We start from the raw sequence: 144179 nt of genomic DNA on the forward strand, positions 1-144179 counted from the left end.
CGACAGGTGGGTAGCTGCCTTTCAGCACTGCGGTGATGCAGAGATGAATCTTACATGTTTTAGATGACCTAAGCGACTTAAGACATGGCGGGCATGGAACGGGTGCCTTTCTCTGTGGACAGGGCTACTGGCACACTGCGTCACACCTCTTGATTTCCTTTCTCTGCACCCTCACGAACCAATGTCTCTACTCAGGTGGGAACCGGCCATGTGCCTCTATGGTTGGAAAACCTCCCAGATGGCGATCCTGCTTTCCCCTTTTTCAAGAATCAGAAATGTTTTCTTTCACAGGCAGAGTTAGACTGAGAGAAAGAGAGAATGCGTCCTTCTATCTGCTGGGTCACTCCCCAAATGGCTGCAAAAAGCAGGGCTCTGGGAAGCCGGGCTGAGGAGCCTGAAGCTCTATCTGGCCCCCTCAGGGGTGCCAGGGGTCCAACTACTTAGGCCATCATCCGGCACTTCCCCAGGCTCATTAGCAGGGAGCTGGACACCAAGGACAACAGCCAAGACTTGAACTGGCCAACCCTGATATGGCTTGCCTGCATCACATGTGGGCAGGGGCATTGGAAGCTGCTATGCCTTCATACCGGCCACATTTCCTACTTGTTCCAGCTGCTCCTGTCCTCGATATATGCACAGAACAGCTGCCCTCAGGGTTGGTAGCAGTTGCCCAGACCCCTCATCGACCTGGCAGGTCTGCAAGGAATCATTCACTCTACACATATATGGGAAGCCCTTCCCTTGTGCACTTTTCCAGACACTTGCCACAAATCCAGTGAACAAAGCATTCAAGGGCCTCACAGTTGTGGGGAATCAGACCCTCACAGCCAAGATCCTATACAAGTCCTGTCCTGCAGCGGCAGAGCTGAGGCTTGCTGACCTCCTCTGGGAGTAGCTGCAACGTCCCCTACTCTGATCACAAGGAGAACCCCATGTCACACTAAGATGCAGGGAGATTGGGGTGCAGATGCGGCCTTCTGTCACTCGAAAGAGTGGCAGGAAAATGAGGGCTGAGGCAAGGCAGAGGCAGACAGTAGGTGCAACTCCAACTTCTGGCCCCACCACATGCAAAGGAAGTGCTGAAGAGCAGTGCTATGGATAGGAGCAGACACGTTCTGCAGAGGAGCGGGCATGTTGGGGCTCACAGACAACACCCACATAGCCATGCCCAGGGCAGTTGCTTCCAGCTTTGCCTACCCTCCCTGACCACCCAACCCAACCCACCATCCCAGGAGCAACCTACTCCCAAGTCTGCTCAGAGCCAGAGCCTAGGGGCCTCCACCTGAGAAAACCATGGGAATGAATGGGAAGGCACTGAAAGGAACATGAGAAGGAAGCCATCCAAAGGAAAGCTACTGCCGGCAATGCCAGAATCCCTTGTGGGTGTTGGTTGGTGTCCCTGTTGTTGCAGTCCAGATTCAGCACCCTGCTCGGGGTCTGGGAAAACCAGGGGAACATGGTCCAAGCATTTGGACCTCTGCCACCCATGTGGGAGACCTGGATGGAGCTCCTCACTCCCTGCATGAGCCTGGCCCAGTGCTGTCCACTGCCCATCCGGGGAGTCAAGCAGTGGATGCAAGACCTCTGCCCCGGTGTGTGTCTCTCCCTCTCTCTCTGTAACTCTTGGGATTCACAGTCAAGAAATCGCCTTGGAAAACAGCAAAGCATGGCATTGTCTTTAAGAAGCTAGAGTTCACCGGCAGGCTCCGTGCCCCACCCCACACAGGGAGTCCTGGAAGGGCAGCAAGCAGGGTAAGGTCAAGTCTGACTCTGCTGCCCACTCTCCTTCCCCAGGAACATGGCTTCCTGTTTGCAAAGCTGCAAAGCCAAGTACAAGGCCGAATTCTGCGATCGCACGGATCTCCCGCTTCTAAAGATGAAGGTCGGATCCAAGCAGGTCCGCTTGCCCAGAGGAGACCTGCAGACCCATGCGTGCTTTCTGCGTGTCAGGATGGCCTACCCAAGTCCCACACAGGCAGAAGCAGTCGGTAAGATGCACTGCACTCCGCGAGATTCTCTCGGTGGGCTTTGGGGCTGGAGCCCCTTTAGAGGCAATGGGATCGCGCCTGGCTTTGGAGAGGCCATTGGAAAGTGCTTGATGTTGCTGACCCTTTCTCTTCTCCCAGCTCCTGCTCTATTTGCCAGGCTGCAGTCATGCCAAACACTGGCTTTAGAGCCAGATCCCCCACTGCTCACAGAGCTAGAACCTCTTCTGGAGACAGGATCCATTTCAAAACTGAGGCTGCCACCATGCACAGAATCAGCACCAAAGACAACTACCAAAGTCTCCTGCACATGTCCGGGACCTGCAAACAACCAGCCTCGCAAGATGGCTAGCATCACCACATTCCCCGCCAAGCTGCTGGCGGAACAGTTCACACTGATGGACGCGGTGAGCAGCGGGCTTGTCTCGGCAGGGCCAGGCCCGAACACCCCTTTGGCACCAGCCTCCCCACAGCTGCCCCGACCAGAATCCAGTGGCCTGGCTGCAGTTCAGGCTTCAGGTCCCACCACCTATGTGACTGGACCAATGTCTTCACTCCCAAGGCTGCCTTTCTCCCATGGCTGGCAGAGAGGGCACCCAAACCACACCAGCTGCACAGTGACTCTGCAGATCAACTGACATGGGCCTGGCAGAAAGTAGGGCTGGATCTGACCCACAGGGTACTGGACGGGCCTAGGTGGAGGGCATCCAGGTCCACCCACTGCCTTCCCATCTGCCTGCGATGCCACAGCTGTCCTGGGTCCTAGCACACATATCCCAAACAGCAAGCACCTTGTTGGAGTTGCCACAGGGAGCAGCACTGGCACAGGGACAAGGACTCCAGGGCAGATGCTGTGAGAGCAGAAGGATGAGATACTGGGCGGGATGCCTGGGAGCACACACCTCTGTCTCTTTCCTCAAGGCTTGGGAGGGTTGGGATCTGGGCTGGCAGGAGCGAGGCGACCTCAGTGGCAGAACACATAGCCCAGCTGCTCCCATGTTGGGGAGCTGCATGCCAAACTACCTGAGCTGCAGCTTCGAGCACTGTCACTTGCCGGGGTGGCTGGGCTTCACTGCATTCGAGCTAGGCTGGCTGTGCCCATGGGATACCCTCTTGCCCCCAGGAGCTCTTCCAGAATGTGGTCCCCTATCAGTGCCACAGCTCCATCCGGATCCAGCAGAACAAGGAGGTCAATGCGCAGCTGCCCCCTACTGTTCTCGCTGTCATCATCCACTACCACCACGTGGCCCATTGTGTTACTACCACGTGCTTGGGGGACCCCAGCATGAAGGCAGAGGACAGGGCCCGCGTGGTGGAACACTGGATCAAGGTGGCCAAGGTAAGCTGAGGCTGTCCCAGGGGCTCCCTCTCTGCACGGCAGGGACGTGCCACTTTGCTTCCTCAGCTCTCAGGTGTACAGTCTGTGGTCACAGATCCTGCCCAATCCCTGGGCTCTTGGGATCCACGAGGTGGCCTGATCTCACTCACTTGTCCCAGAACTACATGCTCACTTCCCGCCTAGGCCCCTGACATGGGTTGAAACCAATCTAGCCCATGTGAGCGTGGCTCAAGGGGGTCCCATCACTGACCTGCTCTGGCTCCCTGGCCAACTCTCTGATGCATGAGGGGGATGTCAGCACAGCTGGCTGAGCCTGGCTCAGGTGGGGCTCCAAGCCACCTACCTGCCATTCATCCGCTCCCTGCCCTAGGAGTGCCTGGCTCTCCGGAACTACTGCTCGGTCCACACCATCCTCTGCGCTCTGCACAGCCACCCGGTACGCCAGCTGAAAACAACGTGGGGAGAAGTCTCCAGGTGGGTGTGCATCCCTCAAAGCACCTGGTGGACCCGGGACTACCCTCGGGCCTAAGCACTAATCCTCCAAGACTCACAGAGGCTGGTATCCTGGGACACAGGGAGAGGCGTGGACTGCCGGGGGCAGGGGTGGGGAGCACCATCTTTCAGCGGCCCTGGGACATGAGGACTGGGTTTCTGCCTCAGGATGACATTTCCATTAGTCAGGCACATGTGGCTTCCAAACTACATACTTGTGCCTGTGCACCACGCAGCACTGGACCTGCCTGGGCACTCCAACTCTGTAAACACTCACACACACACACACACACACACACAATCAAAACAGAAGATACTACCAGGCAGGGTGGATCCTCTGATCTTTGTTCTTAAACCAAAGGGGTTTGATCCACCACCTCACCATTCCATCCAAATATCTCCTGGTTTTCCCCTCACAACAGAAAAAGTGCCAGGAAATTTCAGCGTCTTTGCACACAGGACAAAAAAGTCAACAGAGATGTGCCCATGAAGGTAAAGTGGGGGCTCAGGGACAGGGGTGAGGGCTTGGCAGGAGGGGAAGGGGTGTGGCTGTAAGGGCATCAGGGCAGAGGGGAGTTTTTGGTGTCACTGAAAGTGTGCTTGAAAAGAAAACCTGGGGTGTGCCTGCTAGGACAACAGGCCAAGAGAGGGCTGTCTTCACAGGTCGTGGGATGCAGTCGGGCTCAGAGGGCAATGGGAATGGGCTGCAGCAAGAGCAGCTTGGCTCTCAGAGGGGGCTGTGAGCACCCACAGGTCTCTGGCTCCCATGCTGTTCCTGCTTCCCCCAGGCTGTGAGGTGGATGCGGCAGCAAGGGCTTCCTTCCATCTGTGCTGGGGCCCTAGAGGTCCTTTGGAAACCAGGCCTGCTACAGGGTTCTCTGTTGCAGCCTTCCATGGGGAGGGCTGCCAAGCCTGCCCCACACATTGCACAGCTTGGGAATGCCAGGGGCTGAGCAGTCGAGTGGGATGCCAAGCATTGGGTCTTACTGGCTGCCCTGGGAGCAGAACTTCTGTCTTCTCGAGGAGAGAAGCAAGCAGCATGAGCCTGTCTCTCAGTCTGCACAGGGAGCCTCATGTGCATCCAGGGAGGCAGGGTATGGGGTGCTGGGCCTGGCTTCCTCTCAGGGACACGCTGAGGCACAGGTCAGTCAAAGGATCCTTAGCGCAAGGGGGACCTGAGGTGGGAGGGGAGGCCAGCACCCTCTCCAGCTGAGGAGCAGGCACAGGGAGGCGTGGTCAATCCCCCAAAGCCACCTTCCCAGTGGGAGCTGCATGAATCCATACAGAGCACGTTGTGGGAGGAGGGGAGTGCAGGGTGGGCATTATACCAATGGAAGTGAGCCAGACATGCAGGGCTCAAGGTGGTTTGCACAAATGTGGGCCGGTCAGGAAAGGACTATCTCCCTGAACGTGACCCTGACCCTGGCAGATGGCGATCTGCAGGTTGCCCGCCCTGGAGCAGAACCCCCAGAGAACACAGATGCGGCAGCGGCTGCAGAAGAAGGCAAGTGTGCCTGCGGAGGGGGGGGCAGGGGCTCCTGTCTCCCACTGGGGGCCCATGTCAAGGGAGCAGGGCCTTCTGCCTCCCTTGTTTGCCCACGCCCATCACCACAGTAGCTGAGAGACCCCAGTTGAGAGACCAGAGCTGAGGGCCTGAGCTGAAGGGCTCCCAGCAGACTTGGGCCTGAGCTGGGGCTGGCACCCCACAAGCTGACTTGTTATCATGCCATCAGGGCTCCCAGGGTTGTCCGATTCTAGAGGCAGTTGGCTGGATGCAGGGAGAATTGGGAAAGGCACTTTAGGGGCGGGGAGCTTCCCAATGGGGAATGTGGCCAGGGCTCCAGCAGCTGGGGTGGAGTGCATCTCAGGGGCCAGGCCTTGGTGGCACCTGAGAACAGCTGCTCACCACCACCACCACCTCATGGCACAGGGAGCCGTCCCCTTCCTTGGCACTTTCATCATGTATCTGGATAGGCTGGACATCGCCATGAAGGACTTCGTAGATGTGAGTGAACTTGCCATGGGTGGGGCAGGCTCCAGGACCCTGAGGCTTGGGGGGAGGGTCCTGGGCTGAGCTCTCAGCCCCCAGCTCCTTGCTGCCCATGTCTCCGGAGGCCTCACAAGCTGTCCCAGGGAGGAGGGCTCACCTGCATATCCCCTCTGAGTGCGGGAGCCTGCAACCAGGTGCCCATCCCTGTCCCCCAACGGTTGAAGCTGCATAGCCAGAGTCCCTGACTGCAAAGCTGCACAAGGTCTTGGCTGAGCCTGCTCAGCCTCTGAGTTGGGTGGCACCCAAGGGAAGGAGAGAAATTGGGCCCCTGTGAGGTCAGGCAGCACCCACATGCCTCAGTGCACCCATCCATTCCCAGGCCTCACTTTCCCTGCCTGCCATCAGACATGGTGGGGACAGCAGTTCCCTGAGCCTCAGCCACCATGTCCCCTTCTGCAGAGCTAACAGCCTGTCCCAGGGACACCTTCTTTTCCTTCCTCTTACCCAGAGGGGAGGGCCAGGGGCTAGTCACAGGCCAGGGGCTGTTCTGATGGACTCTGCCTTCCAGGGAAAAAACAACATGCTGAAAATGACAAAGGTGAGCAGCTCTGCCCTATCTTCCAGGCACAGAGGGGATGGAGGGGTCAGAGATGCCCTGGGCAGAAAGCCCAGGCTCCAGCCCATGCGTGTCTGTCTGCTCTCTCCACTGGGATGGATACACACAGAAGGAGGAGAGCATCCCTAGGGAGGCTGTGGCTAAGGGACTGGAATCCAGGAGAACTTCCTTCCTGGGCGAGGGGCTGTGTGTATGCTACTCAGAAGACAGCTTGGAGCCTGGAAGGGATGGCCAGGGAAGGCTTCTCTAGCTAAAAGACCCAGAGGCCAGCCCCCTGCCCCTGCCACAGTCTGCCCCTCCAGCAGTCCCAGTGCAGGCCTGTCAGCATCCTCTCTGCCCCTCTTGCCCCAGGAGATAAAAGTTCTCCAAGAAATGCAGCGGCTCCAGGTGGCAGCCGGTCAATATACTTTGCTGCGCGACGCAGAGTTTGCACTGTGGTTCCAATCCATGGAGAGGCTCAGTGACACTAAGAGGTGAGTGCTGGGCAGGGATTGCGGGATGTCCAGGGTGGCAGATGGGGAAGGTTCTCCTGTTGTGCACTGAGGAGAGGGCTACCCATGGCTCCTTGGTCAGCAGAGGGCCTTACCCATGGGCAGTGCGGGGCTCCAGGACTGCGGCTGCAGGGCGGGCCCTGGAGGGAGCCTGAGATGAGCAAGAGTGCACTCATGGCTGCTTCTGTGTCCTGCAGCTACAACCTGTCCTGCCTACTCCAGCCCCTCTGCTAGAATGTCCACCTCATCCTCAAGGCCAAGAACATCAGGCCTTGGAGAACATCAGCATGACTGAGTCCCCCATGCAGGCAGAGAGTGGGGGCTGCAGAGTTCATCTGTGGGCTCGGGGACTGCACCGTGACACTCGCTCCGTTCCCCGCCGACCAAGCAACAACCCAGTGCCTGGGAGACTGGCCTCCCTCTCTCAGATGGGTGGTCACATCATCACCAATTTCACGGATTCCTCCTAGATTTTCCTATGTATATAGTTCACCATGATTAGTACCAGTTGGTTAGGCCTTTCATTAAAGTAGTATACATGGTAGACCATGAGTGTCCTTCTTCCTCTTTATCCCTTCCCTGCCCTGCTAATTAGAGACCATTCTCTAGATCCACAGACAAAGACATTCATGCAGATTCGAGAGGGGTGTGTCTCCCCATGCAAGGATGCCACACCATGAGTGCTCTTTCAGTTCTGAGGCTCCTACATGGAGCCCCATGCTGTCTCGTGGAGAGAGTCCCTCAGGGTCTTTTCTGAAGCGCAATTCATACATCCATCGGTATCTGGCGAGAACAACGCTCTCACTGCTTCTACACTTGCTCCCACGAGCTTTGGGAGTTTGCTGCTTAGGGCCCTTTAGGCTCAGATGGTGGTCCCCTCTATACAGTGTTTTCCAAATGATGTGTGTCACCAGTGACCAGCAAAATGTCCCAAGAACACAACTCAGCCCTAGTCACTAGAGAGAATTCCCTGTGAGATTCAGTGGGAAATGCACATAATAAAAGTGCACAATCTTTGGAAGCCAACACTGACAAAAATTTCATCGATGTATACATATATATACACAGAGATTTGTATGTATTCAGGTGAAGTATCCACCTGCAGCAAAGGCATCCCACATGGGTGCCCGTTTGAGTCCCAGCTGCTCTGCTTCCTACCCAGCTCCCTGCTAATGGCCAGGGAGAGACATGCAGCCTGGGAGACAGGAAGTGATATTTCAAACACCTGGGTCCCTGCCCCGCAGGTTGGAGACACATGCTGCGTTGGAGACACTGTACTTGACTCAAGTATTTGGGGACCGAACCAGCAGCTGGAACATCTCTGTGTCTCTGCCTTCCAACCAATGAGTCAGAATTCTTTCAAACATGAAAGCACAGGGGCTGCCACTGTGGCATAGCAGGGAAAGGTGATGCCTACAGTGCCGACATCCCATGGGGCCGCCTGTTCGAGGCCCGGCTGCTCCTCTTCTGATCCAGTACTCTGCTATGGCCTGGGAAAGCAGTAGGGTTTGGCACAAATGGTTTGGCCCCTGCACACTTGTAAGAGACAAGGCATAATCAACTGGCTCCTGGCTTTTGATCGGCTCACTCCCAGCCATTGCAGCCATTTGCAGAGGGAACCTGCAGATTGGAGGTCGCTCTCTCACTCTCCCAGCCTCCCTGTCACTCTGCCTTTAATAAATATATCTTGAAAATAATTGAAACACAAATAATGTACTAAAGGAGTAACTTGAGCCAAGAAAACCAAAGATCGGTCTAGTGGTCATGGTAAAACACTACCACAGAAACCACAGGTGCTCTAAATATATGCCATGATCATGGGAAAGATATCTCATGTTCCTATTTAGACAAATGAACAGACATTGGACAATGTATGCCGAAACTGCGAAAATGTACAGTTTATACTGATATGGATTTGCCTTCTGGAAGCCTGGGATTCTAGGACAGGGTAGGAAGAGAGAACACCGAGTAGGAGCCCCAGTCAAAACCTGCCCATTGAATAGCTAGAGCTCTCCAAGAAGAGCACAACTTCCATAGCTTGTCCATGTTAGGTGAATCTACTGGGAGACGAGCATGGGGAATTGATGACACAGCTTCCTCTCCTTTCCCTATAGCCCTGAGATGCCTCTACACCACATCTCCAGTGTCCTACAGATGAGCAAACCTGGGGGTGGTCCTGGCGACACCTAGAACCCCACAGATCCAAAACACTTGACAAACGCTAAGCAGAAAAACATACCAAAGCACGTCCCAATTAACTGCTGAAAACCACTAGCAACACCAAAACCTTCAAAGATCAAAAATGAGAAGCTTCAGCCTGACTCACAAAATCCTTGAGCTGAAAGACAATGCATCAGTGCCTTCAGAACTTGGGAAAAACCATTTCCAACCTAAAAGTACATACATGTTTTCAATCCTACATTACAGGACAGTAAGATCAAAGCATAGTTAGAGATGCCAAGCATCAAAAACGCTTCTGTATGCCATTGCTCAGAACCTGCCAGAAGATGTGCTCCAGAAAATCAAGGGTGGAGGGGCCTGCACCCTAGCTCACTTGGTTATTCCTCTGCCTGCGGTGCCGGCTTCCCATATGTATGCTGGGTTCTAGTCCCGGTTGCCCTCTTCCAGTCCAGCTCTCTGCTGTGGCCCGGGAGGGCAGTGAAGAATGGCCCAAGTGCTTGGGCCCTGCACCCGCATGGGAGACCTGGAAGAAGCACCTGGCTCCTGGCTTCAGATCAGCACAGCGCAGGCCATGGGGGCCATTTGGGGAGTGAACCAACAGAAGGAAGACCTTTCTCTCTGTCTCTGTCTCTCTCACTGTCGATAACTCTACCTGTCAACTAAATAAATATAAATAAATACATAAAACTTTTTACAAAATCAAGCGTGGAAAAAAAAAACTCTGAGGAAAACATGAAATGCAAGATCAAGGAGCACCATCAGCAAAGAAGTGAACACATTCCTAGAATGATGGGGAACAGAAACCCCAGGGTGACAACATCCACAAAGAGAAAAGCATCTTGAATCCACATTGGAGCAACTAGGAGGTGGTAGGGAAACATTCACCAAGAAAATGAAACTGAGAGAAAGTCTGTTAAGTATAGAAATGTTTATGAGACTGTAAGACAATGAAGAAATATGAGGATTCTATGAATGTTCAGCAAAATGACCTAAGAAAGGGTCAATATGGGGAGCAGGTGTTTCACGCATTGGTCAAGATGCCACTTGGGGATGCATACACCCCAGGGCAGAGGGCATGGGTTTGAGTCCTGGCTCCAATTCAGATTCCACCTTCTTGCTCATGTGCACCCAGAGAGGTGGTCAGAGAAGCCTCAAGTACCTGGAGCCCTGGCACACGAGTGCTAGACCCAAATGCAGTTTCAGGCTCCTGGATTCAGCCTGACCCAGCCCTTGGCTGCTGCGAGCATTCAGGGAATGAACCCAGCAGATGGACAATCTCTGGGCCCCACTGCCTTTCACACCAATACGTTTTTTTAAAAAATCCAAGTAACACAACTCATTGTTCAAGAGCATCATGATAATTAGCACTGGTCTTGATGATCAAGAGTCCTTATGGAATTACAATGATGTAAATGCTGCATTCTCAACTAAGCAAACCCTGACATATCTGTACTAGGGCCCTGGAGGGACAACCAAAGTTCATTGCCTAGTTGGCAGTGGAGAGTCAGGGGGGAGAGAGCTCCATATTTCCCCATGTTGAGAAGCACAGCACCAGCATGTGAGTTAAGGACCAAGGTGTGGAGCTCAAAAGAAAGCTCTGAGAGTGAAAAGGATGATCCCTGAGAAGGAACGGTGGGAGAAACACCAAAAGGCCTTGATGAACATATGTTATAAAAGAATAGGAGTTTCTGAAACGATCCATTCTTACCTTGGCAAACTCAGAGAGCCTGTCATCACTCGTCAAAGACTGCCGACTTGCACAAGAAGCACAGTCTGAGGGACCCACGGCACCCTTGCCATCTTCAAGCTCGTTACATTCACCAGCACCTTCCTTGTCCCTGTCGAGCTCCCAGTCAGGGAAATGCAATTCACCTAAAAAGGCACAAGTTGCAACTTACTTCATTTCAAATCATTAAATGGTTTACAACTATTTGTATTCTCAGTAGTTAGTATAGCCCTGTTCCTGAATAAAGGTTAAAACTACATTCAGACAGTGAAAAAGTTATCCCTGGCCTCTTTTCTAGTCACTTGGTTTCTCGCATCTCTTAACCACACCCAATCAAAGTTAACCACATTTGTTAGCTCTTGGATACCCTTGCCGAGTCTCCATTGCCTGTGCAAGTAACTAGCTTACTGTGCATGTTGTATTTACCTCCTTTCGTACAAACCATGATCTTTTTCACTTCACATCATTAAGGTGATTGTCCTTACCACTAAACAGGGAATGCCCTCAGTCCCAAATGTCCTTGTAAAAGGAGGATATTTTCAGCTCAGAAGACCCAGCAGATATCAAAGGAAATAACTCAGCCAAGTGCAAAAGCAAAAAGAATATTGGCCATCTTCTAGAGAGGCTGTCTGTACAAACCTAACTTGTTCATATTAAGCGTAAGTCGCTAATAGGAACGGTGAGGATGAAAAGTTACCAGCTTACTTTGAGTGCATTAAGATGTCTAAATAGTCTAGTTAAGCTATCTCTTTTAAGATTTGGAAAAGTACATGATTTCTACAATTCTTGTCTGTGTCTATCAACTGGGGTGTGTCCTTCAGGGGATGCCTCACCTCAGAAGACCTCTTTGGGAGTGTCCATGGGGACTGATGCTGTCACTGTAATGTACTGGGGAGACGTTGGAGAAACTCTAAAACTTTCTGCAACACACAGGAACGTCCACCTCCTCACGACAGAGGTATCTGGACCCAAGCGATAACAGTGCCAAGACTGAGAAACCCTATTTTCAACTGTCTAAACCATGAGGCAACACAAACTACTCACAGCAAACAAAACTGGTGAAAGTTACACTCCCATCACACATGCACTGTTCTAGTCTTGCCCAATAACCACAAGTTAGCCAGGCAGTAGTGTGGGTGTAGCATTCGGTAGGAGTTCAGAGAACTGGCTTTGAACTCAAGGGGATCTAACAATGAACCCCAACAGAGTTTACACATCCAAACTCAAGTTGTTACCAATAATACCAGTCCTAGCTCTTAGTCGTTACTGTAAGAAACATTACATCAGAAAGCATTTCGAAAGGCTTGGCACAGAGGCTAAGCCTCACAAAAACATCAAAACCTATAATAACTTTGAGAATGAATTCTTTGCCCAATAATGAATCCAATATGGAACAAAACCTGACTTTCTGACAACATTAGAAACTTACCATCACTGGCCCCATCTTCTGGACCCAAAATATCCCCGTTCCAAAGCCTCTACATTCTAGAACCGTGTCCATTATCCCTATGTGATTCAGAGTGTGTCTTCACTTCATTTGACACATCGCTTCCATTGGAACTCCAAGTTACGTCAGTCAACACACTGTTACTCTTCGAAGTGAGAGTTTCTGACAATGAAAAAAGAAAACACATCAGTATGTCAGCCACTGTGGTCATTTATCTAAAGGAAATTGTAAGCATGCTACTTGCCACAATCACAAAGATACAAAACTCTGACAATACTGAAAGCAATGTCTTATGTCCAATCCTCTTGCCTCAAGTTTGAAGAACAACCTAAGATTCTTTGAGTTAAGGCCAAGTTACAACAAGAAAAAAAAGGAGAACTGGCTGAGATAGATTATCAATTGATAGTAGAAATGAAAGATCTCCGTGAGTGAGATCCCAGGGGAAAGAAGGAGCCATCCAAGAAGGAGGTACCTTCTTTCTCTGAATGCTGGAGAGAAATTCCGCTTGAAGGATGGCCTTATCTAAACAAGGGCAGAGTTTGTGAACTCAAGAGGCATCCATACCCTTAGCAGCTCGTCACAAGAGCCTCGGCTGATCACTGACATCATAAATAAGAGTGTCAATTGTTAAATCAACAACAGAAGTCACTGTGCACTTGCTCCTCCTGTAGGACCTCTGTCCTTAACGTGGTGTACTATGAGAATTCACGGTAACACTAGCCTTCAAACATTACTTTCCACTTTGCATGTCAGTGTGGGTGCAAGCTGTGAAAATCTTTACTGAGTATAGAGTTGGTCTCTATATAAAGATAATTAAAAATGAATCTTCATGAAGAATGGGATGCGAGAGGGAGTAGGGGGTGGGGTGGTTTGGGGGTGGGAGGGCAGGTAGGTGGGAAGAACAGCTACAATCTGAAAGCTGTACTTATGTAATTTATCTAGTAAATAAAAGCTTTCTATAAAAATAGATACTAGATATTAATAAATAGAGCACAGATATAATAACAATAATAATAACAATAATAATAATAGACAGAATCAAAACAGACTGAATGCTCCAACATGGGAAGTATTGCATATAGCAGCCTCCCAGAATGACAATGACCTCAAATAACACCCTGGCTCAGAATCAACCCTGAAGACATTCTGATGTGGCTAAAACACCTATGAGAGCATGTCAGGCATGGGAAGACAAAACACTGTGGCACACAGGGTTCCCCATGAAGCACTTCTGTGGGTAGACCCCAAGAGAAAGAAGTGGTCATCCACAAAGGATACACTTTATTCAGAAGGCACAAAAGAACTTCCTCTTCCCCGTGGCCCTGTCTAAATATGGAAGGAGTCAGTGGATTCCACAGGCTTCCACAGCTGAGGCAGCTCAGGTCAAGATCCTCAGGTGTTCGCTGATGTGCTAATTCTGAAATTCTCAGCAGGGGTCACTGTGCACTGACTTCCCATGCAGGACCTCTCTGCTCAAAGAGTTGAGGTATGTGAGTTAACAGTACCACTTGGTCACAAAGATCTACCACACTTTCACGTGAATGACACCATCTATGGATTATAAGCTAGAAGAATGTCTCATGCTCGCAAAAGTCACACCGCCCTTGGGTTCTTCTCCAAAGTTAACTCACTCCACCGCAACAGATACTATAGACATACGTAAGTCAAATCTCAGAAAGCCTTACTTTCATTGAATTCAAAAGCACTTTCATCTCTTGTTTGTTGTAAAAACAAGCCTGCCGGTGTTCTAGTGCATAGTAGGGTAATAATACTTCACCAAACATACAGTCTTTTCTCAAAAGCTAGAAGAAAGACTTCTGAATGTACATACTACAAAGAAACCTTGAATAGGGAAGCGGTGGATGCGGATGACCTAATATGATCATTTAAATGTATGCATGTAGGGCAATATTACATTATACCACATCAATATGTACAGCTACTCTTTGTCAACAAATAGAGAAACACATCAAAAAGGAAATACATCATTGTTCAGTGAAATGCATCTCCAAATGCTCACTCTTTTTCATAGAAGTATATGCCATTCCAAAGTTTCCAAATACGTATAGTATTCAGCCCGTCATGTTTTGTTAATAAGTTCTAGGTAAATTCTACTCCTGTCAGAGAAGATGCCCCTAAAGGAGACAGAGGAGGAAGAGAGGTGGGAGGGCTGCTGTGAAGTTAGGTATGGTGGGAGAATCACTATGTTCCGAAAGCCGTGTTTAGGAAATGCATCAAGTTGGTATAGCTTCCATAAAAGGTGTCTGGGAAAAACTGGAAATAAAATAATCCAGGATTCCATGGCTGGCTGTGCACTGTGTAGAGAAAATCAGTGTCTACAGGGGCTCTTTGCTGTACACCCAGGGCAACGCTCTTTCCGTCTTTTCTCTAGAAGATCCCACTTGGGAAGAAATTATGGACATCTAGTAGTCTATTTTCCTGTCTCGTCTAGTAGTAGAGGGTGCACTGCGCTTCCAACAAATCCAAGGCTGATGCTTGCTTTTGTGGAGTGGGAAGTAAGGGTGTGACAGTCAAGGGATACTCTTAACAAAAGAAACATGGGTTGAGAAGGAATTTAGCCTAATGGCTTAGATGCTTTGATGGTGAGTTCCGATGCCCATTTCTCATATCAGAGTACCTGGTTTTGATACTCATCTCTGGAGCCTAACTCCAGTTTCTTACTAAAATACCTCTGGGGAAACAATGGTTCCTATAACAAGTTCCACGCTATTCACATGGGCGACCTGGGTGGAATTGCCAGTTCCCAGTTGCAGTCTGGCACATCTCAAGGCACTTGCAGGACTGGGAAGTGAATTAGCAGTTGGGAGCTCCTCTCCTCTCTCTCTGTCTCTGTTCCTTTATAATGTTAAGTTGGGAAGAGTGGCAAAGGCCCTGCCAACTCGGAAACAAAATGCGTTAGTTATAAATGAAAAGGCTGTTATATTCAGCCACACACAAACCTTAATTCATGCATGGCAAACCAAGATAAAGGAAAAACAAATACCAACTAGGAAAGTGTAGTTGGTCTGCCTAGTATATCAAAACGAAAGAAACCTAACGTACACATTGTTCTTGGAAACGAGGGAGAAATGGCCAACATTCCAACAGAAAGATGGGCAAAGGACAAGGACAGTTGACAGGAAAAGGGACACAAGTGGCTTTTCTTCCAATGGAAAGAGCGCCACCTTTCTCCTGTGCAGGGCAATGCAAATAGAAACTGCACATCTCTCATTTGGCTACAATTCAAGTACTTGGCAGCATATATTGGAATAAGAAGACACTCCTCGAGGAGTGGTAATGAACATGCGAAACCATGCAACCTCTATCAAAGGGGAATCTAGCAATAGAGTTCTACAGTAGATCTGCCATTTGCACTGGCACTGTCACTTCTGGGAGTTAACTCCACAAGTATAGGGGCATATGTGGTTTCTGTGTTTGTGTTGCTAACACTCAATGCCTGAGACTGGATAATCTGTGAAGACCAGAAATTTATAGTTCTCACACCTAGAGCGCCTGGGAAGTCCAACATCAGGGCATCAGCATGCTTTGTCTGATGAAGGTCTTACTATTGCATTGTCACATGGTGCAAGGCTGAAGGCAGAAGGGCCAGAGAGCAAATCAGCTGAACACCACATGGAGCCTGTTTGACAGGGACCTCAATCCCCGGTTTCAGTAAGGCCCAGCCACGACCGTTGTGGGTATTTGGAGAGTGAATTAGTGGATAGAGATTCTCTCTCTCTCCGTTACTTTGCTTGTGTCTGTCAATGTGTGTGTGTGTGTGTGTGTGTTGTGTGTGTTTCCACATCTCAAGAAAACTGAACGAAGAATCCATCAAAGCCAACCATTATTCTACAGTGAATACTCTAAAATAGACAAAATTCACAGTCTGCTCAGTTCTTTAGAGGTGGACTAAATGCTGATATCATTTAAAGATGATGGTCCTCTTTCTAGAACACAGAAGGAAACAAACTCACCCAAAGCCTAATGACCCTCATTGTATTTTTATTTTTTAATATCTTTCCTGATTTACTTGGAAGATTTCTGGGTTCATATTTCATATTTCTTGATTTAGTATAGAAAGGTAGAGTGACAGCGAGGGAAAGACAGAGTAGTTTCCATTCCCTGGTTCACTTCCCAAATCCTGCAACAGCCAGGGCTGGCTGGACTAAGCCAAAGCCAGGAGCCAGCACTTCAATCTGGGTCTTGGAATTGTGTGGCATTTTGTCATCCGTTGGGGCATAGTCTGTTTCACAGGTGCATCTGCAGGCTCTCTATCAGAAGCACAGAGGAACAAGGACTCCAAAAGGGGATATGAATGCCCCTTGTGGTACTTTAATCCCTGGACCAGATGCCCACCACAAGAGTGATGATTTATTCCAGTCGATGTCTGCTAAGTCCTTTGTATGAGAGCAAATTAGGAAAACCTAACGTACACATTGTTCTTGGAAACGAGGGAGAAATGGCCAACATTCCAACAGAAAGATGGGCAAAGGACAAGGACAGTTGACAGGAAAAGGGACACAAGTGGCTTTTCTTCCAATGGAAAGAGCGCCACCTTTCTCCTGTGCAGGGCAATGCAAATAAAAACTGCACATCTCTCATTTGGCTACAAAGCAAAAGGAGAGAAGTCACTTTCCCAAAACTGGCTTAACGCACAGCATCACAATGTTCACCCACAACTTCACTTCAACAATGGCCAAGGGCAAGGACAGACATTTCTCCAAAGACGAACAGCACAAGAGCTATATTGAAAGGACACACTATTATTGGTCATTGGCCATCACAAATCAAGTCTGCAATGAGATAGATACCCCTTCCAAACCACCTCGAGGCTATTCAAATTAACGTGAACCTGCTGTTGCATTCTCAATGAGCTATCTAAAAGAACCGGAAACAAGTTTGAAAAATATTTACCCAGAAGACTTCACAGGATTCACACTAGCCAAAACACAACCACAGCTCCAGTGTCCATCAGTAGATGAATGAATAAACACAATATGGTCTACTCGTATGATGGAATTCAGCATGAAGTAGAATACAAGAACTGATACGGGCTACCGCATAGGCAAAACTTGAAACCATGGTGCAAGTTGAGGGAATCCAGATACAGCAGAGAATAGTTTATAATGCTAGCTCTATGAAACATCTAGAGCATTCTCACAGACCGAGAACTAATTGGCAGTTGCAATTGCTGGGGGAAGGGAGACTGGAAACTGGCTACTACTGGGTTTCGAGCTTGCTTTGCAGGTGATGTGATTCACTATTAGATGGTGGCCGAGGCGGTGGTGGGCAGGACTAAAGCTCTCAATAAACTTGCATACAGCCTTTTGGGAAAATTTTTCTGACTGCACCCACCAGTGAACTAGGGCCTCTCTGCTGCTATAGATTGGCTGGTCAAATTATTTTACTGTTTGAAAGGCAGAGTGCCAGAGAGACAGGCAGGGAGGAGGGAGACAGGGAGGGTGATCCAGTGAAACACACGAAAACCCCTTCAGCTGAAACCCCACAGTATCCACTGTGAACCAGACATGTCCTGTCCCCACAGCAAGTAGGAACAAAGTACAGCAGGTGGTATTGAACACACAGCAGGCCATCAGTACCTTTAGAGCACACCGCAAGTTGGGGGTGCACAGGATGTGTAGAAAATCACTCTCTAGGCATGACTGGTAGAAAGGGATACTTTGGTGACTTCAGTGGAAGAACATCTACCAGAGTTGACCAGGATTTCCTTCTCAAGAATTCTAGGTCTTGAATCCTCCCCCAGAGAATTATCAAAAGCGATGCATGAGAATCTACAAATTCGGTAAGACGATCAGGTTTCTCACAAGAAACTTTACAGGCCTGAAGCGTGTGAAAGCTTATCTTCACATAACTGAAGGAATAAACTTCCAACCAAAATGACATCTTCTTATGGACAAGTTAAGGGACAGCATCAGCATTAGACCTGCCTGACAGGGAAGCTCTATTGCCCTCTCCTGGAAGCAAATCGACACTACATGGCAGCAACACAGAACAACCAAAAAGTGGCAAAGCGCCCCAGGGTAAGAGAAAAGGAAAAGACACATACAGGATCTTCACTACCGCCATGGAATAGAAATCACTTTTACAACTTGGAATGAAATTTAAAGTAAAATCACAGAACTTGCAATGACTATACGGATCTCATGTGTATTTTGTAGCAAGTCATTTGGAACTACATTGCTTCTATGTGGATGAAGTGGAAGTCTAAACTAAATGTTTATAGGTGTGAATAGTTTATAGATTCCCATTGCAATGTGTCAGTAGATACCTGTAGATGATGCACAAAAGAAAATGAGAGATAAGAAGTCATTAGGAGGGGCTGGCACTGTAGTGTAGTAGGTTAAGCGCCCGCCTGCATCAATGGCATCGCATATGGGCACCAGTTTGAGGCCCGGCTGCTCCACTGCCTATCCAGCTCCCTGCTAATGGCCTGGGAAAGACGTACAGCCTGGAAAGACAGTCAGTGATGATTCAAATCCTTGGGTTCCTGCCACACAGGTTGTTGACCCAAATGGAGTCTGAGGCACTTTATTTGACTTAAGTTTTGGGGGACTGAACCAGCAGATGGAAAATCTCTGTGTCCCTGCCTTTCAAACAAATACATAGGAATTCTTTGAAAACAGAAAGCGCAATGCATGGCATGGCGACATCATAGGTCAAGGCACCTCCTGCAGTGCTGGCATCCCGTATGGGTGCAGGTCTGAGTCCCGGCTGCTCCTCTCCTGATCCAGCTCTCTACTGGGCCCAGGGAAAGCAGTGGATGATGGCCCAAATGCTTGGGCTCTGGCACCCGGTTGGGAGACCCAGAGCAGGCTCCTGGCTGCTGGAATTGCATCGGCACAGCTCCAATCATTGCGGCCATCTAGGGACTGAATCAAGGGATGGAAGAACTCTATTATCTATCTATCTACCTATCTATCTATCTACCTACCTACCTACCTACGTACCTACCTACCTATCTATCTCTGTCTGTCTTCTTCTGCCTCCCTGTAACACTGACTTGAAATTAAATAAATAAATCTTACAAATGTACCCAAATGACTCCTGGCCTCGTTCATGACTTTCTTAATTCCCCAGTCTTATCGCTTGAAGCAGGGAGGACTAGGGCTCTTCCTATTGCTTGGAGGACATGGAAAAGAAAGCAGCTCACCCAAAACTCTAGGGATTACAAGCTAAGTCTAATGCCAAGTCCCTCACTTGACTCCCTAGCGAGGAAAATGATTTCACCCATGTCCTCTGAGATTCTTTCATAAAACACCAAGCAAACCAGACCTGGAAGGAGTCTATTTCCTCAGGCATCCTTAGTATTGCACTCTTCTAAAGAGGCTGGACAATTGGAATGAGCTCAGACCTATTTTCAAATGGATGCCACTCTCTGTGGTCACAATGAAGCTTCCTAGCCAGTATTTGATCCCCCAGCCCTAGTGATTTTCTGTGAGGTCTTTTGCTCTATCGATAAGGTGGCCTGTTTCTGGGGCCCTGCATGCTGAAGATGGGAGATCTGATGCCAATTTGGGGGCATGGCTTTCAGGTGAGCTCTCTCACCTTCTCCTGGAGTTCTTGGACATGGCTGCTATCATAGCCAGAGACACTGAACCCGTATTCGGGGAAGATGCGCTTTAAGCTGTGACCTCAACATCTCCCGAAGGGGCAGGATCCATGACTCAAGATGCAGTTTAGAGTCTGTTGGGTCCCTAACCTTGGCTTTTCATGGGTCTCCATACCTTGCTTGTTTCTTAGGGGTTTTCCCGAAGGAACATGCTAGAGTGTTTGGAAATGATACGAAAAGGAGGTTTGGGACCCAGCTGTCTGTCTGTCCGCAGGCTTAGGGCGCTGTCTACATTCAAGTCTCTTGAGGGAGCTGAGGAATGGCACTGTGTTTGTCTCCTTGTGTACAGTTAAGGGGATGATATTGTGGCAGCAGCCCAGAGGGGCCTTGGCATATCTTCTTAAGGGAAAGGCTCCACAGAATGGAACTTTGAAGATGTGACCTCACTTCCTTGGTGATAGAACTTACACTCTGATAGCAACAGTCCTTAGCGGCTCACTTGATGGGAGACGTTCAGGAGAAGACCATGTTCTCTCGTTGCTGCCAATCGTTGCCAGGCTCTGGCCTTTTCCGGCGCTTGAGACATTGGCTCCGCTCTCACACGGGGTGTCTGTGGCCTCTTACTGCAAGGCCACCCCAGGGAACAGAACAGCCCAGGAGGCAGCCCCAGGTAGTGGAACAGTCCCGTCCTGGCAGGGGATCACCTGTGACCCCATCTGGGTCTTCTTTGCCCCTCCCTTCACCATGACAGTGGCAGAAGAAGAGGGGCTCTTGCTGCCCAGCAACACGATTCACGTGTTGGAGCCTCCTGTGTCTTGCGTGTTCATACCCTATTTTGTGGACAGCTGGTTGGGCAAGTGGGTGTTGGGGGACCTCCTCTTGTCTTCTGGAGACCTCTCTGGCTGCACAAGGGTACAGAGGCCCTTACTTTCCCGACCTGGGTAACAGAATGCCTCATGGGGGGAATTATTCTCTGTGGGGACAGCCAAGCACGACACTGATGCCTCCGGTCTGGGCTGCCACACACTCTCTTTGCAGAGCTCCACACTCGAGTCCACAGACAGAACACATGAGGAAGCCACAGGCATCGTCAATGGACACGTGAGTCAGGCCAACAACGTGGCTAATGCCGGTGTGGAGGGAGCGAGGGGCCCAGGAGTACCCACATGTTGGGGCACGAGATGACCACGGTGTGCCTAGAACCACATCCTGAAGGGAGGAACGCCCCTGGCTTTTGGCCTCGTGATCTCCCACTCAGTGACTGACCCCCATCCCACTCTCAAAGAAATCTCAGCCCCTTGGCAACTGGGTGTTGGGAAACTCCCTGTTCACACAAGCATCGTGTGTGGCCATGGTGCTGAATGTTTGCCCACCTAGTCCAAGAATCCTGTGCAGTCCTTAGTCAGCTCCACTGCCTTCCAGGTCTTCTCCAAGCTTTAGGACTCAGTGATCCTACCAGGAAGGTTTTCCCACACAAAAGGGCAGAGGGTTCAACCAAAAGGGTGAAGATACCACACAGGACTGGAGCCTGGCCCCCACCTGTTCTATTCCATGGGATGACATTGCCCCTGTGGCCACACTTGCATGGCTGCTGGGAAGCACTGGGATTCAGCTGCATTGCCACGGCAGCGGTGCTGTAGGACACAGACTCACTGTCTCTCACGGAGCACAGTCAGCTAGGCTGCTCAAAGCACAGGAGCCCAGGTTGGGCAGCTCTCCCAACAGGAGTCGCTTGTTCCCATTTCTGGTGGCTGCATGTCAGGGCATGGCCAAGGTGATTTCTCAGGAGGGCTCATTGCCATCTCCATCCCCAGTTTCATTTCCTATGCTCCCCTGGGCTTCTCTGTGCTCCTGTCGCATCTGCCAATGAGCACAGCAAGGTAATGGGATGGGGCCCACGCCATTTCTGGGGGTAAGGTCAATCACCTCCTTGCGGACTACTGGCCCAACTGCAGCAGTCACACTCAAGTGCTCTGGTGTCAGAACAACCCCACGTGTGTGTTGGGGATGGGGGCCACAATTCGGCTCTGAAAAGGCAGTGATGCCCTGCTGAGGACAAACTCCAAGGACCAGGCTGGCTGGGGACTGGCTCTACACATGTGTCGTTGTAATGCCTCAAGTCAGGTCACTTGGCAGAACGCCTGTGGTCATTACGCCACAGGCAGACACCTCTGACTATGGCTCTTTTCAGGATCTAGCCTCCCCTGGGGCTTCATATCCTACTCCGCCCACTTGTTTCCATTCTGCAGTCTGGTGGCAAAGCAAATCACACAGTTGCCCTCATTTCTAGCTCCCCCAAGGGGCACGGAATCATCTTTCACTGCTGGCCCCCTCGCAGGACTTTCTCATCCCTCAGTCCCTGTTCAGCCTCTTGGCCCCAACTGGGGTTTTCTCCCAACCCGGGTGTCTGCTCCCCTGTGCTCCCTGGAACTGCCACTGACTCACGTCCTTTCTGGTCCTCCCTAGTATGGAAATGGGTCCATGCTCTACTTGGCAGAGGTCTGTGCCATGCGGACCCTACAGCCAGACACTAAAGAGATGCTGCTGGATGCCCTGGTCCCGGGCCCCCTGGGAAAAAGGATCTGCTACTTCAACACCTTCCTGTGTACATACAGCGACTTCTCCACCATTCCGTATTACTTAGACCAGATATTCGACAGGTGGGTAGCTGCCTTTCAGCACTGCGGTGATGCAGAGATGAATCTTACATGTTTTAGATGACCTAAGCGACTTAAGACATGGCGGGCATGGAACGGGTGCCTTTCTCTGTGGACAGGGCTACTGGCACACTGCGTCACACCTCTTGATTTCCTTTCTCTGCACCCTCACGAACCAATGTTTCTACTCAGGTGGGAACCGGCCATGTGCCTCTATGGTTGGAAAACCTCCCAGATGGCAATCCTGCTTTCCCCTTTTTCAAGAATCAGAAATGTTTTCTTTCACAGGCAGAGTTAGACTGAGAGAAAGAGAGAATGCGTCCTTCTATCTGCTGGGTCACTCCCCAAATGGCTGCAAAAAGCAGGGCTCTGGGAAGCCGGGCTGAGGAGCCTGAAGCTCTATCTGGCCCCCTCAGGGGTGCCAGGGGTCCAACTACTTAGGCCATCATCCGGCACTTCCCCAGGCTCATTAGCAGGGAGCTGGACACCAAGGACAACAGCCAAGACTTGAACTGGCCAACCCTGATATGGCTTGCCAGCATCACATGTGGGCAGGGGCATTGGAAGCTGCTATGCCTTCGTACCGGCCACATTTCCTACTTCTTCCAGCTGCTCCTGTCCTTGATATATGCACAGAACAGCTGCCCTCAGGGTTGGTAGCAGTTGCCCAGACCCCTCATCGACCTGGCAGGTCTACAAGGAATCATTCACTCTACACATATATGGGAAGCCCTTCCCTTGTGCACTTTTCCAGACACTTGCCACAAATCCAGTGAACAAAGCATTCAAGGGCCTCACAGTTGTGGGGAATCCGACCCTCACAGCCGAGATCCTATACAAGTCCTGTCCTGCAGCGGCAGAGCTGAGGCTTGCTGACCTCCTCTGGGAGTAGCTGCAACGTCCCCTACTCTGATCACAAGGAGAACCCCATGTCCCACTAAGTTGCGGGGAGATTGGGGTGCAGATGCGGCCTTCTGTCACTCGAAAGAATGGCAGGAAAATGAGGGCTGAGGCAAGGCAGAGGCAGACAGTAGGTGCAACTCCAACTTCTGGCCCCACCACATGCAAAGGAAGTGCTGAAGAGCAGTGCTATGGATAGGAGCAGACACGTTCTGCAGAGGAGCGGGCATGTTGGGGCTCACAGACAACACCCACATAGCCATGCCCAGGGCAGTTGCTTCCAGCTTTGCCTACCCTCCCTGACCACCCAACCCAACCCACCATCCCAGGAGCAACCTACTCCCAAGTCTGCTCAGAGCCAGAGCCTAGGGGCCTCCACCTGAGAAAACCATGGGAATGAATGGGAAGGCACTGAAAGGAACATGAGAAGGAAGCCATCCAAAGGAAAGCTACTGCCGGCAATGCCAGAATCCCTTGTGGGTGTTGGTTGGTGTCCCTGTTGTTGCAGTTCAGATTCAGGACCCTGCTCGGGGGTCTGGGAAAACCAGGGGAACATGGTCCAAGCATTTGGACCTCTGCCACCCATGTGGGAGACCTGGATGGAGCTCCTCACTCCCCGCATGAGCCTGGCCCAGTGCTGTCCACTGCCCATCCGGGGAGTCAAGCAGTGGATGCAAGACCTCTGCCCCGGTGTGTGTCTCTCCCTCTCTCTCTGCAACTCTTCGGATTCACAGTCAAGAAATCACCTTGGAAAACAGCAAAGCATGGCATTGTCTTTAAGAAGCTAGAGTTCACCGGCAGGCTCCGTGCCCCACCCCACACAGGGAGTCCTGGAAGGGCAGCAAGCAGGGTAAGGTCAAGTCTGACTCTGCTGCCCACTCTCCTTCCCCAGGAACATGGCTTCCTGTTTGCAAAGCTGCAAAGCCAAGTACAAGGCCGAATTCTGCGATCGCACGGATCTCCCGCTTCTAAAGATGAAGGTCGGATCCAAGCAGGTTCGCTTGCCCAGAGGAGACCTGCAGACCCATGCGTGCTTTCTGCGTGTCAGGATGGCCTACCCAAATCCCACACAGGCAGAAGCAGTCAGTAAGATGCACTGCACTCCGCGAGATTCTCTCGGTGGGCTTTGGGGCTGGAGCCCCTTTAGAGGCAATGGGATCGCGCCTGGCTTTGGAGAGGCCATTGGAAAGTGCTTGATGTTGCTGACCCTTTCTCTTCTCCCAGCTCCTGCTCTATTTGCCAGGCTGCAGTCATGCCAAACACTGGCTTTAGAGCCAGATTCCCCACTGCTCACAGAGCTAGAACCTCTTCTGGAGACAGGATCCATTTCAAAACTGAGGCTGCCACCATGCACAGAATCAGCACCAAAGACAACTACCAAAGTCTCCTGCGCATGTCCGGGACCTGCAAACAACCAGCCTCGCAAGATGGCTAGCATCACCACATTCCCCGCCAAGCTGCTGGCGGAACAGTTCACACTGATGGACGCGGTGAGCAGCGGGCTTGTCTCGGCAGGGCCAGGCCCGAACACCCCTTTGGCACCAGCCTCCCCACAGCTGCCCCGACCAGAATCCAGTGGCCTGGCTGCAGTTCAGGCTTCAGGTCCCACCACCTATGTGACTGGACCAATGTCTTCACTCCCAAGGCTGCCTTTCTCCCATGGCTGGCAGAGAGGGCACCCAAACCACACCAGCTGCACAGTGACTCTGCAGATCAACTGACATGGGCCTGGCAGAAAGTAGGGCTGGATCTGACCCACAGGGTACTGGACGGGCCTAGGTGGAGGGCATCCAGGTCCACCCACTGCCTTCCCATCTGCCTGCGATGCCACAGCTGTCCTGGGTCCTAGCACACATATCCATATCAAACAGCAAGCACCTTGTTGGAGTTGCCACAGGGAGCAGCACTGGCACAGGGACAAGGACTCCAGGGCAGATGCTGTGAGAGCAGAAGGATGAGATACTGGGCGGGATGCCTGGGAGCACACACCTCTGTCTCTTTCCTCAAGGCTTGGGAGGGTTGGGATCTGGGCTGGCAGGAGCGAGGCGACCTCAGTGGCAGAACACATAGCCCAGCTGCTCCCATGTTGGGGAGCTGCATGCCAAACTACCTGAGCTGCAGCTTCGAGCACTGTCACTTGCCGGGGTGGCTGGGCTTCACTGCATTCGAGCTAGGCTGGCTGTGCCCATGGGATACCCTCTTGCCCCCAGGAGCTCTTCCAGAATGTGGTCCCCTATCAGTGCCACAGCTCCATCCGGATCCAGCAGAACAAGGAGGTCAATGCGCAGCTGCCCCCTACTGTTCTCGCTGTCATCATCCACTACCACCACGTGGCCCATTGTGTTACTACCACGTGCTTGGGGGACCCCAGCATGAAGGCAGAGGACAGGGCCCGCGTGGTGGAACACTGGATCAAGGTGGCCAAGGTAAGCTGAGGCTGTCCCAGGGGCTCCCTCTCTGCACGGCAGGGACGTGCCACTTTGCTTCCTCAGCTCTCAGGTGTACAGTCTGTGGTCACAGATCCTGCCCAATCCCTGGGCTCTTGGGATCCACGAGGTGGCCTGATCTCACTCACTTGTCCCAGAACTACATGCTCACTTCCCGCCTAGGCCCCTGACATGGGTTGAAACCAATCTAGCCCATGTGAGCGTGGCTCAAGGGGGTCCCATCACTGACCTGCTCTGGCTCCCTGGCCAACTCTCTGATGCATGAGGGGGATGTCAGCACAGCTGGCTGAGCCTGGCTCAGGTGGGGCTCCAAGCCACCTACCTGCCATTCATCCGCTCCCTGCCCTAGGAGTGCCTGGCTCTCCGGAACTACTGCTCGGTCCACACCATCCTCTGCGCTCTGCACAGCCACCCGGTACGCCAGCTGAAAACAACGTGGGGAGAAGTCTCCAGGTGGGTGTGCATCCCTCAAAGCACCTGGTGGACCCGGGACTACCCTCGGGCCTAAGCACTAATCCTCCAAGACTCACAGAGGCTGGTATCCTGGGACACAGGGAGAGGCGTGGACTGCCGGGGGCAGGGGTGGGGAGCACCATCTTTCAGCGGCCCTGGGACATGAGGACTGGGTTTCTGCCTCAGGATGACATTTCCATTAGTCAGGCACATGTGGCTTCCAAACTACATACTTGCGCCTGTGCACCACGCAGCACTGGACCTGCCTGGGCACTCCAACTCTGTAAACACTCACACACACACACACACACACACACATACACACACACAATCGAAACAGAAGATACTACCAGGCAGGGTGGATCCTCTGATCTTTGTTCTTAAACCAAAGGGGTTTGATCCACCACCTCACCATTCCATCCAAATATCTCCTGGTTTTCCCCTCACAACAGAAAAAGTGCCAGGAAATTTCAGCGTCTTTGCACACAGGACAAAAAAGTCAACAGAGATGTGCCCATGAAGGTAAAGTGGGGGCTCAGGGACAGGGGTGAGGGCTTGGCAGGAGGGGAAGGGGTGTGGCTGTAAGGGCATCAGGGCAGAGGGGAGCTTTTGGTGTCACTGAAAGTGTGCTTGAAAAGAAAACCTGGGGTGTGCCTGCTAGGACAACAGGCCAAGAGAGGGCTGTGTTCACAGGTCGTGGGATGCAGTCGGGCTCAGAGGGCAATGGGAATGGGCTGCAGCAAGAGCAGCTTGGCTCTCAGAGGGGGCTGTGAGCACCCACAGGTCTCTGGCTCCCATGCTGTTCCTGCTTCCCCCAGGCTGTGAGGTGGATGCGGCAGCAAGGGCTTCCTTCCATCTGTGCTGGGGCCCTAGAGGTCCTTTGGAAACCAGGCCTGCTACAGGGTTCTCTGTTGCAGCCTTCCATGGGGAGGGCTGCCAAGCCTGCCCCACACATTGCACAGCTTGGGAATGCCAGGGGCTGAGCAGTCCAGTGGGATGCCAAGCATTGGGTCTTACTGGCTGCCCTGGGAGCAGAACTTCTGTCTTCTCGAGGAGAGAAGCAAGCAGCATGAGCCTGTCTCTCAGTCTGCACAGGGAGCCTCATGTGCATCCAGGGAGGCAGGGTATGGGGTGCTGGGCCTGGCTTCCTCTCAGGGACACGCTGAGGCACAGGTCAGTCAAAGGATACTTAGGGCAAGGGGGACCTGAGGTGGGAGGGGAGGCCAGCACCCTCTCCAGCTGAGGAGCAGGCACAGGGAGGCGTGGTCAATCCCCAAAAGCCACCTTCCCAGTGGGAGCTGCATGAATCCATACAGAGCACCTTGTGGGAGGAGGGGAGTGCAGGGTGGGCATTATACCAATGGAAGTGAGCCAGACAGGCAGGGCTCAAGGTGGTTTGCACAAATGTGGGCCGGTCAGGAAAGGACTATCTCCCTGAACGTGACCCTGACCCTGGCAGATGGCGATCTGCAGGTTGCCCGCCCGGGAGCAGAACCCCCAGAGAACACAGATGCGGCAGCGGCTGCAGAAGAAGGCAAGTGTGCCTGGGGAGGGGGGGGCAGGGGCTCCTGTCTCCCACTGGGGGCCCATGTCAAGGGAGCAGGGCCTTCTGCCTCCCTTGTTTGCCCACGCCCATCACCACAGTAGCTGAGAGACCCCAGTTGAGAGACCAGAGCTGAGGGCCTGAGCTGAAGGGCTCCCAGCAGACTTGGGCCTGAGCTGGGGCTGGCACCCCACAAGCTGACTTGTTATCATGCCATCAGGGCTCCCAGGGTTGTCCGATTCTAGAGGCAGTTGGCTGGATGCAGGGAGAATTGGGAAAGGCACTTTAGGGGCGGGGAGCTTCCCAATGGGGAATGTGGCCAGGGCTCCAGCAGCTGGGGTGGAGTGCATCTCAGGGGCCGGGCCTTGGTGGCACCTGAGAACAGCTGCTCACCACCACCACCACCTCATGGCACAGGGAGCCGTCCCCTTCCTTGGCACTTTCATCATGTATCTGGATAGGCTGGACATCGCCATGAAGGACTTCGTAGATGTGAGTGAACTTGCCATGGGTGGGGCAGGCTCCAGGACCCTGAGGCTTGGGGGGAGGGTCCTGGGCTGAGCTCTCAGCCCCCAGCTCCTTGCTGCCCATGTCTCCGGAGGCCTCACAAGCTGTCCCAGGGAGGAGGGCTCACCTGCATATCCCCTCTGAGTGCGGGAGCCTGCAACCAGGTGCCCATCCCTGTCCCCCAACGGTTGAAGCTGCATAGCCAGAGTCCCTGACTGCAAAGCTGCACAAGGTCTTGGCTGAGCCTGCTCAGCCTCTGAGTTGGGTGGCACCCAAGGGAAGGAGAGAAATTGGGCCCCTGTGAGGTCAGGCAGCACCCACATGCCTCAGTGCACCCATCCATTCCCAGGCCTCACTTTCCCTGCCTGCCATCAGACATGGTGGGGACAGCAGTTCCCTGAGCCTCAGCCACCATGTCCCCTTCTGCAGAGCTAACAGCCTGTCCCAGGGACACCTTCTTTTCCTTCCTCTTACCCAGAGGGGAGGGCCAGGGGCTAGTCACAGGCCAGGGGCTGTTCTGATGGACTCTGCCTTCCAGGGAAAAAACAACATGCTGAAAATGACAAAGGTGAGCAGCTCTGCCCTATCTTCCAGGCACAGAGGGGATGGAGGGGTCAGAGATGCCCTGGGCAGAAAGCCCAGGCTCCAGCCCATGCGTGTCTGTCTGCTCTCTCCACTGGGATGGATACACACAGAAGGAGGAGAGCATCCCTAGGGAGGCTGTGGCTAAGGGACTGGAATCCAGGAGAACTTCCTTCCTGGGCGAGGGGCTGTGTGTATGCTACTCAGAAGACAGCTTGGAGCCTGGAAGGGATGGCCAGGGAAGGCTTCTCTAGCTAAAAGACCCAGAGGCCAGCCCCCTGCCCCTGCCACAGTCTGCCCCTCCAGCAGTCCCAGTGCAGGCCTGTCAGCATCCTCTCTGCCCCTCTTGCCCCAGGAGATAAAAGTTCTCCAAGAAATGCAGCGGCTCCAGGTGGCAGCCAGTCAATATACTTTGCTGCGCGACGCAGAGTTTGCACTGTGGTTCCAATCCATGGAGAGGCTCAGTGACACTAAGAGGTGAGTGCTGGGCAGGGATTGCGGGATGTCCAGGGTGGCAGATGGGGAAGGTTCTCCTGTTGTGCACTGAGGAGAGGGCTACCCATGGCTCCTTGGTCAGCAGAGGGCCTTACCCATGGGCAGTGCGGGGCTCCAGGACTGCGGCTGCAGGGCGGGCCCTGGAGGGAGCCTGAGATGGGCAAGAGTGCACTCATGGCTGCTTCTGTGTCCTGCAGCTACAACCTGTCCTGCCTACTCCAGCCCCTCTGCTAGAATGTCCACCTCATCCTCAAGGCCAAGAACATCAGGCCTTGGAGAACATCAGCATGACTGAGTCCCCCATGCAGGCAGAGAGTGGGGGCTGCAGAGTTCATCTGTGGGCTCGGGGACTGCACCGTGACACTCGCTCCGTTCCCCGCCGACCAAGCAACAACCCAGTGCCTGGGAGACTGGCCTCCCTCTCTCAGATGGGTGGTCACATCATCACCAATTTCACGGATTCCTCCTAGATTTTCCTATGTATATAGTTCACCATGATTAGTACCAGTTGGTTAGGCCTTTCATTAAAGTAGTATACATGGTAGACCATGAGTGTCCTTCTTCCTCTTTATCCCTTCCCTGCCCTGCTAATTAGAGACCATTCTCTAGATCCACAGACAAAGACATTCATGCAGATTCGAGAGGGGTGTGTCTCCCCATGCAAGGATGCCACACCATGAGTGCTCTTTCAGTTCTGAGGCTCCTACATGGAGCCCCATGCTGTCTCGTGGAGAGAGTCCCTCAGGGTCTTTTCTGAAGCGCAATTCATACATCCATCGGTATCTGGCGAGAACAACGCTCTCACTGCTTCTACACTTGCTCCCACGAGCTTTGGGAGTTTGCTGCTTAGGGCCCTTTAGGCTCAGATGGTGGTCCCCTCTATACAGTGTTTTCCAAATGATGTGTGTCACCAGTGACCAGCAAAATGTCCCAAGAACACAACTCAGCCCTAGTCACTAGAGAGAATTCCCTGTGAGATTCAGTGGGAAATGCACATAATAAAAGTGCACAATCTTTGGAAGCCAACACTGACAAAAATTTCATCGATGTATACATATATATACACAGAGATTTGTATGTATTCAGGTGAAGTATCCACCTGCAGCAAAGGCATCCCACATGGGTGCCCGTTTGAGTCCCAGCTGCTCTGCTTCCTACCCAGCTCCCTGCTAATGGCCAGGGAGAGACATACAGCCTGGGAGACAGGAAGTGATATTTCAAACACCTGGGTCCCTGCCCCGCAGGTTGGAGACACATGCTGCGTTGGAGACACTGTACTTGACTCAAGTATTTGGGGACCGAACCAGCAGCTGGAACATCTCTGTGTCTCTGCCTTCCAACCAATGAGTCAGAATTCTTTCAAACATGAAAGCACAGGGGCTGCCACTGTGGCATAGCAGGGAAAGGTGATGCCTACAGTGCCGGCATCCCATGGGGCCGCCTGTTCGAGGCCCGGCTGCTCCTCTTCTGATCCAGTACTCTGCTATGGCCTGGGAAAGCAGTAGGGTTTGGCACAAATGGTTTGGCCCCTGCACACTTGTAGGCTTTCGATCGGCTCACTCCCAGCCATTGCAGCCATTTGCAGAGGGAACCTGCAGATTGGAGGTCGCTCTCTCACTCTCCCAGCCTCCCTGTCACTCTGCCTTTAATAAATATATCTTGAAAACAATTAAAATACAAATAATGTACTAAAGGAGTAACTTGAGCCAAGAAAACCAAAGATCGGTCTAGTGGTCATGGTAAAACACTACCACAGAAACCACAGGTGCTCTAAATATATGCCATGATCATGGGAAAGATATCTCATGTTCCTATTTAGACAAATGAACAGACATTGGACAATGTATGCCGAAACTGCGAAAATGTACAGTTTATACTGATATGGATTTGCCTTCTGGAAGCCTGGGATTCTAGGACAGGGTAGGAAGAGAGAACACCGAGTAGGAGCCCCAGTCAAAACCTGCCCATTGAATAGCTAGAGCTCTCCAAGAAGAGCACAACTTCCATAGCTTGTCCATGTTAGGTGAATCTACTGGGAGACGAGCATGGGGAATTGATGACACAGCTTCCTCTCCTTTCCCTATAGCCCTGAGATGCCTCTACACCACATCTCCAGTGTCCTACAGATGAGCAAACCTGGGGGTGGTCCTGGCGACACCTAGAACCCCACAGATCCAAAACACTTGACAAACGCTAAGCAGAAAAACATACCAAAGCACGTCCCAATTAACTGCTGAAAACCACTAGCAACACCAAAACCTTCAAAGATCAAAAATGAGAAGCTTCAGCCTGACTCACAAAATCCTTGAGCTGAAAGACAATGCATCAGTGCCTTCAGAACTTGGGAAAAACCATTTCCAACCTAAAAGTACATACATGTTTTCAATCCTACATTACAGGACAGTAAGATCAAAGCATAGTTAGAGATGCCAAGCATCAAAAACGCTTCTGTATGCCATTGCTCAGAACCTGCCAGAAGATGTGCTCCAGAAAATCAAGGGTGGAGGGGCCTGCACCCTAGCTCACTTGGTTATTCCTCTGCCTGCGGTGCCGGCTTCCCATATGTATGCTGGGTTCTAGTCCCGGTTGCCCTCTTCCAGTCCAGCTCTCTGCTGTGGCCCGGGAGGGCAGTGAAGAATGGCCCAAGTGCTTGGGCCCTGCACCCGCATGGGAGACCTGGAAGAAGCACCTGGCTCCTGGCTTCAGATCAGCACAGCGCAGGCCATGGGGGCCATTTGGGGAGTGAACCAACAGAAGGAAGACCTTTCTCTCTGTCTCTGTCTCTCTCACTGTCGATAACTCTACCTGTCAACTAAATAAATATAAATAAATACATAAAACTTTTTACAAAATCAAGCGTGGAAAAAAAAAACTCTGAGGAAAACATGAAATGCAAGATCAAGGAGCACCATCAGCAAAGAAGTGAACACATTCCTAGAATGATGGGGAACAGAAACCCCAGGGTGACAACATCCACAAAGAGAAAAGCATCTTGAATCCACATTGGAGCAACTAGGAGGTGGTAGGGAAACATTCACCAAGAAAATGAAACTGAGAGAAAGTCTGTTAAGTATAGAAATGTTTATGAGACTGTAAGACAATGAAGAAATATGAGGATTCTATGAATGTTCAGCAAAATGACCTAAGAAAGGGTCAATATGGGGAGCAGGTGTTTCACGCATTGGTCAAGATGCCACTTGGGGATGCATACACCCCAGGGCAGAGGGCATGGGTTTGAGTCCTGGCTCCAATTCAGATTCCACCTTCTTGCTCATGTGCACCCAGAGAGGTGGTCAGAGAAGCCTCAAGTACCTGGAGCCCTGGCACACGAGTGCTAGACCCAAATGCAGTTTCAGGCTCCTGGATTCAGCCTGACCCAGCCCTTGGCTGCTGCGAGCATTCAGGGAATGAACCCAGCAGATGGACAATCTCTGGGCCCCACTGCCTTTCACACCAATACGTTTTTTTAAAAAATCCAAGTAACACAACTCATTGTTCAAGAGCATCATGATAATTAGCACTGGTCTTGATGATCAAGAGTCCTTATGGAATTACAATGATGTAAATGCTGCATACTCAACTAAGCAAACCCTGACATATCTGTACTAGGGCCCTGGAGGGACAACCAAAGTTCATTGCCTAGTTGGCAGTGGAGAGTCAGGGGGGAGAGAGCTCCATATTTCCCCACGTTGAGAAGCACAGCACCAGCATGTGAGTTAAGGACCAAGGTGTGGAGCTCAAAAGAAAGCTCTGAGAGTGAAAAGGACGATCCCTGAGAAGGAACGGTGGGAGAAACACCAAAAGGCCTTGATGAACATATGTTATAAAAGAATAGGAGTTTCTGAAACGATCCATTCTTACCTTAGCAAACTCAGAGAGCCTGTCATCACTCGTCAAAGACTGCCGACTTGCACAAGAAGCACAGTCTGAGGGACCCACGGCACCCTTGCCATCTTCAAGTTCGTTACATTCACCAGCACCTTCCCTGTCCCTGTCGAGCTCCCAGTCAGGGAAATGCAATTCACCTAAAAAGGCACAAGTTGCAACTTACTTCATTTCAAATCATTAAATGGTTTACAACTATTTGTATTCTCAGTAGATAGTATATCCCTGTTCCTGAATAAAGGTTAAAACTACATTCAGACAGTGAAAAAGTTATCCCTGGCCTCTTTTCTAGTCACTTGGTTTCTCGCATCTCTTAACCCCACCCAATCAAAGTTAACCACATTTGTTAGCTCTTGGATACCCTTGCCGAGTCTCCATTGCCTGTGCAAGTAACTAGCTAACTGTGCATGTTGTATTTACCTCCTTTCGTACAAACCATGATCTTTTTCACTTCACATCATTAAGGTGATTGTCCTTACCACTAAACAGGGAATGCCCTCAGTCCCAAATGTCCTTGTAAAAGGAGGATATTTTCAGCTCAGAAGACCCAGCAGATATCAAAGGAAATAACTCAGCCAAGTGCAAAAGAAAAAAGAATATTGGCCATCTTCTAGAGAGGCTGTCTCTACAAACCTAACTTGTTCATATTAAGCGTAAGTCGCTAATAGGAACGGTGAGGATGAAAAGTTACCAGCTTACTTTGAGTGCATTAAGATGTCTAAATAGTCTAGTTAAGCTATCTCTTTTAAGATTTGGAAAAGTACATGATTTCTACAATTCTTGTCTGTGTCTATCAACTGGGGTGTGTCCTTCAGGGGATGCCTCACCTCAGAAGACCTCTTTGGGAGTGTCCACGGGGACTGATGCTGTCACTGTAATGTACTGGGGAGACGTTGGAGAAACTCTAAAACTTTCTGCAACACACAGGAACGTCCTCCTCCTCACGACAGAGGTATCTGGACCCAAGCGATAACAGTGCCAAGACTGAGAAACCCTATTTTCAACTGTCTAAACCATGAGGCAACACAAACTACTCACAGCAAACAAAATTGGTGAAAGTTACACTCCCATCACACATGCACTGTTCTAGTCTTGTCCCAATAACCACAAGTTAGCCAGGCAGTAGTGTGGGTGTAGCATTCGGTAGGAGTTCAGAGAACTGGCTTTGAACTCAAGGGGATCTAACAATGAACCCCAACAGAGTTTACACATCCAAACTCAAGTTGTTACCAATAATACCAGTCCTAGCTCTTAGTCGTTACTGTAAGAAACATTACATCAGAAAGCATTTCGAAAGGCTTGGCACACAGGCTAAGCCTCACAAAAACATCAAAACCTATAATAACTTTGAGAATGAATTCTTCGCCCAATAATGAATCCAATATGGAACAAAACCTGACTTTCTGACAACATTAGAAACTTACCATCACTGGCCCCATCTTCTAGACCCAAAATATCCCCGTTCCAAAGCCTCTACATTCTAGAACCGTGTCCATTATCCCTATGTGATTCAGAGTGTGTCTTCACTTCATTTGACACATCGCTTCCATTGGAACTCCAAGTTACGTCAGTCAACACACTGTTACTCTTCGAAGTGAGAGTTTCTGACAATGAAAAAAGAAAACACATCAGTATGTCAGCCACTGTGGTCATTTATCTAAAGGAAATTGTAAGCATGCTACTTGCCACAATCACAAAGATACAAAACTCTGACAATACTGAAAGCAATGTCTTATGTCCAATCCTCTTGCCTCAAGTTTGAAGAACAACCTAAGATTCTTTGAGTTAAGGCCAAGTTACAACAAGAAAAAAAAGGAGAACTGGCTGAGATAGATTATCAATTGATAGTAGAAATGAAAGATCTCCGTGAGTGAGATCCCAGGGGAAAGAAGGAGCCATCCAAGAAGGAGGTACCTTCTTTCTCTGAATGCTGGAGAGAAATTCCGCTTGAAGGATGGCCTTATCTAAACAAGGGCAGAGTTTGTGAACTCAAGAGGCATCCATACCCTTAGCAGCTCGTCACAAGAGCCTCGGCTGATCACTGACATCATAAATAAGAGTGTCAATTGTTAAATCAACAACAGAAGTCACTGTGCACTTGCTCCTCCTGTAGGACCTCTGTCCTTAACGTGGTGTACTATGAGAATTCACGGTAACACTAGCCTTCAAACATTACTTTCCACTTTGCATGTCAGTGTGGGTGCAAGCTGTGAAAATCTTTACTGAGTATAGAGTTGGTCTCTATATAAAGATAATTAAAAATGAATCTTCATGAAGAATGGGATGCGAGAGGGAGTAGGGGGTGGGGTGGTTTGGGGGTGGGAGGGCAGGTAGGTGGGAAGAACAGCTACAATCTGAAAGCTGTACTTATGTAATTTATCTAGTAAATAAAAGCTTTCTATAAAAATAGATACTAGATATTAATAAATAGAGCACAGATATAATAACAATAATAATAACAATAATAATAATAGACAGAATCAAAACAGACTGAATGCTCCAACATGGGAAGTATTGCATATAGCAGCCTCCCAGAATGACAATGACCTCAAATAACACCCTGGCTCAGAATCAACCCTGAAGACATTCTGATGTGGCTAAAACACCTATGAGAGCATGTCAGGCATGGGAAGACAAAACACTGTGGCACACAGGGTTCCCCATGAAGCACTTCTGTGGGCAGACCCCAAGAGAAAGAAGTGGTCATCCACAAAGGATACACTTTATTCAGAAGGCACAAAAGAACTTCCTCTTCCCCGTGGCCCTGTCTAAATATGGAAGGAGTCAGTGGATTCCACAGGCTTCCACAGCTGAGGCAGCTCAGGTCAAGATCCTCAGGTGTTCGCTGATGTGCTAATTCTGAAATTCTCAGCAGGGGTCACTGTGCACTGACTTCCCATGCAGGACCTCTCTGCTCAAAGAGTTGAGGTATGTGAGTTAACAGTACCACTTGGTCACAAAGATCTACCACACTTTCACGTGAATGACACCATCTATGGATTATAAGCTAGAAGAATGTCTCATGCTCGCAAAAGTCACACCGCCCTTGGGTTCTTCTCCAAAGTTAACTCACTCCACCGCAACAGATACTATAGACATACGTAAGTCAAATCTCAGAAAGCCTTACTTTCATTGAATTCAAAAGCACTTTCATCTCTTGTTTGTTGTAAAAACAAGCCTGCCGGTGTTCTAGTGCATAGTAGGGTAATAATACTTCACCAAACATACAGTCTTTTCTCAAAAGCTAGAAGAAAGACTTCTGAATGTACATACTACAAAGAAACCTTGAATAGGGAAGCGGTGGATGCGGATGACCTAATATGATCATTTAAATGTATGCATGTAGGGCAATATTACATTATACCACATCAATATGTACAGCTACTCTTTGTCAACAAATAGAGAAACACATCAAAAAGGAAATACATCATTGTTCAGTGAAATGCATCTCCAAATGCTCACTCTTTTTCATAGAAGTATATGCCATTCCAAAGTTTCCAAATACGTATAGTATTCAGCCCGTCATGTTTTGTTAATAAGTTCTAGGTAAATTCTACTCCTGTCAGAGAAGATGCCCCTAAAGGAGACAGAGGAGGAAGAGAGGTGGGAGGGCTGCTGTGAAGTTAGGTATGGTGGGAGAATCACTATGTTCCGAAAGCCGTGTTTAGGAAATGCATCAAGTTGGTATAGCTTCCATAAAAGGTGTCTGGGAAAAACTGGAAATAAAATAATCCAGGATTCCATGGCTGGCTGTGCACTGTGTAGAGAAAATCAGTGTCTACAGGGGCTCTTTGCTGTACACCCAGGGCAACGCTCTTTCCGTCTTTTCTCTAGAAGATCCCACTTGGGAAGAAATTATGGACATCTAGTAGTCTATTTTCCTGTCTCGTCTAGTAGTAGAGGGTGCACTGCGCTCCCAACAAATCCAAGGCTGATGCTTGCTTTTGTGGAGTGGGAAGTAAGGGTGTGACAGTCAAGGGATACTCTTAACAAAAGAAACATGGGTTGAGAAGAAATTTAGCCTAATGGCTTAGATGCTTTGATGGTGAGTTCCGATGCCCATTTCTCATATCAGAGTACCTGGTTTTGATACTCATCTCTGGAGCCTAACTCCAGTTTCTTACTAAAATACCTCTGGGGAAACAATGGTTCCTATAACAAGTTCCACGCTATTCACATGGGCGACCTGGGTGGAATTGCCAGTTCCCAGTTGCAGTCTGGCACATCTCAAGGCACTTGCAGGACTGGGAAGTGAATTAGCAGTTGGGAGCTCCTCTCCTCTCTCTCTGTCTCTGTTCCTTTATAATGTTAAGATGGGAAGCGTGGCAAAGGCCCTGCCAACTCGGAAACAAAATGCGTTAGTTATAAATGAAAAGGCTGTTATATTCAGCCACACACAAACCTTAATTCATGCATGGCAAACCAAGATAAAGGAAAAACAAATACCAACTAGGAAAGTGTAGTTGGTCTGCCTAGTATATCAAAACGAAAGAAACCTAACGTACACATTGTTCTTGGAAACGAGGGAGAAATGGCCAACATTCCAACAGAAAGATGGGCAAAGGACAAGGACAGTTGACAGGAAAAGGGACACAAGTGGCTTTTCTTCCAATGGAAAGAGCGCCACCTTTCTCCTGTGCAGGGCAATGCAAATAAAAACTGCACATCTCTCATTTGGCTACAAAGCAAAAGGAGAGAAGTCACTTTCCCAAAACTGGCTTAACACACAGCATCACAATGTTCACCCACAACTTCACTTCAACAATGGCCAAGGGCAAGGACAGACATTTCTCCAAAGACGAACAGCACAAGAGCTATACTGAAAGGACACACTATTATTGGTCATTGGCCATCACAAATCAAGTCTGCAATGAGATAGATACCCCTTCCAAACCACCTCGAGGCTATTCAAATAACCATGAACCTGCAGTTGCATTCTCAACGAGCTATCTAAAAGAACCGGAAACAAGTTTGAAAAATATTTATCCAGAAGACTTCACAGGATTCACACTAGCCAAAACACAACCACAGCTCCAGTGTCCATCAGTAGATGAATGAATAAACACAATATGGTCTACTCGTATGATGGAATTCAGCATGAAGTAGAATACAAGTACTGATACGGGCTACCGCATAGGCAAAACTTGAAACCATGGTGCAAGTTGAGGGAATCCAGACACAGCAGAGAATAGTTTATAATGCTAGCTCTATGAAACATCTAGAGCATTCTCACAGACCGAGAACTAATTGGCAGTTGCAATTGCTGGGGGAAGGGAGACTGGAAACTGGCTACTACTGGGTTTCGAGCTTGCTTCGCAGGTGATGTGATTCACTATTAGATGGTGGCCGAGGCGGTGGTGGGCAGGACTAAAGCTCTCAATAAACTTGCATACAGCCTTTTGGGAAAATTTTTCTGACTGCACCCACCAGTGAACTAGGGCCTCTCTGCTGCTATAGATTGGCTGGTCAAATTATTTTACTGTTTGAAAGGCAGAGTGCCAGAGAGACAGGCAGGGAGGAGGGAGACAGGGAGGTTGATCCAGTGAAACACACGAAAACCCCTTCAGCTGAAACCCCACAGTATCCACTGTGAACCAGACATGTCCTGTCCCCACAGCAAGTAGGAACAAAGTACAGCAGGTGGTATTGAACACACAGCAGGCCATCAGTACCTTTAGAGCACACCGCAAGTTGGGGGTGCACAGGATGTGTAGAAAATCACTCTCTAGGCATGACTGGTAGAAAGGGATACTTTGGTGACTTCAGTGGAAGAACATCTACCAGAGTTGACCAGCATTTCCTTCTCAAGAATTCTAGGTCTTGAATCCTCCCCCAGAGAATTATCAAAAGCGATGCATGAGAATCTACAAATTCGGTAAGACGATCAGGTTTCTCACAAGAAACTTTACAGGCCTGAAGCGTGTGAAAGCTTATCTTCACATAACTGAAGGAATAAACTTCCAACCAAAATGACATCTTCTTATGGACAAGTTAAGGGACAGCATCAGCATTAGACCTGCCTGACAGGGAAGCTCTATTGCCCTCTCCTGGAAGCAAATCGACACTACATGGCAGCAACACAGAACAACCAAAAAGTGGCAAAGCGCCCCAGGGTAAGAGAAAAGGAAAAGACACATACAGGATCTTCACTACCGCCATGGAATAGAAATCACTTTTACAACTTGGAATGAAATTTAAAGTAAAATCACAGAACTTGCAATGACTATACGGATCTCATGTGTATTTTGTAGCAAGTCATTTGGAACTACATTGCTTCTATGTGGATGAAGTGGAAGTCTAAACTAAATGTTTATAGGTGTGAATAGTTTATAGATTCCCATTGCAATGTGTCAGTAGATACCTATAGATGATGCACAAAAGAAAATGAGAGATAAGAAGTCATTAGGAGGGGCTGGCACTGTAGTGTAGTAGGTTAAGCGCCCGCCTGCATCAATGGCATCGCATATGGGCACCAGTTTGAGGCCCGGCTGCTCCACTGCCTATCCAGCTCCCTGCTAATGGCCTGGGAAAGACGTACAGCCTGGAAAGACAGTCAGTGATGATTCAAATCCTTGGGTTCCTGCCACACAGGTTGTTGACCCAAATGGAGTCTGAGGCACTTTATTTGACTTAAGTTTTGGGGGACTGAACCAGCAGATGGAAAATCTCTGTGTCCCTGCCTTTCAAACAAATACATAGGAATTCTTTGAAAACAGAAAGCGCAATGCATGGCATGGCGACATCATAGGTCAAGGCACCTCCTGCAGTGCTGGCATCCCGTATGGGTGCAGGTCTGAGTCCCGGCTGCTCCTCTCCTGATCCAGCTCTCTACTGGGCCCAGGGAAAGCAGTGGATGATGGCCCAAATGCTTGGGCTCTGGCACCCGGTTGGGAGACCCAGAGCAGGCTCCTGGCTGCTGGAATTGCATCGGCACAGCTCCAATCATTGCGGCCATCTAGGGACTGAATCAAGGGATGGAAGAACTCTATTATCTATCTATCTACCTATCTATCTATCTACCTACCTACCTACCTACGTACCTACCTACCTATCTATCTCTGTCTGTCTTCTTCTGCCTCCCTGTAACACTGACTTGAAATTAAATAAATAAATCTTACAAATGTACCCAAATGACTCCTGGCCTCGTTCATGACTTTCTTAATTCCCCAGTCTTATCGCTTGAAGCAGGGAGGACTAGGGCTCTTCCTATTGCTTGGAGGACATGGAAAAGAAAGCAGCTCACCCAAAACTCTAGGGATTACAAGCTAAGTCTAATGCCAAGTCCCTCACTTGACTCCCTAGCGAGGAAAATGATTTCACCCATGTCCTCTGAGATTCTTTCATAAAACACCAAGCAAACCAGACCTGGAAGGAGTCTATTTCCTCAGGCATCCTTAGTATTGCACTCTTCTAAAGAGGCTGGACAATTGGAATGAGCTCAGACCTATTTTCAAATGGATGCCACTCTCTGTGGTCACAATGAAGCTTCCTAGCCAGTATTTGATCCCCCAGCCCTAGTGATTTTCTGTGAGGTCTTTTGCTCTATCGATAAGGTGGCCTGTTTCTGGGGCCCTGCATGCTGAAGATGGGAGATCTGATGCCAATTTGGGGGCATGGCTTTCAGGTGAGCTCTCTCACCTTCTCCTGGAGTTCTTGGACATGGCTGCTATCATAGCCAGAGACACTGAACCCGTATTCGGGGAAGATGCGCTTTAAGCTGTGACCTCAACATCTCCCGAAGGGGCAGGATCCACGACTCAAGATGCAGTTTAGAGTCTGTTGGGTCCCTAACCTTGGCTTTTCATGGGTCTCCATACCTTGCTTGTTTCTTAGGGGTTTTCCCGAAGGAACATGCTAGAGTGTTTGGAAATGATACGAAAAGGAGGTTTGGGACCCAGCTGTCTGTCTGTCCGCAGGCTTAGGGCCCTGTCTACATTCAAGTCTCTTGAGGGAGCTGAGGAATGGCACTGTGTTTGTCTCCTTGTGTACAGTTAAGGGGATGATATTGTGGCAGCAGCCCAGAGGGGCCTTGGCATATCTTCTTAAGGGAAAGGCTCCACAGAATGGAACTTTGAAGATGTGACCTCACTTCCTTGGTGATAGAACTTACACTCTGATAGCAACAGTCCTTAGCGGCTCACTTGATGGGAGACGTTCAGGAGAAGACCATGTTCTCTCGTTGCTGCCAATCGTTGCCAGGCTCTGGCCTTTTCCGGCGCATGAGACATTGGCTCCGCTCTCACACGGGGTGTCTGTGGCCTCTTACTGCAAGGCCACCCCAGGGAACAGAACAGCCCAGGAGGCAGCCCCAGGTAGCGGAACAGGCCCGTCCTGGCAGGGGATCACCTGTGACCCCATCTGGGTCTTCTTTGCCCCTCCCTTCACCATGACAGTGGCAGAAGAAGAGGGGCTCTTGCTGCCCAGCAACACGATTCACGTGTTGGAGCCTCCTGTGTCTTGCGTGTTCATACCCTATTTTGTGGACAGCCGGTTGGGCAAGTGGGTGTTGGGGGTCCTCCTCTTGTCTTCTGGAGACCTCTCTGGCTGCACAAGGGTACAGAGGCCCTTACTTTCCCGACCTGGGTAACAGAATGCCTCATGGGGGGAATTATTCTCTGTGGGGACAGCCAAGCACGACACTGATGCCTCTGGTCTTTGCTGCCACACACTCTCTTTGCAGAGCTCCACACTCGAGTCCACAGACAGAACACATGAGGAAGCCACAGGCATCGTCAATGGACACGTGAGTCAGGCCAACAACGTGGCTAATGCCGGTGTGGAGGGAGCGAGGGACCCAGGAGTACCCACATGTTGGGGCACGAGATGACCACGGTGTGCCTAGAACCACATCCTGAAGGGAGGAACGCCCCTGGCTTTTGGCCTCGTGATCTCCCACTCAGTGACTGACCCCCATCCCACTCTCAAAGAAATCTCAGCCCCTTGGCAACTGGGTGTTGGGAAACTCCCTGTTCACACAAGCATCGTGTGTGGCCATGGTGCTGAATGTTTGCCCACCTAGTCCAAGAATCCTGTGCAGTCCTTAGTCAGCTCCACTGCCTTCCAGGTCTTCTCCAAGCTTTAGGACTCAGTGATCCTACCAGGAAGGTTTTCCCACACAAAAGGGCAGAGGGTTCAACCAAAAGGCTGAAGATACCACACAGGACTGGAGCCTGGCCCCCACCTGTTCTATTCCATGGGACGACATTGCCCCTGTGGCCACACTTGCATGGCTGCTGGGAAGCACTGGGATTCAGCTGCATTGCCACGGCAGCGGTGCTGTAGGACACAGACTCACTGTCTCTCACGGAGCACAGTCAGCTAGGCTGCTCAAAGCACAGGAGCCCAGGTTGGGCAGCTCTCCCAACAGGAGTCGCTGTTCCCATTTCTGGTGGCTGCATGTCAGGGCATGGCCAAGGTGATTTCTCAGGAGGGCTCATTGCCATCTCCATCCCCAGTTTCATTTCCTATGCTCCCCTGGGCTTCTCTGTGCTCCTGTCGCATCTGCCAATGAGCACAGCAAGGTAATGGGATGGGGCCCACGCCATTTCTGGGGGTAAGGTCAATCACCTCCTTGCGGACTACTGGCCCAACTGCAGCAGTCACACTCAAGTGCTCTGGTGTCAGAACAACCCCACGTGTGTGTTGGGGATGGGGGCCACAATTCGGCTCTGAAAAGGCAGTGATGCCCTGCTGAGGACAAACTCCAAGGACCAGGCTGGCTGGGGACTGGCTCTACACATGTGTCGTTGTAATGCCTCAAGTCAGGTCACTTGGCAGAACGCCTGTGGTCATTACGCCACAGGCAGACACCTCTGACTATGGCTCTTTTCAGGATCTAGCCTCCCCTGGGGCTTCATATCCTACTCCGCCCACTTGTTTCCATTCTGCAGTCTGGTGGCAAAGCAAATCACACAGTTGCCCTCATTTCTAGCTCCCCCAAGGGGCACGGAATCATCTTTCACTGCTGGCCCCCTCGCAGGACTTTCTCATCCCTCAGTCCCTGTTCAGCCTCTTGGCCCCAACTGGGGTTTTCTCCCAACCCGGGTGTCTGCTCCCCTGTGCTCCCTGGAACTGCCACTGACTCACGTCCTTTCTGGTCCTCCCTAGTATGGAAATGGGTCCATGCTCTACTTGGCAGAGGTCTGTGCCATGCGGACCCTACAGCCAGACACTAAAGAGATGCTGCTGGATGCCCTGGTCCCGGGCCCCCTGGGAAAAAGGATCTGCTACTTCAACACCTTCCTGTGTACATACAGCGACTTCTCCACCATTCCGTATTACTTAGACCAGATATTCGACAGGTGGGTAGCTGCCTTTCAGCACTGCGGTGATGCAGAGATGAATCTTACATGTTTTAGATGACCTAAGCGACTTAAGACATGGCGGGCATGGAACGGGTGCCTTTCTCTGTGGACAGGGCTACTGGCACACTGCGTCACACCTCTTGATTTCCTTTCTCTGCACCCTCACGAACCAATGTTTCTACTCAGGTGGGAACCGGCCATGTGCCTCTATGGTTGGAAAACCTCCCAGATGGCAATCCTGCTTTCCCCTTTTTCAAGAATCAGAAATGTTTTCTTTCACAGGCAGAGTTAGACTGAGAGAAAGAGAGAATGCGTCCTTCTATCTGCTGGGTCACTCCCCAAATGGCTGCAAAAAGCAGGGCTCTGGGAAGCCGGGCTGAGGAGCCTGAAGCTCTATCTGGCCCCCTCAGGGGTGCCAGGGGTCCAACTACTTAGGCCATCATCCGGCACTTCCCCAGGCTCATTAGCAGGGAGCTGGACACCAAGGACAACAGCCAAGACTTGAACTGGCCAACCCTGATATGGCTTGCCAGCATCACATGTGGGCAGGGGCATTGGAAGCTGCTATGCCTTCGTACCGGCCACATTTCCTACTTGTTCCAGCTGCTCCTGTCCTCGATATATGCACAGAACAGCTGCCCTCAGGGTTGGTAGCAGTTGCCCAGACCCCTCATCGACCTGGCAGGTCTACAAGGAATCATTCACTCTACACATATATGGGAAGCCCTTCCCTTGTGCACTTTTCCAGACACTTGCCACAAATCCAGTGAACAAAGCATTCAAGGGCCTCACAGTTGTGGGGAATCCGACCCTCACAGCCGAGATCCTATACAAGTCCTGTCCTGCAGCGGCAGAGCTGAGGCTTGCTGACCTCCTCTGGGAGTAGCTGCAACGTCCCCTACTCTGATCACAAGGAGAACCCCATGTCCCACTAAGATGCGGGGAGATTGGGGTGCAGATGCGGCCTTCTGTCACTCGAAAGAATGGCAGGAAAATGAGGGCTGAGGCAAGGCAGAGGCAGACAGTAGGTGCAACTCCAACTTCTGGCCCCACCACATGCAAAGGAAGTGCTGAAGAGCAGTGCTATGGATAGGAGCAGACACGTTCTGCAGAGGAGCGGGCATGTTGGGGCTCACAGACAACACCCACATAGCCATGCCCAGGGCAGTTGCTTCCAGCTTTGCCTACCCTCCCTGACCACCCAACCCAACCCACCATCCCAGGAGCAACCTACTCCCAAGTCTGCTCAGAGCCAGAGCCTAGGGGCCTCCACCTGAGAAAACCATGGGAATGAATGGGAAGGCACTGAAAGGAACATGAGAAGGAAGCCATCCAAAGGAAAGCTACTGCCGGCAATGCCAGAATCCCTTGTGGGTGTTGGTTGGTGTCCCTGTTGTTGCAGTCCAGATTCAGGACCCTGCTCGGGGGTCTGGGAAAACCAGGGGAACATGGTCCAAGCATTTGGACCTCTGCCACCCATGTGGGAGACCTGGATGGAGCTCCTCACTCCCCGCATGAGCCTGGCCCAGTGCTGTCCACTGCCCATCTGGGGAGTCAAGCAGTGGATGCAAGACCTCTGCCCCGGTGTGTGTCTCTCCCTCTCTCTCTGTAACTCTTGGGATTCACAGTCAAGAAATCGCCTTGGAAAACAGCAAAGCCTGGCATTGTCTTTAAGAAGCTAGAGTTCACCGGCAGGCTCCGTGCCCCACCCCACACAGGGAGTCCTGGAAGGGCAGCAAGCAGGGTAAGGTCAAGTCTGACTCTGCTGCCCACTCTCCTTCCCCAGGAACATGGCTTCCTGTTTGCAAAGCTGCAAAGCCAAGTACAAGGCCGAATTCTGCGATCGCACGGATCTCCCGCTTCTAAAGATGAAGGTCGGATCCAAGCAGGTCCGCTTGCCCAGAGGAGACCTGCAGACCCATGCGTGCTTTCTGCGTGTCAGGATGGCCTACCCAAATCCCACACAGGCAGAAGCAGTCGGTAAGATGCACTGCACTCCGCGAGATTCTCTCGGTGGGCTTTGGGGCTGGAGCCCCTTTAGAGGCAATGGGATCGCGCCTGGCTTTGGAGAGGCCATTGGAAAGTGCTTGATGTTGCTGACCCTTTCTCTTCTCCCAGCTCCTGCTCTATTTGCCAGGCTGCAGTCATGCCAAACACTGGCTTTAGAGCCAGATTCCCCACTGCTCACAGAGCTAGAACCTCTTCTGGAGACAGGATCCATTTCAAAACTGAGGCTGCCACCATGCACAGAATCAGCACCAAAGACAACTACCAAAGTCTCCTGCGCATGTCCGGGACCTGCAAACAACCAGCCTCGCAAGATGGCTAGCATCACCACATTCCCCGCCAAGCTGCTGGCGGAACAGTTCACACTGATGGACGCGGTGAGCAGCGGGCTTGTCTCGGCAGGGCCAGGCCCGAACACCCCTTTGGCACCAGCCTCCCCACAGCTGCCCCGACCAGAATCCAGTGGCCTGGCTGCAGTTCAGGCTTCAGGTCCCACCACCTATGTGACTGGACCAATGTCTTCACTCCCAAGGCTGCCTTTCTCCCATGGCTGGCAGAGAGGGCACCCAAACCACACCAGCTGCACAGTGACTCTGCAGATCAACTGACATGGGCCTGGCAGAAAGTAGGGCTGGATCTGACCCACAGGGTACTGGACGGGCCTAGGTGGAGGGCATCCAGGTCCACCCACTGCCTTCCCATCTGCCTGCGATGCCACAGCTGTCCTGGGTCCTAGCACACATATCCATATCAAACAGCAAGCACCTTGTTGGAGTTGCCACAGGGAGCAGCACTGGCACAGGGACAAGGACTCCAGGGCAGATGCCAAGAGCAGAAGGATGAGATACTGGGCGGGATGCCTGGGAGCACACACCTCTGTCTCTTTCCTCAAGGCTTGGCAGGGTTGGGATCTGGGCTGGCAGGAGCGAGGCGACCTCAGTGGCAGAACACATAGCCCAGCTGCTCCCATGTTGGGGAGCTGCATGCCAAACTACCTGAGCTGCAGCTTCGAGCACTGTCACTTGCCGGGGTGGCTGGGCTTCACTGCATTCGAGCTAGGCTGGCTGTGCCCATGGGATACCCTCTTGCCCCCAGGAGCTCTTCCAGAATGTGGTCCCCTATCAGTGCCACAGCTCCATCCGGATCCAGCAGAACAAGGAGGTCAATGCGCAGCTGCCCCCTACTGTTCTCGCTGTCATCATCCACTACCACCACGTGGCCCATTGTGTTACTACCACGTGCTTGGGGGACCCCAGCATGAAGGCAGAGGACAGGGCCCGCGTGGTGGAACACTGGATCAAGGTGGCCAAGGTAAGCTGAGGCTGTCCCAGGGGCTCCCTCTCTGCACGGCAGGGACGTGCCACTTTGCTTCCTCAGCTCTCAGGTGTACAGTCTGTGGTCACAGATCCTGCCCAATCCCTGGGCTCTTGGGATCCACGAGGTGGCCTGATCTCACTCACTTGTCCCAGAACTACATGCTCACTTCCCGCCTAGGCCCCTGACATGGGTTGAAACCAATCTAGCCCATGTGAGCGTGGCTCAAGGGGGTCCCATCACTGACCTGCTCTGGCTCCCTGGCCAACTCTCTGATGCATGAGGGGGATGTCAGCACAGCTGGCTGAGCCTGGCTCAGGTGGGGCTCCAAGCCACCTACCTGCCATTCATCCGCTCCCTGCCCTAGGAGTGCCTGGCTCTCCGGAACTACTGCTCGGTCCACACCATCCTCTGCGCTCTGCAGAGCCACCCGGTACGCCAGCTGAAAACAACGTGGGGAGAAGTCTCCAGGTGGGTGTGCATCCCTCAAAGCACCTGGTGGACCCGGGACTACCCTCGGGCCTAAGCACTAATCCTCCAAGACTCACAGAGGCTGGTATCCTGGGACACAGGGAGAGGCGTGGACTGCCGGGGGCAGGGGTGGGGAGCACCATCTTTCAGCGGCCCTGGGACATGAGGACTGGGTTTCTGCCTCAGGATGACATTTCCATTAGTCAGGCACATGTGGCTTCCAAACTACATACTTGCGCCTGTGCACCACGCAGCACTGGACCTGCCTGGGCACTCCAACTCTGTAAACACTCACACACACACACACACACACACACATACACACACACAATCAAAACAGAAGATACTACCAGGCAGGGTGGATCCTCTGATCTTTGTTCTTAAACCAAAGGGGTTTGATCCACCACCTCACCATTCCATCCAAATATCTCCTGGTTTTCCCCTCACAACAGAAAAAGTGCCAGGAAATTTCAGCGTCTTTGCACACAGGACAAAAAAGTCAACAGAGATGTGCCCATGAAGGTAAAGTGGGGGCTCAGGGACAGGGGTGAGGGCTTGGCAGGAGGGGAAGGGGTGTGGCTGTAAGGGCATCAGGGCAGAGGGGAGCTTTTGGTGTCACTGAAAGTGTGCTTGAAAAGAAAACCTGGGGTGTGCCTGCTAGGACAACAGGCCAAGAGAGGGCTGTGTTCACAGGTCGTGGGATGCAGTCGGGCTCAGAGGGCAATGGGAATGGGCTGCAGCAAGAGCAGCTTGGCTCTCAGAGGGGGCTGTGAGCACCCACAGGTCTCTGGCTCCCATGCTGTTCCTGCTTCCCCCAGGCTGTGAGGTGGATGCGGCAGCAAGGGCTTCCTTCCATCTGTGCTGGGGCCCTAGAGGTCCTTTGGAAACCAGGCCTGCTACAGGGTTCTCTGTTGCAGCCTTCCATGGGGAGGGCTGCCAAGCCTGCCCCACACATTGCACAGCTTGGGAATGCCAGGGGCTGAGCAGTCGAGTGGGATGCCAAGCATTGGCTCTTACTGGCTGCCCTGGGAGCAGAACTTCTGTCTTCTCGAGGAGAGAAGCAAGCAGCATGAGCCTGTCTCTCAGTCTGCACAGGGAGCCTCATGTGCATCCAGGGAGGCAGGGTATGGGGTGCTGGGCCTGGCTTCCTCTCAGGGACACGCTGAGGCACAGGTCAGTCAAAGGATACTTAGGGCAAGGGGGACCTGAGGTGGGAGGGGAGGCCAGCACCCTCTCCAGCTGAGGAGCAGGCACAGGGAGGCGTGGTCAATCCCCCAAAGCCACCTTCCCAGTGGGAGCTGCATGAATCCATACAGAGCACGTTGTGGGAGGAGGGGAGTGCAGGGTGGGCATTATACCAATGGAAGTGAGCCAGACATGCAGGGCTCAAGGTGGTTTGCACAAATGTGGGCCGGTCAGGAAAGGACTATCTCCCTGAACGTGACCCTGACCCTGGCAGATGGCGATCTGCAGGTTGCCCGCCCGGGAGCAGAACCCCCAGAGAACACAGATGCGGCAGCGGCTGCAGAAGAAGGCAAGTGTGCCTGCGGAGGGGGGGGCAGGGGCTCCTGTCTCCCACTGGGGGCCCATGTCAAGGGAGCAGGGCCTTCTGCCTCCCTTGTTTGCCCACGCCCATCACCACAGTAGCTGAGAGAGCCCAGTTGAGAGACCAGAGCTGAGGGCCTGAGCTGAAGGGCTCCCAGCAGACTTGGGCCTGAGCTGGGGCTGGCACCCCACAAGCTGACTTGTTATCATGCCATCAGGGCTCCCAGGGTTGTCCGATTCTAGAGGCAGTTGGCTGGATGCAGGGAGAATTGGGAAAGGCACTTTAGGGGCGGGGAGCTTCCCAATGGGGAATGTGGCCAGGGCTCCAGCAGCTGGGGTGGAGTGCATCTCAGGGGCCGGGCCTTGGTGGCACCTGAGAACAGCTGCTCACCACCACCACCACCTCATGGCACAGGGAGCCGTCCCCTTCCTTGGCACTTTCATCATGTATCTGGATAGGCTGGACATCGCCATGAAGGACTTCGTAGATGTGAGTGAACTTGCCATGGGTGGGGCAGGCTCCAGGACCCTGAGGCTTGGGGGGAGGGTCCTGGGCTGAGCTCTCAGCCCCCAGCTCCTTGCTGCCCATGTCTCCGGAGGCCTCACAAGCTGTCCCAGGGAGGAGGGCTCACCTGCATATCCCCTCTGAGTGCGGGAGCCTGCAACCAGGTGCCCACCCCTGTCCCCCAACGGTTGAAGCTGGATAGCCAGAGTCCCTGACTGCAAAGCTGCACAAGGTCTTGGCTGAGCCTGCTCAGCCTCTGAGTTGGGTGGCACCCAAGGGAAGGAGAGAAATTGGGCCCCTGTGAGGTCAGGCAGCACCCACATGCCTCAGTGCACCCATCCATTCCCAGGCCTCACTTTCCCTGCCTGCCATCAGACATGGTGGGGACAGCAGTTCCCTGAGCCTCAGCCACCATGTCCCCTTCTGCAGAGCTAACAGCCTGTCCCAGGGACACCTTCTTTTCCTTCCTCTTACCCAGAGGGGAGGGCCAGGGGCTAGTCACAGGCCAGGGGCTGTTCTGATGGACTCTGCCTTCCAGGGAAAAAACAACATGCTGAAAATGACAAAGGTGAGCAGCTCTGCCCTATCTTCCAGGCACAGAGGGGATGGAGGGGTCAGAGATGCCCTGGGCAGAAAGCCCAGGCTCCAGCCCATGCGTGTCTGTCTGCTCTCTCCACTGGGATGGATACACACAGAAGGAGGAGAGCATCCCTAGGGAGGCTGTGGCTAAGGGACTGGAATCCAGGAGAACTTCCTTCCTGGGCGAGGGGCTGTGTGTATGCTACTCAGAAGACAGCTTGGAGCCTGGAAGGGATGGCCAGGGAAGGCTTCTCTAGCTAAAAGACCCAGAGGCCAGCCCCCTGCCCCTGCCACAGTGTGGCCCTCCAGCAGTCCCAGTGCAGGCCTGTCAGCATCCTCTCTGCCCCTCTTGCCCCAGGAGATAAAAGTTCTCCAAGAAATGCAGCGGCTCCAGGTGGCAGCCAGTCAATATACTTTGCTGCGCGACGCAGAGTTTGCACTGTGGTTCCAATCCATGGAGAGGCTCAGTGACACTAAGAGGTGAGTGCTGGGCAGGGATTGCGGGATGTCCAGGGTGGCAGATGGGGAAGGTTCTCCTGTTGTGCACTGAGGAGAGGGCTACCCATGGCTCCTTGGTCAGCAGAGGGCCTTACCCATGGGCAGTGCGGGGCTCCAGGACTGCGGCTGCAGGGCGGGCCCTGGAGGGAGCCTGAGATGAGCAAGAGTGCACTCATGGCTGCTTCTGTGTCCTGCAGCTACAACCTGTCCTGCCTACTCCAGCCCCTCTGCTAGAATGTCCACCTCATCCTCAAGGCCAAGAACATCAGGCCTTGGAGAACATCAGCATGACTGAGTCCCCCATGCAGGCAGAGAGTGGGGGCTGCAGAGTTCATCTGTGGGCTCGGGGACTGCACCGTGACACTCGCTCCGTTCCCCGCCGACCAAGCAACAACCCAGTGCCTGGGAGACTGGCCTCCCTCTCTCAGAGGGGTGGTCACATCATCACCAATTTCACGGATTCCTCCTAGATTTTCCTATGTATATAGTTCACCATGATTAGTACCAGTTGGTTAGGCCTTTCATTAAAGTAGTATACATGGTAGACCATGAGTGTCCTTCTTCCTCTTTATCCCTTCCCTGCCCTGCTAATTAGAGACCATTCTCTAGATCCACAGACAAAGACATTCATGCAGATTCGAGAGGGGTGTGTCTCCCCATGCAAGGATGCCACACCATGAGTGCTCTTTCAGTTCTGAGGCTCCTACATGGAGCCCCATGCTGTCTCGTGGAGAGTCCCTCAGGGTCTTTTCTGAAGCGCAATTCATACATCCATCGGTATCTGGTGAGAACAACGCTCTCACTGCTTCTACACTTGCTCCCACGAGCTTTGGGAGTTTGCTGCTTAGGGCCCTTTAGGCTCAGATGGTGGTCCCCTCTATACAGTGTTTTCCAAATGATGTGTGTCACCAGTGACCAGCAAAATGTCCCAAGAACACAACTCAGCCCTAGTCACTAGAGAGAATTCCCTGTGAGATTCAGTGGGAAATGCACATAATAAAAGTGTACAATCTTGGGAAGCCAACACTGACAAAAATTTCATCGATGTATACATATATATACACAGAGATTTGTATGTATTCAGGTGAAGTATCCACCTGCAGCAAAGGCATCCCACATGGGTGCCCGTTTGAGTCCCAGCTGCTCTGCTTCCTACCCAGCTCCCTGCTAATGGCCAGGGAGAGACATACAGCCTGGGAGACAGGAAGTGATATTTCAAACACCTGGGTCCCTGCCCCGCAGGTTGGAGACACATGCTGCGTTGGAGACACTGTACTTGACTCAAGTATTTGGGGACCGAACCAGCAGCTGGAACATCTCTGTGTCTCTGCCTTCCAACCAATGAGTCAGAATTCTTTCAAACATGAAAGCACAGGGGCTGCCACTGTGGCATAGCAGGGAAAGGTGATGCCTACAGTGCCGACATCCCATGGTGCCGCCTGTTCGAGGCCCGGCTGCTCCTCTTCTGATCCAGTACTCTGCTATGGCCTGGGAAAGCAGTAGGGTTTGGCACAAATGGTTTGGCCCCTGCACACTTGTAGGCTTTCGATCGGCTCACTCCCAGCCATTGCAGCCATTTGCAGAGGGAACCTGCAGATTGGAGGTCGCTCTCTCACTCTCCCAGCCTCCCTGTAACTCTGCCTTTAATAAATATATCTTGAAAACAATTAAAATACAAATAATGTACTAAAGGAGTAACTTGAGCCAAGAAAACCAAAGATCGGTCTAGTGGTCATGGTAAAACACTACCACAGAAACCACAGGTGCTCTAAATATATGCCATGATCATGGGAAAGATATCTCATGTTCCTATTTAGACAAATGAACAGACATTGGACAATGTATGCCGAAACTGCGAAAATGTACAGTTTATACTGATATGGATTTGCCTTCTGGAAGCCTGGGATTCTAGGACAGGGTAGGAAGAGAGAACACCGAGTAGGAGCCCCAGTCAAAACCTGCCCATTGAATAGCTAGAGCTCTCCAAGAAGAGCACAACTTCCATAGCTTGTCCATGTTAGGTGAATCTACTGGGAGACGAGCATGGGGAATTGATGACACAGCTTCCTCTCCTTTCCCTATAGCCCTGAGATGCCTCTACACCACATCTCCAGTGTCCTACAGATGAGCAAACCTGGGGGTGGTCCTGGCGACACCTAGAACCCCACAGATCCAAAACACTTGACAAACGCTAAGCAGAAAAACATACCAAAGCACGTCCCAATTAACTGCTGAAAACCACTAGCAACACCAAAACCTTCAAAGATCAAAAATGAGAAGCTTCAGCCTGACTCACAAAATCCTTGAGCTGAAAGACAATGCATCAGTGCCTTCAGAACTTGGGAAAAACCATTTCCAACCTAAAAGTACATACATGTTTTCAATCCTACATTACAGGACAGTAAGATCAAAGCATAGTTAGAGATGCCAAGCATCAAAAACGCTTCTGTATGCCATTGCTCAGAACCTGCCAGAAGATGTGCTCCAGAAAATCAAGGGTGGAGGGGCCTGCACCCTAGCTCACTTGGTTATTCCTCTGCCTGCGGTGCCGGCTTCCCATATGTATGCTGGGTTCTAGTCCCGGTTGCCCTCTTCCAGTCCAGCTCTCTGCTGTGGCCCGGGAGGGCAGTGAAGAATGGCCCAAGTGCTTGGGCCCTGCACCCGCATGGGAGACCTGGAAGAAGCACCTGGCTCCTGGCTTCAGATCAGCACAGCGCAGGCCATGGGGGCCATTTGGGGAGTGAACCAACAGAAGGAAGACCTTTCTCTCTGTCTCTGTCTCTCTCACTGTCGATAACTCTACCTGTCAACTAAATAAATATAAATAAATACATAAAACTTTTTACAAAATCAAGCGTGGAAAAAAAAAAACTCTGAGGAAAACATGAAATGCAAGATCAAGGAGCACCATCAGCAAAGAAGTGAACACATTCCTAGAATGATGGGGAACAGAAACCCCAGGGTGACAACATCCACAAAGAGAAAAGCATCTTGAATCCACATTGGAGCAACTAGGAGGTGGTAGGGAAACATTCACCAAGAAAATGAAACTGAGAGAAAGTCTGTTAAGTATAGAAATGTTTATGAGACTGTAAGACAATGAAGAAATATGAGGATTCTATGAATGTTCAGCAAAATGACCTAAGAAAGGGTCAATATGGGGAGCAGGTGTTTCACGCATTGGTCAAGATGCCACTTGGGGATGCATACACCCCAGGGCAGAGGGCATGGGTTTGAGTCCTGGCTCCAATTCAGATTCCACCTTCTTGCTCATGTGCACCCAGAGAGGTGGTCAGAGAAGCCTCAAGTACCTGGAGCCCTGGCACACGAGTGCTAGACCCAAATGCAGTTTCAGGCTCCTGGATTCAGCCTGACCCAGCCCTTGGCTGCTGTGAGCATTCAGGGAATGAACCCAGCAGATGGACAATCTCTGGGCCCCACTGCCTTTCACACCAATACGTTTTTTTAAAAAATCCAAGTAACACAACTCATTGTTCAAGAGCATCATGATAATTAGCACTGGTCTTGATGATCAAGAGTCCTTATGGAATTACAATGATGTAAATGCTGCATACTCAACTAAGCAAACCCTGACATATCTGTACTAGGGCCCTGGAGGGACAACCAAAGTTCATTGCCTAGTTGGCAGTGGAGAGTCAGGGGGGAGAGAGCTCCATATTTCCCCATGTTGAGAAGCACAGCACCAGCATGTGAGTTAAGGACCAAGGTGTGGAGCTCAAAAGAAAGCTCTGAGAGTGAAAAGGACGATCCCTGAGAAGGAACGGTGGGAGAAACACCAAAAGGCCTTGATGAACATATGTTATAAAAGAATAGGAGTTTCTGAAACGATCCATTCTTACCTTAGCAAACTCAGAGAGCCTGTCATCACTCGTCAAAGACTGCCGACTTGCACAAGAAGCACAGTCTGAGGGACCCACGGCACCCTTGCCATCTTCAAGTTCGTTACATTCACCAGCACCTTCCCTGTCCCTGTCGAGCTCCCAGTCAGGGAAATGCAATTCACCTAAAAAGGCACAAGTTGCAACTTACTTCATTTCAAATCATTAAATGGTTTACAACTATTTGTATTCTCAGTAGATAGTATATCCCTGTTCCTGAATAAAGGTTAAAACTACATTCAGACAGTGAAAAAGTTATCCCTGGCCTCTTTTCTAGTCACTTGGTTTCTCGCATCTCTTAACCCCACCCAATCAAAGTTAACCACATTTGTTAGCTCTTGGATACCCTTGCCGAGTCTCCATTGCCTGTGCAAGTAACTAGCTAACTGTGCATGTTGTATTTACCTCCTTTCGTACAAACCATGATCTTTTTCACTTCACATCATTAAGGTGATTGTCCTTACCACTAAACAGGGAATGCCCTCAGTCCCAAATGTCCTTGTAAAAGGAGGATATTTTCAGCTCAGAAGACCCAGCAGATATCAAAGGAAATAACTCAGCCAAGTGCAAAAGAAAAAAGAATATTGGCCATCTTCTAGAGAGGCTGTCTCTACAAACCTAACTTGTTCATATTAAGCGTAAGTCGCTAATAGGAACGGTGAGGATGAAAAGTTACCAGCTTACTTTGAGTGCATTAAGATGTCTAAATAGTCTAGTTAAGCTATCTCTTTTAAGATTTGGAAAAGTACATGATTTCTACAATTCTTGTCTGTGTCTATCAACTGGGGTGTGTCCTTCAGGGGATGCCTCACCTCAGAAGACCTCTTTGGGAGTGTCCACGGGGACTGATGCTGTCACTGTAATGTACTGGGGAGACGTTGGAGAAACTCTAAAACTTTCTGCAACACACAGGAACGTCCTCCTCCTCACGACAGAGGTATCTGGACCCAAGCGATAACAGTGCCAAGACTGAGAAACCCTATTTTCAACTGTCTAAACCATGAGGCAACACAAACTACTCACAGCAAACAAAATTGGTGAAAGTTACACTCCCATCACACATGCACTGTTCTAGTCTTGTCCCAATAACCACAAGTTAGCCAGGCAGTAGTGTGGGTGTAGCATTCGGTAGGAGTTCAGAGAACTGGCTTTGAACTCAAGGGGATCTAACAATGAACCCCAACAGAGTTTACACATCCAAACTCAAGTTGTTACCAATAATACCAGTCCTAGCTCTTAGTCGTTACTGTAAGAAACATTACATCAGAAAGCATTTCGAAAGGCTTGGCACAGAGGCTAAGCCTCACAAAAACATCAAAACCTATAATAACTTTGAGAATGAATTCTTCGCCCAATAATGAATCCAATATGGAACAAAACCTGACTTTCTGACAACATTAGAAACTTACCATCACTGGCCCCATCTTCTAGACCCAAAATATCCCCGTTCCAAAGCCTCTACATTCTAGAACCGTGTCCATTATCCCTATGTGATTCAGAGTGTGTCTTCACTTCATTTGACACATCGCTTCCATTGGAACTCCAAGTTACGTCAGTCAACACACTGTTACTCTTCGAAGTGAGAGTTTCTGACAATGAAAAAAGAAAACACATCAGTATGTCAGCCACTGTGGTCATTTATCTAAAGGAAATTGTAAGCATGCTACTTGCCACAATCACAAAGATACAAAACTCTGACAATACTGAAAGCAATGTCTTATGTCCAATCCTCTTGCCTCAAGTTTGAAGAACAACCTAAGATTCTTTGAGTTAAGGCCAAGTTACAACAAGAAAAAAAAGGAGAACTGGCTGAGATAGATTATCAATTGATAGTAGAAATGAAAGATCTCCGTGAGTGAGATCCCAGGGGAAAGAAGGAGCCATCCAAGAAGGAGGTACCTTCTTTCTCTGAATGCTGGAGAGAAATTCCGCTTGAAGGATGGCCTTATCTAAACAAGGGCAGAGTTTGTGAACTCCAGAGGCATCCATACCCTTAGCAGCTCGTCACAAGAGCCTCGGCTGATCACTGACATCATAAATAAGAGTGTCAATTGTTAAATCAACAACAGAAGTCACTGTGCACTTGCTCCTCCTGTAGGACCTCTGTCCTTAACGTGGTGTACTATGAGAATTCACGGTAACACTAGCCTTCAAACATTACTTTCCACTTTGCATGTCAGTGTGGGTGCAAGCTGTGAAAATCTTTACTGAGTATAGAGTTGGTCTCTATATAAAGATAATTAAAAATGAATCTTCATGAAGAATGGGATGCGAGAGGGAGTAGGGGGTGGGGTGGTTTGGGGGTGGGAGGGCAGGTAGGTGGGAAGAACAGCTACAATCTGAAAGCTGTACTTATGTAATTTATCTAGTAAATAAAAGCTTTCTATAAAAATAGATACTAGATATTAATAAATAGAGCACAGATATAATAACAATAATAATAACAATAATAATAATAGACAGAATCAAAACAGACTGAATGCTCCAACATGGGAAGTATTGCATATAGCAGCCTCCCAGAATGACAATGACCTCAAATAACACCCTGGCTCAGAATCAACCCTGAAGACATTCTGATGTGGCTAAAACACCTATGAGAGCATGTCAGGCATGGGAAGACAAAACACTGTGGCACACAGGGTTCCCCATGAAGCACTTCTGTGGGTAGACCCCAAGAGAAAGAAGTGGTCATCCACAAAGGATACACTTTATTCAGAAGGCACAAAAGAACTTCCTCTTCCCCGTGGCCCTGTCTAAATATGGAAGGAGTCAGTGGATTCCACAGGCTTCCACAGCTGAGGCAGCTCAGGTCAAGATCCTCAGGTGTTCGCTGATGTGCTAATTCTGAAATTCTCAGCAGGGGTCACTGTGCACTGACTTCCCATGCAGGACCTCTCTGCTCAAAGAGTTGAGGTATGTGAGTTAACAGTACCACTTGGTCACAAAGATCTACCACACTTTCACGTGAATGACACCATCTATGGATTATAAGCTAGAAGAATGTCTCATGCTCGCAAAAGTCACACCGCCCTTGGGTTCTTCTCCAAAGTTAACTCACTCCACCGCAACAGATACTATAGACATACGTAAGTCAAATCTCAGAAAGCCTTACTTTCATTGAATTCAAAAGCACTTTCATCTCTTGTTTGTTGTAAAAACAAGCCTGCCGGTGTTCTAGTGCATAGTAGGGTAATAATACTTCACCAAACATACAGTCTTTTCTCAAAAGCTAGAAGAAAGACTTCTGAATGTACATACTACAAAGAAACCTTGAATAGGGAAGCGGTGGATGCGGATGACCTAATATGATCATTTAAATGTATGCATGTAGGGCAATATTACATTATACCACATCAATATGTACAGCTACTCTTTGTCAACAAATAGAGAAACACATCAAAAAGGAAATACATCATTGTTCAGTGAAATGCATCTCCAAATGCTCACTCTTTTTCATAGAAGTATATGCCATTCCAAAGTTTCCAAATACGTATAGTATTCAGCCCGTCATGTTTTGTTAATAAGTTCTAGGTAAATTCTACTCCTGTCAGAGAAGATGCCCCTAAAGGAGACAGAGGAGGAAGAGAGGTGGGAGGGCTGCTGTGAAGTTAGGTATGGTGGGAGAATCACTATGTTCCGAAAGCCGTGTTTAGGAAATGCATCAAGTTGGTATAGCTTCCATAAAAGGTGTCTGGGAAAAACTGGAAATAAAATAATCCAGGATTCCATGGCTGGCTGTGCACTGTGTAGAGAAAATCAGTGTCTACAGGGGCTCTTTGCTGTACACCCAGGGCAACGCTCTTTCCGTCTTTTCTCTAGAAGATCCCACTTGGGAAGAAATTATGGACATCTAGTAGTCTATTTTCCTGTCTCGTCTAGTAGTAGAGGGTGCACTGCGCTCCCAACAAATCCAAGGCTGATGCTTGCTTTTGTGGAGTGGGAAGTAAGGGTGTGACAGTCAAGGGATACTCTTAACAAAAGAAACATGGGTTGAGAAGGAATTTAGCCTAATGGCTTAGATGCTTTGATGGTGAGTTCCGATGCCCATTTCTCATATCAGAGTACCTGGTTTTGATACTCATCTCTGGAGCCTAACTCCAGTTTCTTACTAAAATACCTCTGGGGAAACAATGGTTCCTATAACAAGTTCCATGCTATTCACATGGGCGACCTGGGTGGAATTGCCAGTTCCCAGTTGCAGTCTGGCACATCTCAAGGCACTTGCAGGACTGGGAAGTGAATTAGCAGTTGGGAGCTCCTCTCCTCTCTCTCTGTCTCTGTTCCTTTATAATGTTAAGATGGGAAGCGTGGCAAAGGCCCTGCCAACTCGGAAACAAAATGCGTTAGTTATAAATGAAAAGGCTGTTATATTCAGCCACACACAAACCTTAATTCATGCATGGCAAACCAAGATAAAGGAAAAACAAATACCAACTAGGAAAGTGTAGTTGGTCTGCCTAGTATATCAAAACGAAAGAAACCTAACGTACACATTGTTCTTGGAAACGAGGGAGAAATGGCCAACATTCCAACAGAAAGATGGGCAAAGGACAAGGACAGCTGACAGGAAAAGGGACACAAGTGGCTTTTCTTCCAATGGAAAGAGCGCCACCTTTCTCCTGTGCAGGGCAATGCAAATAGAAACTGCACATCTCTCATTTGGCTACAATTCAAGTACTTGGCAGCATATATTGGAATAAGAAGACACTCCTCGAGGAGTGGTAATGAACATGCGAAACCATGCAACCTCTATCAAAGGGGAATCTAGCAATAGAGTTCTACAGTAGATCTGCCATTTGCACTGGCACTGTCACTTCTGGGAGTTAACTCCACAAGTATAGGGGCATATGTGGTTTCTGTGTTTGTGTTGCTAACACTCAATGCCTGAGACTGGATAATCTGTGAAGACCAGAAATTTATAGTTCTCACACCTAGAGCGCCTGGGAAGTCCAACATCAGGGCATCAGCATGCTTTGTCTGATGAAGGTCTTACTATTGCATTGTCACATGGTGCAAGGCTGAAGGCAGAAGGGCCAGAGAGCAAATCAGCTGAACACCACATGGAGCCTGTTTGACAGGGACCTCAATCCCCGGTTTCAGTAAGGCCCAGCCACGACCGTTGTGGGTATTTGGAGAGTGAATTAGTGGATAGAGATTCTCTCTCTCTCCGTTACTTTGCTTGTGTCTGTCAATGTGTGTGTGTGTGTGTGTGTGTTGTGTGTGTTTCCACATCTCAAGAAAACTGAACGAAGAATCCATCAAAGCCAACCATTATTCTACAGTGAATACTCTAAAATAGACAAAATTCACAGTCTGCTCAGTTCTTTAGAGGTGGACTAAATGCTGATATCATTTAAAGATGATGGTCCTCTTTCTAGAACACAGAAGGAAACAAACTCACCCAAAGCCTAATGACCCTCATTGTATTTTTATTTTTTAATATCTTTCCTGATTTACTTGGAAGATTTCTGGGTTCATATTTCATATTTCTTGATTTAGTATAGAAAGGTAGAGTGACAGCGAGGGAAAGACAGAGTAGTTTCCATTCCCTGGTTCACTTCCCAAATCCTGCAACAGCCAGGGCTGGCTGGACTAAGCCAAAGCCAGGAGCCAGCACTTCAATCTGGGTCTTGGAATTGTGTGGCATTTTGTCATCCGTTGGGGCATAGTCTGTTTCACAGGTGCATCTGCAGGCTCTTCTATCAGAAGCACAGAGGAACAAGGACTCCAAAAGGGGATATGAATGCCCCTTGTGGTACTTTAATCACTGGACCAGATGCCCACCACTAGAGTGTTGATTTATTCCAGTCGATGTCTGCTAAGTCCTTTGTATGAGAGCAAATTAGGAAAAGCAAGCAAAAGGAGAGAAGTCACTTTCCCAAAACTGGCTTAACGCACAGCATCACAATGTTCACCCACAACTTCACTTCAACAATGGCCAAGGGCAAGGACAGACATTTCTCCAAAGACGAACAGCACAAGAGCTATATTGAAAGGACACACTATTATTGGTCATTGGCCATCACAAATCAAGTCTGCAAGGAGATAGATACCCCTTCCAAACCACCTCGAGGCTATTCAAATTACCGTGAACCTGCTGTTGCATTCTCAACGAGCTATCTAAAAGAACCGGAAACAAGTTTGAAAAATATTTACCCAGAAGACTTCACAGGATTCACACTAGCCAAAACACAACCACAGCTCCAGTGTCCATCAGTAGATGAATGAATAAACACAATATGGTCTACTCGTATGATGGAATTCAGCATGAAGTAGAATACAAGTACTGATACGGGCTACCACATAGGCAAAACTTGAAACCATGGTGCAAGTTGAGGGAATCCAGACACAGCAGAGAATAGTTTATAATGCTAGCTCTATGAAACATCTAGAGCATTCTCACAGACCGAGAACTAATTGGCAGTTGCAATTGCTGGGGGAAGGGAGACTGGAAACTGGCTACTACTGGGTTTCGAGCTTGCTTCGCAGGTGATGTGATTCACTATTAGATGGTGGCCGAGGCGGTGGTGGGCAGGACTAAAGCTCTCAATAAACTTGCATACAGCCTTTTGGGAAAATTTTTCTGACTGCACCCACCAGTGAACTAGGGCCTCTCTGCTGCTATAGATTGGCTGGTCAAATTATTTTACTGTTTGAAAGGCAGAGTGCCAGAGAGACAGGCAGGGAGGAGGGAGACAGGGAGGTTGATCCAGTGAAACACACGAAAACCCCTTCAGCTGAAACCCCACAGTATCCACTGTGAACCAGACATGTCCTGTCCCCACAGCAAGTAGGAACAAAGTACAGCAGGTGGTATTGAACACACAGCAGGCCATCAGTACCTTTAGAGCACACCGCAAGTTGGGGGTGCACAGGATGTGTAGAAAATCACTCTCTAGGCATGACTGGTAGAAAGGGATACTTTGGTGACTTCAGTGGAAGAACATCTACCAGAGTTGACCAGGATTTCCTTCTCAAGAATTCTAGGTCTTGAATCCTCCCCCAGAGAATTATCAAAAGCGATGCATGAGAATCTACAAATTCGGTAAGACGATCAGGTTTCTCACAAGAAACTTTACAGGCCTGAAGCGTGTGAAAGCTTATCTTCACATAACTGAAGGAATAAACTTCCAACCAAAATGACATCTTCTTATGGACAAGTTAAGGGACAGCATCAGCATTAGACCTGCCTGACAGGGAAGCTCTATTGCCCTCTCCTGGAAGCAAATCGACACTACATGGCAGCAACACAGAACAACCAAAAAGTGGCAAAGCGCCCCAGGGTAAGAGAAAAGGAAAAGACACATACAGGATCTTCACTACCGCCATGGAATAGAAATCACTTTTACAACTTGGAATGAAATTTAAAGTAAAATCACAGAACTTGCAATGACTATACGGATCTCATGTGTATTTTGTAGCAAGTCATTTGGAACTACATTGCTTCTATGTGGATGAAGTGGAAGTCTAAACTAAATGTTTATAGGTGTGAATAGTTTATAGATTCCCATTGCAATGTGTCAGTAGATACCTGTAGATGATGCACAAAAGAAAATGAGAGATAAGAAGTCATTAGGAGGGGCTGGCACTGTAGTGTAGTAGGTTAAGCGCCCGCCTGCATCAATGGCATCGCATATGGGCACCAGTTTGAGGCCCGGCTGCTCCACTGCCTATCCAGCTCCCTGCTAATGGCCTGGGAAAGACGTACAGCCTGGAAAGACAGTCAGTGATGATTCAAATCCTTGGGTTCCTGCCACACAGGTTGTTGACCCAAATGGAGTCTGAGGCACTTTATTTGACTTAAGTTTTGGGGGACTGAACCAGCAGATGGAAAATCTCTGTGTCCCTGCCTTTCAAACAAATACATAGGAATTCTTTGAAAACAGAAAGCGCAATGGATGGCATGGCGACATCATAGGTCAAGGCACCTCCTGCAGTGCTGGCATCCCGTATGGGTGCAGGTCTGAGTCCCGGCTGCTCCTCTCCTGATCCAGCTCTCTACTGGGCCCAGGGAAAGCAGTGGATGATGGCCCAAATGCTTGGGCTCTGGCACCCGGTTGGGAGACCCAGAGCAGGCTCCTGGCTGCTGGAATTGCATCGGCACAGCTCCAATCATTGCGGCCATCTAGGGACTGAATCAAGGGATGGAAGAACTCTATTATCTATCTATCTATCTACCTACCTACCTAACTACGTACCTACCTACCTATCTATCTCTGTCTGTCTTCTTCTGCCTCCCTGTAACACTGACTTAAAATTAAATAAATAAATCTTACAAATGTACCCAAATGACTCCTGGCCTCGTTCATGACTTTCTTAATTCCCCAGTCTTATCGCTTGAAGCAGGGAGGACTAGGGCTCTTCCTATTGCTTGGAGGACATGGAAAAGAAAGCAGCTCACCCAAAACTCTAGGGATTACAAGCTAAGTCTAATGCCAAGTCCCTCACTTGACTCCCTAGCGAGGAAAATGATTTCACCCATGTCCTCTGAGATTCTTTCATAAAACACCAAGCAAACCAGACCTGGAAGGAGTCTATTTCCTCAGGCATCCTTAGTATTGCACTCTTCTAAAGAGGCTGGACAATTGGAATGAGCTCAGACCTATTTTCAAATGGATGCCACTCTCTGTGGTCACAATGAAGCTTCCTAGCCAGTATTTGATCCCCCAGCCCTAGTGATTTTCTGTGAGGTCTTTTGCTCTATCGATAAGGTGGCCTGTTTCTGGAGCCCTGCATGTTGAAGATGGGAGATCTGATGCCAATTTGGGGGCATGGCTTTCAGGTGAGCTCTCTCACCTTCTTCTGGAGTTCTTGGACATGGCTGCTATCATAGCCAGAGACACTGAACCCGTATTCGGGGAAGATGCGCTTTAAGCTGTGACCTCAACATCTCCTGAAGGGGCAGGATCCACGACTCAAGATGCAGTTTAGAGTCTGTTGGGTCCCTAACCTTGGCTTTTCATGGGTCTCCATACCTTGCTTGTTTCTTAGGGGTTTTCCCGAAGGAACATGCTAGAGTGTTTGGAAATGATACGAAAAGGAGGTTTGGGACCCAGCTGTCTGTCTGTCCGCAGGCTTAGGGCCCTGTCTACATTCAAGTCTCTTGAGGGAGCTGAGGAATGGCACTGTGTTTGTCTCCTTGTGTACAGTTAAGGGGATGATATTGTGGCAGCAGCCCAGAGGGGCCTTGGCATATCTTCTTAAGGGAAAGGCTCCACAGAATGGAACTTTGAAGATGTGACCTCACTTCCTTGGCGATAGAACTTACACTCTGATAGCAACAGTCCTTAGCGGCTCACTTGATGGGAGACGTTCAGGAGAAGACCATGTTCTCTCGTTGCTGCCAATCGTTGCCAGGCTCTGGCCTTTTCCGGCGCTTGAGACATTGGCTCCGCTCTCACACGGGGTGTCTGTGGCCTCTTACTGCAAGGCCACCCCAGGGAACAGAACAGCCCAGGAGGCAGCCCCAGGTAGCGGAACAGTCCCGTCCTGGCAGAGGATCACCTGTGACCCCATCTGGGTCTTCTTTGCCCCTCCCTTCACCATGACAGTGGCAGAAGAAGAGGGGCTCTTGCTGCCCAGCAACACGATTCACGTGTTGGAACCTCCTGTGTCTTGCGTGTTCATACCCTATTTTGTGGACAGCTGGTTGGGCAAGTGGGTGTTGGGGGACCTCCTCTTGTCTTCTGGAGACCTCTCTGGCTGCACAAGGGTACAGAGGCCCTTACTTTCCCGACCTGGGTAACAGAATGCCTCATGGGGGGAATTATTCTCTGTGGGGACAGCCAAGCACGACACTGATGCCTCCGGTCTGGGCTGCCACACACTCTCTTTGCAGAGCTCCACACTCGAGTCCACAGACAGAACACATGAGGAAGCCACAGGCATCGTCAATGGACATGTGAGTCAGGCCAACAACGTGGCTAATGCCGGTGTGGAGGGAGCGAGGGGCCCAGGAGTACCCACATGTTGGGGCACGAGATGACCACGGTGTGCCTAGAACCACATCCTGAAGGGAGGAACGCCCCTGGCTTTTGGCCTCGTGATCTCCCACTCAGTGACTGACCCCCATCCCACTCTCAAAGAAATCTCAGCCCCTTGGCAACTGGGTGTTGGGAAACTCCCTGTTCACACAAGCATCGTGTGTGGCCATGGTGCTGAATGTTTGCCCACCTAGTCCAAGAATCCTGTGCAGTCCTTAGTCAGCTCCACTGCCTTCCAGGTCTTCTCCAAGCTTTAGGACTCAGTGATCCTACCAGGAAGGTTTTCCCACACAAAAGGGCAGAGGGTTCAACCAAAAGGCTGAAGATACCACACAGGACTGGAGCCTGGCCCCCACCTGTTCTATTCCATGGGATGACATTGCCCCTGTGGCCACACTTGCATGGCTGCTGGGAAGCACTGGGATTCAGCTGCATTGCCACGGCAGCGGTGCTGTAGGACACAGACTCACTGTCTCTCACGGAGCACAGTCAGCTAGGCTGCTCAAAGCACAGGAGCCCAGGTTGGGCAGCTCTCCCAACAGGAGTCGCTGTTCCCATTTCTGGTGGCTGCATGTCAGGGCATGGCCAAGGTGATTTCTCAGGAGGGCTCATTGCCATCTCCATCCCCAGTTTCATTTCCAATGCTCCCCTGGGCTTCTCTGTGCTCCTGTCGCATCTGCCAATGAGCACAGCAAGGTAATGGGATGGGGCCCACGCCATTTCTGGGGGTAAGGTCAATCACCTCCTTGCGGACTACTGGCCCAACTGCAGCAGTCACACTCAAGTGCTCTGGTGTCAGAACAACCCCACGTGTGTGTTGGGGATGGGGGCCACAATTCGGCTCTGAAAAGGCAGTGATGCCCTGCTGAGGACAAACTCCAAGGACCAGGCTGGCTGGGGACTGGCTCTACACATGTGTCGTTGTAATGCCTCAAGTCAGGTCACCTGGCAGAACGCCTGTGGTCATTACGCCACAGGCAGACACCTCTGACTATGGCTCTTTTCAGGATCTAGCCTCCCCTGGGGCTTCATATCCTACTCCGCCCACTTGTTTCCATTCTGCAGTCTGGTGGCAAAGCAAATCACACAGTTGCCCTCATTTCTAGCTCCCCCAAGGGGCACGGAATCATCTTTCACTGCTGGCCCCCTCGCAGGACTTTCTCATCCCTCAGTCCCTGTTCAGCCTCTTGGCCCCAACTGGGGTTTTCTCCCAACCCGGGTGTCTGCTCCCCTGTGCTCCCTGGAACTGCCACTGACTCACGTCCTTTCTGGTCCTCCCTAGTATGGAAATGGGTCCATGCTCTACTTGGCAGAGGTCTGTGCCATGCGGACCCTACAGCCAGACACTAAAGAGATGCTGCTGGATGCCCTGGTCCCGGGCCCCCTGGGAAAAAGGATCTGCTACTTCAACACCTTCCTGTGTACATACAGCGACTTCTCCACCATTCCGTATTACTTAGACCAGATATTCGACAGGTGGGTAGCTGCCTTTCAGCACTGCGGTGATGCAGAGATGAATCTTACATGTTTTAGATGACCTAAGCGACTTAAGACATGGCGGGCATGGAACGGGTGCCTTTCTCTGTGGACAGGGCTACTGGCACACTGCGTCACACCTCTTGATTTCCTTTCTCTGCACCCTCACGAACCAATGTTTCTACTCAGGTGGGAACCGGCCATGTGCCTCTATGGTTGGAAAACCTCCCAGATGGCAATCCTGCTTTCCCCTTTTTCAAGAATCAGAAATGTTTTCTTTCACAGGCAGAGTTAGACTGAGAGAAAGAGAGAATGCGTCCTTCTATCTGCTGGGTCACTCCCCAAATGGCTGCAAAAAGCAGGGCTCTGGGAAGCCGGGCTGAGGAGCCTGAAGCTCTATCTGGCCCCCTCAGGGGTGCCAGGGGTCCAACTACTTAGGCCATCATCCGGCACTTCCCCAGGCTCATTAGCAGGGAGCTGGACACCAAGGACAACAGCCAAGACTTGAACTGGCCAACCCTGATATGGCTTGCCAGCATCACATGTGGGCAGGGGCATTGGAAGCTGCTATGCCTTCGTACCGGCCACATTTCCTACTTGTTCCAGCTGCTCCTGTCCTCGATATATGCACAGAACAGCTGCCCTCAGGGTTGGTAGCAGTTGCCCAGACCCCTCATCGACCTGGCAGGTCTACAAGGAATCATTCACTCTACACATATATGGGAAGCCCTTCCCTTGTGCACTTTTCCAGACACTTGCCACAAATCCAGTGAACAAAGCATTCAAGGGCCTCACAGTTGTGGGGAATCCGACCCTCACAGCCGAGATCCTATACAAGTCCTGTCCTGCAGCGGCAGAGCTGAGGCTTGCTGACCTCCTCTGGGAGTAGCTGCAACGTCCCCTACTCTGATCACAAGGAGAACCCCATGTCCCACTAAGATGCGGGGAGATTGGGGTGCAGATGCGGCCTTCTGTCACTCGAAAGAATGGCAGGAAAATGAGGGCTGAGGCAAGGCAGAGGCAGACAGTAGGTGCAACTCCAACTTCTGGCCCCACCACATGCAAAGGAAGTGCTGAAGAGCAGTGCTATGGATAGGAGCAGACACGTTCTGCAGAGGAGCGGGCATGTTGGGGCTCACAGACAACACCCACATAGCCATGCCCAGGGCAGTTGCTTCCAGCTTTGCCTACCCTCCCTGACCACCCAACCCAACCCACCATCCCAGGAGCAACCTACTCCCAAGTCTGCTCAGAGCCAGAGCCTAGGGGCCTCCACCTGAGAAAACCATGGGAATGAATGGGAAGGCACTGAAAGGAACATGAGAAGGAAGCCATCCAAAGGAAAGCTACTGCCGGCAATGCCAGAATCCCTTGTGGGTGTTGGTTGGTGTCCCTGTTGTTGCAGTCCAGATTCAGGACCCTGCTCGGGGGTCTGGGAAAACCAGGGGAACATGGTCCAAGCATTTGGACCTCTGCCACCCATGTGGGAGACCTGGATGGAGCTCCTCACTCCCCGCATGAGCCTGGCCCAGTGCTGTCCACTGCCCATCTGGGGAGTCAAGCAGTGGATGCAAGACCTCTGCCCCGGTGTGTGTCTCTCCCTCTCTCTCTGTAACTCTTGGGATTCACAGTCAAGAAATCGCCTTGGAAAACAGCAAAGCATGGCATTGTCTTTAAGAAGCTAGAGTTCACCGGCAGGCTCCGTGCCCCACCCCACACAGGGAGTCCTGGAAGGGCAGCAAGCAGGGTAAGGTCAAGTCTGACTCTGCTGCCCACTCTCCTTCCCCAGGAACATGGCTTCCTGTTTGCAAAGCTGCAAAGCCAAGTACAAGGCCGAATTCTGCGATCGCACGGATCTCCCGCTTCTAAAGATGAAGGTCGGATCCAAGCAGGTCCGCTTGCCCAGAGGAGACCTGCAGACCCATGCGTGCTTTCTGCGTGTCAGGATGGCCTACCCAAATCCCACACAGGCAGAAGCAGTCGGTAAGATGCACTGCACTCCGCGAGATTCTCTCGGTGGGCTTTGGGGCTGGAGCCCCTTTAGAGGCAATGGGATCGCGCCTGGCTTTGGAGAGGCCATTGGAAAGTGCTTGATGTTGCTGACCCTTTCTCTTCTCCCAGCTCCTGCTCTATTTGCCAGGCTGCAGTCATGCCAAACACTGGCTTTAGAGCCAGATTCCCCACTGCTCACAGAGCTAGAACCTCTTCTGGAGACAGGATCCATTTCAAAACTGAGGCTGCCACCATGCACAGAATCAGCACCAAAGACAACTACCAAAGTCTCCTGCGCATGTCCAGGACCTGCAAACAACCAGCCTCGCAAGATGGCTAGCATCACCACATTCCCCGCCAAGCTGCTGGCGGAACAGTTCACACTGATGGACGCGGTGAGCAGCGGGCTTGTCTCGGCAGGGCCAGGCCCGAACACCCCTTTGGCACCAGCCTCCCCACAGCTGCCCCGACCAGAATCCAGTGGCCTGGCTGCAGTTCAGGCTTCAGGTCCCACCACCTATGTGACTGGACCAATGTCTTCACTCCCAAGGCTGCCTTTCTCCCATGGCTGGCAGAGAGGGCACCCAAACCACACCAGCTGCACAGTGACTCTGCAGATCAACTGACATGGGCCTGGCAGAAAGTAGGGCTGGATCTGACCCACAGGGTACTGGACGGGCCTAGGTGGAGGGCATCCAGGTCCACCCACTGCCTTCCCATCTGCCTGCGATGCCACAGCTGTCCTGGGTCCTAGCACACATATCCATATCAAACAGCAAGCACCTTGTTGGAGTTGCCACAGGGAGCAGCACTGGCACAGGGACAAGGACTCCAGGGCAGATGCTGTGAGAGCAGAAGGATGAGATACTGGGCGGGATGCCTGGGAGCACACACCTCTGTCTCTTTCCTCAAGGCTTGGGAGGGTTGGGATCTGGGCTGGCAGGAGCGAGGCGACCTCAGTGGCAGAACACATAGCCCAGCTGCTCCCATGTTGGGGAGCTGCATGCCAAACTACCTGAGCTGCAGCTTCGAGCACTGTCACTTGCCGGGGTGGCTGGGCTTCACTGCATTCGAGCTAGGCTGGCTGTGCCCATGGGATACCCTCTTGCCCCCAGGAGCTCTTCCAGAATGTGGTCCCCTATCAGTGCCACAGCTCCATCCGGATCCAGCAGAACAAGGAGGTCAATGCGCAGCTGCCCCCTACTGTTCTCGCTGTCATCATCCACTACCACCACGTGGCCCATTGTGTTACTACCACGTGCTTGGGGGACCCCAGCATGAAGGCAGCGGACAGGGCCCGCGTGGTGGAACACTGGATCAAGGTGGCCAAGGTAAGCTGAGGCTGTCCCAGGGCTCCCTCTCTGCACGGCAGGGACGTGCCACTTTGCTTCCTCAGCTCTCAGGTGTACAGTCTGTGGTCACAGATCCTGCCCAATCCCTGGGCTCTTGGGATCCACGAGGTGGCCTGATCTCACTCACTTGTCCCAGAACTACATGCTCACTTCCCGCCTAGGCCCCTGACATGGGTTGAAACCAATCTAGCCCATGTGAGCGTGGCTCAAGGGGGTCCCATCACTGACCTGCTCTGGCTCCCTGGCCAACTCTCTGATGCATGAGGGGGATGTCAGCACAGCTGGCTGAGCCTGGCTCAGGTGGGGCTCCAAGCCACCTACCTGCCATTCATCCGCTCCCTGCCCTAGGAGTGCCTGGCTCTCCGGAACTACTGCTCGGTCCACACCATCCTCTGCGCTCTGCAGAGCCACCCGGTACGCCAGCTGAAAACAACGTGGGGAGAAGTCTCCAGGTGGGTGTGCATCCCTCAAAGCACCTGGTGGACCTGGGACTACCCTCGGGCCTAAGCACTAATCCTCCAAGACTCACAGAGGCTGGTATCCTGGGACACAGGGAGAGGCGTGGACTGCCGGGGGCAGGGGTGGGGAGCACCATCTTTCAGCGGCCCTGGGACATGAGGACTGGGTTTCTGCCTCAGGATGACATTTCCATTAGTCAGGCACATGTGGCTTCCAAACTACATACTTGCGCCTGTGCACCACGCAGCACTGGACCTGCCTGGGCACTCCAACTCTGTAAACACTCACACACACACACACACACACACACACATACACACACACAATCAAAACAGAAGATACTACCAGGCAGGGTGGATCCTCTGATCTTTGTTCTTAAACCAAAGGGGTTTGATCCACCACCTCACCATTCCATCCAAATATCTCCTGGTTTTCCCCTCACAACAGAAAAAGTGCCAGGAAATTTCAGCGTCTTTGCACACAGGACAAAAAAGTCAACAGAGATGTGCCCATGAAGGTAAAGTGGGGGCTCAGGGACAGGGGTGAGGGCTTGGCAGGAGGGGAAGGGGTGTGGCTGTAAGGGCATCAGGGCAGAGGGGAGCTTTTGGTGTCACTGAAAGTGTGCTTGAAAAGAAAACCTGGGGTGTGCCTGCTAGGACAACAGGCCAAGAGAGGGCTGTGTTCACAGGTCGTGGCATGCAGTCGGGCTCAGAGGGCAATGGGAATGGGCTGCAGCAAGAGCAGCTTGGCTCTCAGAGGGGGCTGTGAGCACCCACAGGTCTCTGGCTCCCATGCTGTTCCTGCTTCCCCCAGGCTGTGAGGTGGATGCGGCAGCAAGGGCTTCCTTCCATCTGTGCTGGGGCCCTAGAGGTCCTTTGGAAACCAGGCCTGCTACAGGGTTCTCTGTTGCAGCCTTCCATGGGGAGGGCTGCCAAGCCTGCCCCACACATTGCACAGCTTGGGAATGCCAGGGGCTGAGCAGTCGAGTGGGATGCCAAGCATTGGGTCTTACTGGCTGCCCTGGGAGCAGAACTTCTGTCTTCTCGAGGAGAGAAGCAAGCAGCATGAGCCTGTCTCTCAGTCTGCACAGGGAGCCTCATGTGCATCCAGGGAGGCAGGGTATGGGGTGCTGGGCCTGGCTTCCTCTCAGGGACACGCTGAGGCACAGGTCAGTCAAAGGATACTTAGGGCAAGGGGGACCTGAGGTGGGAGGGGAGGCCAGCACCCTCTCCAGCTGAGGAGCAGGCACAGGGAGGCGTGGTCAATCCCCCAAAGCCACCTTCCCAGTGGGAGCTGCATGAATCCATACAGAGCACGTTGTGGGAGGAGGGGAGTGCAGGGTGGGCATTATACCAATGGAAGTGAGCCAGACATGCAGGGCTCAAGGTGGTTTGCACAAATGTGGGCCGGTCAGGAAAGGACTATCTCCCTGAACGTGACCCTGACCCTGGCAGATGGCGATCTGCAGGTTGCCCGCCCGGGAGCAGAACCCCCAGAGAACACAGATGCGGCAGCGGCTGCAGAAGAAGGCAAGTGTGCCTGCGGAGGGGGGGGCAGGGGCTCCTGTCTCCCACTGGGGGCCCATGTCAAGGGAGCAGGGCCTTCTGCCTCCCTTGTTTGCCCACGCCCATCACCACAGTAGCTGAGAGACCCCAGTTGAGAGACCAGAGCTGAGGGCCTGAGCTGAAGGGCTCCCAGCAGACTTGGGCCTGAGCTGGGGCTGGCACCCCACAAGCTGACTTGTTATCATGCCATCAGGGCTCCCAGGGTTGTCCGATTCTAGAGGCAGTTGGCTGGATGCAGGGAGAATTGGGAAAGGCACTTTAGGGGCGGGGAGCTTCCCAATGGGGAATGTGGCCAGGGCTCCAGCAGCTGGGGTGGAGTGCATCTCAGGGGCCGGGCCTTGGTGGCACCTGAGAACAGCTGCTCACCACCACCACCACCTCATGGCACAGGGAGCCGTCCCCTTCCTTGGCACTTTCATCATGTATCTGGATAGGCTGGACATCGCCATGAAGGACTTCGTAGATGTGAGTGAACTTGCCATGGGTGGGGCAGGCTCCAGGACCCTGAGGCTTGGGGGGAGGGTCCTGGGCTGAGCTCTCAGCCCCCAGCTCCTTGCTGCCCATGTCTCCGGAGGCCTCACAAGCTGTCCCAGGGAGGAGGGCTCACCTGCATATCCCCTCTGAGTGCGGGAGCCTGCAACCAGGTGCCCATCCCTGTCCCCCAACGGTTAAAGCTGCATAGCCAGAGTCCCTGACTGCAAAGCTGCACAAGGTCTTGGCTGAGCCTGCTCAGCCTCTGAGTTGGGTGGCACCCAAGGGAAGGAGAGAAATTGGGCCCCTGTGAGGTCAGGCAGCACCCACATGCCTCAGTGCACCCATCCATTCCCAGGCCTCACTTTCCCTGCCTGCCATCAGACATGGTGGGGACAGCAGTTCCCTGAGCCTCAGCCACCATGTCCCCTTCTGCAGAGCTAACAGCCTGTCCCAGGGACACCTTCTTTTCCTTCCTCTTACCCAGAGGGGAGGGCCAGGGGCTAGTCACAGGCCAGGGGCTGTTCTGATGGACTCTGCCTTCCAGGGAAAAAACAACATGCTGAAAATGACAAAGGTGAGCAGCTCTGCCCTATCTTCCAGGCACAGAGGGGATGGAGGGGTCAGAGATGCCCTGGGCAGAAAGCCCAGGCTCCAGCCCATGCGTGTCTGTCTGCTCTCTCCACTGGGATGGATACACACAGAAGGAGGAGAGCATCCCTAGGGAGGCTGTGGCTAAGGGACTGGAATCCAGGAGAACTTCCTTCCTGGGCGAGGGGCTGTGTGTATGCTACTCAGAAGACAGCTTGGAGCCTGGAAGGGATGGCCAGGGAAGGCTTCTCTAGCTAAAAGACCCAGAGGCCAGCCCCCTGCCCCTGCCACAGTCTGCCCCTCCAGCAGTCCCAGTGCAGGCCTGTCAGCATCCTCTCTGCCCCTCTTGCCCCAGGAGATAAAAGTTCTCCAAGAAATGCAGCGGCTCCAGGTGGCAGCCGGTCAATATACTTTGCTGCGCGACGCAGAGTTTGCACTGTGGTTCCAATCCATGGAGAGGCTCAGTGACACTAAGAGGTGAGTGCTGGGCAGGGATTGCGGGATGTCCAGGGTGGCAGATGGGGAAGGTTCTCCTGTTGTGCACTGAGGAGAGGGCTACCCATGGCTCCTTGGTCAGCAGAGGGCCTTACCCATGGGCAGTGCGGGGCTCCAGGACTGCGGCTGCAGGGCGGGCCCTGGAGGGAGCCTGAGATGGGCAAGAGTGCACTCATGGCTGCTTCTGTGTCCTGCAGCTACAACCTGTCCTGCCTACTCCAGCCCCTCTGCTAGAATGTCCACCTCATCCTCAAGGCCAAGAACATCAGGCCTTGGAGAACATCAGCATGACTGAGTCCCCCATGCAGGCAGAGAGTGGGGGCTGCAGAGTTCATCTGTGGGCTTGGGGACTGCACCGTGACACTCGCTCCGTTCCCCGCCGACCAAGCAACAACCCAGTGCCTGGGAGACTGGCCTCCCTCTCTCAGATGGGTGGTCACATCATCACCAATTTCACGGATTCCTCCTAGATTTTCCTATGTATATAGTTCACCATGATTAGTACCAGTTGGTTAGGCCTTTCATTAAAGTAGTATACATGGTAGACCATGAGTGTCCTTCTTCCTCTTTATCCCTTCCCTGCCCTGCTAATTAGAGACCATTCTCTAGATCCACAGACAAAGACATTCATGCAGATTCGAGAGGGGTGTGTCTCCCCATGCAAGGATGCCACACCATGAGTGCTCTTTCAGTTCTGAGGCTCCTACATGGAGCCCCATGCTGTCTCGTGGAGAGAGTCCCTCAGGGTCTGTTCTGAAGCGCAATTCATACATCCATCGGTATCTGGCGAGAACAACGCTCTCACTGCTTCTACACTTGCTCCCACGAGCTTTGGGAGTTTGCTGCTTAGGGCCCTTTAGGCTCAGATGGTGGTCCCCTCTATACAGTGTTTTCCAAATGATGTGTGTCACCAGTGACCAGCAAAATGTCCCAAGAACACAACTCAGCCCTAGTCACTAGAGAGAATTCCCTGTGAGATTCAGTGGGAAATGCACATAATAAAAGTGCACAATCTTGGGAAGCCAACACTGACAAAAATTTCATCGATGTATACATATATATACACAGAGATTTGTATGTATTCAGGTGAAGTATCCACCTGCAGCAAAGGCATCCCACATGGGTGCCCGTTTGAGTCCCAGCTGCTCTGCTTCCTACCCAGCTCCCTGCTAATGGCCAGGGAGAGACATACAGCCTGGGAGACAGGAAGTGATATTTCAAACACCTGGGTCCCTGCCCCGCAGGTTGGAGACACGTGCTGCGTTGGAGACACTGTACTTGACTCAAGTATTTGGGGACCGAACCAGCAGCTGGAACATCTCTGTGTCTCTGCCTTCCAACCAATGAGTCAGAATTCTTTCAAACATGAAAGCACAGGGGCTGCCACTGTGGCATAGCAGGGAAAGGTGATGCCTACAGTGCCGACATCCCATGGGGCCGCCTGTTCGAGGCCCGGCTGCTCCTCTTCTGATCCAGTACTCTGCTATGGCCTGGGAAAGCAGTAGGGTTTGGCACAAATGGTTTGGCCCCTGCACACTTGTAGGCTTTCGATCGGCTCACTCCCAGCCATTGCAGCCATTTGCAGAGGGAACCTGCAGATTGGAGGTCGCTCTCTCACTCTCCCAGCCTCCCTGTAACTCTGCCTTTAATAAATATATCTTGAAAACAATTAAAATACAAATAATGTACTAAAGGAGTAACTTGAGCCAAGAAAACCAAAGATCGGTCTAGTGGTCATGGTAAAACACTACCACAGAAACCACAGGTGCTCTAAATATATGCCATGATCATGGGAAAGATATCTCATGTTCCTATTTAGACAAATGAACAGACATTGGACAATGTATGCCGAAACTGCGAAAATGTACAGTTTATACTGATATGGATTTGCCTTCTGGAAGCCTGGGATTCTAGGACAGGGTAGGAAGAGAGAACACCGAGTAGGAGCCCCAGTCAAAACCTGCCCATTGAATAGCTAGAGCTCTCCAAGAAGAGCACAACTTCCATAGCTTGTCCATGTTAGGTGAATCTACTGGGAGACGAGCATGGGGAATTGATGACACAGCTTCCTCTCCTTTCCCTATAGCCCTGAGATGCCTCTACACCACATCTCCAGTGTCCTACAGATGAGCAAACCTGGGGGTGGTCCTGGCGACACCTAGAACCCCACAGATCCAAAACACTTGACAAACGCTAAGCAGAAAAACATACCAAAGCACGTCCCAATTAACTGCTGAAAACCACTAGCAACACCAAAACCTTCAAAGATCAAAAATGAGAAGCTTCAGCCTGACTCACAAAATCCTTGAGCTGAAAGACAATGCATCAGTGCCTTCAGAACTTGGGAAAAACCATTTCCAACCTAAAAGTACATACATGTTTTCAATCCTACATTACAGGACAGTAAGATCAAAGCATAGTTAGAGATGCCAAGCATCAAAAACGCTTCTGTATGCCATTGCTCAGAACCTGCCAGAAGATGTGCTCCAGAAAATCAAGGGTGGAGGGGCCTGCACCCTAGCTCACTTGGTTATTCCTCTGCCTGCGGTGCCGGCTTCCCATATGTATGCTGGGTTCTAGTCCCGGTTGCCCTCTTCCAGTCCAGCTCTCTGCTGTGGCCCGGGAGGGCAGTGAAGAATGGCCCAAGTGCTTGGGCCCTGCACCCGCATGGGAGACCTGGAAGAAGCACCTGGCTCCTGGCTTCAGATCAGCACAGCGCAGGCCATGGGGGCCATTTGGGGAGTGAACCAACAGAAGGAAGACCTTTCTCTCTGTCTCTGTCTCTCTCACTGTCGATAACTCTACCTGTCAACTAAATAAATATAAATAAATACATAAAACTTTTTACAAAATCAAGCGTGGAAAAAAAAAACTCTGAGGAAAACATGAAATGCAAGATCAAGGAGCACCATCAGCAAAGAAGTGAACACATTCCTAGAATGATGGGGAACAGAAACCCCAGGGTGACAACATCCACAAAGAGAAAAGCATCTTGAATCCACATTGGAGCAACTAGGAGGTGGTAGGGAAACATTCACCAAGAAAACGAAACTGAGAGAAAGTCTGTTAAGTATAGAAATGTTTATGAGACTGTAAGACAATGAAGAAATATGAGGATTCTATGAATGTTCAGCAAAATGACCTAAGAAAGGGTCAATATGGGGAGCAGGTGTTTCACGCATTGGTCAAGATGCCACTTGGGGATGCATACACCCCAGGGCAGAGGGCATGGGTTTGAGTCCTGGCTCCAATTCAGATTCCACCTTCTTGCTCATGTGCACCCAGAGAGGTGGTCAGAGAAGCCTCAAGTACCTGGAGCCCTGGCACACGAGTGCTAGACCCAAATGCAGTTTCAGGCTCCTGGATTCAGCCTGACCCAGCCCTTGGCTGCTGCGAGCATTCAGGGAATGAACCCAGCAGATGGACAATCTCTGGGCCCCACTGCCTTTCACACCAATACGTTTTTTTAAAAAATCCAAGTAACACAACTCATTGTTCAAGAGCATCATGATAATTAGCACTGGTCTTGATGATCAAGAGTCCTTATGGAATTACAATGATGTAAATGCTGCACACTCAACTAAGCAAACCCTGACATATCTGTACTAGGGCCCTGGAGGGACAACCAAAGTTCATTGCCTAGTTGGCAGTGGAGAGTCAGGGGGGAGAGAGCTCCATATTTCCCCATGTTGAGAAGCACAGCACCAGCATGTGAGTTAAGGACCAAGGTGTGGAGCTCAAAAGAAAGCTCTGAGAGTGAAAAGGACGATCCCTGAGAAGGAACGGTGGGAGAAACACCAAAAGGCCTTGATGAACATATGTTATAAAAGAATAGGAGTTTCTGAAACGATCCATTCTTACCTTAGCAAACTCAGAGAGCCTGTCATCACTCGTCAAAGACTGCCGACTTGCACAAGAAGCACAGTCTGAGGGACCCACGGCACCCTTGCCATCTTCAAGTTCGTTACATTCACCAGCACCTTCCCTGTCCCTGTCGAGCTCCCAGTCAGGGAAATGCAATTCACCTAAAAAGGCACAAGTTGCAACTTACTTCATTTCAAATCATTAAATGGTTTACAACTATTTGTATTCTCAGTAGATAGTATAGCCCTGTTCCTGAATAAAGGTTAAAACTACATTCAGACAGTGAAAAAGTTATCCCTGGCCTCTTTTCTAGTCACTTGGTTTCTCGCATCTCTTAACCCCACCCAATCAAAGTTAACCACATTTGTTAGCTCTTGGATACCCTTGCCGAGTCTCCATTGCCTGTGCAAGTAACTAGCTAACTGTGCATGTTGTATTTACCTCCTTTCGTACAAACCATGATCTTTTTCACTTCACATCATTAAGGTGATTGTCCTTACCACTAAACAGGGAATGCCCTCAGTCCCAAATGTCCTTGTAAAAGGAGGATATTTTCAGCTCAGAAGACCCAGCAGATATCAAAGGAAATAACTCAGCCAAGTGCAAAAGAAAAAAGAATATTGGCCATCTTCTAGAGAGGCTGTCTCTACAAACCTAACTTGTTCATATTAAGCGTAAGTCACTAATAGGAACGGTGAGGATGAAAAGTTACCAGCTTACTTTGAGTGCATTAAGATGTCTAAATAGTCTAGTTAAGCTATCTCTTTTAAGATTTGGAAAAGTACATGATTTCTACAATTCTTGTCTGTGTCTATCAACTGGGGTGTGTCCTTCAGGGGATGCCTCACCTCAGAAGACTTCTTTGGGAGTGTCCACGGGGACTGATGCTGTCACTGTAATGTACTGGGGAGACGTTGGAGAAACTCTAAAACTTTCTGCAACACACAGGAACGTCCTCCTCCTCACGACAGAGGTATCTGGACCCAAGCGATAACAGTGCCAAGACTGAGAAACCCTATTTTCAACTGTCTAAACCATGAGGCAACACAAACTACTCACAGCAAACAAAATTGGTGAAAGTTACACTCCCATCACACATGCACTGTTCTAGTCTTGTCCCAATAACCAGAAGTTAGCCAGGCAGTAGTGTGGGTGTAGCATTCGGTAGGAGTTCAGAGAACTGGCTTTGAACTCAAGGGGATCTAACAATGAACCCCAACAGAGTTTACACATCCAAACTCAAGTTGTTACCAATAATACCAGTCCTAGCTCTTAGTCGTTACTGTAAGAAACATTACATCAGAAAGCATTTCGAAAGGCTTGGCACAGAGGCTAAGCCTCACAAAAACATCAAAACCTATAATAACTTTGAGAATGAATTCTTCGCCCAATAATGAATCCAATATGGAACAAAACCTGACTTTCTGACAACATTAGAAACTTACCATCACTGGCCCCATCTTCTAGACCCAAAATATCCCCGTTCCAAAGCCTCTACATTCTAGAACCGTGTCCATTATCCCTATGTGATTCAGAGTGTGTCTTCACTTCCTTTGACACATCGCTTCCATTGGAACTCCAAGTTACGTCAGTCAACACACTGTTACTCTTCGAAGTGAGAGTTTCTGACAATGAAAAAAGAAAACACATCAGTATGTCAGCCACTGTGGTCATTTATCTAAAGGAAATTGTAAGCATGCTACTTGCCACAATCACAAAGATACAAAACTCTGACAATACTGAAAGCAATGTCTTATGTCCAATCCTCTTGCCTCAAGTTTGAAGAACAACCTAAGATTCTTTGAGTTAAGGCCAAGTTACAACAAGAAAAAAAAGGAGAACTGGCTGAGATAGATTATCAATTGATAGTAGAAATGAAAGCTCTCCGTGAGTGAGATCCCAGGGGAAAGAAGGAGCCATCCAAGAAGGAGGTACCTTCTTTCTCTGAATGCTGGAGAGAAATTCCGCTTGAAGGATGGCCTTATCTAAACAAGGGCAGAGTTTGTGAACTCAAGAGGCATCCATACCCTTAGCAGCTCGTCACAAGAGCCTCGGCTGATCACTGACATCATAAATAAGAGTGTCAATTGTTAAATCAACAACAGAAGTCACTGTGCACTTGCTCCTCCTGTAGGACCTCTGTCCTTAACGTGGTGTACTATGAGAATTCACGGTAACACTAGCCTTCAAACATTACTTTCCACTTTGCATGTCAGTGTGGGTGCAAGCTGTGAAAATCTTTACTGAGTATAGAGTTGGTCTCTATATAAAGATAATTAAAAATGAATCTTCATGAAGAATGGGATGCGAGAGGGAGTAGGGGGTGGGGTGGTTTGGGGGTGGGAGGGCAGGTAGGTGGGAAGAACAGCTACAATCTGAAAGCTGTACTTATGTAATTTATCTAGTAAATAAAAGCTTTCTATAAAAATAGATACTAGATATTAATAAATAGAGCACAGATATAATAACAATAATAATAACAATAATAATAATAGAAAGAATCAAAACAGACTGAATGCTCCAACACGGGAAGTATTGCATATAGCAGCCTCCCAGAATGACAATGACCTCAAATAACACCCTGGCTCAGAATCAACCCTGAAGACATTCTGATGTGGCTAAAACACCTATGAGAGCATGTCAGGCATGGGAAGACAAAACACTGTGGCACACAGGGTTCCCCATGAAGCACTTCTGTGGGTAGACCCCAAGAGAAAGAAGTGGTCATCCACAAAGGATACACTTTATTCAGAAGGCACAAAAGAACTTCCTCTTCCCCGTGGCCCTGTCTAAATATGGAAGGAGTCAGTGGATTCCACAGGCTTCCACAGCTGAGGCAGCTCAGGTCAAGATCCTCAGGTGTTCGCTGATGTGCTAATTCTGAAATTCTCAACAGGGGTCACTGTGCACTGACTTCCCATGCAGGACCTCTCTGCTCAAAGAGTTGAGGTACGTGAGTTAACAGTACCACTTGGTCACAAAGATCTACCACACTTTCACGTGAATGACACCATCTATGGATTATAAGCTAGAAGAATGTCTCATGCTCGCAAAAGTCACACCGCCCTTGGGTTCTTCTCCAAAGTTAACTCACTCCACCGCAACAGATACTATAGACATACGTAAGTCAAATCTCAGAAAGCCTTACTTTCATTGAATTCAAAAGCACTTTCATCTCTTGTTTGTTGTAAAAACAAGCCTGCCGGTGTTCTAGTGCATAGTAGGGTAATAATACTTCACCAAACATACAGTCTTTTCTCAAAAGCTAGAAGAAAGACTTCTGAATGTACATACTACAAAGAAACCTTGAATAGGGAAGCGGTGGATGCGGATGACCTAATATGATCATTTAAATGTATGCATGTAGGGCAATATTACATTATACCACATCAATATGTACAGCTACTCTTTGTCAACAAATAGAGAAACACATCAAAAAGGAAATACATCATTGTTCAGTGAAATGCATCTCCAAATGCTCACTCTTTTTCATAGAAGTATATGCCATTCCAAAGTTTCCAAATACGTATAGTATTCAGCCCGTCATGTTTTGTTAATAAGTTCTAGGTAAATTCTACTCCTGTCAGAGAAGATGCCCCTAAAGGAGACAGAGGAGGAAGAGAGGTGGGAGGGCTGCTGTGAAGTTAGGTATGGTGGGAGAATCACTATGTTCCAAAAGCCGTGTTTAGGAAATGCATCAAGTTGGTATAGCTTCCATAAAAGGTGTCTGGGAAAAACTGGAAATAAAATAATCCAGGATTCCATGGCTGGCTGTGCACTGTGTAGAGAAAATCAGTGTCTACAGGGGCTCTTTGCTGTACACCCAGGTCAACGCTCTTTCCGTCTTTTCTCTAGAAGATCCCACTTGGGAAGAAATTATGGACATCTAGTAGTCTATTTTCCTGTCTCGTCTAGTAGTAGAGGGTGCACTGCGCTCCCAACAAATCCAAGGCTGATGCTTGCTTTTGTGGAGTGGGAAGTAAGGGTGTGACAGTCAAGGGATACTCTTAACAAAAGAAACATGGGTTGAGAAGGAATTTAGCCTAATGGCTTAGATGCTTTGATGGTGAGTTCCGATGCCCATTTCTCATATCAGAGTACCTGGTTTTGATACTCATCTCTGGAGCCTAACTCCAGTTTCTTACTAAAATACCTCTGGGGAAACAATGGTTCCTATAACAAGTTCCACGCTATTCACATGGGCGACCTGGGTGGAATTGCCAGTTCCCAGTTGCAGTCTGGCACATCTCAAGGCACTTGCAGGACTGGGAAGTGAATTAGCAGTTGGGAGCTCCTCTCCTCTCTCTCTGTCTCTGTTCCTTTATAATGTTAAGATGGGAAGAGTGGCAAAGGCCCTGCCAACTCGGAAACAAAATGCGTTAGTTATAAATGAAAAGGCTGTTATATTCAGCCACACACAAACCTTAATTCATGCATGGCAAACCAAGATAAAGGAAAAACAAATACCAACTAGGAAAGTGTAGTTGGTCTGCCTAGTATATCAAAACGAAAGAAACCTAACGTACACATTGTTCTTGGAAACGAGGGAGAAATGGCCAACATTCCAACAGAAAGATGGGCAAAGGACAAGGACAGTTGACAGGAAAAGGGACACAAGTGGCTTTTCTTCCAATGGAAAGAGCGCCACCTTTCTCCTGTGCAGGGCAATGCAAATAGAAACTGCACATCTCTCATTTGGCTACAATTCAAGTACTTGGCAGCATATATTGGAATAAGAAGACACTCCTCGAGGAGTGGTAATGAACATGCGAAACCATGCAACCTCTATCAAAGGGGAATCTAGCAATAGAGTTCTACAGTAGATCTGCCATTTGCACTGGCACTGTCACTTCTGGGAGTTAACTCCACAAGTATAGGGGCATATGTGGTTTCTGTGTTTGTGTTGCTAACACTCAATGCCTGAGACTGGATAATCTGTGAAGACCAGAAATTTATAGTTCTCACACCTAGAGCGCCTGGGAAGTCCAACATCAGGGCATCAGCATGCTTTGTCTGATGAAGGTCTTACTATTGCATTGTCACATGGTGCAAGGCTGAAGGCAGAAGGGCCAGAGAGCAAATCAGCTGAACACCACATGGAGCCTGTTTGACAGGGACCTCAATCCCCGGTTTCAGTAAGGCCCAGCCACGACCGTTGTGGGTATTTGGAGAGTGAATTAGTGGATAGAGATTCTCTCTCTCTCCGTTACTTTGCTTGTGTCTGTCAATGTGTGTGTGTGTGTGTGTGTTGTGTTTCCACATCTCAAGAAAACTGAACGAAGAATCCATCAAAGCCAACCATTATTCTACAGTGAATACTCTAAAATAGACAAAATTCACAGTCTGCTCAGTTCTTTAGAGGTGGACTAAATGCTGATATCATTTAAAAATGATGGTCCTCTTTCTAGAACACAGAAGGAAACAAACTCACCCAAAGCCTAATGACCCTCATTGTATTTTTATTTTTTAATATCTTTCCTGATTTACTTGGAAGATTTCTGGGTTCATATTTCATATTTCTTGATTTAGTATAGAAAGGTAGAGTGACAGCGAGGGAAAGACAGAGTAGTTTCCATTCCCTGGTTCACTTCCCAAATCCTGCAACAGCCAGGGCTGGCTGGACTAAGCCAAAGCCAGGAGCCAGCACTTCAATCTGGGTCTTGGAATTGTGTGGCATTTTGTCATCCGTTGGGGCATAGTCTGTTTCACAGGTGCATCTGCAGGCTCTCTATCAGAAGCACAGAGGAACAAGGACTCCAAAAGGGGATATGAATGCCCCTTGTGGTACTTTAATCACTGGACCAGATGCCCACCACAAGAGTGATGATTTATTCCAGTTGATGTCTGCTAAGTCCTTTGTATGAGAGCAAATTAGGAAAACCTAACGTACACATTGTTCTTGGAAACGAGGGAGAAATGGCCAACATTCCAACAGAAAGATGGGCAAAGGACAAGGACAGTTGACAGGAAAAGGGACACAAGTGGCTTTTCTTCCAATGGAAAGAGCGCCACCTTTCTCCTGTGCAGGGCAATGCAAATAAAAACTGCACATCTCTCATTTGGCTACAAAGCAAAAGGAGAGAAGTCACTTTCCCAAAACTGGCTTAACGCACAGCATCACAATGTTCACCCACAAGTTCACTTCAACAATGGCCAAGGGCAAGGACAGACATTTCTCCAAAGACGAACAGCACAAGAGCTATATTGAAAGGACACACTATTATTGGTCATTGGCCATCACAAATCAAGTCTGCAATGAGATAGATACCCCTTCCAAACCACCTCGAGGCTATTCAAATTAACGTGAACCTGCTGTTGCATTCTCAACGAGCTATCTAAAAGAACCGGAAACAAGTTTGAAAAATATTTACCCAGAAGACTTCACAGGATTCACACTAGCCAAAACACAACCACAGCTCCAGTGTCCATCAGTAGATGAATGAATAAACACAATATGGTCTACTCGTATGATGGAATTCAGCATGAAGTAGAATACAAGTACTGATACGGGCTACCGCATAGGCAAAACTTGAAACCATGGTGCAAGTTGAGGGAATCCAGACACAGCAGAGAATAGTTTATAATGCTAGCTCTATGAAACATCTAGAGCATACTCACAGACCGAGAACTAATTGGCAGTTGCAATTGCTGGGGGAAGGGAGACTGGAAACTGGCTACTACTGGGTTTCGAGCTTGCTTTGCAGGTGATGTGATTCACTATTAGATGGTGGCCGAGGCGGTGGTGGGCAGGACTAAAGCTCTCAATAAACTTGCATACAGCCTTTTGGGAAAATTTTTCTGACTGCACCCACCAGTGAACTAGGGCCTCTCTGCTGCTATAGATTGGCTGGTCAAATTATTTTACTGTTTGAAAGGCAGAGTGCCAGAGAGACAGGCAGGGAGGAGGGAGACAGGGAGGTTGATCCAGTGAAACACACGAAAACCCCTTCAGCTGAAACCCCACAGTATCCACTGTGAACCAGACATGTCCTGTCCCCACAGCAAGTAGGAACAAAGTACAGCAGGTGGTATTGAACACACAGCAGGCCATCAGTACCTTTAGAGCACACTGCAAGTTGGGGGTGCACAGGATGTGTAGAAAATCACTCTCTAGGCATGACTGGTAGAAAGGGATACTTTGGTGACTTCAGTGGAAGAACATCTACCAGAGTTGACCAGGATTTCCTTCTCAAGAATTCTAGGTCTTGAATCCTCCCCCAGAGAATTATCAAAAGCGATGCATGAGAATCTACAAATTCGGTAAGACGATCAGGTTTCTCACAAGAAACTTTACAGGCCTGAAGCGTGTGAAAGCTTATCTTCACATAACTGAAGGAATAAACTTCCAACCAAAATGACATCTTCTTATGGACAAGTTAAGGGACAGCATCAGCATTAGACCTGCCTGACAGGGAAGCTCTATTGCCCTCTCCTGGAAGCAAATCGACACTACATGGCAGCAACACAGAACAACCAAAAAGTGGCAAAGCGCCCCAGGGTAAGAGAAAAGGAAAAGACACATACAGGATCTTCACTACCGCCATGGAATAGAAATCACTTTTACAACTTGGAATGAAATTTAAAGTAAAATCACAGAACTTGCAATGACTATACGGATCTCATGTGTATTTTGTAGCAAGTCATTTGGAACTACATTGCTTCTATGTGGATGAAGTGGAAGTCTAAACTAAATGTTTATAGGTGTGAATAGTTTATAGATTCCCATTGCAATGTGTCAGTAGATACCTGTAGATGATGCACAAAAGAAAATGAGAGATAAGAAGTCATTAGGAGGGGCTGGCACTGTAGTGTAGTAGGTTAAGCGCCCGCCTGCATCAATGGCATCGCATATGGGCACCAGTTTGAGGCCCGGCTGCTCCACTGCCTATCCAGCTCCCTGCTAATGGCCTGGGAAAGACGTACAGCCTGGAAAGACAGTCAGTGATGATTCAAATCCTTGGGTTCCTGCCACACAGGTTGTTGACCCAAATGGAGTCTGAGGCACTTTATTTGACTTAAGTTTTGGGGGACTGAACCAGCAGATGGAAAATCTCTGTGTCCCTGCCTTTCAAACAAATACATAGGAATTCTTTGAAAACAGAAAGCGCAATGCATGGCATGGCGACATCATAGGTCAAGGCACCTCCTGCAGTGCTGGCATCCCGTATGGGTGCAGGTCTGAGTCCCGGCTGCTCCTCTCCTGATCCAGCTCTCTACTGGGCCCAGGGAAAGCAGTGGATGATGGCCCAAATGCTTGGGCTCTGGCACCCGGTTGGGAGACCCAGAGCAGGCTCCTGGCTGCTGGAATTGCATCGGCACAGCTCCAATCATTGCGGCCATCTAGGGACTGAATCAAGGGATGGAAGAACTCTATTATCTATCTATCTACCTATCTATCTATCTACCTACCTACCTACCTACGTACCTACCTACCTATCTATCTCTGTCTGTCTTCTTCTGCCTCCCTGTAACACTGACTTGAAATTAAATAAATAAATCTTACAAATGTACCCAAATGACTCCTGGCCTCGTTCATGACTTTCTTAATTCCCCAGTCTTATCGCTTGAAGCAGGGAGGACTAGGGCTCTTCCTATTGCTTGGAGGACATGGAAAAGAAAGCAGCTCACCCAAAACTCTAGGGATTACAAGCTAAGTCTAATGCCAAGTCCCTCACTTGACTCCCTAGCGAGGAAAATGATTTCACCCATGTCCTCTGAGATTCTTTCATAAAACACCAAGCAAACCAGACCTGGAAGGAGTCTATTTCCTCAGGCATCCTTAGTATTGCACTCTTCTAAAGAGGCTGGACAATTGGAATGAGCTCAGACCTATTTTCAAATGGATGCCACTCTCTGTGGTCACAATGAAGCTTCCTAGCCAGTATTTGATCCCCCAGCCCTAGTGATTTTCTGTGAGGTCTTTTGCTCTATCGATAAGGTGGCCTGTTTCTGGGGCCCTGCATGCTGAAGATGGGAGATCTGATGCCAATTTGGGGGCATGGCTTTCAGGTGAGCTCTCTCACCTTCTCCTGGAGTTCTTGGGCATGGCTGCTATCATAGCCAGAGACACTGAACCCGTATTCGGGGAAGATGCGCTTTAAGCTGTGACCTCAACATCTCCCGAAGGGGCAGGATCCACGACTCAAGATGCAGTTTAGAGTCTGTTGGGTCCCTAACCTTGGCTTTTCATGGGTCTCCATACCTTGCTTGTTTCTTAGGGGTTTTCCCGAAGGAACATGCTAGAGTGTTTGGAAATGATACGAAAAGGAGGTTTGGGACCCAGCTGTCTGTCTGTCCACAGGCTTAGGGCCCTGTCTACATTCAAGTCTCTTGAGGGAGCTGAGGAATGGCACTGTGTTTGTCTCCTTGTGTACAGTTAAGGGGATGATATTGTGGCAGCAGCCCAGAGGGGCCTTGGCATATCTTCTTAAGGGAAAGGCTCCACAGAATGGAACTTTGAAGATGTGACCTCACTTCCTTGGTGATAGAACTTACACTCTGATAGCAACAGTCCTTAGCGGCTCACTTGATGGGAGACGTTCAGGAGAAGACCATGTTCTCTCGTTGCTGCCAATCGTTGCCAGGCTCTGGCCTTTTCCGGCGCATGAGACATTGGCTCCGCTCTCACACGGGGTGTCTGTGGCCTCTTACTGCAAGGCCACCCCAGGGAACAGAACAGCCCAGGAGGCAGCCCCAGGTAGCAGAACAGGCCCGTCCTGGCAGGGGATCACCTGTGACCCCATCTGGGTCTTCTTTGCCCCTCCCTTCACCATGACAGTGGCAGAAGAAGAGGGGCTCTTGCTGCCCAGCAACACGATTCACGTGTTGGAGCCTCCTGTGTCTTGCGTGTTCATACCCTATTTTGTGGACAGCCGGTTGGGCAAGTGGGTGTTGGGGGTCCTCCTCTTGTCTTCTGGAGACCTCTCTGGCTGCACAAGGGTACAGAGGCCCTTACTTTCCCGACCTGGGTAACAGAATGCCTCATGGGGGGAATTATTCTCTGTGGGGACAGCCAAGCACGACACTGATGCCTCTGGTCTTTGCTGCCACACACTCTCTTTGCAGAGCTCCACACTCGAGTCCACAGACAGAACACATGAGGAAGCCACAGGCATCGTCAATGGACACGTGAGTCAGGCCAACAACGTGGCTAATGCCGGTGTGGAGGGAGCGAGGGGCCCAGGAGTACCCACATGTTGGGGCACGAGATGACCACGGTGTGCCTAGAACCACATCCTGAAGGGAGGAACGCCCCTGGCTTTTGGCCTCGTGATCTCCCACTCAGTGACTGACCCCCATCCCACTCTCAAAGAAATCTCAGCCCCTTGGCAACTGGGTGTTGGGAAACTCCCTGTTCACACAAGCATCGTGTGTGGCCATGGTGCTGAATGTTTGCCCACCTAGTCCAAGAATCCTGTGCAGTCCTTAGTCAGCTCCACTGCCTTCCAGGTCTTCTCCAAGGTTTAGGACTCAGTGATCCTACCAGGAAGGTTTTCCCACACAAAAGGGCAGAGGGTTCAACCAAAAGGGTGAAGATACCACACAGGACTGGAGCCTGGCCCCCACCTGTTCTATTCCATGGGATGACATTGCCCCTGTGGCCACACTTGCATGGCTGCTGGGAAGCACTGGGATTCAGCTGCATTGCCACGGCAGCGGTGCTGTAGGACACAGACTCACTGTCTCTCACGGAGCACAGTCAGCTAGGCTGCTCAAAGCACAGGAGCCCAGGTTGGGCAGCTCTCCCAACAGGAGTCGCTGTTCCCATTTCTGGTGGCTGCATGTCAGGGCATGGCCAAGGTGATTTCTCAGGAGGGCTCATTGCCATCTCCATCCCCAGTTTCATTTCCTATGCTCCCCTGGGCTTCTCTGTGCCCCTGTCGCATCTGCCAATGAGCACAGCAAGGTAATGGGATGGGGCCCACGCCATTTCTGGGGGTAAGGTCAATCACCTCCTTGCGGACTACTAGCCCAACTGCAGCAGTCACACTCAAGTGCTCTGGTGTCAGAACAACCCCACGTGTGTGTTGGGGATGGGGGCCACAATTCGGCTCTGAAAAGGCAGTGATGCCCTGCTGAGGACAAACTCCAAGGACCAGGCTGGCTGGGGACTGGCTCTACACATGTGTCGTTGTAATGCCTCAAGTCAGGTCACTTTGCAGAACGCCTGTGGTCATTACGCCACAGGCAGACACCTCTGACTATGGCTCTTTTCAGGATCTAGCCTCCCCTGGGGCTTCATATCCTACTCCGCCCACTTGTTTCCATTCTGCAGTCTGGTGGCAAAGCAAATCACACAGTTGCCCTCATTTCTAGCTCCCCCAAGGGGCACGGAATCATCTTTCACTGCTGGCCCCCTCGCAGGACTTTCTCATCCCTCAGTCCCTGTTCAGCCTCTTGGCCCCAACTGGGGTTTTCTCCCAACCCGGGTGTCTGCTCCCCTGTGCTCCCTGGAACTGCCACTGACTCACGTCCTTTCTGGTCCTCCCTAGTATGGAAATGGGTCCATGCTCTACTTGGCAGAGGTCTGTGCCATGCGGACCCTACAGCCAGACACTAAAGAGATGCTGCTGGATGCCCTGGTCCCGGGCCCCCTGGGAAAAAGGATCTGCTACTTCAACACCTTCCTGTGTACATACAGCGACTTCTCCACCATTCCGTATTACTTAGACCAGATATTCGACAGGTGGGTAGCTGCCTTTCAGCACTGCGGTGATGCAGAGATGAATCTTACATGTTTTAGATGACCGAAGCGACTTAAGACATGGCGGGCATGGAACGGGTGCCTTTCTCTGTGGACAGGGCTACTGGCACACTGCGTCACACCTCTTGATTTCCTTTCTCTGCACCCTCACGAACCAATGTTTCTACTCAGGTGGGAACCGGCCATGTGCCTCTATGGTTGGAAAACCTCCCAGATGGCAATCCTGCTTTCCCCTTTTTCAAGAATCAGAAATGTTTTCTTTCACGGGCAGAGTTAGACTGAGAGAAAGAGAGAATGCGTCCTTCTATCTGCTGGGTCACTCCCCAAATGGCTGCAAAAAGCAGGGCTCTGGGAAGCCGGGCTGAGGAGCCTGAAGCTATATCTGGCCCCCTCAGGGGTGCCAGGGGTCCAACTACTTAGGCCATCATCCGGCACTTCCCCAGGCTCATTAGCAGGGAGCTGGACACCAAGGACAACAGCCAAGACTTGAACTGGCCAACCCTGATATGGCTTGCCAGCATCACATGTGGGCAGGGGCATTGGAAGCTGCTATGCCTTCGTACCGGCCACATTTCCTACTTGTTCCAGCTGCTCCTGTCCTCGATATATGCACAGAACAGCTGCCCTCAGGGTTGGTAGCAGTTGCCCAGACCCCTCATCGACCTGGCAGGTCTACAAGGAATCATTCACTCTACACATATATGGGAAGCCCTTCCCTTGTGCAGTTTTCCAGACACTTGCCACAAATCCAGTGAACAAAGCATTCAAGGGCCTCACAGTTGTGGGGAATCCGACCCTCACAGCCGAGATTCTATACAAGTCCTGTCCTGCAGCGGCAGAGCTGAGGCTTGCTGACCTCCTCTGGGAGTAGCTGCAACGTCCCCTACTCTGATCACAAGGAGAACCCCATGTCCCACTAAGATGCGGGGAGATTGGGGTGCAGATGCGGCCTTCTGTCACTCGAAAGAATGGCAGGAAAATGAGGGCTGAGGCAAGGCAGAGGCAGACAGTAGGTGCAACTCCAACTTCTGGCCCCACCACATGCAAAGGAAGTGCTGAAGAGCAGTGCTATGGATAGGAGCAGACACGTTCTGCAGAGGAGCGGGCATGTTGGGGCTCACAGACAACACCCACATAGCCATGCCCAGGGCAGTTGCTTCCAGCTTTGCCTACCCTCCCTGACCACCCAACCCAACCCACCATCCCAGGAGCAACCTACTCCCAAGTCTGCTCAGAGCCAGAGCCTAGGGGCCTCCACCTGAGAAAACCATGGGAATGAATGGGAAGGCACTGAAAGGAACATGAGAAGGAAGCCATCCAAAGGAAAGCTACTGCCGGCAATGCCAGAATCCCTTGTGGGTGTTGGTTGGTGTCCCTGTTGTTGCAGTCCAGATTCAGGACCCTGCTCGGGGGTCTGGGAAAACCAGGGGAACATGGTCCAAGCATTTGGACCTCTGCCACCCATGTGGGAGACCTGGATGGAGCTCCTCACTCCCCGCATGAGCCTGGCCCAGTGCTGTCCACTGCCCATCCGGGGAGTCAAGCAGTGGATGCAAGACCTCTGCCCCGGTGTGTGTCTCTCCCTCTCTCTCTGCAACTCTTGGGATTCACAGTCAAGAAATCGCCTTGGAAAACAGCAAAGCATGGCATTGTCTTTAAGAAGCTAGAGTTCACCGGCAGGCTCCGTGCCCCACCCCACACAGGGAGTCCTGGAAGGGCAGCAAGCAGGGTAAGGTCAAGTCTGACTCTGCTGCCCACTCTCCTTCCCCAGGAACATGGCTTCCTGTTTGCAAAGCTGCAAAGCCAAGTACAAGGCCGAATTCTGCGATCGCACGGATCTCCCGCTTCTAAAGATGAAGGTCGGATCCAAGCAGGTCCGCTTGCCCAGAGGAGACCTGCAGACCCATGCGTGCTTTCTGCGTGTCAGGATGGCCTACCCAAATCCCACACAGGCAGAAGCAGTCGGTAAGATGCACTGCACTCCGCGAGATTCTCTCGGTGGGCTTTGGGGCTGGAGCCCCTTTAGAGGCAATGGGATCGCGCCTGGCTTTGGAGAGGCCATTGGAAAGTGCTTGATGTTGCTGACCCTTTCTCTTCTCCCAGCTCCTGCTCTATTTGCCAGGCTGCAGTCATGCCAAACACTGGCTTTAGAGCCAGATTCCCCACTGCTCACAGAGCTAGAACCTCTTCTGGAGACAGGATCCATTTCAAAACTGAGGCTGCCACCATGCACAGAATCAGCACCAAAGACAACTACCAAAGTCTCCTGCGCATGTCCGGGACCTGCAAACAACCAGCCTCGCAAGATGGCTAGCATCACCACATTCCCCGCCAAGCTGCTGGCGGAACAGTTCACACTGATGGACGCGGTGAGCAGCGGGCTTGTCTCGGCAGGGCCAGGCCCGAACACCCCTTTGGCACCAGCCTCCCCACAGCTGCCCCGACCAGAATCCAGTGGCCTGGCTGCAGTTCAGGCTTCAGGTCCCACCACCTATGTGACTGGACCAATGTCTTCACTCCCAAGGCTGCCTTTCTCCCATGGCTGGCAGAGAGGGCACCCAAACCACACCAGCTGCACAGTGACTCTCCAGATCAACTGACATGGGCCTGGCAGAAAGTAGGGCTGGATCTGACCCACAGGGTACTGGACGGGCCTAGGTGGAGGGCATCCAGGTCCACCCACTGCCTTCCCATCTGCCTGCGATGCCACAGCTGTCCTGGGTCCTAGCACACATATCCATATCAAACAGCAAGCACCTTGTTGGAGTTGCCACAGGGAGCAGCACTGGCACAGGGACAAGGACTCCAGGGCAGATGCCAAGAGCAGAAGGATGAGATACTGGGCGGGATGCCTGGGAGCACACACCTCTGTCTCTTTCCTCAAGGCTTGGGAGGGTTGGGATCTGGGCTGGCAGGAGCGAGGCGACCTCAGTGGCAGAACACATAGCCCAGCTGCTCCCATGTTGGGGAGCTGCATGCCAAACTACCTGAGCTGCAGCTTCGAGCACTGTCACTTGCCGGGGTGGCTGGGCTTCACTGCATTCGAGCTAGGCTGGCTGTGCCCATGGGATACCCTCTTGCCCCCAGGAGCTCTTCCAGAATGTGGTCCCCTATCAGTGCCACAGCTCCATCCGGATCCAGCAGAACAAGGAGGTCAATGCGCAGCTGCCCCCTACTGTTCTCGCTGTCATCATCCACTACCACCACGTGGCCCATTGTGTTACTACCACGTGCTTGGGGGACCCCAGCATGAAGGCAGCGGACAGGGCCCGCGTGGTGGAACACTGGATCAAGGTGGCCAAGGTAAGCTGAGGCTGTCCCAGGGGCTCCCTCTCTGCACGGCAGGGACGTGCCACTTTGCTTCCTCAGCTCTCAGGTGTACAGTCTGTGGTCACAGATCCTGCCCAATCCCTGGGCTCTTGGGATCCACGAGGTGGCCTGATCTCACTCACTTGTCCCAGAACTACATGCTCACTTCCCGCCTAGGCCCCTGACATGGGTTGAAACCAATCTAGCCCATGTGAGCGTGGCTCAAGGGGGTCCCATCACTGACCTGCTCTGGCTCCCTGGCCAACTCTCTGATGCATGAGGGGGATGTCAGCACAGCTGGCTGAGCCTGGCTCAGGTGGGGCTCCAAGCCACCTACCTGCCATTCATCCGCTCCCTGCCCTAGGAGTGCCTGGCTCTCCGGAACTACTGCTCGGTCCACACCATCCTCTGCGCTCTGCACAGCCACCCGGTACGCCAGCTGAAAACAACGTGGGGAGAAGTCTCCAGGTGGGTGTGCATCCCTCAAAGCACCTGGTGGACCCGGGACTACCCTCGGGCCTAAGCACTAATCCTCCAAGACTCACAGAGGCTGGTATCCTGGGACACAGGGAGAGGCGTGGACTGCCGGGGGCAGGGGTGGGGAGCACCATCTTTCAGCGGCCCTGGGACATGAGGACTGGGTTTCTGCCTCAGGATGACATTTCCATTAGTCAGGCACATGTGGCTTCCAAACTACATACTTGCGCCTGTGCACCACGCAGCACTGGACCTGCCTGGGCACTCCAACTCTGTAAACACTCACACACACACACACACACACACACATACACACACACAATCAAAACAGAAGATACTACCAGGCAGGGTGGATCCTCTGATCTTTGTTCTTAAACCAAAGGGGTTTGATCCACCACCTCACCATTCCATCCAAATATCTCCTGGTTTTCCCCTCACAACAGAAAAAGTGTCAGGAAATTTCAGCGTCTTTGCACACAGGACAAAAAAGTCAACAGAGATGTGCCCATGAAGGTAAAGTGGGGGCTCAGGGACAGGGGTGAGGGCTTGGCAGGAGGGGAAGGGGTGTGGCTGTAAGGGCATCAGGGCAGAGGGGAGCTTTTGGTGTCACTGAAAGTGTGCTTGAAAAGAAAACCTGGGGTGTGCCTGCTAGGACAACAGGCCAAGAGAGGGCTGTGTTCACAGGTCGTGGGATGCAGTCGGGCTCAGAGGGCAATGGGAATGGGCTGCAGCAAGAGCAGCTTGGCTCTCAGAGGGGGCTGTGAGCACCCACAGGTCTCTGGCTCCCATGCTGTTCCTGCTTCCCCCAGGCTGTGAGGTGGATGCGGCAGCAAGGGCTTCCTTCCATCTGTGCTGGGGCCCTAGAGGTCCTTTGGAAACCAGGCCTGCTACAGGGTTCTCTGTTGCAGCCTTCCATGGGGAGGGCTGCCAAGCCTGCCCCACACATTGCACAGCTTGGGAATGCCAGGGGCTGAGCAGTCGAGTGGGATGCCAAGCATTGGGTCTTACTGGCTGCCCTGGGAGCAGAACTTCTGTCTTCTCGAGGAGAGAAGCAAGCAGCATGAGCCTGTCTCTCAGTCTGCACAGGGAGCCTCATGTGCATCCAGGGAGGCAGGGTATGGGGTGCTGGGCCTGGCTTCCTCTCAGGGACACGCTGAGGCACAGGTCAGTCAAAGGATACTTAGGGCAAGGGGGACCTGAGGTGGGAGGGGAGGCCAGCACCCTCTCCAGCTGAGGAGCAGGCACAGGGAGGCGTGGTCAATCCCCCAAAGCCACCTTCCCAGTGGGAGCTGCATGAATCCATACAGAGCACGTTGTGGGAGGAGGGGAGTGCAGGGTGGGCATTATACCAATGGAAGTGAGCCAGACATGCAGGGCTCAAGGTGGTTTGCACAAATGTGGGCCAGTCAGGAAAGGACTATCTCCCTGAACGTGACCCTGACCCTGGCAGATGGCGATCTGCAGGTTGCCCGCCCGGGAGCAGAACCCCCAGAGAACACAGATGCGGCAGCGGCTGCAGAAGAAGGCAAGTGTGCCTGCGGAGGGGGGGCAGGGGCTCCTGTCTCCCACTGGGGGCCCATGTCAAGGGAGCAGGGCCTTCTGCCTCCCTTGTTTGCCCACGCCCATCACCACAGTAGCTGAGAGACCCCAGTTGAGAGACCAGAGCTGAGGGCCTGAGCTGAAAGGCTCCCAGCAGACTTGGGCCTGAGCTGGGGCTGGCACCCCACAAGCTGACTTGTTATCATGCCATCAGGGCTCCCAGGGTTGTCCGATTCTAGAGGCAGTTGGCTGGATGCAGGGAGAATTGGGAAAGGCACTTTAGGGGCGGGGAGCTTCCCAATGGGGAATGTGGCCAGGGCTCCAGCAGCTGGGGTGGAGTGCATCTCAGGGGCCGGGCCTTGGTGGCACCTGAGAACAGCTGCTCACCACCACCACCACCTCATGGCACAGGGAGCCGTCCCCTTCCTTGGCACTTTCATCATGTATCTGGATAGGCTGGACATCGCCATGAAGGACTTCGTAGATGTGAGTGAACTTGCCATGGGTGGGGCAGGCTCCAGGACCCTGAGGCTTGGGGGGAGGGTCCTGGGCTGAGCTCTCAGCCCCCAGCTCCTTGCTGCCCATGTCTCCGGAGGCCTCACAAGCTGTCCCAGGGAGGAGGGCTCACCTGCATATCCCCTCTGAGTGCGGGAGCCTGCAACCAGGTGCCCACCCCTGTCCCCCAACGGTTAAAGCTGCATAGCCAGAGTCCCTGACTGCAAAGCTGCACAAGGTCTTGGCTGAGCCTGCTCAGCCTCTGAGTTGGGTGGCACCCAAGGGAAGGAGAGAAATTGGGCCCCTGTGAGGTCAGGCAGCACCCACATGCCTCAGTGCACCCATCCATTCCCAGGCCTCACTTTCCCTGCCTGCCATCAGACATGGTTGGGACAGCAGTTCCCTGAGCCTCAGCCACCATGTCCCCTTCTGCAGAGCTAACAGCCTGTCCCAGGGACACCTTCTTTTCCTTCCTCTTACCCAGAGGGGAGGGCCAGGGGCTAGTCACAGGCCAGGGGCTGTTCTGATGGACTCTGCCTTCCAGGGAAAAAACAACATGCTGAAAATGACAAAGGTGAGCAGCTCTGCCCTATCTTCCAGGCACAGAGGGGATGGAGGGGTCAGAGATGCCCTGGGCAGAAAGCCCAGGCTCCAGCCCATGCGTGTCTGTCTGCTCTCTCCACTGGGATGGATACACACAGAAGGAGGAGAGCATCCCTAGGGAGGCTGTGGCTAAGGGACTGGAATCCAGGAGAACTTCCTTCCTGGGCGAGGGGCTGTGTGTATGCTACTCAGAAGACAGCTTGGAGCCTGGAAGGGATGGCCAGGGAAGGCTTCTCTAGCTAAAAGACCCAGAGGCCAGCCCCCTGCCCCTGCCACAGTGTGCCCCTCCAGCAGTCCCAGTGCAGGCCTGTCAGCATCCTCTCTGCCCCTCTTGCCCCAGGAGATAAAAGTTCTCCAAGAAATGCAGCGGCTCCAGGTGGCAGCCAGTCAATATACTTTGCTGCGCGACGCAGAGTTTGCACTGTGGTTCCAATCCATGGAGAGGCTCAGTGACACTAAGAGGTGAGTGCTGGGCAGGGATTGCGGGATGTCCAGGGTGGCAGATGGGGAAGGTTCTCCTGTTGTGCACTGAGGAGAGGGCTACCCATGGCTCCTTGGTCAGCAGAGGGCCTTACCCATGGGCAGTGCGGGGCTCCAGGACTGCGGCTGCAGGGCGGGCCCTGGAGGGAGCCTGAGATGAGCAAGAGTGCACTCATGGCTGCTTCTGTGTCCTGCAGCTACAACCTGTCCTGCCTACTCCAGCCCCTCTGCTAGAATGTCCACCTCATCCTCAAGGCCAAGAACATCAGGCCTTGGAGAACATCAGCATGACTGAGTCCCCCATGCAGGCAGAGAGTGGGGGCTGCAGAGTTCATCTGTGGGCTCGGGGACTGCACCGTGACACTCGCTCCGTTCCCCGCCGACCAAGCAACAACCCAGTGCCTGGGAGACTGGCCTCCCTCTCTCAGATGGGTGGTCACATCATCACCAATTTCACGGATTCCTCCTAGATTTTCCTATGTATATAGTTCACCATGATTAGTACCAGTTGGTTAGGCCTTTCATTAAAGTAGTATACATGGTAGACCATGAGTGTCCTTCTTCCTCTTTATCCCTTCCCTGCCCTGCTAATTAGAGACCATTCTCTAGATCCACAGACAAAGACATTCATGCAGATTCGAGAGGGGTGTGTCTCCCCATGCAAGGATGCCACACCATGAGTGCTCTTTCAGTTCTGAGGCTCCTACATGGAGCCCCATGCTGTCTCGTGGAGAGAGTCCCTCAGGGTCTTTTCTGAAGCGCAATTCATACATCCATCGGTATCTGGCGAGAACAACGCTCTCACTGCTTCTACACTTGCTCCCATGAGCTTTGGGAGTTTGCTGCTTAAAGCCCTTTAGGCTCAGATGGTGGTCCCCTCTATACAGTGTTTTCCAAATGATGTGTGTCACCAGTGACCAGCAAAATGTCCCAAGAACACAACTCAGCCCTAGTCACTAGAGAGAATTCCCTGTGAGATTCAGTGGGAAATGCACATAATAAAAGTGCACAATCTTGGGAAGCCAACACTGACAAAAATTTCATCGATGTATACATATATATACACAGAGATTTGTATGTATTCAGGTGAAGTATCCACCTGCAGCAAAGGCATCCCACATGGGTGCCCGTTTGAGTCCCAGCTGCTCTGCTTCCTACCCAGCTCCCTGCTAATGGCCAGGGAGAGACATACAGCCTGGGAGACAGGAAGTGATATTTCAAACACCTGGGTCCCTGCCCCGCAGGTTGGAGACACATGCTGCGTTGGAGACACTGTACTTGACTCAAGTATTTGGGGACCAAACCAGCAGCTGGAACATCTCTGTGTCTCTGCCTTCCAACCAATGAGTCAGAATTCTTTCAAACATGAAAGCACAGGGGCTGCCACTGTGGCATAGCAGGGAAAGGTGATGCCTACAGTGCCGACATCCCATGGGGCCGCCTGTTCGAGGCCCGGCTGCTCCTCTTCTGATCCAGTACTCTGCTATGGCCTGGGAAAGCAGTAGGGTTTGGCACAAATGGTTTGGCCCCTGCACACTTGTAGGCTTTCGATCGGCTCACTCCCAGCCATTGCAGCCATTTGCAGAGGGAACCTGCAGATTGGAGGTCGCTCTCTCACTCTCCCAGCCTCCCTGTCACTCTGCCTTTAATAAATATATCTTGAAAACAATTAAAATACAAATAATGTACTAAAGGAGTAACTTGAGCCAAGAAAACCAAAGATCGGTCTAGTGGTCATGGTAAAACACTACCACAGAAACCACAGGTGCTCTAAATATATGCCATGATCATGGGAAAGATATCTCATGTTTCTATTTAGACAAATGAACAGACATTGGACAATGTATGCCGAAACTGCGAAAATGTACAGTTTATACTGATATGGATTTGCCTTCTGGAAGCCTGGGATTCTAGGACAGGGTAGGAAGAGAGAACACCGAGTAGGAGCCCCAGTCAAAACCTGCCCATTGAATAGCTAGAGCTCTCCAAGAAGAGCACAACTTCCATAGCTTGTCCATGTTAGGTGAATCTACTGGGAGACGAGCATGGGGAATTGATGACACAGCTTCCTCTCCTTTCCCTATAGCCCTGAGATGCCTCTACACCACATCTCCAGTGTCCTACAGATGAGCAAACCTGGGGGTGGTCCTGGCGACACCTAGAACCCCACAGATCCAAAACACTTGACAAACGCTAAGCAGAAAAACATACCAAAGCACGTCCCAATTAACTGCTGAAAACCACTAGCAACACCAAAACCTTCAAAGATCAAAAATGAGAAGCTTCAGCCTGACTCACAAAATCCTTGAGCTGAAAGACAATGCATCAGTGCCTTCAGAACTTGGGAAAAACCATTTCCAACCTAAAAGCACATACATGTTTTCAATCCTACATTACAGGACAGTAAGATCAAAGCATAGTTAGAGATGCCAAGCATCAAAAACGCTTCTGTATGCCATTGCTCAGAACCTGCCAGAAGATGTGCTCCAGAAAATCAAGGGTGGAGGGGCCTGCACCCTAGCTCACTTGGTTATTCCTCTGCCTGCGGTGCCGGCTTCCCATATGTATGCTGGGTTCTAGTCCCGGTTGCCCTCTTCCAGTCCAGCTCTCTGCTGTGGCCCGGGAGGGCAGTGAAGAATGGCCCAAGTGCTTGGGCCCTGCACCCGCATGGGAGACCTGGAAGAAGCACCTGGCTCCTGGCTTCAGATCAGCACAGCGCAGGCCATGGGGGCCATTTGGGGAGTGAACCAACAGAAGGAAGACCTTTCTCTCTGTCTCTGTCTCTCTCACTGTCGATAACTCTACCTGTCAACTAAATAAATATAAATAAATACATAAAATTTTTTACAAAATCAAGCATGGAAAAAAAAAACTCTGAGGAAAACATGAAATGCAAGATCAAGGAGCACCATCAGCAAAGAAGTGAACACATTCCTAGAATGATGGGGAACAGAAACCCCAGGGTGACAACATCCACAAAGAGAAAAGCATCTTGAATCCACATTGGAGCAACTAGGAGGTGGTAGGGAAACATTCACCAAGAAAATGAAACTGAGAGAAAGTCTGTTAAGTATAGAAATGTTTATGAGACTGTAAGACAATGAAGAAATATGAGGATTCTATGAATGTTCAGCAAAATGACCTAAGAAAGGGTCAATATGGGGAGCAGGTGTTTCACGCATTGGTCAAGATGCCACTTGGGGATGCATACACCCCAGGGCAGAGGGCATGGGTTTGAGTCCTGGCTCCAATTCAGATTCCACCTTCTTGCTCATGTGCACCCAGAGAGGTGGTCAGAGAAGCCTCAAGTACCTGGAGCCCTGGCACACGAGTGCTAGACCCAAATGCAGTTTCAGGCTCCTGGATTCAGCCTGACCCAGCCCTTGGCTGCTGCGAGCATTCAGGGAATGAACCCAGCAGATGGACAATCTCTGGGCCCCACTGCCTTTCACACCAATACGTTTTTTTAAAAAATCCAAGTAACACAACTCATTGTTCAAGAGCATCATGATAATTAGCACTGGTCTTGATGATCAAGATTCCTTATTGAATTACAATGATGTAAATGCTGCATACTCAACTAAGCAAACCCTGACATATCTGTACTAGGGCCCTGGAGGGACAACCAAAGTTCATTGCCTAGTTGGCAGTGGAGAGTCAGGGGGGAGAGAGCTCCATATTTCCCCATGTTGAGAAGCACAGCACCAGCATGTGAGTTAAGGACCAAGGTGTGGAGCTCAAAAGAAAGCTCTGAGAGTGAAAAGGACGATCCCTGAGAAGGAACGGTGGGAGAAACACCAAAAGGCCTTGATGAACATATGTTATAAAAGAATAGGAGTTTCTGAAACGATCCATTCTTACCTTAGCAAACTCAGAGAGCCTGTCATCACTCGTCAAAGACTGCCGACTTGCACAAGAAGCACAGTCTGAGGGACCCACGGCACCCTTGCCATCTTCAAGCTCGTTACATTCACCAGCACCTTCCCTGTCCCTGTCGAGCTCCCAGTCAGGGAAATGCAATTCACCTAAAAAGGCACAAGTTGCAACTTACTTCATTTCAAATCATTAAATGGTTTACAACTATTTGTATTCTCAGTAGTTAGTATAGCCCTGTTCCTGAATAAAGGTTAAAACTACATTCAGACAGTGAAAAAGTTATCCCTGGCCTCTTTTCTAGTCACTTGGTTTCTCGCATCTCGTAACCCCACCCAATCAAAGTTAACCACATTTGTTAGCTCTTGGATACCCTTGCCGAGTCTCCATTGCCTGTGCAAGTAACTAGCTAACTGTGCATGTTGTATTTACCTCCTTTCGTACAAACCATGATCTTTTTCACTTCACATCATTAAGGTGATTTTCCTTACCACTAAACAGGGAATGCCCTCAGTCCCAAATGTCCTTGTAAAAGGAGGATATTTTCAGCTCAGAAGACCCAGCAGATATCAAAGGAAATAACTCAGCCAAGTGCAAAAGAAAAAAGAATATTGGCCATCTTCTAGAGAGGCTGTCTCTACAAACCTAACTTGTTCATATTAAGCGTAAGTCACTAATAGGAACGGTGAGGATGAAAAGTTACCAGCTTACTTTGAGTGCATTAAGATGTCTAAATAGTCTAGTTAAGCTATCTCTTTTAAGATTTGGAAAAGTACATGATTTCTACAATTCTTGTCTGTGTCTATCAACTGGGGTGTGTCCTTCAGGGGATGCCTCACCTCAGAAGACCTCTTTGGGAGTGTCCACGGGGACTGATGCTGTCACTGTAATGTACTGGGGAGACGTTGGAGAAACTCTAAAACTTTCTGCAACACACAGGAACGTCCTCCTCCTCACGACAGAGGTATCTGGACCCAAGCGATAACAGTGCCAAGACTGAGAAACCCTATTTTCAACTGTCTAAACCATGAGGCAACACAAACTACTCACAGCAAACAAAATTGGTGAAAGTTACACTCCCATCACACATGCACTGTTCTAGTCTTGTCCCAATAACCAGAAGTTAGCCAGGCAGTAGTGTGGGTGTAGCATTCGGTAGGAGTTCAGAGAACTGGCTTTGAACTCAAGGGGATCTAACAATGAACCCCAACAGAGTTTACACATCCAAACTCAAGTTGTTACCAATAATACCAGTCCTAGCTCTTAGTCGTTACTGTAAGAAACATTACATCAGAAAGCATTTCGAAAGGCTTGGCACACAGGCTAAGCCTCACAAAAACATCAAAACCTATAATAACTTTGAGAATGAATTCTTCACCCAATAATGAATCCAATATGGAACAAAACCTGACTTTCTGACAACATTAGAAACTTACCATCACTGGCCCCATCTTCTAGACCCAAAATATCCCCGTTCCAAAGCCTCTACATTCTAGAACCGTGTCCATTATCCCTATGTGATTCAGAGTGTGTCTTCACTTCATTTGACACATCGCTTCCATTGGAACTCCAAGTTACGTCAGTCAACACACTGTTACTCTTCGAAGTGAGAGTTTCTGACAATGAAAAAAGAAAACACATCAGTATGTCAGCCACTGTGGTCATTTATCTAAAGGAAATTGTAAGCATGCTACTTGCCACAATCACAAAGATACAAAACTCTGACAATACTGAAAGCAATGTCTTATGTCCAATCCTCTTGCCTCAAGTTTGAAGAACAACCTAAGATTCTTTGAGTTAAGGCCAAGTTACAACAAGAAAAAAAAGGAGAACTGGCTGAGATAGATTATCAATTGATAGTAGAAATGAAAGATCTCCGTGAGTGAGATCCCAGGGGAAAGAAGGAGCCATCCAAGAAGGAGGTACCTTCTTTCTCTGAATGCTGGAGAGAAATTCCGCTTGAAGGATGGCCTTATCTAAACAAGGGCAGAGTTTGTGAACTCAAGAGGCATCCATACCCTTAGCAGCTCGTCACAAGAGCCTCGGCTGATCACTGACATCATAAATAAGAGTGTCAATTATTAAATCAACAACAGAAGTCACTGTGCACTTGCTCCTCCTGTAGGACCTCTGTCCTTAACGTGGTGTACTATGAGAATTCACGGTAAAACTAGCCTTCAAACATTACTTTCCACTTTGCATGTCAGTGTGGGTGCAAGCTGTGAAAATCTTTACTGAGTATAGAGTTGGTCTCTATATAAAGATAATTAAAAATGAATCTTCATGAAGAATGGGATGCGAGAGGGAGTAGGGGGTGGGGTGGTTTGGGGGTGGGAGGGCAGGTAGGTGGGAAGAACAGCTACAATCTGAAAGCTGTACTTATGTAATTTATCTAGTAAATAAAAGCTTTCTATAAAAATAGATACTAGATATTAATAAATAGAGCACAGATATAATAACAATAATAATAACAATAATAATAATAGAAAGAATCAAAACAGACTGAATGCTCCAACATGGGAAGTATTGCATATAGCAGCCTCCCAGAATGACAATGACCTCAAATAACACCCTGGCTCAGAATCAACCCTGAAGACATTCTGATGTGGCTAAAACACCTATGAGAGCATGTCAGGCATGGGAAGACAAAACACTGTGGCACACAGGGTTCCCCATGAAGCACTTCTGTGGGTAGACCCCAAGAGAAAGAAGTGGTCATCCACAAAGGATACACTTTATTCAGAAGGCACAAAAGAACTTCCTCTTCCCCGTGGCCCTGTCTAAATATGGAAGGAGTCAGTGGATTCCACAGGCTTCCACAGCTGAGGCAGCTCAGGTCAAGATCCTCAGGTGTTCGCTGATGTGCTAATTCTGAAATTCTCAACAGGGGTCACTGTGCACTGACTTCCCATGCAGGACCTCTCTGCTCAAAGAGTTGAGGTATGTGAGTTAACAGTACCACTTGGTCACAAAGATCTACCACACTTTCACGTGAATGACACCATCTATGGATTATAAGCTAGAAGAATGTCTCATGCTCGCAAAAGTCACACCGCCCTTGGGTTCTTCTCCAAAGTTAACTCACTCCACCGCAACAGATACTATAGACATACGTAAGTCAAATCTCAGAAAGCCTTACTTTCATTGAAACAAAAGCACTTTCATCTCTTGTTTGTTGTAAAAACAAGCCTGCCGGTGTTCTAGTGCATAGTAGGGTAATAATACTTCACCAAACATACAGTCTTTTCTCAAAAGCTAGAAGAAAGACTTCTGAATGTACATACTACAAAGAAACCTTGAATAGGGAAGCGGTGGATGCGGATGACCTAATATGATCATTTAAATGTATGCATGTAGGGCAATATTACATTATACCACATCAATATGTACAGCTACTCTTTGTCAACAAATAGAGAAACACATCAAAAAGGAAATACATCATTGTTCAGTGAAATGCATCTCCAAATGCTCACTCTTTTTCATAGAAGTATATGCCATTCCAAAGTTTCCAAATACGTATAGTATTCAGCCCGTCATGTTTTGTTAATAAGTTCTAGGTAAATTCTACTCCTGTCAGAGAAGATGCCCCTAAAGGAGACAGAGGAGGAAGAGAGGTGGGAGGGCTGCTGTGAAGTTAGGTATGGTGGGAGAATCACTATGTTCCGAAAGCCGTGTTTAGGAAATGCATCAAGTTGGTATAGCTTCCATAAAAGGTGTCTGGGAAAAACTGGAAATAAAATAATCCAGGATTCCATGGCTGGCTGTGCACTGTGTAGAGAAAATCAGTGTCTACAGGGGCTCTTTGCTGTACACCCAGGGCAACGCTCTTTCCGTCTTTTCTCTAGAAGATCCCACTTGGGAAGAAATTATGGACATCTAGTAGTCTATTTTCCTGTCTCGTCTAGTAGTAGAGGGTGCACTGCGCTCCCAACAAATCCAAGGCTGATGCTTGCTTTTGTGGAGTGGGAAGTAAGGGTGTGACAGTCAAGGGATACTCTTAACAAAAGAAACATGGGTTGAGAAGGAATTTAGCCTAATGGCTTAGATGCTTTGATGGTGAGTTCCGATGCCCATTTCTCATATCAGAGTACCTGGTTTTGATACTCATCTCTGGAGCCTAACTCCAGTTTCTTACTAAAATACCTCTGGGGAAACAATGGTTCCTATAACAAGTTCCATGCTATTCACATGGGCGACCTGGGTGGAATTGCCAGTTCCCAGTTGCAGTCTGGCACATCTCAAGGCACTTGCAGGACTGGGAAGTGAATTAGCAGTTGGGAGCTCCTCTCCTCTCTCTCTGTCTCTGTTCCTTTATAATGTTAAGATGGGAAGCCTGGCAAAGGCCCTGCCAACTCGGAAACAAAATGCGTTAGTTATAAATGAAAAGGCTGTTATATTCAGCCACACACAAACCTTAATTCATGCATGGCAAACCAAGATAAAGGAAAAACAAATACCAACTAGGAAAGTGTAGGTGGTCTGCCTAGTATATCAAAACGAAAGAAACCTAACGTACACATTGTTCTTGGAAACGAGGGAGAAATGGCCAACATTCCAACAGAAAGATGGGCAAAGGACAAGGACAGCTGACAGGAAAAGGGACACAAGTGGCTTTTCTTCCAATGGAAAGAGCGCCACCTTTCTCCTGTGCAGGGCAATGCAAATAGAAACTGCACATCTCTCATTTGGCTACAATTCAAGTACTTGGCAGCATATATTGGAATAAGAAGACACTCCTCGAGGAGTGGTAATGAACATGCGAAACCATGCAACCTCTATCAAAGGGGAATCTAGCAATAGAGTTCTACAGTAGATCTGCCATTTGCACTGGCACTGTCACTTCTGGGAGTTAACTCCACAAGTATAGGGGCATATGTGGTTTCTGTGTTTGTGTTGCTAACACTCAATGACTGAAACTGGATAATCTGTGAAGATCAGAAATTTATAGTTCTCACACCTAGAGCGCCTGGGAAGTCCAACATCAGGGCATCAGCATGCTTTGTCTGATGAAGGTCTTACTATTGCATTGTCACATGGTGCAAGGCTGAAGGCAGAAGGGCCAGAGAGCAAATCAGCTGAACACCACATGGAGCCTGTTTGACAGGGACCTCAATCCCCGGTTTCAGTAAGGCCCAGCCACGACCGTTGTGGGTATTTGGAGAGTGAATTAGTGGATAGAGATTCTCTCTCTCTCTGTTACTTTGCTTGTGTCTGTCAATGTGTGTGTGTGTGTGTGTATGTGTTGTGTGTGTTTCCACATCTCAAGAAAACTGAACGAAGAATCCATCAAAGCCAACCATTATTCTACAGTGAATACTCTAAAATAGACAAAATTCACAGTCTGCTCAGTTCTTTAGAGGTGGACTAAATGCTGATATCATTTAAAAATGATGGTCCTCTTTCTAGAACACAGAAGGAAACAAACTCACCCAAAGCCTAATGACCCTCATTGTATTTTTATTTTTTAATATCTTTCCTGATTTCCTTGGAAGATTTCTGGGTTCATATTTCATATTTCTTGATTTAGTATAGAAAGGTAGAGTGACAGCGAGGGAAAGACAGAGTAGTTTCCATTCCCTGGTTCACTTCCCAAATCCTGCAACAGCCAGGGCTGGCTGGACTAAGCCAAAGCCAGGAGCCAGCACTTCAATCTGGGTCTTGGAATTGTGTGGCATTTTGTCATCCGTTGGGGCATAGTCTGTTTCACAGTGCATCTGCAGGCTCTTCTATCAGAAGCACAGAGGAACAAGGACTCCAAAAGGGGATATGAATGCCCCTTGTGGTACTATAATCACTGGACCAGATGCCCACCACAAGAGTGATGATTTATTCCAGTCGATGTCTGCTAAGTCCTTTGTATGAGAGCAAATTAGGAAAAGCAAGCAAAAGGAGAGAAGTCACTTTCCCAAAACTGGCTTAACGCACAGCATCACAATGTTCACCCACAACTTCACTTCAACAATGGCCAAGGGCAAGGACAGACATTTCTCCAAAGACGAACAGCACAAGAGCTATATTGAAAGGACACACTATTATTGGTCATTGGCCATCACAAATCAAGTCTGCAATGAGATAGATACCCCTTCCAAACCACCTCGAGGCTATTCAAATAACCATGAACCTGCAGTTGCATTCTCAACGAGCTATCTAAAAGAACAGGAAACAAGTTTGAAAAATATTTATCCAGAAGACTTCACAGGATTCACACTAGCCAAAACACAACCACAGCTCCAGTGTCCATCAGTAGATGAATGAATAAACACAATATGGTCTACTCGTATGATGGAATTCAGCATGAAGTAGAATACAAGTACTGATACGGGCTACCGCATAGGCAAAACTTGAAACCATGGTGCAAGTTGAGGGAATCCAGATACAGCAGAGAATATTTTATAATGCTAGCTCTATGAAACATCTAGAGCATACTCACAGACCGAGAACTAATTGGCAGTTGCAATTGCTGGGGGAAGGGAGACTGGAAACTGGCTACTACTGGGTTTCGAGCTTGCTTTGCAGGTGATGTGATTCACTATTAGATGGTGGCCGAGGCGGTGGTGGGCAGGACTAAAGCTCTCAATAAACTTGCATACAGCCTTTTGGGAAAATTTTTCTGACTGCACCCACCAGTGAACTAGGGCCTCTCTGCTGCTATAGATTGGCTGGTCAAATTATTTTACTGTTTGAAAGGCAGAGTGCCAGAGAGACAGGCAGGGAGGAGGGAGACAGGGAGGTTGATCCAGTGAAACACACGAAAACCCCTTCAGCTGAAACCCCACAGTATCCACTGTGAACCAGACATGTCCTGTCCCCACAGCAAGTAGGAACAAAGTACAGCAGGTGGTATTGAACACACAGCAGGCCATCAGTACCTTTAGAGCACACCGCAAGTTGGGGGTGCACAGGATGTGTAGAAAATCACTCTCTAGGCATGACTGGTAGAAAGGGATACTTTGGTGACTTCAGTGGAAGAACATCTACCAGAGTTGACCAGGATTTCCTTCTCAAGAATTCTAGGTCTTGAATCCTCCCCCAGAGAATTATCAAAAGCGATGCATGAGAATCTACAAATTCGGTAAGACGATCAGGTTTCTCACAAGAAACTTTACAGGCCTGAAGCGTGTGAAAGCTTATCTTCACATAACTGAAGGAATAAACTTCCAACCAAAATGACATCTTCTTATGGACAAGTTAAGGGACAGCATCAGCATTAGACCTGCCTGACAGGGAAGCTCTATTGCCCTCTCCTGGAAGCAAATCGACACTACATGGCAGCAACACAGAACAACCAAAAAGTGGCAAAGCGCCCCAGGGTAAGAGAAAAGGAAAAGACACATACAGGATCTTCACTACCGCCATGGAATAGAAATCACTTTTACAACTTGGAATGAAATTTAAAGTAAAATCACAGAACTTGCAATGACTATACATACGGATCTCATGTGTATTTTGTAGCAAGTCATTTGGAACTACATTGCTTCTATGTGGATGAAGTGGAAGTCTAAACTAAATGTTTATAGGTGTGAATAGTTTATAGATTCCCATTGCAATGTGTCAGTAGATACCTGTAGATGATGCACAAAAGAAAATGAGAGATAAGAAGTCATTAGGAGGGGCTGGCACTGTAGTGTAGTAGGTTAAGCGCCCGCCTGCATCAATGGCATCGCATATGGGCACCAGTTTGAGGCCCGGCTGCTCCACTGCCTATCCAGCTCCCTGCTAATGGCCTGGGAAAGACGTACAGCCTGGAAAGACAGTCAGTGATGATTCAAATCCTTGGGTTCCTGCCACACAGGTTGTTGACCCAAATGGAGTCTGAGGCACTTTATTTGACTTAAGTTTTGGGGGACTGAACCAGCAGATGGAAAATCTCTGTGTCCCTGCCTTTCAAACAAATACATAGGAATTCTTTGAAAACAGAAAGCGCAATGGATGGCATGGCGACATCATAGGTCAAGGCACCTCCTGCAGTGCTGGCATCCTGTATGGGTGCAGGTCTGAGTCCCGGCTGCTCCTCTCCTGATCCAGCTCTCTACTGGGCCCAGGGAAAGCAGTGGATGATGGCCCAAATGCTTGGGCTCTGGCACCCGGTTGGGAGACCCAGAGCAGGCTCCTGGCTGCTGGAATTGCATCGGCACAGCTCCAATCATTGCGGCCATCTAGGGATTGAATCAAGGGATGGAAGAACTCTATTATCTATCTATCTACCTATCTATCTATCTACCTACCTACCTACGTACCTACCTACCTATCTATCTCTGTCTGTCTTCTTCTGCCTCCCTGTAACACTGACTTGAAATTAAATAAATAAATCTTACAAATGTACCCAAATGACTCCTGGCCTCGTTCATGACTTTCTTAATTCCCCAGTCTTATCGCTTGAAGCAGGGAGGACTAGGGCTCTTCCTATTGCTTGGAGGACATGGAAAAGAAAGCAGCTCACCCAAAACTCTAGGGATTACAAACTAAGTCTAATGCCAAGTCCCTCACTTGACTCCCTAGCGAGGAAAATGATTTCACCCATGTCCTCTGAGATTCTTTCATAAAACACCAAGCAAACCAGACCTGGAAGGAGTCTATTTCCTCAGGCATCCTTAGTATTGCACTCTTCTAAAGAGGCTGGACAATTGGAATGAGCTCAGACCTATTTTCAAATGGATGCCACTCTCTGTGGTCACAATGAAGCTTCCTAGCCAGTATTTGATCCCCCAGCCCTAGTGATTTTCTGTGAGGTCTTTTGCTCTATCGATAAGGTGGCCTGTTTCTGGGGCCCTGCATGCTGCAGATGGGAGATCTGATGCCAATTTGGGGGCATGGCTTTCAGGTGAGCTCTCTCACCTTCTCCTGGAGTTCTTGGACATGGCTGCTATCATAGCCAGAGACACTGAACCCGTATTCGGGGAAGATGCGCTTTAAGCTGTGACCTCAACATCTCCCGAAGGGGCAGGATCCACGACTCAAGATGCAGTTTAGAGTCTGTTGGGTCCCTAACCTTGGCTTTTCATGGGTCTCCATACCTTGCTTGTTTCTTAGGGGTTTTCCCGAAGGAACATGCTAGAGTGTTTGGAAATGATACGAAAAGGAGGTTTGGGACCCAGCTGTCTGTCTGTCCACAGGCTTAGGGCCCTGTCTACATTCAAGTCTCTTGAGGGAGCTGAGGAATGGCACTGTGTTTGTCTCCTTGTGTACAGTTAAGGGGATGATATTGTGGCAGCAGCCCAGAGGGGCCTTGGCATATCTTCTTAAGGGAAAGGCTCCACAGAATGGAACTTTGAAGATGTGACCTCACTTCCTTGGTGATAGAACTTACACTCTGATAGCAACAGTCCTTAGCGGCTCACTTGATGGGAGACGTTCAGGAGAAGACCATGTTCTCTCGTTGCTGCCAATCGTTGCCAGGCTCTGGCCTTTTCCGGCGCTTGAGACATTGGCTCCGCTCTCACACGGGGTGTCTGTGGCCTCTTACTGCAAGGCCACCCCAGGGAACAGAACAGCCCAGGAGGCAGCCCCAGGTAGCGGAACAGGCCCGTCCTGGCAGGGGATCACCTGTGACCCCATCTGGGTCTTCTTTGCCCCTCCCTTCACCATGACAGTGGCAGAAGAAGAGGGGCTCTTGCTGCCCAGCAACACGATTCACGTGTTGGAGCCTCCTGTGTCTTGCGTGTTCATATGCTATTTTGTGGACAGCTGGTTGGGCAAGTGGGTGTTGGGGGACCTCCTCTTGTCTTCTGGAGACCTCTCTGGCTGCACAAGGGTACAGAGGCCCTTACTTTCCCGACCTGGGTAACAGAATGCTTCATGGGGGGAATTATTCTCTGTGGGGACAGCCAAGCACGACACTGATGCCTCCGGTCTGGGCTGCCACACACTCTCTTTGCAGAGCTCCACACTCGAGTCCACAGACAGAACACATGAGGAAGCCACAGGCATCGTCAATGGACACGTGAGTCAGGCCAACAACGTGGCTAATGCCGGTGTGGAGGGAGCGAGGGGCCCAGGAGTACCCACATGTTGGGGCACGAGATGACCACGGTGTGCCTAGAACCACATCCTGAAGGGAGGAACGCCCCTGGCTTTTGGCCTCGTGATCTCCCACTCAGTGACTGACCCCCATCCCACTCTCAAAGAAATCTCAGCCCCTTGGCAACTGGGTGTTGGGAAACTCCCTGTTCACACAAGCATCGTGTGTGGCCATGGTGCTGAAGGTTTGCCCACCTAGTCCAAGAATCCTGTGCAGTCCTTAGTCAGCTCCACTGCCTTCCAGGTCTTCTCCAAGCTTTAGGACTCAGTGATCCTACCAGGAAGGTTTTCCCACACAAAAGGGCAGAGGGTTCAACCAAAAGGCTGAAGATACCACACAGGACTGGAGCCTGGCCCCCACCTGTTCTATTCCATGGGATGACATTGCCCCTGTGGCCACACTTGCATGGCTGCTGGGAAGCACTGGGATTCAGCTGCATTGCCACGGCAGCGGTGCTGTAGGACACAGACTCACTGTCTCTCACGGAGCACAGTCAGCTAGGCTGCTCAAAGCACAGGAGCCCAGGTTGGGCAGCTCTCCCAACAGGAGTCGCTGTTCCCATTTCTGGTGGCTGCATGTCAGGGCATGGCCAAGGTGATTTCTCAGGAGGGCTCATTGCCATCTCCATCCCCAGTTTCATTTCCAATGCTCCCCTGGGCTTCTCTGTGCTCCTGTCGCATCTGCCAATGAGCACAGCAAGGTAATGGGATGGGGCCCACGCCATTTCTGGGGGTAAGGTCAATCACCTCCTTGCGGACTACTGGCCCAACTGCAGCAGTCACACTCAAGTGCTCTGGTGTCAGAACAACCCCACGTGTGTGTTGGGGATGGGGGCCACAATTCGGCTCTGAAAAGGCAGTGATGCCCTGCTGAGGACAAACTCCAAGGACCAGGCTGGCTGGGGACTGGCTCTACACATGTGTCGTTGTAATGCCTCAAGTCAGGTCACTTGGCAGAACGCCTGTGGTCATTACTCCACAGGCAGACACCTCTGACTATGGCTCTTTTCAGGATCTAGCCTCCCCTGGGGCTTCATATCCTACTCCGCCCACTTGTTTCCATTCTGCAGTCTGGTGGCAAAGCAAATCACACAGTTGCCCTCATTTCTAGCTCCCCCAAGGGGCACGGAATCATCTTTCACTGCTGGCCCCCTCGCAGGACTTTCTCATCCCTCAGTCCCTGTTCAGCCTCTTGGCCCCAACTGGGGTTTTCTCCCAACCCGGGTGTCTGCTCCCCTGTGCTCCCTGGAACTGCCACTGACTCACGTCCTTTCTGGTCCTCCCTAGTATGGAAATGGGTCCATGCTCTACTTGGCAGAGGTCTGTGCCATGCGGACCCTACAGCCAGACACTAAAGAGATGCTGCTGGATGCCCTGGTCCCGGGCCCCCTGGGAAAAAGGATCTGCTACTTCAACACCTTCCTGTGTACATACAGCGACTTCTCCACCATTCCGTATTACTTAGACCAGATATTCGACAGGTGGGTAGCTGCCTTTCAGCACTGCGGTGATGCAGAGATGAATCTTACATGTTTTAGATGACCTAAGCGACTTAAGACATGGCGGGCATGGAACGGGTGCCTTTCTCTGTGTACAGGGCTACTGGCACATTGCGTCACACCTCTTGATTTCCTTTCTCTGCACCCTCACGAACCAATGTTTCTACTCAGGTGGGAACCGGCCATGTGCCTCTATGGTTGGAAAACCTCCCAGATGGCAATCCTGCTTTCCCCTTTTTCAAGAATCAGAAATGTTTTCTTTCACAGGCAGAGTTAGACTGAGAGAAAGAGAGAATGCGTCCTTCTATCTGCTGGGTCACTCCCCAAATGGCTGCAAAAAGCAGGGCTCTGGGAAGCCGGGCTGAGGAGCCTGAAGCTATATCTGGCCCCCTCAGGGGTGCCAGGGGTCCAACTACTTAGGCCATCATCCGGCACTTCCCCAGGCTCATTAGCAGGGAGCTGGACACCAAGGACAACAGCCAAGACTTGAACTGGCCAACCCTGATATGGCTTGCCAGCATCACATGTGGGCAGGGGCATTGGAAGCTGCTATCCCTTCGTACCGGCCACATTTCCTACTTGTTCCAGCTGCTCCTGTCCTCGATATATGCACAGAACAGCTGCCCTCAGGGTTGGTAGCAGTTGCCCAGACCCCTCATCGACCTGGCAGGTCTACAAGGAATCATTCACTCTACACATATATGGGAAGCCTTTCCCTTGTGCACTTTTCCAGACACTTGCCACAAATCCAGTGAACAAAGCATTCAAGGGCCTCACAGTTGTGGGGAATCAGACCCTCACAGCCGAGATCCTATACAAGTCCTGTCCTGCAGCGGCAGAGCTGAGGCTTGCTGACCTCCTCTGGGAGTAGCTGCAACGTCCCCTACTCTGATCACAAGGAGAACCCCATGTCACACTAAGATGCAGGGAGATTGGGGTGCAGATGCGGCCTTCTGTCACTCGAAAGAGTGGCAGGAAAATGAGGACTGAGGCAAGGCAGAGGCAGACAGTAGGTGCAACTCCAACTTCTGGCCCCACCACATGCAAAGGAAGTGCTGAAGAGCAGTGCTATGGATAGGAGCAGATACGTTCTGCAGAGGAGCGGGCATGTTGGGGCTCACAGACAACACCCACATAGCCATGCCCAGGGCAGTTGCTTCCAGCTTTGCCTACCCTCCCTGACCACCCAACCCAACCCACCATCCCAGGAGCAACCTACTCCCAAGTCTGCTCAGAGCCAGAGCCTAGGGGCCTCCACCTGAGAAAACCATGGGAATGAATGGGAAGGCACTGAAAGGAACATGAGAAGGAAGCCATCCAAAGGAAAGCTACTGCCGGCAATGCCAGAATCCCTTGTGGGTGTTGGTTGGTGTCCCTGTTGTTGCAGTCCAGATTCAGGACCCTGCTCGGGGGTCTGGGAAAACCAGGGGAACATGGTCCAAGCATTTGGACCTCTGCCACCCATGTGGGAGACCTGGATGGAGCTCCTCACTCCCCACATGAGCCTGGCCCAGTGCTGTCCACTGCCCTTCCGGGGAGTCAAGCAGTGGATGCAAGACCTCTGCCCCGGTGTGTGTCTCTCCCTCTCTCTCTGTAACTCTTGGGATTCACAGTCAAGAAATCGCCTTGGAAAACAGCAAAGCATGGCATTGTCTTTAAGAAGCTAGAGTTCACCGGCAGGCTCCGTGCCCCACCCCACACAGGGAGTCCTGGAAGGGCAGCAAGCAGGGTAAGGTCAAGTCTGACTCTGCTGCCCACTCTCCTTCCCCAGGAACATGGCTTCCTGTTTGCAAAGCTGCAAAGCCAAGTACAAGGCCGAATTCTGCGATCGCACGGATCTCCCGCTTCTAAAGATGAAGGTCGGATCCAAGCAGGTCCGCTTGCCCAGAGGAGACCTGCAGACCCATGCGTGCTTTCTGCGTGTCAGGATGGCCTACCCAAATCCCACACAGGCAGAAGCAGTCGGTAAGATGCACTGCACTCCGCGAGATTCTCTCGGTGGGCTTTGGGGCTGGAGCCCCTTTAGAGGCAATGGGATCGCGCCTGGCTTTGGAGAGGCCATTGGAAAGTGCTTGATGTTGCTGACCCTTTCTCTTCTCCCAGCTCCTGCTCTATTTGCCAGGCTGCAGTCATGCCAAACACTGGCTTTAGAGCCAGATCCCCCACTGCTCACAGAGCTAGAACATCTTTTGGAGACAGGATCCATTTCAAAACTGAGGCTGCCACCATGCACAGAATCAGCACCAAAGACAACTACCAAAGTCTCCTGCGCATGTCCGGGACCTGCAAACAACCAGCCTCGCAAGATGGCTAGCATCACCACATTCCCCGCCAAGCTGCTGGCGGAACAGTTCACACTGATGGACGCGGTGAGCAGCGGGCTTGTCTCGGCAGGGCCAGGCCCGAACACCCCTTTGGCACCAGCCTCCCCACAGCTGCCCCGACCAGAATCCAGTGGCCTGGCTGCAGTTCAGGCTTCAGGTCCCACCACCTATGTGACTGGACCAATGTCTTCACTCCCAAGGCTGCCTTTCTCCCATGGCTGGCAGAGAGGGCACCCAAACCACACCAGCTGCACAGTGACTCTCCAGATCAACTGACATGGGCCTGGCAGAAAGTAGGGCTGGATCTGACCCACAGGGTACTGGACGGGCCTAGGTGGAGGGCATCCAGGTCCACCCACTGCCTTCCCATCTGCCTGCGATGCCACAGATGTCCTGGGTCCTAGCACACATATCCCAAACAGCAAGCACTTTGTTGGAGTTTTCACAGGGAGCAGCACTGGCACAGGGACAAGGACTCCAGGGCAGATGCCAAGAGCAGAAGGATGAGATACTGGGCGGGATGCCTGGGAGCACACACCTCTGTCTCTTTCCTCAAGGCTTGGGAGGGTTGGGATCTGGGCTGGCAGGAGCGAGGCGACCTCAGTGGCAGAACACATAGCCCAGCTGCTCCCATGTTGGGGAGCTGCATGCCAAACTACCTGAGCTGCAGCTTCGAGCACTGTCACTTGCCGGGGTGGCTGGGCTTCACTGCATTCGAGCTAGGCTGGCTGTGCCCATGGGATACCCTCTTGCCCCCAGGAGCTCTTCCAGAATGTGGTCCCCTATCAGTGCCACAGCTCCATCCGGATCCAGCAGAACAAGGAGGTCAATGCGCAGCTGCCCCCTACTGTTCTCGCTGTCATCATCCACTACCACCACGTGGCCCATTGTGTTACTACCACGTGCTTGGGGGACCCCAGCATGAAGGCAGCGGACAGGGCCCGCGTGGTGGAACACTGGATCAAGGTGGCCAAGGTAAGCTGAGGCTGTCCCAGGGGCTCCCTCTCTGCACGGCAGGGACGTGCCACTTTGCTTCCTCAGCTCTCAGGTGTACAGTCTGTGGTCACAGATCCTGCCCAATCCCTGGGCTCTTGGGATCCACGAGGTGGCCTGATCTCACTCACTTGTCCCAGAACTACATGCTCACTTCCCGCCTAGGCCCCTGACATGGGTTGAAACCAATCTAGCCCATGTGAGCGTGGCTCAAGGGGGTCCCATCACTGACCTGCTCTGGCTCCCTGGCCAACTCTCTGATGCATGAGGGGGATGTCAGCACAGCTGGCTGAGCCTGGCTCAGGTGGGGCTCCAAGCCACCTACCTGCCATTCATCCGCTCCCTGCCCTAGGAGTGCCTGGCTCTCCGGAACTACTGCTCGGTCCACACCATCCTCTGCGCTCTGCACAGCCACCCGGTACGCCAGCTGAAAACAACGTGGGGAGAAGTCTCCAGGTGGGTGTGCATCCCTCAAAGCACCTGGTGGACCCGGGACTACCCTCAGGCCTAAGCACTAATCCTCCAAGACTCACAGAGGCTGGTATCCTGGGACACAGGGAGAGGCGTGGACTGCCGGGGGCAGGGGTGGGGAGCACCATCTTTCAGCGGCCCTGGGACATGAGGACTGGGTTTCTGCCTCAGGATGACATTTCCATTAGTCAGGCACATGTGGCTTCCAAACTACATACTTGCGCCTGTGCACCACGCAGCACTGGACCTGCCTGGGCACTCCAACTCTGTAAACACTCACACACACACACACACACACACACACACACACAATCAAAACAGAAGATACTACCAGGCAGGGTGGATCCTCTGATCTTTGTTCTTAAACCAAAGGGGTTTGATCCACCACCTCACCATTCCATCCAAATATCTCCTGGTTTTCCCCTCACAACAGAAAAAGTGTCAGGAAATTTCAGCGTCTTTGCACACAGGACAAAAAAGTCAACAGAGATGTGCCCATGAAGGTAAAGTGGGGGCTCAGGGACAGGGGTGAGGGCTTGGCAGGAGGGGAAGGGGTGTGGCTGTAAGGGCATCAGGGCAGAGGGGAGCTTTTGGTGTCACTGAAAGTGTGCTTGAAAAGAAAACCTGGGGTGTGCCTGCTAGGACAACAGGCCAAGAGAGGGCTGTCTTCACAGGTCGTGGGATGCAGTCGGGCTCAGAGGGCAATGGGAATGGGCTGCAGCAAGAGCAGCTTGGCTCTCAGAGGGGGCTGTGAGCACCCACAGGTCTCTGGCTCCCATGCTGTTCCTGCTTCCCCCAGGCTGTGAGGTGGATGCGGCAGCAAGGGCTTCCTTCCATCTGTGCTGGGGCCCTAGAGGTCCTTTGGAAACCAGGCCTGCTACAGGGTTCTCTGTTGCAGCCTTCCATGGGGAGGGCTGCCAAGCCTGCCCCACACATTGCACAGCTTGGGAATGCCAGGGGCTGAGCAGTCGAGTGGGATGCCAAGCCTTGGCTCTTACTGGCTGCCCTGGGAGCAGAACTTCTGTCTTCTCGAGGAGAGAAGCAAGCAGCATGAGCCTGTCTCTCAGTCTGCACAGGGAGCCTCATGTGCATCCAGGGAGGCAGGGTATGGGGTGCTGGGCCTGGCTTCCTCTCAGGGACACGCTGAGGCACAGGTCAGTCAAAGGATCCTTAGCGCAAGGGGGACCTGAGGTGGGAGGGGAGGCCAGCACCCTCTCCAGCTGAGGAGCAGGCACAGGGAGGCGTGGTCAATCCCCCAAAGCCACCTTCCCAGTGGGAGCTGCATGAATCCATACAGAGCACCTTGTGGGAGGAGGGGAGTGCAGGGTGGGCATTATACCAATGGAAGTGAGCCAGACATGCAGGGCTCAAGGTGGTTTGCACAAATGTGGGCCGGTCAGGAAAGGACTATCTCCCTGAACGTGACCCTGACCCTGGCAGATGGCGATCTGCAGGTTGCCCGCCCGGGAGCAGAACCCCCAGAGAACACAGATGCGGCAGCGGCTGCAGAAGAAGGCAAGTGTGCCTGGGGGGGGAGGGGGCAGGGGCTCCTGTCTCCCACTGGGGGCCCATGTCAAGGGAGCAGGGCCTTCTGCCTCCCTTTTTGCCCACGCCCATCACCACAGTAGCTGAGAGACCCCAGTTGAGAGACCAGAGCTGAGGGCCTGAGCTGAAGGGCTCCCAGCAGACTTGGGCCTGAGCTGGGGCTGGCACCCCACAAGGTGACTTGTTATCATGCCATCAGGGCTCCCAGGGTTGTCCGATTCTAGAGGCAGTAAGCTGGATGCAGGGAGAATTGGGAAAGGCACTTTAGGGGCGGGGAGCTTCCCAATGGGGAATGTGGCCAGGGCTCCAGCAGCTGGGGTGGAGTGCATCTCAGGGGCCGGGCCTTGGTGGCACCTGAGAACAGCTGCTCACCACCACCACCACCTCATGGCACAGGAAGCCGTCCCCTTCCTTGGCACTTTCATCATGTATCTGGATAGGCTGGACATCGCCATGAAGGACTTCGTAGATGTGAGTGAACTTGCCATGGGTGGGGCAGGCTCCAGGACCCTGAGGCTTGGGGGGAGGGTCCTGGGCTGAGCTCTCAGCCCCCAGCTCCTTGCTGCCCATGTCTCCGGAGGCCTCACAAGCTGTCCCAGGGAGGAGGGCTCACCTGCATATCCCCTCTGAGTGCGGGAGCCTGCAACCAGGTGCCCACCCCTGTCCCCCAACGGTTAAAGCTGCATAGCCAGAGTCCCTGACTGCAAAGCTGCACAAGGTCTTGGCTGAGCCTGCTCAGCCTCTGAGTTGGGTGGCACCCAAGGGAAGGAGAGAAATTGGGCCCCTGTGAGGTCAGGCAGCACCCACATGCCTCAGTGCACCCATCCATTCCCAGGCCTCACTTTCCCTGCCTGCCATCAGACATGGTTGGGACAGCAGTTCCCTGAGCCTCAGCCACCATGTCCCCTTCTGCAGAGCTAACAGCCTGTCCCAGGGACACCTTCTTTTCCTTCCTCTTACCCAGAGGGGAGGGCCAGGGGCTAGTCACAGGCCAGGGGCTGTTCTGATGGACTCTGCCTTCCAGGGAAAAAACAACATGCTGAAAATGACAAAGGTGAGCAGCTCTGCCCTATCTTCCAGGCACAGAGGGGATGGAGGGGTCAGAGATGCCCTGGGCAGAAAGCCCAGGCTCCAGCCCATGCGTGTCTGTCTGCTCTCTCCACTGGGATGGATACACACAGAAGGAGGAGAGCATCCCTAGGGAGGCTGTGGCTAAGGGACTGGAATCCAGGAGAACTTCCTTCCTGGGCGAGGGGCTGTGTGTATGCTACTCAGAAGACAGCTTGGAGCCTGGAAGGGATGGCCAGGGAAGGCTTCTCTAGCTAAAAGACCCAGAGGCCAGCCCCCTGCCCCTGCCACAGTCTGCCCCTCCAGCAGTCCCAGTGCAGGCCTGTCAGCATCCTCTCTGCCCCTCTTGCCCCAGGAGATAAAAGTTCTCCAAGAAATGCAGCGGCTCCAGGTGGCAGCCAGTCAATATACTTTGCTGCGCGACGCAGAGTTTGCACTGTGGTTCCAATCCATGGAGAGGCTCAGTGACACTAAGAGGTGAGTGCTGGGCAGGGATTGCGGGATGTCCAGGGTGGCAGATGGGGAAGGTTCTCCTGTTGTGCACTGAGGAGAGGGCTACCCATGGCTCCTTGGTCAGCAGAGGGCCTTACCCATGGGCAGTGCGGGGCTCCAGGACTGCGGCTGCAGGGCGGGCCCTGGAGGGAGCCTGAGATGAGCAAGAGTGCACTCATGGCTGCTTCTGTGTCCTGCAGCTACAACCTGTCCTGCCTACTCCAGCCCCTCTGCTAGAATGTCCACCTCATCCTCAAGGCCAAGAACATCAGGCCTTGGAGAACATCAGCATGACTGAGTCCCCCATGCAGGCAGAGAGTGGGGGCTGCAGAGTTCATCTGTGGGCTCGGGGACTGCACCGTGACACTCGCTCCGTTCCCCGCCGACCAAGCAACAACCCAGTGCCTGGGAGACTGGCCTCCCTCTCTCAGATGGGTGGTCACATCATCACCAATTTCACGGATTCCTCCTAGATTTTCCTATGTATATAGTTCACCATGATTAGTACCAGTTGGTTAGGCCTTTCATTAAAGTAGTATACATGGTAGACCATGAGTGTCCTTCTTCCTCTTTATCCCTTCCCTGCCCTGCTAATTAGAGACCATTCTCTAGATCCACAGACAAAGACATTCATGCAGATTCGAGAGGGGTGTGTCTCCCCATGCAAGGATGCCACACCATGAGTGCTCTTTCAGTTCTGAGGCTCCTACATGGAGCCCCATGCTGTCTCGTGGAGAGAGTCCCTCAGGGTCTTTTCTGAAGCGCAATTCATACATCCATCGGTATCTGGTGAGAACAACGCTCTCACTGCTTCTACACTTGCTCCCACGAGCTTTGGGAGTTTGCTGCTTAAAGCCCTTTAGGCTCAGATGGTGGTCCCCTCTATACAGTGTTTTCCAAATGATGTGTGTCACCAGTGACCAGCAAAATGTCCCAAGAACACAACTCAGCCCTAGTCACTAGAGAGAATTCCCTGTGAGATTCAGTGGGAAATGCACATAATAAAAGTGCACAATCTTGGGAAGCCAACACTGACAAAAATTTCATCGATGTATACATATATATACACAGAGATTTGTATGTATTCAGGTGAAGTATCCACCTGCAGCAAAGGCATCCCACATGGGTGCCCGTTTGAGTCCCAGCTGCTCTGCTTCCTACCCAGCTCCCTGCTAATGGCCAGGGAGAGACATACAGCCTGGGAGACAGGAAGTGATATTTCAAACACCTGGGTCCCTGCCCCGCAGGTTGGAGACACATGCTGCGTTGGAGACACTGTACTTGACTCAAGTATTTGGGGACCGAACCAGCAGCTGGAACATCTCTGTGTCTCTGCCTTCCAACCAATGAGTCAGAATTCTTTCAAACATGAAAGCACAGGGGCTGCCACTGTGGCATAGCAGGGAAAGGTGATGCCTACAGTGCCGACATCCCATGGGGCCGCCTGTTCGAGGCCCGGCTGCTCCTCTTCTGATCCAGTACTCTGCTATGGCCTGGGAAAGCAGTAGGGTTTGGCACAAATGGTTTGGCCCCTGCACACTTGTAGGCTTTCGATCGGCTCACTCCCAGCCATTGCAGCCATTTGCAGAGGGAACCTGCAGATTGGAGGTCGCTCTCTCACTCTCCCAGCCTCCCTGTAACTCTGCCTTTAATAAATATATCTTGAAAACAATTAAAATACAAATAATGTACTAAAGGAGTAACTTGAGCCAAGAAAACCAAAGATCGGTCTAGTGGTCATGGTAAAACACTACCACAGAAACCACAGGTGCTCTAAGTATATGCCATGATCATGGGAAAGATATCTCATGTTCCTATTTAGACAAATGAACAGACATTGGACAATGTATGCCGAAACTGCGAAAATGTACAGTTTATACTGATATGGATTTGCCTTCTGGAAGCCTGGGATTCTAGGACAGGGTAGGAAGAGAGAACACCGAGTAGGAGCCCCAGTCAAAACCTGCCCATTGAATAGCTAGAGCTCTCCAAGAAGAGCACAACTTCCATAGCTTGTCCATGTTAGGTGAATCTACTGGGAGACGAGCATGGGGAATTGATGACACAGCTTCCTCTCCTTTCCCTATAGCCCTGAGATGCCTCTACACCACATCTCCAGTGTCCTACAGATGAGCAAACCTGGGGGTGGTCCTGGCGACACCTAGAACCCCACAGATCCAAAACACTTGACAAACGCTAAGCAGAAAAACATACCAAAGCACGTCCCAATTAACTGCTGAAAACCACTAGCAACACCAAAACCTTCAAAGATCAAAAATGAGAAGCTTCAGCCTGACTCACAAAATCCTTGAGCTGAAAGACAATGCATCAGTGCCTTCAGAACTTGGGAAAAACCATTTCCAACCTAAAAGCACATACATGTTTTCAATCCTACATTACAGGACAGTAAGATCAAAGCATAGTTAGAGATGCCAAGCATCAAAAACGCTTCTGTATGCCATTGCTCAGAACCTGCCAGAAGATGTGCTCCAGAAAATCAAGGGTGGAGGGGCCTGCACCCTAGCTCACTTGGTTATTCCTCTGCCTGCGGTGCCGGCTTCCCATATGTATGCTGGGTTCTAGTCCCGGTTGCCCTCTTCCAGTCCAGCTCTCTGCTGTGGCCCGGGAGGGCAGTGAAGAATGGCCCAAGTGCTTGGGCCCTGCACCCGCATGGGAGACCTGGAAGAAGCACCTGGCTCCTGGCTTCAGATCAGCACAGCGCAGGCCATGGGGGCCATTTGGGGAGTGAACCAACAGAAGGAAGACCTTTCTCTCTGTCTCTGTCTCTCTCACTGTCGATAACTCTACCTGTCAACTAAATAAATATAAATAAATACATAAAACTTTTTACAAAATCAAGCGTGGAAAAAAAAACTCTGAGGAAAACATGAAATGCAAGATCAAGGAGCACCATCAGCAAAGAAGTGAACACATTCCTAGAATGATGGGGAACAGAAACCCCAGGGTGACAACATCCACAAAGAGAAAAGCATCTTGAATCCACATTGGAGCAACTAGGAGGTGGTAGGGAAACATTCACCAAGAAAATGAAACTGAGAGAAAGTCTGTTAAGTATAGAAATGTTTATGAGACTGTAAGACAATGAAGAAATATGAGGATTCTATGAATGTTCAGCAAAATGACCTAAGAAAGGGTCAATATGGGGAGCAGGTGTTTCACGCATTGGTCAAGATGCCACTTGGGGATGCATACACCCCAGGGCAGAGGGCATGGGTTTGAGTCCTGGCTCCAATTCAGATTCCACCTTCTTGCTCATGTGCACCCAGAGAGGTGGTCAGAGAAGCCTCAAGTACCTGGAGCCCTGGCACACGAGTGCTAGACCCAAATGCAGTTTCAGGCTCCTGGATTCAGCCTGACCCAGCCCTTGGCTGCTGTGAGCATTCAGGGAATGAACCCAGCAGATGGACAATCTCTGGGCCCCACTGCCTTTCACACCAATACGTTTTTTTAAAAAATCCAAGTAACACAACTCATTGTTCAAGAGCATCATGATAATTAGCACTGGTCTTGATGATCAAGAGTCCTTATGGAATTACAATGATGTAAATGCTGCATACTCAACTAAGCAAACCCTGACATATCTGTACTAGGGCCCTGGAGGGACAACCAAAGTTCATTGCCTAGTTGGCAGTGGAGAGTCAGGGGGGAGAGAGCTCCATATTTCCCCATGTTGAGAAGCACAGCACCAGCATGTGAGTTAAGGACCAAGGTGTGGAGCTCAAAAGAAAGCTCTGAGAGTGAAAAGGATGATCCCTGAGAAGGAACGGTGGGAGAAACACCAAAAGGCCTTGATGAACATATGTTATAAAAGAATAGGAGTTTCTGAAACGTTCCATTCTTACCTTAGCAAACTCAGAGAGCCTGTCATCACTCGTCAAAGACTGCCGACTTGCACAAGAAGCACAGTCTGAGGGGCCCACGGCACCCTTGCCATCTTCAAGTTCGTTACATTCACCAGCACCTTCCCTGTCCCTGTCGAGCTCCCAGTCAGGGAAATGCAATTCACCTAAAAAGGCACAAGTTGCAACTTACTTCATTTCAAATCATTAAATGGTTTACAACTATTTGTATTCTCAGTAGTTAGTATAGCCCTGTTCCTGAATAAAGGTTAAAACTACATTCAGACAGTGAAAAAGTTATCCCTGGCCTCTTTTCTAGTCACTTGGTTTCTCGCATCTCGTAACCCCACCCAATCAAAGTTAACCACATTTGTTAGCTCTTGGATACCCTTGCCGAGTCTCCATTGCCTGTGCAAGTAACTAGCTAACTGTGCAAGTTGTATTTACCTCCTTTCGTACAAACCATGATCTTTTTACTTCACATCATTAAGGTGATTGTCCTTACCACTAAACAGGGAATGCCCTCAGTCCCAAATGTCCTTGTAAAAGGAGGATATTTTCAGCTCAGAAGACCCAGCAGATATCAAAGGAAATAACTCAGCCAAGTGCAAAAGCAAAAAGAATATTGGCCATCTTCTAGAGAGGCTGTCTGTACAAACCTAACTTGTTCATATTAAGCGTAAGTCGCTAATAGGAACGGTGAGGATGAAAAGTTACCAGCTTACTTTGAGTGCATTAAGATGTCTAAATAGTCTAGTTAAGCTATCTCTTTTAAGATTTGGAAAAGTACATGATTTCTACAATTCTTGTCTGTGTCTATCAACTGGGGTGTGTCCTTCAGGGGATGCCTCACCTCAGAAGACCTCTTTGGGAGTGTCCACGGGGACTGATGCTGTCACTGTAATGTACTGGGGAGACGTTGGAGAAACTCTAAAACTTTCTGCAACACACAGGAACGTCCTCCTCCTCACGACAGAGGTATCTGGACCCAAGCGATAAGTGCCAAGACTGAGAAACCCTATTTTCAACTGTCTAAACCATGAGGCAACACAAACTACTCACAGCAAACAAAACTGGTGAAAGTTACACTCCCATCACACATGCACTGTTCTAGTCTTGTCCCAATAACCACAAGTTAGCCAGGCAGTAGTGTGGGTGTAGCATTCGGTAGGAGTTCAGAGAACTGGCTTTGAACTCAAGGGGATCTAACAATGAACCCCAACAGAGTTTACACATCCAAACTCAAGTTGTTACCAATAATACCAGTCCTAGCTCTTAGTCGTTACTGTAAGAAACATTACATCAGAAAGCATTTCGAAAGGCTTGGCACACAGGCTAAGCCTCACAAAAACATCAAAACCTATAATAACTTTGAGAATGAATTCTTCACCCAATAATGAATCCAATATGGAACAAAACCTGACTTTCTGACAACATTAGAAACTTACCATCACTGGCCCCATCTTCTAGACCCAAAATATCCCCGTTCCAAAGCCTCTACATTCTAGAACCGTGTCCATTATCCCTATGTGATTCAGAGTGTGTCTTCACTTCATTTGACACATCGCTTCCATTGGAACTCCAAGTTACGTCAGTCAACACACTGTTACTCTTCGAAGTGAGAGTTTCTGACAATGAAAAAAGAAAACACATCAGTATGTCAGCCACTGTGGTCATTTATCTAAAGGAAATTGTAAGCATGCTACTTGCCACAATCACAAAGATACAAAACTCTGACAATACTGAAAGCAATGTCTTATGTCCAATCCTCTTGCCTCAAGTTTGAAGAACAACCTAAGATTCTTTGAGTTAAGGCCAAGTTACAACAAGAAAAAAAAGGAGAACTGGCTGAGATAGATTATCAATTGATAGTAGAAATGAAAGATCTCCGTGAGTGAGATCCCAGGGGAAAGAAGGAGCCATCCAAGAAGGAGGTACCTTCTTTCTCTGAATGCTGGAGAGAAATTCCGCTTGAAGGATGGCCTTATCTAAACAAGGGCAGAGTTTGTGAACTCCAGAGGCATCCATACCCTTAGCAGCTCGTCACAAGAGCCTCGGCTGATCACTGACATCATAAATAAGAGTGTCAATTGTTAAATCAACAACAGAAGTCACTGTGCACTTGCTCCTCCTGTAGGACCTCTGTCCTTAACGTGGTGTACTATGAGAATTCACGGTAACACTAGCCTTCAAACATTACTTTCCACTTTGCATGTCAGTGTGGGTGCAAGCTGTGAAAATCTTTACTGAGTATAGAGTTGGTCTCTATATAAAGATAATTAAAAATGAATCTTCATGAAGAATGGGATGCGAGAGGGAGTAGGGGGTGGGGTGGTTTGGGGGTGGGAGGGCAGGTAGGTGGGAAGAACAGCTACAATCTGAAAGCTGTACTTATGTAATTTATCTAGTAAATAAAAGCTTTCTATAAAAATAGATACTAGATATTAATAAATAGAGCACAGATATAATAACAATAATAATAACAATAATAATAATAGACAGAATCAAAACAGACTGAATGCTCCAACATGGGAAGTATTGCATATAGCAGCCTCCCAGAATGACAATGACCTCAAATAACACCCTGGCTCAGAATCAACCCTGAAGACATTCTGATGTGGCTAAAACACCTATGAGAGCATGTCAGGCATGGGAAGACAAAACACTGTGGCACACAGGGTTCCCCATGAAGCACTTCTGTGGGTAGACCCCAAGAGAAAGAAGTGGTCATCCACAAAGGATACACTTTATTCAGAAGGCACAAAAGAACTTCCTCTTCCCCGTGGCCCTGTCTAAATATGGAAGGAGTCAGTGGATTCCACAGGCTTCCACAGCTGAGGCAGCTCAGGTCAAGATCCTCAGGTGTTCGCTGATGTGCTAATTCTGAAATTCTCAACAGGGGTCACTGTGCACTGACTTCCCATGCAGGACCTCTCTGCTCAAAGAGTTGAGGTATGTGAGTTAACAGTACCACTTGGTCACAAAGATCTACCACACTTTCACGTGAATGACACCATCTATGGATTATAAGCTAGAAGAATGTCTCATGCTCGCAAAAGTCACACCGCCCTTGGGTTCTTCTCCAAAGTTAACTCACTCCACCGCAACAGATACTATAGACATACGTAAGTCAAATCTCAGAATGCCTTACTTTCATTGAATTCAAAAGCACTTTCATCTCTTGTTTGTTGTAAAAACAAGCCTGCCGGTGTTCTAGTGCATAGTAGGGTAATAATACTTCACCAAACATACAGTCTTTTCTCAAAAGCTAGAAGAAAGACTTCTGAATGTACATACTACAAAGAAACCTTGAATAGGGAAGCGGTGGATGCGGATGACCTAATATGATCATTTAAATGTATGCATGTAGGGCAATATTACATTATACCACATCAATATGTACAGCTACTCTTTGTCAACAAATAGAGAAACACATCAAAAAGGAAATACATCATTGTTCAGTGAAATGCATCTCCAAATGCTCACTCTTTTTCATAGAAGTATATGCCATTCCAAAGTTTCCAAATACGTATAGTATTCAGCCCGTCATGTTTTGTTAATAAGTTCTAGGTAAATTCTACTCCTGTCAGAGAAGATGCCCCTAAAGGAGACAGAGGAGGAAGAGAGGTGGGAGGGCTGCTGTGAAGTTAGGTATGGTGGGAGAATCACTATGTTCCAAAAGCCGTGTTTAGGAAATGCATCAAGTTGGTATAGCTTCCATAAAAGGTGTCTGGGAAAAACTGGAAATAAAATAATCCAGGATTCCATGGCTGGCTGTGCACTGTGTAGAGAAAATCAGTGTCTACAGGGGCTCTTTGCTGTACACCCAGGGCAACGCTCTTTCCGTCTTTTCTCTAGAAGATCCCACTTGGGAAGAAATTATGGACATCTAGTAGTCTATTTTCCTGTCTCGTCTAGTAGTAGAGGGTGCACTGCGCTTCCAACAAATCCAAGGCTGATGCTTGCTTTTGTGGAGTGGGAAGTAAGGGTGTGACAGTCAAGGGATACTCTTAACAAAAGAAACATGGGTTGAGAAGGAATTTAGCCTAATGGCTTAGATGCTTTGATGGTGAGTTCCGATGCCCATTTCTCATATCAGAGTACCTGGTTTTGATACTCATCTCAGGAGCCTAACTCCAGTTTCTTACTAAAATACCTCTGGGGAAACAATGGTTCCTATAACAAGTTCCACGCTATTCACATGGGCAACCTGGGTGGAATTGCCAGTTCCCAGTTGCAGTCTGGCACATCTCAAGGCACTTGCAGGACTGGGAAGTGAATTAGCAGTTGGGAGCTCCTCTCCTCTCTCTCTGTCTCTGTTCCTTTATAATGTTAAGATGGGAAGAGTGGCAAAGGCCCTGCCAACTCGGAAACAAAATGCGTTAGTTATAAATGAAAAGGCTGTTATATTCAGCCACACACAAACCTTAATTCATGCATGGCAAACCAAGATAAAGGAAAAACAAATACCAACTAGGAAAGTGTAGGTGGTCTGCCTAGTATATCAAAACGAAAGAAACCTAACGTACACATTGTTCTTGGAAACGAGGGAGAAATGGCCAACATTCCAACAGAAAGATGGGCAAAGGACAAGGACAGCTGACAGGAAAAGGGACACAAGTGGCTTTTCTTCCAATGGAAAGAGCGCCACCTTTCTCCTGTGCAGGGCAATGCAAATAGAAACTGCACATCTCTCATTTGGCTACAATTCAAGCACTTGGCAGCATATATTGGAATAAGAAGACACTCCTCGAGGAGTGGTAATGAACATGCGAAACCATGCAACCTCTATCAAAGGGGAATCTAGCAATAGAGTTCTACAGTAGATCTGCCATTTGCACTGGCACTGTCACTTCTGGGAGTTAACTCCACAAGTATAGGGGCATATGTGGTTTCTGTGTTTGTGTTGCTAACACTCAATGCCTGAGACTGGATAATCTGTGAAGACCAGAAATTTATAGTTCTCACACCTAGAGCGCCTGGGAAGTCCAACATCAGGGCATCAGCATGCTTTGTCTGATGAAGGTCTTACTATTGCATTGTCACATGGTGCAAGGCTGAAGGCAGAAGGGCCAGAGAGCAAATCAGCTGAACACCACATGGAGCCTGTTTGACAGGGACCTCAATCCCCGGTTTCAGTAAGGCCCAGCCACGACCGTTGTGGGTATTTGGAGAGTGAATTAGTGGATAGAGATTCTCTCTCTCTCCGTTACTTTGCTTGTGTCTGTCAATGTGTGTGTGTGTGTGTGTGTGTGTTGTGTGTGTTTCCACATCTCAAGAAAACTGAACGAAGAATCCATCAAAGCCAACCATTATTCTACAGTGAATACTCTAAAATAGACAAAATTCACAGTCTGCTCAGTTCTTTAGAGGTGGACTAAATGCTGATATCATTTAAAGATGATGGTCCTCTTTCTAGAACACAGAAGGAAACAAACTCACCCAAAGCCTAATGACCCTCATTGTATTTTTATTTTTTAATATCTTTCCTGATTTCCTTGGAAGATTTCTGGGTTCATATTTCATATTTCTTGATTTAGTATAGAAAGGTAGAGTGACAGCGAGGGAAAGACAGAGTAGTTTCCATTCCCTGGTTCACTTCCCAAATCCTGCAACAGCCAGGGCTGGCTGGACTAAGCCAAAGCCAGGAGCCAGCACTTCAATCTGGGTCTTGGAATTGTGTGGCATTTTGTCATCCGTTGGGGCATAGTCTGTTTCACAGGTGCATCTGCAGGCTCTTCTATCAGAAGCACAGAGGAACAAGGACTCCAAAAGGGGATATGAATGCCCCTTGTGGTACTTTAATCACTGGACCAGATGCCCACCACAAGAGTGATGATTTATTCCAGTCGATGTCTGCTAAGTCCTTTGTATGAGAGCAAATTAGGAAAAGCAAGCAAAATGAGAGAAGTCACTTTCCCAAAACTGGCTTAACGCACAGCATCACAATGTTCACCCACAACTTCACTTCAACAATGGCCAAGGGCAAGGACAGACATTTCTCCAAAGACGAACAGCACAAGAGCTATATTGAAAGGACACACTATTATTGGTCATTGGCCATCACAAATCAAGTCTGCAATGAGATAGATACCCCTTCCAAACCACCTCGAGGCTATTCAAATAACCGTGAACCTGCAGTTGCATTCTCAACGAGCTATCTAAAAGAACCGGAAACAAGTTTGAAAAATATTTACCCAGAAGACTTCACAGGATTCACACTAGCCAAAACACAACCACAGCTCCAGTGTCCATCAGTAGATGAATGAATAAACACAATATGGTCTACTCGTATGATGGAATTCAGCATGAAGTAGAATACAAGTACTGATACGGGCTACCGCATAGGCAAAACTTGAAACCATGGTGCAAGTTGAGGGAATCCAGATACAGCAGAGAATAGTTTATAATGCTAGCTCTATGAAACATCTAGAGCATACTCACAGACCAAGAACTAATTGGCAGTTGCAATTGCTGGGGGAAGGGAGACTGGAAACTGGCTACTACTGGGTTTCGAGCTTGCTTTGCAGGTGATGTGATTCACTATTAGATGGTGGCCGAGGCGGTGGTGGGCAGGACTAAAGCTCTCAATAAACTTGCATACAGCCTTTTGGGAAAATTTTTCTGACTGCACCCACCAGTGAACTAGGGCCTCTCTGCTGCTATAGATTGGCTGGTCAAATTATTTTACTGTTTGAAAGGCAGAGTGCCAGAGAGACAGGCAGGGAGGAGGGAGACAGGGAGGTTGATCCAGTGAAACACACGAAAACCCCTTCAGCTGAAACCCCACAGTATCCACTGTGAACCAGACATGTCCTGTCCCCACAGCAAGTAGGAACAAAGTACAGCAGGTGGTATTGAACACACAGCAGGCCATCAGTACCTTTAGAGCACACCGCAAGTTGGGGGTGCACAGGATGTGTAGAAAATCACTCTCTAGGCATGACTGGTAGAAAGGGATACTTTGGTGACTTCAGTGGAAGAACATCTACCAGAGTTGACCAGGATTTCCTTCTCAAGAATTCTAGGTCTTGAATCCTCCCCCAGAGAATTATCAAAAGCGATGCATGAGAATCTACAAATTCGGTAAGACGATCAGGTTTCTCACAAGAAACTTTACAGGCCTGAAGCGTGTGAAAGCTTATCTTCACATAACTGAAGGAATAAACTTCCAACCAAAATGACATCTTCTTATGGACAAGTTAAGGGACAGCATCAGCATTAGACCTGCCTGACAGGGAAGCTCTATTGCCCTCTCCTGGAAGCAAATCAACACTACATGGCAGCAACACAGAACAACCAAAAAGTGGCAAAGCGCCCCAGGGTAAGAGAAAAGGAAAAGACACATACAGGATCTTCACTACCGCCATGGAATAGAAATCACTTTTACAACTTGGAATGCAATTTAAAGTAAAATCACAGAACTTGCAATGACTATACGGATCTCATGTGTATTTTGTAGCAAGTCATTTGGAACTACATTGCTTCTATGTGGATGAAGTGGAAGTCTAAACTAAATGTTTATAGGTGTGAATAGTTTATAGATTCCCATTGCAATGTGTCAGTAGATACCTATAGATGATGCACAAAAGAAAATGAGAGATAAGAAGTCATTAGGAGGGGCTGGCACTGTAGTGTAGTAGGTTAAGCGCCCGCCTGCATCAATGGCATCGCATATGGGCACCAGTTTGAGGCCTGGCTGCTCCACTGCCTATCCAGCTCCCTGCTAATGGCCTGGGAAAGACGTACAGCCTGGAAAGACAGTCAGTGATGATTCAAATCCTTGGGTTCCTGCCACACAGGTTGTTGACCCAAATGGAGTCTGAGGCACTTTATTTGACTTAAGTTTTGGGGGACTGAACCAGCAGATGGAAAATCTCTGTGTCCCTGCCTTTCAAACAAATACATAGGAATTCTTTGAAAACAGAAAGCGCAATGGATGGCATGGTGACATCATAGGTCAAGGCACCTCCTGCAGTGCTGGCATCCCGTATGGGTGCAGGTCTGAGTCCCGGCTGCTCCTCTCCTGATCCAGCTCTCTACTGGGCCCAGGGAAAGCAGTGGATGATGGCCCAAATGCTTGGGCTCTGGCACCCGGTTGGGAGACCCAGAGCAGGCTCCTGGCTGCTGGAATTGCATCGGCACAGCTCCAATCATTGCGGCCATCTAGGGACTGAATCAAGGGATGGAAGAACTCTATTATCTATCTATCTACCTATCTATCTATCTACCTACCTACCTACGTACCTACCTACCTATCTATCTCTGTCTGTCTTCTTCTGCCTCCCTGTAACACTGACTTGAAATTAAATAAATAAATCTTACAAATGTACCCAAATGACTCCTGGCCTCGTTCATGACTTTCTTAATTCCCCAGTCTTATCGGTTGAAGCAGGGAGGACTAGGGCTCTTCCTATTGCTTGGAGGACATGGAAAAGAAAGCAGCTCACCCAAAACTCTAGGGATTACAAGCTAAGTCTAATGCCAAGTCCCTCACTTGACTCCCTAGCGAGGAAAATGATTTCGCCCATGTCCTCTGAGATTCTTTCATAAAACACCAAGCAAACCAGACCTGGGAGGAGTCTATTTCCTCAGGCATCCTTAGTATTGCACTCTTCTAAAGAGGCTGGACAATTTGAATGAGCTCAGACCTATTTTCAAATGGATGCCACTCTCTGTGGTCACAATGAAGCTTCCTAGCCAGTATTTGATCCCCCAGCCCTAGTGATTTTCTGTGAGGTCTTTTGCTCTATCGATAAGGTGGCCTGTTTCTGGGGCCCTGCATGCTGAAGATGGGAGATCTGATGCCAATTTGGGGACATGGCTTTCAGGTGAGCTCTCTCACCTTCTCCTGGAGTTCTTGGACATGGCTGCTATCATAGCCAGAGACACTGAACCCGTATTCGGGGAAGATGCGCTTTAAGCTGTGACCTCAACATCTCCCGAAGGGGCAGAATCCACGACTCAAGATGCAGTTTAGAGTCTGTTGGGTCCCTAACCTTGGCTTTTCATGGGTCTCCATACCTTGCTTGTTTCTTAGGGGTTTTCCCGAAGGAACATGCTAGAGTGTTTGGAAATGATACGAAAAGGAGGTTTGGGACCCAGCTGTCTGTCTGTCCGCAGGCTTAGGGCCCTGTCTACATTCAAGTCTCTTGAGGGAGCTGAGGAATGGCACTGTGTTTGTCTCCTTGTGTACAGTTAAGGGGATGATATTGTGGCAGCAGCCCAGAGGGGCCTTGGCATATCTTCTTAAGGGAAAGGCTCCACAGAATGGAACTTTGAAGATGTGACCTCACTTCCTTGGTGATAGAACTTACACTCTGATAGCAACAGTCCTTAGCGGCTCACTTGATGGGAGACGTTCAGGAGAAGACCATGTTCTCTCGTTGCTGCCAATCGTTGCCAGGCTCTGGCCTTTTCCGGCGCTTGAGACATTGGCTCCGCTCTCACACTGGGTGTCTGTGGCCTCTTACTGCAAGGCCACCCCAGGGAACAGAACAGCCCAGGAGGCAGCCCCAGGTAGCGGAACAGGCCCGTCCTGGCAGGGGATCACCTGTGACCCCATCTGGGTCTTCTTTGCCCCTCCCTTCACCATGACAGTGGCAGAAGAAGAGGGGCTCTTGCTGCCCAGCAACACGATTCACGTGTTGGAGCCTCCTGTGTCTTGCGTGTTCATACCCTATTTTGTGGACAGCTGGTTGGGCAAGTGGGTGTTGGGGGACCTCCTCTTGTCTTCTGGAGACCTCTCTGGCTGCACAAGGGTACAGAGGCCCTTACTTTCCCGACCTGGGTAACAGAATGCCTCATGGGGGGAATTATTCTCTGTGGGGACAGCCAAGCACGACACTGATGCCTCTGGTCTGGGCTGCCACACACTCTCTTTGCAGAGCTCCACACTCGAGTCCACAGACAGAACACATGAGGAAGCCACAGGCATCGTCAATGGACACGTGAGTCAGGCCAACAACGTGGCTAATGCCGGTGTGGAGGGAGCGAGGGGCCCAGGAGTACCCACATGTTGGGGCACGAGATGACCACGGTGTGCCTAGAACCACATCCTGAAGGGAGGAACGCCCCTGGCTTTTGGCCTCGTGATCTCCCACTCAGTGACTGACCCCCATCCCACTCTCAAAGAAATCTCAGCCCCTTGGCAACTGGGTGTTGGGAAACTCCCTGTTCACACAAGCATCGTGTGTGGCCATGGTGCTGAATGTTTGCCCATCTAGTCCAAGAATCCTGTGCAGTCCTTAGTCAGCTCCACTGCCTTCCAGGTCTTCTCCAAGCTTTAGGACTCAGTGATCCTACCAGGAAGGTTTTCCCACACAAAAGGGCAGAGGGTTCAACCAAAAGGGTGAAGATACCACACAGGACTGGAGCCTGGCCCCCACCTGTTCTATTCCATGGGACGACATTGCCCCTGTGGCCACACTTGCATGGCTGCTGGGAAGCACTGGGATTCAGCTGCATTGCCACGGCAGCGGTGCTGTAGGACACAGACTCACTGTCTCTCACGGAGCACAGTCAGCTCGGCTGCTCAAAGCACAGGAGCCCAGGTTGGGCAGCTCTCCCAACAGGAGTCGCTTGTTCCCATTTCTGGTGGCTGCATGTCAGGGCATGGCCAAGGTGATTTCTCAGGAGGGCTCATTGCCATCTCCATCCACAGTTTCATTTCCTATGCTCCCCTGGGCTTCTCTGTGCCCCTGTCGCATCTGCCAATGAGCACAGCAAGGTAATGGGATGGGGCCCACGCCATTTCTGGGGGTAAGGTCAATCACCTCCTTGCGGACTACTGGCCCAACTGCAGCAGTCACACTCAAGTGCTCTGGTGTCAGAACAACCCCACGTGTGTGTTGGGGATGGGGGCCACAATTCGGCTCTGAAAAGGCAGTGATGCCCTGCTGAGGACAAACTCCAAGGACCAGGCTGGCTGGGGACTGGCTCTACACATGTGTCGTTGTAATGCCTCAAGTCAGGTCACTTGGCAGAACGCCTGTGGTCATTACGCCACAGGCAGACACCTCTGACTATGGCTCTTTTCAGGATCTAGCCTCCCCTGGGGCTTCATATCCTACTCCGCCCACTTGTTTCCATTCTGCAGTCTGGTGGCAAAGCAAATCACACAGTTGCCCTCATTTCTAGCTCCCCCAAGGGGCACGGAATCATCTTTCACTGCTGGCCCCCTCGCAGGACTTTCTCATCCCTCAGTCCCTGTTCAGCCTCTTGGCCCCAACTGGGGTTTTCTCCCAACCCGGGTGTCTGCTCCCCTGTGCTCCCTGGAACTGCCACTGACTCACGTCCTTTCTGGTCCTCCCTAGTATGGAAATGGGTCCATGCTCTACTTGGCAGAGGTCTGTGCCATGCGGACCCTACAGCCAGACACTAAAGAGATGCTGCTGGATGCCCTGGTCCCGGGCCCCCTGGGAAAAAGGATCTGCTACTTCAACACCTTCCTGTGTACATACAGCGACTTCTCCACCATTCCGTATTACTTAGACCAGATATTCGACAGGTGGGTAGCTGCCTTTCAGCACTGCGGTGATGCAGAGATGAATCTTACATGTTTTAGATGACCGAAGCGACTTAAGACATGGCGGGCATGGAACGGGTGCCTTTCTCTGTGGACAGGGCTACTGGCACACTGCGTCGCACCTCTTGATTTCCTTTCTCTGCACCCTCACGAACCAATGTTTCTACTCAGGTGGGAACCGGCCATGTGCCTCTATGGTTGGAAAACCTCCCAGATGGCAATCCTGCTTTCCCCTTTTTCAAGAATCAGAAATGTTTTCTTTCACAGGCAGAGTTAGACTGAGAGAAAGAGAGAATGTGTCCTTCTACCTGCTGGGTCACTCCCCAAATGGCTGCAAAAAGCAGGGCTCTGGGAAGCCGGGCTGAGGAGCCTGAAGCTATATCTGGCCCCCTCAGGGGTGCCAGGGGTCCAACTACTTAGGCCATCATCCGGCACTTCCCCAGGCTCATTAGCAGGGAGCTGGACACCAAGGACAACAGCCAAGACTTGAACTGGCCAACCCTGATATGGCTTGCCAGCATCACATGTGGGCAGGGGCATTGGAAGCTGCTATGCCTTCGTACCGGCCACATTTCCTACTTGTTCCAGCTGCTCCTGTCCTCGATATATGCACAGAACAGCTGCCCTCAGGGTTGGTAGCAGTTGCCCAGACCCCTCATCGACCTGGCAGGTCTGCAAGGAATCATTCACTCTACACATATATGGGAAGCCCTTCCCTTGTGCACTTTTCCAGACACTTGCCACAAATCCAGTGAACAAAGCATTCAAGGGCCTCACAGTTGTGGGGATTTCGACCCTCACAGCCGAGATCCTATACAAGTCCTGTCCTGCAGCGGCAGAGCTGAGGCTTGCTGACCTCCTCTGGGAGTAGCTGCAACGTCCCCTACTCTGATCACAAGGAGAACCCCATGTCCCACTAAGATGCGGGGAGATTGGGGTGCAGATGCGGCCTTCTGTCACTCAAAAGAATGGCAGGAAAATGAGGGCTGAGGCAAGGCAGAGGCAGACAGTAGGTGCAACTCCAACTTCTGGCCCCACCACATGCAAAGGAAGTGCTGAAGAGCAGTGCTATGGATAGGAGCAGACACGTTCTGCAGAGGAGCGGGCATGTTGGGGCTCACAGACAACACCCACATAGCCATGCCCAGGGCAGTTGCTTCCAGCTTTGCCTACCCTCCCTGACCACCCAACCCAACCCACCATCCCAGGAGCAACCTACTCCCAAGTCTGCTCAGAGCCGGAGCCTAGGGGCCTCCACCTGAGAAAACCATGGGAATGAATGGGAAGGCACTGAAAGGAACATGAGAAGGAAGCCATCCAAAGGAAAGCTACTGCCGGCAATGCCAGAATCCCTTGTGGGTGTTGGTTGGTGTCCCTGTTGTTGCAGTCCAGATTCAGCACCCTGCTCGGGGTCTGGGAAAACCAGGGGAACATGGTCCAAGCATTTGGACCTCTGCCACCCATGTGGGAGACCTGGATGGAGCTCCTCACTCCCCGCATGAGCCTGGCCCAGTGCTGTCCACTGCCCATCCGGGGAGTCAAGCAGTGGATGCAAGACCTCTGCCCCGGTGTGTGTCTCTCCCTCTCTCTCTCTAACTCTTGGGATTCACAGTCAAGAAATCGCCTTGGAAAACAGCAAAGCATGGCATTGTCTTTCAGAAGCTAGAGTTCACCGGCAGGCTCCGTGCCCCACCCCACACAGGGAGTCCTGGAAGGGCAGCAAGCAGGGTAAGGTCAAGTCTGACTCTGCTGCCCACTCTCCTTCTCCAGGAACATGGCTTCCTGTTTGCAAAGGTGCAAAGCCAAGTACAAGGCCGAATTCTGCGATCGCGCGGATCTCCCGCTTCTAAAGATGAAGGTCGGATCCAAGCAGGTCCGCTTGCCCAGAGGAGACCTGCAGACCCATGTGTGCTTTCTGCATGTCAGGATGGCCTACCCAAATCCCACACAGGCAGAAGCAGTCGGTAAGATGCACTGCACTCCGCGAGATTCTCTCGGTGGGCTTTGGGGCTGGAGCCCCTTTAGAGGCAATGGGATCGCGCCTGGCTTTGGAGAGGCCATTGGAAAGTGCTTGATGTTGCTGACCCTTTCTCTTCTCCCAGCTCCTGCTCTATTTGCCAGGCTGCAGTCATGCCAAACACTGGCTTTAGAGCCAGATTCCCCACTGCTCACAGAGCTAGAACCTCTTCTGGAGACAGGATCCATTTCAAAACTGAGGCTGCCACCATGCGCAGAATCAGCACCAAAGACAACTACCAAAGTCTCCTGCGCATGTCCGGGACCTGCAAACAACCAGCCTCGCAAGATGGCTAGCATCACCACATTCCCCGCCAAGCTGCTGGCGGAACAGTTCACACTGATGGACGCGGTGAGCAGCGGGCTTGTCTCGGCAGGGCCAGGCCCGAACACCCCTTTGGCACCAGCCTCCCCACAGCTGCCCCGACCAGAATCCAGTGGCCTGGCTGCAGTTCAGGCTTCAGGTCCCACCACCTATGTGACTGGACCAATGTCTTCACTCCCAAGGCTGCCTTTCTCCCATGGCTGGCAGAGAGGGCACCCAAACCACACCAGCTGCACAGTGACTCTCCAGATCAACTGACATGGGCCTGGCAGAAAGTAGGGCTGGATCTGACCCACAGGGTACTGGACGGGCCTAGGTGGAGGGCATCCAGGTCCACCCACTGCCTTCCCATCTGCCTGCGATGCCACAGCTGTCCTGGGTCCTAGCACACATATCCATATCAAACAGCAAGCACCTTGTTGGAGTTGCCACAGGGAGCAGCACTGGCACAGGGACAAGGACTCCAGGGCAGATGCTGTGAGAGCAGAAGGATGAGATACTGGGCGGGATGCCTGGGAGCACACACCTCTGTCTCTTTCCTCAAGGCTTGGGAGGGTTGGGATCTGGGCTGGCAGGAGCGAGGCGACCTCAGTGGCAGAACACATAGCCCAGCTGCTCCCATGTTGGGGAGCTGCATGCCAAACTACCTGAGCTGCAGCTTCGAGCACTGTCACTTGCCGGGGTGGCTGGGCTTCACTGCATTCGAGCTAGGCTGGCTGTGCCCATGGGATACCCTCTTGCCCCCAGGAGCTCTTCCAGAATGTGGTCCCCTATCAGTGCCACAGCTCCATCCGGATCCAGCAGAACAAGGAGGTCAATGCGCAGCTGCCCCCTACTGTTCTCGCTGTCATCATCCACTACCACCACGTGGCCCATTGTGTTACTACCACGTGCTTGGGGGACCCCAGCATGAAGGCAGCGGACAGGGCCCGCGTGGTGGAACACTGGATCAAGGTGGCCAAGGTAAGCTGAGGCTGTCCCAGGGGCTCCCTCTCTGCACGGCAGGGACGTGCCACTTTGCTTCCTCAGCTCTCAGGTGTACAGTCTGTGGTCACAGATCCTGCCCAATCCCTGGGCTCTTGGGATCCACGAGGTGGCCTGATCTCACTCACTTGTCCCAGAACTACATGCTCACTTCCCGCCTAGGCCCCTGACATGGGTTGAAACCAATCTAGCCCATGTGAGCGTGGCTCAAGGGGGTCCCATCACTGACCTGCTCTGGCTCCCTGGCCAACTCTCTGATGCATGAGGGGGATGTCAGCACAGCTGGCTGAGCCTGGCTCAGGTGGGGCTCCAAGCCACCTACCTGCCATTCATCCGCTCCCTGCCCTAGGAGTGCCTGGCTCTCCGGAACTACTGCTCGGTCCACACCATCCTCTGCGCTCTGCAGAGCCACCCGGTACGCCAGCTGAAAACAACGTGGGGAGAAGTCTCCAGGTGGGTGTGCATCCCTCAAAGCACCTGGTGGACCCGGGACTACCCTCAGGCCTAAGCACTAATCCTCCAAGACTCACAGAGGCTGGTATCCTGGGACACAGGGAGAGGCGTGGACTGCCGGGGGCAGGGGTGGGGAGCACCATCTTTCAGCGGCCCTGGGACATGAGGACTGGGTTTCTGCCTCAGGATGACATTTCGATTAGTCAGGCACATGTGGCTTCCAAACTACATACTTGTGCCTGTGCACCACGCAGCACTGGACCTGCCTGGGCACTCCAACTCTGTAAACACTCACACACGCACACACACACACACACATACACACACACAATCGAAACAGAAGATACTACCAGGCAGGGTGGATCCTCTGATCTTTGTTCTTAAACCAAAGGGGTTTGATCCACCACCTCACCATTCCATCCAAATATCTCCTGGTTTTCCCCTCACAACAGAAAAAGTGCCAGGAAATTTCAGCGTCTTTGCACACAGGACAAACAAGTCAACAGAGATGTGCCCATGAAGGTAAAGTGGGGGCTCAGGGACAGGGGTGAGGGCTTGGCAGGAGGGGAAGGGGTGTGGCTGTAAGGGCATCAGGGCAGAGGGGAGCTTTTGGTGTCACTGAAAGTGTGCTTGAAAAGAAAACCTGGGATGTGCCTGCTAGGACAACAGGCCAAGAGAGGGCTGTGTTCACAGGTCGTGGGATGCAGTCGGGCTCAGAGGGCAATGGGAATGGGCTGCAGCAAGAGCAGCTTGGCTCTCAGAGGGGGCTGTGAGCACCCACAGGTCTCTGGCTCCCATGCTGTTCCTGCTTCCCCCAGGCTGTGAGGTGGATGCGGCAGCAAGGGCTTCCTTCCATCTGTGCTGGGGCCCTAGAGGTCCTTTGGAAACCAGGCCTGCTACAGGGTTCTCTGTTGCAGCCTTCCATGGGGAGGGCTGCCAAGCCTGCCCCACACATTGCACAGCTTGGGAATGCCAGGGGCTGAGCAGTCGAGTGGGATGCCAAGCATTGGGTCTTACTGGCTGCCCTGGGAGCAGAACTTCTGTCTTCTCGAGGAGAGAAGCAAGCAGCATGAGCCTGTCTCTCAGTCTGCACAGGGAGCCTCATGTGCATCCAGGGAGGCAGGGTATGGGGTGCTGGGCCTGGCTTCCTCTCAGGGACACGCTGAGGCACAGGTCAGTCAAAGGATACTTAGGGCAAGGGGGACCTGAGGTGGGAGGGGAGGCCAGCACCCTCTCCAGCTGAGGAGCAGGCACAGGGAGGCGTGGTCAATCCCCCAAAGCCACCTTCCCAGTGGGAGCTGCATGAATCCATACAGAGCACGTTGTGGGAGGAGGGGAGTGCAGGGTGGGCATTATACCAATGGAAGTGAGCCAGACATGCAGGGCTCAAGGTGGTTTGCACAAATGTGGGCCGGTCAGGAAAGGACTATCTCCCTGAACGTGACCCTGACCCTGGCAGATGGCGATCTGCAGGTTGCCCGCCCGGGAGCAGAACCCCCAGAGAACACAGATGCGGCAGCGGCTGCAGAAGAAGGCAAGTGTGCCTGGGGAGGGGGGGGCAGGGGCTCCTGTCTCCCATTGGGGGCCCATGTCAAGGGAGCAGGGCCTTCTGCCTCCCTTGTTTGCCCGCGCCCATCACCACAGTAGCTGAGAGACCCCAGTTGAGAGACCAGAGCTGAGGGCCTGAGCTGAAGGGCTCCCAGCAGACTTGGGCCTGAGCTGGGGCTGGCACCCCACAAGCTGACTTGTTATCATGCCATCAGGGCTCCCAGGGTTGTCCGATTCTAGAGGCAGTTGGCTGGATGCAGGGAGAATTGGGAAAGGCACTTTAGGGGCGGGGAGCTTCCCAATGGGGAATGTGGCCAGGGCTCCAGCAGCTGGGGTGGAGTGCATCTCAGGGGCCGGGCCTTGGTGGCACCTGAGAACAGCTGCTCACCACCACCACCACCTCATGGCACAGGGAGCCGTCCCCTTCCTTGGCACTTTCATCATGTATCTGGATAGGCTGGACATCGCCATGAAGGACTTCGTAGATGTGAGTGAACTTGCCATGGGTGGGGCAGGCTCCAGGACCCTGAGGCTTGGGGGGAGGGTCCTGGGCTGAGCTCTCAGCCCCCAGCTCCTTGCTGCCCATGTCTCCAGAGGCCTCACAAGCTGTCCCAGGGAGGAGGGCTCACCTGCATATCCCCTCTGAGTGCGGGAGCCTGCAACCAGGTGCCCACCCCTGTCCCCCAACGGTTGAAGCTGGATAGCCAGAGTCCCTGACTGCAAAGCTGCACAAGGTCTTGGCTGAGCCTGCTCAGCCTCTGAGTTGGGTGGCACCCAAGGGAAGGAGAGAAATTGGGCCCCTGTGAGGTCAGGCAGCACCCACATGCCTCAGTGCACCCATCCATTCCCAGGCCTCACTTTCCCTGCCTGCCATCAGACATGGTGGGGACAGCAGTTCCCTGAGCCTCAGCCACCATGTCCCCTTCTGCAGAGCTAACAGCCTGTCCCAGGGACACCTTCTTTTCCTTCCTCCTACCCAGAGGGCAGGGCCAGGGGCTAGTCACAGGCCAGGGGCTGTTCTGATGGACTCTGCCTTCCAGGGAAAAAACAACATGCTGAAAATGACAAAGGTGAGCAGCTCTGCCCTATCTTCCAGGCACAGAGGGGATGGAGGGGTCAGAGATGCCCTGGGCAGAAAGCCCAGGCTCCAGCCCATGCGTGTCTGTCTGCTCTCTCCACTGGGATGGATACACACAGAAGGAGGAGAGCATCCCTAGGGAGGCTGTGGCTAAGGGACTGGAATCCAGGAGAACTTCCTTCCTGGGCGAGGGGCTGTGTGTATGCTACTCAGAAGACAGCTTGGAGCCTGGAAGGGATGGCCAGGGAAGGCTTCTCTAGCTAAAAGACCCAGAGGCCAGCCCCCTGCCCCTGCCACAGTGTGCCCCTCCAGCAGTCCCAGTGCAGGCCTGTCAGCATCCTCTCTGCCCCTCTTGCCCCAGGAGATAAAAGTTCTCCAAGAAATGCAGCGGCTCCAGGTGGCAGCCAGTCAATATACTTTGCTGCGCGACGCAGAGTTTGCACTGTGGTTCCAATCCATGGAGAGGCTCAGTGACACTAAGAGGTGAGTGCTGGGCAGGGATTGCGGGATGTCCAGGGTGGCAGATGGGGAAGGTTCTCCTGTTGTGCACTGAGGAGAGGGCTACCCATGGCTCCTTGGTCAGCAGAGGGCCTTACCCATGGGCAGTGCGGGGCTCCAGGACTGCGGCTGCAGGGCGGGCCCTGGAGGGAGCCTGAGATGAGCAAGAGTGCACTCATGGCTGCTTCTGTGTCCTGCAGCTACAACCTGTCCTGCCTACTCCAGCCCCTCTGCTAGAATGTCCACCTCATCCTCAAGGCCAAGAACATCAGGCCTTGGAGAACATCAGCATGACTGAGTCCCCCATGCAGGCAGAGAGTGGGGGCTGCAGAGTTCATCTGTGGGCTCGGGGACTGCACCGTGACACTCGCTCCGTTCCCCGCCGACCAAGCAACAACCCAGTGCCTGGGAGACTGGCCTCCCTCTCTCAGATGGGTGGTCACATCATCACCAATTTCACGGATTCCTCCTAGATTTTCCTATGTATATAGTTCACCATGATTAGTACCAGTTGGTTAGGCCTTTCATTAAAGTAGTATACATGGTAGACCATGAGTGTCCTTCTTCCTCTTTATCCCTTCCCTGCCCTGCTAATTAGAGACCATTCTCTAGATCCACAGACAAAGACATTCATGCAGATTCGAGAGGGGTGTGTCTCCCCATGCAAGGATGCCACACCATGAGTGCTCTTTCAGTTCTGAGGCTTCTACATGGAGCCCCATGCTGTCTCGTGGAGAGAGTCCCTCAGGGTTATTTCTGAAGCGCAATTCATACATCCATCGGTATCTGGCGAGAACAACGCTCTCACTGCTTGTACACTTGCTCCCACGAGCTTTGGGAGTTTGCTGCTTAGGGTCCTTTAGGCTCAGATGGTGGTCCCCTCTATACAGTGTTTTCCAAATGATGTGTGTCACCAATGACCAGCAAAATGTCCCAAGAACACAACTCAGCCCTAGTCACTAGAGAGAATTCCCTGTGAGATTCAGTGGGAAATGCACATAATAAAAGTGCACAATCTTGGGAAGCCAACACTGACAAAAATTTCATCAATGTATACATATATATACACAGAGATTTGTATGTATTCAGGTGAAGTATCCACCTGCAGCAAAGGCATCCCACATGGGTGCCCGTTTGAGTCCCAGCTGCTCTGCTTCCTACCCAGCTCCCTGCTAATGGCCAGGGAGAGACATACAGCCTGGGAGACAGGAAGTGATATTTCAAACACCTGGGTCCCTGCCCCGCAGGTTGGAGACACATGCTGCGTTGGAGACACTGTACTTGACTCAAGTATTTGGGGACCGAACCAGCAGCTGGAACATCTCTGTGTCTCTGCCTTCCAACCAATGAGTCAGAATTCTTTCAAACATGAAAGCACAGGGGCTGCCACTGTGGCATAGCAGGGAAAGGTGATGCCTACAGTGCCGACATCCTATGGGGCCGCCTGTTCGAGGCCCGGCTGCTCCTCTTCTGATCCAGTACTCTGCTATGGCCTGGGAAAGCAGTAGGGTTTGGCACAAATGGTTTGGCCCCTGCACACTTGTAGGCTTTCGATCGGCTCACTCCCAGCCATTGCAGCCATTTGCAGAGGGAACCTGCAGATTGGAGGTCGCTCTCTCACTCTCCCAGCCTCCCTGTCACTCTGCCTTTAATAAATGTATCTTGAAAACAATTAAAATACAAATAATGTACTAAAGGAGTAACTTGAGCCAAGAAAACCAAAGATCGGTCTAGTGGTCATGGTAAAACACTACCACAGAAACCACAGGTGCTCTAAATATATGCCATGATCATGGGAAAGATATCTCATGTTCCTATTTAGACAAATGAACAGACATTGGACAATGTATGCCGAAACTGCGAAAATGTACAGTTTATACTGATATGGATTTGCCTTCTGGAAGCCTGGGATTCTAGGACAGGGTAGGAAGAGAGAACACCGAGTAGGAGCCCCAGTCAAAACCTGCCCATTGAATAGCTAGAGCTCTCCAAGAAGAGCACAACTTCCATAGCTTGTCCATGTTAGGTGAATCTACTGGGAGACGAGCATGGGGAATTGATGACACAGCTTCCTCTCCTTTCCCTATAGCCCTGAGATGCCTCTACACCACATCTCCAGTGTCCTACAGATGAGCAAACCTGGGGGTGGTCCTGGCGACACCTAGAACCCCACAGATCCAAAACACTTGACAAACGCTAAGCAGAAAAACATACCAAAGCACGTCCCAATTAACTGCTGAAAACCACTAGCAACACCAAAACCTTCAAAGATCAAAAATGAGAAGCTTCAGCCTGACTCACAAAATCCTTGAGCTGAAAGACAATGCATCAGTGCCTTCAGAACTTGGGAAAAACCATTTCCAACCTAAAAGTACATACATGTTTTCAATCCTACATTACAGGACAGTAAGATCAAAGCATAGTTAGAGATGCCAAGCATCAAAAACGCTTCTGTATGCCATTGCTCAGAACCTGCCAGAAGATGTGCTCCAGAAAATCAAGGGTGGAGGGGCCTGCACCCTAGCTCCCTTGGTTATTCCTCTGCCTGCGGTGCTGGCTTCCCATATGTATGCTGAGTTCTAGTCCCGGTTGCCCTCTTCCAGTCCAGCTCTCTGCTGTGGCCCGGGAGGGCAGTGAAGAATGGCCCAAGTGCTTGGGCCCTGCACCCGCATGGGAGACCTGGAAGAAGCACCTGGCTCCTGGCTTCAGATCAGCACAGCGCAGGCCATGGGGGCCATTTGGGGAGTGAACCAACAGAAGGAAGACCTTTCTCTCTGTCTCTGTCTCTCTCACTGTCGATAACTCTACCTGTCAACTAAATAAATATAAATAAATACATAAAACTTTTTACAAAATCAAGCGTGGAAAAAAAAAACTCTGAGGAAAACATGAAATGCAAGATCAAGGAGCACCATCAGCAAAGAAGTGAACACATTCCTAGAATGATGGGGAACAGAAACCCCAGGGTGACAACATCCACAAAGAGAAAAGCATCTTGAATCCACATTGGAGCAACTAGGAGGTGGTAGGGAAACATTCACCAAGAAAATGAAACTGAGAGAAAGTCTGTTAAGTATAGAAATGTTTATGAGACTGTAAGACAATGAAGAAATATGAGGATTCTATGAATGTTCAGCAAAATGACCTAAGAAAGGGTCAATATGGGGAGCAGGTGTTTCACGCATTGGTCAAGATGCCACTTGGGGATGCATACATCCCAGGGCACAGGGCATGGGTTTGAGTCCTGGCTCCAATTCAGATTCCACCTTCTTGCTCATGTGCACCCAGAGAGGTGGTCAGAGAAGCCTCAAGTACCTGGAGCCCTGGCACACGAGTGCTAGACCCAAATGCAGTTTCAGGCTCCTGGATTCAGCCTGACCCAGCCCTTGGCTGCTGCGAGCATTCAGGGAATGAACCCAGCAGATGGACAATCTCTGGGCCCCACTGCCTTTCACACAAATACGTTTTTTTAAAAAAATCCAAGTAACACAACTCATTGTTCAAGAGCATCATGATAATTAGCACTGGTCTTGATGATCAAGAGTCCTTATGGAATTACAATGATGTAAATGCTGCATACTCAACTAAGCAAACCCTGACATATCTGTACTAGGGCCCTGGAGGGACAACCAAAGTTCATTGCCTAGTTGGCAGTGGAGAGTCAGGGGGGAGAGAGCTCCATATTTCCCCATGTTGAGAAGCACAGCACCAGCATGTGAGTTAAGGACCAAGGTGTGGAGCTCAAAAGAAAGCTCTGAGAGTGAAAAGGATGATCCCTGAGAAGGAACGGTGGGAGAAACACCAAAAGGCCTTGATGAACATATGTTATAAAAGAATAGGAGTTTCTGAAACGATCCATTCTTACCTTAGCAAACTCAGAGAGCCTGTCATCACTCGTCAAAGACTGCCGACTTGCACAAGAAGCACAGTCTGAGGGACCCACGGCACCCTTGCCATCTTCAAGCTCGTTACATTCACCAGCACCTTCCCTGTCCCTGTCGAGCTCCCAGTCAGGGAAATGCAATTCACCTAAAAAGGCACAAGTTGCAACTTACTTCATTTCAAATCATTAAATGGTTTACAACTATTTGTATTCTCAGTAGTTAGTATAGCCCTGTTCCTGAATAAAGGTTAAAACTACATTCAGACAGTGAAAAAGTTATCCCTGGCCTCTTTTCTAGTCACTTGGTTTCTCGCATCTCGTAACCCCACCCAATCAAAGTTAACCACATTTGTTAGCTCTTGGATACCCTTGCCGAGTCTCCATTGCCTGTGCAAGTAACTAGCTAACTGTGCATGTTGTATTTACCTCCTTTCGTACAAAC

Source organism: Oryctolagus cuniculus, chromosome 6 (assembly GCF_051225735.1).
Source record: "Oryctolagus cuniculus isolate XC-2025 breed Fujian yellow rabbit chromosome 6, ASM5122573v1, whole genome shotgun sequence".
In the NCBI taxonomy this organism is placed as follows: domain Eukaryota; kingdom Metazoa; phylum Chordata; class Mammalia; order Lagomorpha; family Leporidae; genus Oryctolagus; species Oryctolagus cuniculus.